Source organism: Ziziphus jujuba, chromosome 9 (genome assembly GCF_031755915.1).
Source record: "Ziziphus jujuba cultivar Dongzao chromosome 9, ASM3175591v1".
In the NCBI taxonomy this organism is placed as follows: domain Eukaryota; kingdom Viridiplantae; phylum Streptophyta; class Magnoliopsida; order Rosales; family Rhamnaceae; genus Ziziphus; species Ziziphus jujuba.
Genome location: NC_083387.1, coordinates 30152812 through 30277375, shown reverse-complemented (window position 1 = coordinate 30277375; position 124564 = coordinate 30152812). Strand labels below are relative to the sequence as shown.

At 33.7% G+C, this 124564-nt stretch overlaps 15 protein-coding genes across 25 annotated transcripts; 3 read left to right on the top strand and 12 right to left on the bottom strand.

Moving 5' to 3' along the window:
• The first annotated feature begins 14936 nt into the window (after nucleotides 1-14936).
• Nucleotides 14937-15676, top strand: LOC107427978 (uncharacterized). Its single transcript, XM_025077550.2, has 2 exons — nucleotides 14937-15389; nucleotides 15443-15676. Exons 1-2 carry the CDS (start codon nucleotides 14937-14939, stop codon nucleotides 15674-15676), a joined length of 687 nt encoding a protein of 228 aa, XP_024933318.2.
• Nucleotides 15677-20680: 5004 nt separating this feature from the next.
• Nucleotides 20681-22031, bottom strand: LOC107427962 (protein SRC2). Its single transcript, XM_016038373.4, has one exon. The coding sequence runs from the start codon at nucleotides 21823-21825 to the stop codon at nucleotides 20902-20904; it is 924 nt and encodes a 307-aa protein (XP_015893859.2). The 5' UTR covers nucleotides 21826-22031; the 3' UTR covers nucleotides 20681-20901.
• A 471-nt stretch (nucleotides 22032-22502) lies between these two features.
• LOC107428006 (probable magnesium transporter NIPA8) lies at nucleotides 22503-28901 on the bottom strand. Of its 7 annotated transcripts, XM_016038443.4 has the most exons (15): nucleotides 28509-28899; nucleotides 27935-27985; nucleotides 27664-27825; nucleotides 26989-27076; nucleotides 26840-26901; nucleotides 26288-26373; nucleotides 26097-26170; nucleotides 25247-25349; nucleotides 25010-25138; nucleotides 24826-24925; nucleotides 24580-24699; nucleotides 23456-23546; nucleotides 23315-23384; nucleotides 23015-23111; nucleotides 22503-22914 (listed from the first exon to the last, which is right to left on the bottom strand). In XM_016038443.4, the coding sequence occupies exons 3-15, from the start codon at nucleotides 27754-27756 to the stop codon at nucleotides 22702-22704; spliced, it is 1326 nt and encodes a 441-aa protein (XP_015893929.1). In that variant the 5' UTR covers nucleotides 27757-27825; nucleotides 27935-27985; nucleotides 28509-28899; the 3' UTR covers nucleotides 22503-22701. The 7 variants fall into 7 exon arrangements, with proteins under 7 accessions (XP_015893929.1, XP_015893930.1, XP_015893927.1 ...); XM_016038444.4 differs by lacking the exon at nucleotides 27935-27985; XM_016038441.3 differs by having other exon boundaries at nucleotides 27664-27985; nucleotides 28509-28898.
• Nucleotides 28902-30032: 1131 nt separating this feature from the next.
• Nucleotides 30033-33549, bottom strand: LOC125424138 (uncharacterized). 2 transcript variants are annotated; one of them, XM_048480652.2, is made up of 2 exons: nucleotides 32400-33546; nucleotides 30033-30333 (listed from the first exon to the last, which is right to left on the bottom strand). In XM_048480652.2, the coding sequence occupies exon 1, from the start codon at nucleotides 33336-33338 to the stop codon at nucleotides 32412-32414; it is 927 nt and encodes a 308-aa protein (XP_048336609.2). In that variant the 5' UTR covers nucleotides 33339-33546; the 3' UTR covers nucleotides 30033-30333; nucleotides 32400-32411. The 2 variants fall into 2 exon arrangements, with proteins under 2 accessions (XP_048336609.2, XP_048336610.2); XM_048480653.2 differs by lacking the exon at nucleotides 30033-30333 and adding an exon at nucleotides 31529-31547 and having other exon boundaries at nucleotides 32400-33549.
• Nucleotides 33550-34140: 591 nt separating this feature from the next.
• LOC107427997 (syntaxin-22) lies at nucleotides 34141-37117 on the bottom strand. The gene is made up of 7 exons (XM_016038425.4): nucleotides 36625-37117; nucleotides 36379-36472; nucleotides 36095-36243; nucleotides 35827-35892; nucleotides 35343-35500; nucleotides 35151-35251; nucleotides 34141-34533 (listed from the first exon to the last, which is right to left on the bottom strand). The coding sequence occupies exons 1-7, from the start codon at nucleotides 36813-36815 to the stop codon at nucleotides 34468-34470; spliced, it is 825 nt and encodes a 274-aa protein (XP_015893911.2). The 5' UTR covers nucleotides 36816-37117; the 3' UTR covers nucleotides 34141-34467.
• Nucleotides 37118-37388: 271 nt separating this feature from the next.
• Nucleotides 37389-45174, bottom strand: LOC107427996 (ATP-dependent DNA helicase At3g02060, chloroplastic). Of its 2 annotated transcripts, XM_016038423.4 has the most exons (13): nucleotides 44429-45173; nucleotides 43669-43894; nucleotides 43099-43344; nucleotides 42188-42322; nucleotides 41977-42101; nucleotides 41337-41476; nucleotides 40898-40968; nucleotides 40590-40751; nucleotides 40186-40272; nucleotides 39853-40026; nucleotides 39529-39573; nucleotides 38597-38953; nucleotides 37389-38168 (listed from the first exon to the last, which is right to left on the bottom strand). In XM_016038423.4, exons 1-13 carry the CDS (start codon nucleotides 45082-45084, stop codon nucleotides 38067-38069), a joined length of 2526 nt encoding a protein of 841 aa, XP_015893909.2. In that variant the 5' UTR covers nucleotides 45085-45173; the 3' UTR covers nucleotides 37389-38066. The 2 variants fall into 2 exon arrangements, with proteins under 2 accessions (XP_015893909.2, XP_060676261.1); XM_060820278.1 differs by lacking the exon at nucleotides 39529-39573 and having other exon boundaries at nucleotides 44429-45174.
• A 710-nt stretch (nucleotides 45175-45884) lies between these two features.
• LOC125424159 (non-specific lipid transfer protein GPI-anchored 30) lies at nucleotides 45885-47498 on the bottom strand. The gene is made up of 2 exons (XM_048480898.2): nucleotides 46389-47498; nucleotides 45885-46288 (listed from the first exon to the last, which is right to left on the bottom strand). The coding sequence occupies exons 1-2, from the start codon at nucleotides 46762-46764 to the stop codon at nucleotides 46110-46112; spliced, it is 555 nt and encodes a 184-aa protein (XP_048336855.2). The 5' UTR covers nucleotides 46765-47498; the 3' UTR covers nucleotides 45885-46109.
• A 137-nt stretch (nucleotides 47499-47635) lies between these two features.
• On the bottom strand, nucleotides 47636-53625 carry LOC107427990 (potassium transporter 4). 2 transcript variants are annotated; one of them, XM_016038413.4, is made up of 9 exons: nucleotides 53275-53625; nucleotides 51834-52074; nucleotides 51486-51731; nucleotides 50830-50880; nucleotides 50443-50703; nucleotides 50201-50253; nucleotides 49754-49868; nucleotides 49402-49656; nucleotides 47636-48940 (listed from the first exon to the last, which is right to left on the bottom strand). In XM_016038413.4, the coding sequence occupies exons 1-9, from the start codon at nucleotides 53317-53319 to the stop codon at nucleotides 47844-47846; spliced, it is 2364 nt and encodes a 787-aa protein (XP_015893899.2). In that variant the 5' UTR covers nucleotides 53320-53625; the 3' UTR covers nucleotides 47636-47843. The 2 variants fall into 2 exon arrangements, with proteins under 2 accessions (XP_015893899.2, XP_048336851.2); XM_048480894.2 differs by lacking the exon at nucleotides 53275-53625 and adding an exon at nucleotides 52813-52880.
• An 8678-nt stretch (nucleotides 53626-62303) lies between these two features.
• On the bottom strand, nucleotides 62304-65529 carry LOC125424158 (uncharacterized). The gene is made up of 2 exons (XM_048480896.2): nucleotides 64464-65529; nucleotides 62304-63388 (listed from the first exon to the last, which is right to left on the bottom strand). The coding sequence occupies exons 1-2, from the start codon at nucleotides 65010-65012 to the stop codon at nucleotides 62681-62683; spliced, it is 1257 nt and encodes a 418-aa protein (XP_048336853.2). The 5' UTR covers nucleotides 65013-65529; the 3' UTR covers nucleotides 62304-62680.
• Nucleotides 65530-66062: 533 nt separating this feature from the next.
• Nucleotides 66063-69847, bottom strand: LOC107428011 (nudix hydrolase 13, mitochondrial). 2 transcript variants are annotated; one of them, XM_025077707.3, is made up of 5 exons: nucleotides 69123-69847; nucleotides 67820-67962; nucleotides 67633-67716; nucleotides 66675-66824; nucleotides 66063-66538 (listed from the first exon to the last, which is right to left on the bottom strand). In XM_025077707.3, exons 1-5 carry the CDS (start codon nucleotides 69148-69150, stop codon nucleotides 66218-66220), a joined length of 726 nt encoding a protein of 241 aa, XP_024933475.3. In that variant the 5' UTR covers nucleotides 69151-69847; the 3' UTR covers nucleotides 66063-66217. The 2 variants fall into 2 exon arrangements, with proteins under 2 accessions (XP_024933475.3, XP_015893936.4); XM_016038450.4 differs by having other exon boundaries at nucleotides 67820-67934; nucleotides 69123-69845.
• Nucleotides 69848-85284: 15437 nt separating this feature from the next.
• Nucleotides 85285-86393, bottom strand: LOC107427988 (small ribosomal subunit protein eS27y). Its single transcript, XM_048480091.2, has 4 exons — nucleotides 86235-86393; nucleotides 85911-86012; nucleotides 85767-85795; nucleotides 85285-85656 (listed from the first exon to the last, which is right to left on the bottom strand). Exons 1-4 carry the CDS (start codon nucleotides 86235-86237, stop codon nucleotides 85530-85532), a joined length of 261 nt encoding a protein of 86 aa, XP_048336048.1. The 5' UTR covers nucleotides 86238-86393; the 3' UTR covers nucleotides 85285-85529.
• A 790-nt stretch (nucleotides 86394-87183) lies between these two features.
• LOC107427987 (calcium-dependent mitochondrial ATP-magnesium/phosphate carrier protein 2) lies at nucleotides 87184-91103 on the bottom strand. The gene is made up of 5 exons (XM_048480719.2): nucleotides 90733-91103; nucleotides 89920-90604; nucleotides 88153-88944; nucleotides 87949-88039; nucleotides 87184-87869 (listed from the first exon to the last, which is right to left on the bottom strand). The coding sequence occupies exons 2-5, from the start codon at nucleotides 90323-90325 to the stop codon at nucleotides 87677-87679; spliced, it is 1482 nt and encodes a 493-aa protein (XP_048336676.1). The 5' UTR covers nucleotides 90326-90604; nucleotides 90733-91103; the 3' UTR covers nucleotides 87184-87676.
• A 588-nt stretch (nucleotides 91104-91691) lies between these two features.
• On the bottom strand, nucleotides 91692-94631 carry LOC107428008 (uncharacterized). The gene is made up of 6 exons (XM_060811298.1): nucleotides 94260-94631; nucleotides 93832-94050; nucleotides 93364-93448; nucleotides 93074-93292; nucleotides 92855-92962; nucleotides 91692-92770 (listed from the first exon to the last, which is right to left on the bottom strand). The coding sequence occupies exons 1-6, from the start codon at nucleotides 94629-94631 to the stop codon at nucleotides 91968-91970; spliced, it is 1806 nt and encodes a 601-aa protein (XP_060667281.1). The 3' UTR covers nucleotides 91692-91967.
• A 10631-nt stretch (nucleotides 94632-105262) lies between these two features.
• Nucleotides 105263-106927, top strand: LOC107428003 (chalcone synthase 2). The gene is made up of 2 exons (XM_048481184.2): nucleotides 105263-105565; nucleotides 105730-106927. Exons 1-2 carry the CDS (start codon nucleotides 105388-105390, stop codon nucleotides 106734-106736), a joined length of 1185 nt encoding a protein of 394 aa, XP_048337141.2. The 5' UTR covers nucleotides 105263-105387; the 3' UTR covers nucleotides 106737-106927.
• Nucleotides 106928-107063: 136 nt separating this feature from the next.
• LOC132799480 (uncharacterized) lies at nucleotides 107064-110216 on the top strand. Its single transcript, XM_060811436.1, has 2 exons — nucleotides 107064-108414; nucleotides 109201-110216. The coding sequence occupies exons 1-2, from the start codon at nucleotides 107793-107795 to the stop codon at nucleotides 109224-109226; spliced, it is 648 nt and encodes a 215-aa protein (XP_060667419.1). The 5' UTR covers nucleotides 107064-107792; the 3' UTR covers nucleotides 109227-110216.
• Nucleotides 110217-124564: the final 14348 nt, after the last annotated feature.

Genomic DNA, 124564 nt, shown 5'->3' with positions numbered 1-124564 from the left:
CTACTTTTAAGTACACATGTTACACCTTAATTGCAGGTTGATTGGAGATTGATTTAGATTTCTTACTCTAATTCTTTTTTCTTTTTTTTTAATTTCTTCTGTGTGTTTTGTAGAAGAATAGCCAGCGAGACATAGCAAGCTAGCTAGAGCATATGAAATTAACCCTTGAGAAATGTGGAAATTTAACTATAGATCGGACCCCGTTAAAAATTAAGAAGAGTAAGAATTAACTTTCATTCATAATTATTAATAGAAAAATGGCTTCTATGAGATGAGGCCTTATTTATATAATAATTATTCAGAGAAAATTAATAGAACAAAAGTAATATATATATATATATGTATAAAATTCGACGATGTTAACTGTTTATATCTATCCGCATTATGTTATGGTGAGAATTTCAACATTGGCGATTATTTTTGAAAAATCATGGGTTATATATATAAAGAGAGAGAGAGAGAGAGAGAGAGAGAGAGAGAGAGAGCATACATATATAAGTACAGTACGATTGGTCTAATTAGGTAGGATAAATATCTGCCTAAAAAACAAAACATTGCATTACATGTATGTATAAGTTGGAGAAAGGGGTCCACAAAATGCACGTTTGGTTGAATATTGAACAGTGCGATTACATGTATTATTCATTTTCATTTGCTTAATGAAATTGCAGTGTTCTTTTGGTGTAGTTAATAAAAATAGAATTTTTATGTATAATAATTTTTTTAAAAAAATTATTAAAAAATTAATAAATATTTATTTATAAATAAAAATTATATTAAATGTTTATTAAAATTTTCATATAAATTAACAAAAAAAAAATTTGAAAAATTTTAAATTTTAAACTTTTTTAAAACTGTTTCAAAAAGTTTTTTTTTAAATAAAAAAATAATTCCTGCTAAACATTTTTATTTTTTGGTAAAAGAACTTTTGAAAAAAAAAAAAAAAAATTGCCAAACGGACTAGTAATCAAATTGAATTCACGAAGGCCGAGGCTAATAATATACAATTCCATCACTTGCGTAGTTCGATATGTAGATGCTTCATTATTATTATTATTATTTCCCCGCTGCCCACTTGATTCATTTGTCTTCTTCACTCAACTGCGTGGTGCGAGCGACGTTCAAATATGCCATATTCTCCTGCTACTTTTGAATTTCATCCTTATGATGCTTGGATATCTTAGCCACTAAGACTTCACTTATAATTATTTCAATAGCTTCCGTATATATATATATATATATATAATATTTATACATTTTTCGATTGGATTAAGTTTATGTATGTTCGATCAGGAACATTTGTATTGCCCCTTCTCTCATGCTTCTATCTATCTTTTTTTTTTCTTTTTTCTTTTTCTGATCATATGCTTCTATCTATCTATTAATTATTGAAATTAAAGATTTTAATTACTAACTTAATTAATAGCTGAAGAAAATTTTACTAGCTGTGCTAATTAAAGCCAGGTTATAATTATGCTTTTCAAGTCTCCTGTTTTTTGCTCAGGAAAAAAAAAACAAAAAAAAAAACTTTTTTTTTAGTAAAATGTATGAAAATTTCATCCAGGAGAAAGACTGGTCCCAACAAGAAGAAAAAAGCTCTTCTGTTTTTACTAATTAAACCAAGAAAAGTAAAAGCAAAGCAGTTCAAAAAATAATAATATTGATGCAAGTTTGGGGTGGGTTTGAATTTTTATTTTTATTATTTAATATTTATTATTATTATTATTTTTCTTTTTTGTGAATTTGGGGTTTGATGGTGTACGGGCTGTAAAGCGCTATAACAAAGCTGATGAATGAGACCAATAATCTCCTCAAACAATTCTTAATTAATTTCTTACTCGTTTCATGTTTTCTAGCTAGCATATCTTCCTCGCCAATTAATTTGACCGTTAGGTCTGCTAACTTTTTCAAGCTTCATCATTCCTTCTTTTGATTTCCTTCTAAATATTTTACTATATTCAAAAGTGCTAGACGAAAACGTGAGTGGTATAAAAAGGGAGGTTGAGAAGACATGACCAAACACCAGGGCGCACAGAAAAACACATGGCCTATTATATGCACAAAGATATACGGATTTATAGTTTCACATATGTAAAGATTAGGATTAATGCATTTTCCTAGCTTTGACTTGTAGAACTTTTATGTGTTTCATGAACCGTTTGAATTTTAATGTATTTTATGCATTTTGGTACCGTATAGGCAATAAGTCCTTTCAATTTTTATGCTTGGTAAACCATAATCTATATAGCCATTGAAGATTTAAAAACAAAAAATACATATCTATTAAAGACAATTCTATTAACATTGCATTTTTAGCTATTCACACCACATTTTTAATGATATTTTTATATTCTAAATTTATCCATTTGAAAGAAGTTAATAATATCTTTAATTAAATAAAAAATTGATCCATAATTTTTTAAATATAGATGTAAATGATATATCAACTAAATCAATATCACTTAACTATAATACATTATAATTTTTTAGATATAGATGTAAATGATACATCAACAAAATTTATCTCACTTAACTATAATATATTACATTGCAAAGCCGTAATTTTGATAAAATCTTCCATGAGGCAAAAAGTGTTACACTAGCGGGGCACTTTTATCTACCAACAATTGATAAAATAAAATAATAACAATAAAAAAGAGGGGGTATAACCCCATCCGTTAAGTCATAAAAAACAAAAGGAATTCCATCTGAAGCATTGCTTTTAGCCACCATATCTGCCAATTTGTTTGTCTCTCTGGCAACCCATTCTGAATCCTAGTTAAACTTTTCAGACCTTTCTCTCAAACTCAAAAGATATTGGCTATGTGCCACCCATCAAGTTCTTTTTAATCTCAATCTTAATTATATTTGCTTTCAGGGTAAAATATAAAAGTATGTTTTATTCGTGAAGGTAGCAAAAGTAAAATCAAATATGAGCTTATATAGAATGTAGTGTAGGTAACAAAAAATGTGGTGTTAAAGAAAATCAGCCATGCATTATTATGTTTTAAGTAAGAATTACATGTGAGCTTTCTTTTCCTTTTCTTTTTTTTTTTAAATAAATATATGTCAATAGTTATTAGTTGTACATACAAATACAAGAGCATTTTCAATGTTTGTCTATTACTAAATTTTTTGTCACATCAAATAAATAGACAGTCTTTAAAAAAAAAATCTTCAATAAATTTATCTAAATATTTTATCAAGCTAATATGGTAAAAAAATAAAAAAATAAAAAAACACTATCTAGATGATTCTCTACTTTTTGAAAGTTTGTCTAACATTATGTAATTTTCTCAAAAAACAAATTTTTTTTAAAAAGTCAATTTTTCTAAAAAGGAAAAAATTTAATAAAATATATATAATTAATAAATTGTATTCTTCATATTACCATTGGAAAATAATTTTAAAATAATCTTAAAATGTATTAGATAATATCAATTTTTATACCACATAGATAACAATTCACATTTATTAGAAAGATGCTTTAAGCTTTACTTAAGAAAGTAAAGGCTAACATGCGTAATCTTCTATATAGGAAAATTTACTATTTAGGTATGTAGTGGATTTCATATATTTGTCATGAAATTACATGTAATCATCACTTCTGATTACATATAATCCCAGAAAATTACATGATGTTCGCATTTTAGCTAAATGCGAATATCTGCATAATAGAAGGATTACATATATGTGATACTTCTACTACATGGATATCCATATCAAGGAGGAAAATGTTGAAGATGTCGCCGAGTTATCATCGAAAATGTCGGGTATCGTCGACTACCAACAACGATAGAGGGGAGAAGAAATTTCCATCAATGATGTCGTCGAAACGTCGCTAGTGCCTTTCAATGTCGTCGTTGGAAGAAGTCGGTCGAAATTTCATGAAATTAGTGGAAAGATAGTGAAATTTTGTGTAATATCGTTGTTCACTCCTCTAGGGATGATCTTAAACAGCTCCGGCCAATTGATTTCAAGTGGGGAACTAAGTAAAAATAAATAAATAAATAACAAACGAGGTTTTCAAGTGGGGTGGAATCGGACCTATAGGAAATTAACAAAAATGAAAATCTAGAAATAGAGGTTTGATGTTCACCTGGCCGACTGGTTACAAGAGGAGATTCACTCATGTGATACTGATGAAGGTTTTCAAGTGGGTTTTCAAGTGAGGCGCAATCAATCCTGTGGGAAATTAACAAAAAAGAAAATCTAGAAACAGAAGGGATTCACTCATGTGATACTGATGAGGTTTTCAAGAGGAGATTCACTCATGTGATACTGAATCAGTCATGAAAAAAATGTGGGGAACTAGGGTTTTCAAGTGGGGTCCAAGGCTATGAGTTTTTCTTAATTTTTTGTAATTAATTTTTTTAACAAAATTCTTTATCATTTAAATTATTTTGTTTTGATTCTTTTGAGAATTAATTTTTAAATAATACTTGCGTTTGGAAAAATAGTAAAATTTAGTTTGATGAAGTAGTGCAGGCTGCAAAGGATAAAATTTATCATTTTTTTATATTGTTTTACTGTATTAATTATCTCATATGTAAAAATCTATATTTTAAATTAAATATTTACAGTTTTCGTAATTTTATCGATATTTCTATCGATATTTTCATAAAATCTTACCTTTGACATTTCCCTCCATACTGATATTTTTATCACTGATCCACATCATGACAAGATGCAAATATTCTATAATTTCACTAAATTATAATCAAAAGTATAGTTAGAAGTGATAATTACATATATTTTGTGTCACAATATTCAGATGGCAAATTTTTTCTATATTTATATATATACAACCAGACTCACATTATATTGATCTGATAATTTTAACATCAGCACTTCCCTTATCAACTATTGAATGGTTTCAAAAGTGAATTCAAAAAAATTTATGGTTCACCAAGTCCCCATACAGTTCACTTTTCTTAAATATGATTTTAATATATCACAAATCTATATTAAACTATTAATTAATTTTTAAATCTCAACCTTTGAAATGATTTAATGGTTAATAAAGGATATGAACTTGACTGACATATCAATCTATGTAAGCCTAACTATATATATGGACTCATTTGGTACACAATATTGTATTGAAATAAATTAAATTAAAATAGATTGGATTGGAATGAACTATATATATTAACATACAATACTTTGGTATAGTAACATATTATATTATATATTTTTATTGAAAAATAAGCATACCCAAATTTTTATATTTTATAATCATTAATTGGAAAATTTTCATCTTTTACCAAACAAAAAAAATAAAAAAAATTACCTTACGGCAGAAAAAAAAAAAAATATATATATATATATATATATTTGGTACAAAAATCCAAAGAGAAGTGCTACTTGCACTGCAGATAAATCTCTATTTCCATAATTTTTAAATTTCAATAATGCTCTTATTGAATGTTTTTCATTTTTTATTTTTTCTTGGATGAATTTTATCAAAATCTATACGTCTACTTCGTCTTCCTCTTCTATGCTTCATTGCCAGAATTTCAACAAATGGCATTGTCGGCGAGCCATGGTGGACCTTCTCCGATGGGGCTTCTCACTCGTGACCCAACCTTAACTCTAAGCAAATGATGATTCTCTTTGCCTTCTCTCCACCTTGGCTCTCTCTCTACCTCTCTCTTCTCACCAATCTCACTCTGTTTTACTGCAATAAGCTCTTTTTATTATTATTATTATTTTTTTAATTGATTTTCTTTGTGAAAATATGTTGCCTTGGGATGAGTTGAGGAAGAAAGCTTTTGACCAGAGAGTAAAATGATGAGACCCAATATTTATAATGGCCATAATAGTCTCCTCTCTGAGTTGTTTAAATTCGGCTAATATAATAGCCAAGCATGGCAACAATAGTTGGTGGTCTGATGACTGCACTCTGCAGGTCGACGGTGTTCTTGCGGCACCAATAACATAGCAACTAGGTTGTAATTATTAGGAAGAAAAAGACCAAGACAAATTTGAATATTATAAACTAAAAAAAGGAAAATACATAATGGATATTTTGAAGTTGTTTTTGCATTGAAAAAGAACTACTCAAATCCAAAACATATCCAAATAAATAAAGAAAAAAAAGTATTTAATATTATTATTTATAATATCCGAAACATATCCAAATAAATAAAGAATAGAAAAAATAAAGAATACCAAAATTTGTAATTGCCATTTAGGTTCTAGGTATTCGACAAAAAATTTTTAGTAAATAGTGTTCCAAGGGATGTAGATACAGGTGGATTGTGGTACTCAACATTGCAGTTTATGAGCCCAATTGGATCTTCGTTATAGCAATAATCGATTGCTATCCAGCCAAAGAAAAAGATGGTAAGGATGACAATGGAGAGGGGATGCCCTGAGAGGCTAATCACGGGAGTATAGAATATGGCAATGGAGTAATTAGTGCGATCGTTGCATGTCAGGACCCGTCCAAGATCCCTCATCGGAAGCCTAGACAAGCTCTGATCCTAGAAAAACCCTAACGGACCTTCCAAAGGAAAATCCGACAAAACCTCCCCTAAGGGTTGGAGTTACCACAAATTTCCTGCATTGAAAACACACTTCTATATACACCACTTTATTCCTCCCACATTACTACAATTTAATTTCATAAATTTGCAGCACTTCAAATGAATAATAGAAAATCAGTGCATAATTAATAAATAAATGTTCCAGACAGTATATACAGCTTCATAGAGTACAATTAAATATGGAAGTTATACAACAAGGATGAAAGAAATATTACAATAGAAATAAACGAAAATAAAGAGAACTCCTCGAAATACGACAGCAACAAATATTAAGCTCGCTCCGGACGAACGTCTACCAATCCTTGTACCTAGAGAAACGGAATTTGAAAATATGATATGCTAATCATCTCAGTCAGTGACCCTATCTACTGTACAATTATAATAGTAACAATAATTATAGTACATTTAATTAATTAAGAATAAATAAGTAAATAAATAATAATTAATTGAAAATAATATTTTCTCTCAAAACCCTCACCATTCACTCCGTTGGAAAGGTTCCCCTTTTAAAACATTTTTGCAAAACCCAATCTTTTATGCCCCAAAAATCAAGGAATAATTAATTTGAAAAAAATTTAAATAATCCAAATACGAATAAAATATAATAAAATAAATTCAGGATACTTGCATTAAAAAAATATAACATAAAAGTGAAATTCAATATATAATTCATAAAATTTGATTTAATAAACTAAAATAAACAGTGTCAAAAATATAACTTAAATAATTACAAACAATCCTGTAAAATAAGTGGTAAAAATATTATAAAAATTCATTTTCAAATATTCAACCAATCTATATAATAAAAATACGGCAAGATGCATTTTAAAAACATTGATTTAAAATAAGTGACATAAAATATGAATAATTATATTTTAGAAAATACTAATTGGAAATAGATGATAAAACAAATTAAATACATTTAATTTAAATACGATTTTAAAACTTTTAGGATTTGAAATTTATATCTGGAAAATAATACTTGATGTACCACACTATATACCAGTGATGCCCTACGATACCCAGCATCCCGAGCATCGTCCGGCGGGAGGTTAAAGAGAGAAACTTGCATACGGTCGCTTTAGTATCCCGACAGCGCCGCTGCTTAAACCGTCAACCCGGCCATGGAGGGGGACGGCTTATGTGCACTATATAAAACTTGTCTGCCCTCGGTCGGATAGCAACTCACGAGAGACATTATAACTTGCGTGCTCATCCACATATACAGTATAGAACACCAGTACTGTATGAGTGCGTCTAAAACAAATAACCAAATTTATTATTAAAATGCGCAATTTTTTCCAAAATTCACCGTGGAAATTACACCATTTTTCAAACTCACATTCCCACATTTTTCTTTAATATCTCCAGCATAAATCCACCAATAATAATATACAAATAAGTTTTCCCCAAATCATAAAATCAATCAAATAATATTTCAAGAGCATAATTATATAATTTGAAACCACCAAACTTAAACTAATATTTTTTTTGAAATTTTTAAAATCAAATCATGCCCAAAAATAATATTAAAATCCAAATACAATTAAATAAATGAAAATACCTTACTCATGCGTAATAAATACAATTAAATCACAATATTAATAATCAAGAATTCCTTAATAAACCAAACTTTCATTTAGCATCAATAAGCATATATATATATATATATATATATATATAATTTTTACCACAATTATAATTAAATTCCACCACATGAGCATATTTCTAAATAGTAAATTAACACAAAATAAATATAATTAATCACCCCAAAATAGTTTTAAAGGTGGGTCACTCACCTCAAGCACACAATCCAACTAAGATCCTCCATAGGATCAATTCTACGGCTTACACGTGCTCCTAAAACAACAATATTACACAGGATCAAATAAATTAATATTTTATTTGGATAAATAATATCCGGTACCCGGGGCTAACACAAACGACAACTAAAGTTTACGAGTAATATACCAAATCGAAGCTTGTGAAATGAGGATTACGAATCTGGTCTTACTTCCCGGATATCGGACCCAAGGTGGCCGGAATCTCGCCGGAAAGCTTTTGAATTTTAGACCCTCAATTCTTACAATCGTTAAAAATTGAGGAAAGTGGACACCGAATTTGGGTTCAGAGGGTCGGAATTAGTGGAAAAGGATGGGCAGTGCAACTGGAAACTCGCCAGAAAGTCGATTTCCCGGCCAGCAGCCGTAGTCACCGGAACCCGTCACCGCTGGCGGCGTGTCCAGTGGCCACTGGTCATGATTTTTGGTGGGAAGGTAGATCGGGGACTGGGTGACTTAATGAGACCGGCAGTGAGGCAAACGGAGACCGGAATAGGGAGAAATCTGGGTTTGAAGAAATCAGCACCATCGTCGAAAAAGTCTCGATCCGAGCGCGTCGGCGGTCGGTTGGCCATGATTTTTGGTTGGCCGGACGGCTTTTAAGTGGACTTCAAGGTAGGGTGGCGTGTGTACGGAAAGGGTGGCCGAAAAATAGCAAATCAGCGGTGGCCAGTTGGATTTCTCTCTCTAGCTCTCTCTCTCTCTCCTCCCCTCTTTCTCTCTCTTCCCCCCTGCTCACGTGTTTTGGCCAAAATAAAAGCCACCCGTGGGTGATACTATTCACACATGGGATTGGCTAAAAATACGACACGTGGCACATACTGTTCACTCAAGTCAAAATATATTAAAATATTACGGTATTCGGAAAACTTTGCATGTTCATAACTTTCAAACCACATGTCCAAATCGGACGTACTACTAGTCTATGAACTCGTATTGATGAGTACTTCACAACCATACATGAGTCAAAGTTCAACTTTCCATGAACAAAAAGTCAACTTGGGCACCTTTTGGACAGTTTGAATCTCAATTTGTTTTGCTCATAACTTTCAATCTATAGTTCTGTTTTCAATGTGCTACTAGTCTATGGACTAGTGACAACGTGTACTTTTTAACGGTATCTCGGTCAATGACGATCAAACCTGGTAAACCTTAGTCAAATTTGAGAAATTTCCTGTGTACTTCAGGACGGGATGTTACATTGCAGTAGCAGGGACAAGGTCGATTAACCATGAAGCTGACTCGAACTTTGTTTAAAAACCAAACAAATTAGAAATTTCCTCACGACCACCAAAAACCTCCTCTTTGATTTCAGCTTGAAGTTTTTTAGGATCCAAAATAATCTAAGCTTTTGGATTGAAATTCAAGTCTCTCTCACCCTTCTTCACAGCCTATATATAGGAGAAGATTACTGGAAAAAATTGCCGAAAAATATCACTAGAGAAGATGGTTAGTTTAGAGTCAAGATCAACAAAGATGAAATGTGTGGAACTCACCTCCCCTGGAGTAAATTGCATAAATCAGGTTGGTTGGTCTAAGATAATACAACCATTTCGATTGTATAACTAATACACCATGAGTTGTATAAAATAAATAAATAAAGGGTATTAACTTATCCGGTGCATTTTTGTATCGCCAAATGCTTGTACTGGATTAAGTAATACAATACTTCCTATATGGCTAATGAAATGCAGCCCCATTATCTGTGATTTTTAATTAATTACTTTGAATTAAATTAAGAAAAGCTCTCCCATTGTAGAAATACGATGATTTATTTTTGGTAAATAAATACGATGATTTGTCTATTTGGTAAATGGGTTTGTAAATGTATGATAATTGTCCTAATATTTGATGTTATTATTAGCATATATTCTTGGTGAAATGATCGGGTACATATATACGTACACGCATGTAGTAAGGTTTTGATTTGCTTTAAAATTATTTTGAACAAATTAAATAATTAATTTAAAAAGATATATGGTTCGGATGCTGACTATTAAACGCTTTGATTGGCCCAAAATGTGGAAAGGAATAAAGGGGTATGTGGATTCCTTTGAAGTGAAGAAATGAAGAGGAGGCCGAAGAAGTGGAGGCCAAAGAAGTGGAGGAGCTTTCTTTTTAGGCCAGCATTTGTTTTGGGGTTGTGGCTGTGGTGGTGCGAGACAAACATAGAAATTTATTAAACAACAGAAAACAATTTAATTTCCCACGTCTCTTCCTTTATTCATGAAAATATGATAAATAAATTAAATGGGTTATATATTGAGTTTGTCCCTCAATTGCTTCATGGTCCTGCTTTACATCGTGCTTCCGAGATGTTTCATTGAAGCTTTTAGTCTATTAAACATGATTTTTTTTCTCAATATATATATATATTCACACAAAATGACATTATTAATTAAAGTGGGGTGGACCCAATTTTAATTTAAAATTATTTTCTGATATTATCATGTAGGTCAACATTTGACATTTCTATCCCAACCAGAGGCCACAACCCGGCCCTGTTTTGTTTTGTACCTGCCTCATTGTCTCTCAACAGTATTAATAATATACCTTTGCCTTTATTGTAGCAAGCGAAGTGTAAGACCCAAGGGGATAAGGTATTGGCGTGTGGGTGCAACCACACGCTTTTGATTGGCTGTCTCATTAATTATTCTCCCTTCTTAAAAATTAATAAAAACATTTCAAATGATTTGATAGAGAACCAATCTATCATTTCTTAACTCCTGAATATATATATATATATATATATTTTTTTTTGTCTATTATTAACTCTTGAATAATATATGTAATTATGACTATTAATCGGGAAAATGAGTTTGAACTCTGAAACCGTAGTCTCTTGTATATTAATAGTTTGAAGATTTTTGTGAACATCAAAGCCCTTTGTTTTCCAGCTTTCAAGTTAAAGACAGATCGTAAACCTCATTTATGTTATATAAACTAAGAAAGCTGCAGTGTGGCCAAGACTTATTAAATTCTTGCAGCCCGGCCGAACTGGCAAATGCCATACTTTTTTATTTTTTTATTTTTTCCTACCCAGATTCAAGTATGTAGCAAAATAGCAATCTTGATAATTATTAAGAAAAATAATTTATTGAATTCTCGTATGATGGAAATATTAATCCTTTTTAGTTAAGTAGGTTGAGAGGTTCTCCAAATTAACCACATTCTAAATCCGACGAAGCATCAAAAGAATACTTAAGCCCAATACATAGAATAATACATATGTCTTCAGTCAAAAATTAACGTGATACGCCAGTGTTTTAATTGTTCATTGATTAAAATATGTATCATTGAAATTAATACATCCATCAAATACAGAATTAATGCCTTCAGTGATCATGCTGATCATCCTGGCTAATAAATGAGATTAAACACAGAATATATCAACGATATTACATATATATAGCCCCGTCGATTTGTTGGCATATGTTATGATGAATGTCACCTAATTATATATGATAATAAGTTAAATTTAAATCCAGATGTAAATGGACAAAGCCCACCAGGCCACCATAGCATGTATGTGCAAGTCTATACATGGGAAATGTTTTTTGTATAAAAGAATTTGAGAAATATTTTTGGTTATATATATATATATATATAGTCAAACACGTATTGGAATAATTGGATAATTTTAATATCAACTTTTATTTTATTAGCCTTTAAATTATATGAAGAATTAAAATTTAAAATTTAAAAAATAATTAAATATTGATTTAGTGATTCAATAACGTACTAAAATTTTAGTTTAAAAAAATCAACAATATTAGAATTTGATGATTAATAATGTAATTTTAAATTTTAATTTTTAATACGATATAAAAGTGTAAAAGATACATCTTAATGTTAATCTTGATATTAAAGAATTTAATTTGAACATGACTGTACATGTATAACTAAGTTCAAATTGATTTACTTTTGTTTAAAATACTGAGATTTAATTTGTATCAATGATTTTTTGGACCCATATATATTATATAGAGTTTAGTTTACCCAAATATTTTACTAAATTTATATAAGAGCCTAATGCATTTTAAATTTTTGCTCTTAATAAAGTGATTTGATGATTAATTAAATGAGATTTTAATGTTAAAATTATCAGACTGATCTAATGTAAATCTACTTATGTACATATATATAACTAGTCTCATATCAAGACGTCTTAATGGGTTGGTTTATATGAATTCTGATCATATTTGTTTTATCCTTATAGAGTTCTACTATTTTAATAAACTAATATAACATCTAAATATATTTTTTAATTTCAATCTTGAAGTGGTCTAAAGGCTAATAATAAAGATTTTGATAGAAAATTCATCATAACATTTTAATAGAAAACTAATTATATATATATATAGATATATATAAAGTCTATATCGCTTATTTAGTTAAGGTAACAATACTTATATGGAAAAAACTTAACCATAGATAAAATCATAATTGTTGTTTGAATTCAAATAACTTTATGGGATGTAGTAATCTGCCAGGGAATTCATGATTACCAAATTATAGCATCCAAGGACTTTATGGTAAAGGCTTCCTATGTGGTAAGTCATATCAATCATGTTTGTTGCCGAATAGAAAAAATAAGTTATCAATCAAATTTTAAAAAATCAAATTAACCTTATATAACAATTTCCAGTGGGTCTAATACAAATCTGATCGGGTTGTTGATTCCCCTTTTAGGAAAAAAAGGCAAAATATATTTAAATCACGTCACATTGTTTAGACAATGTAACTTGGCACATAGGTTATCTTTACCATAAGGTTTTTACTGCATTCTTATTATAGTAGAACCATACATGTATATATATATATATATATATATATATATGTGTGTGTGTAGACACACATTAAATCGACTGGATGGCTTTAACTTTAGATTTTCTTTTATAAGCCTTTTGGATTATTTTAAAATTTGAGATTTAAAATCAATAAATGATTTAATATAGATTTAGTATCATATTAAAATATTATTTAAAAAAATGGACATTGTAGGAACCTAAAGAACCATAAACATATTTTTAAATTTCAGTTTTTGAAGTAATTTAAGAGCTAATAAAGAATTTTCAAATGGTAAAACCGTTAGAGCATATCCAATAATTAATATGAATTGATACTTATGTAGCATAAAAATTGATATAGTATAAATACATAGTATATTTTAAAATTGTTTTATAATAGTAATATGTAGAAGACTATTTATTATTATTAATTAATGACATATATTTCACTAAGTGTTTTTCTTTTTTAAAAAAATTGACTTTTTGAGAAAAATTTTACTTTTAATAAAATTTCACAATACTTAACAAAGCCTCTAGAAGTATAGGATCACCTCAATAATATCTTTTTTTTTTAGTTATATCAATTTGATAAGATATTTAAACAGACCTATTAAAGATTTTTTTTTCTTTTATAATTATTTATTTTTTTGATATGATAAAAAAAATACAGTAATAGACTAAGTAATTCAATATACTTTTAGATCAGTATGATAAAGGCTAATTATAAAATACAATATATGTATGTATATATATATATATATATATATCAGTTTTACTATAGCAGGCTTATATGCTCAGCTTATGATGTGCAACTTATGCCCCTCCATATGTTTGTAATTTTTCTTTTCTATGCATTCGTATATGTGGGGAGACTTGACATGCTTATCACAAAGTGAGCATATTATAGCAAAATTATATAATATTTATTCTTATTTGACAACCCTTTAACATGTTTTTCATGAGTAATAATAATTATTTCCCACTTAATTTAATTTCATTTAACCTATTTGATCCAATACTACCAATTTTAAATGAAAAAGGAGTATATAGCAGCATGGAGTGAAAAGCATTGTAAAAAGTAGCATCTTTAATTTTTAGGTGTGCATATGTTTGGACAGGAAAAGAAAGACGCTCCCAATTATATAAATGTTTGCTTTGGATGGCTCTCATGTCAAACATGAGCCTTAATTTGAAAAAGCCAGATAAGTCCTACTTCTCCTTTAATTCAAAATGTATATATGAATTGAAAGACGTTGGCTTAATTAACCCAAGCTAGCTGTATTGAACTGAACAACTCACCTAATGTATTTTTAACGTTACTAAGCAATCATAAATAATAATTATTATATAATAAATCATTTTAAGTTAATATTAATTATATAATAATCGTGTCAATTAATTAATAGTGGAATAAACAAAAAAGGGCAACACTGCGGAGCGGTTGTTGGGTCCAAATACTTGAATATTATATAATTTATGATAATATGGCATAGAGTAGCCATTAACGTACTCCTTTTTGAGCTTTCATCTATCGACATCTTCCTATCCCCCCCTATAAAACCCTGCCCATTCCGCCTTTCAATCTTTCTCATCATATACATATAGGGTTTTCTTTTCTTTTTTTTCCTTTTTTGTTTTTCTGCGAGGTCTGGCAAACCTCACAGAAACAAAAGAAAACCCACCACACCCACTAATTCATTCCTCTCCCTCGTATATATAATATATCTGAGATCAGCAATATTAATTTATCGATAATGGAGATACGACGCTCACAAGTAGTAGCCAAGAGGCTATGGAATGTGCTGAGGATCGCATTCTTCATGATAAGGAAGGGAGTTGTATCGAAGAGGAAGTTGATGATGGACATGAATTTGATGATGAACAGAGGGAGGCTCCTGAGGAAGTCTCTCAGCAATCTCATCCCCCACCATCACCACCACTCTCGATCATCATCTGCTTCAAAATCCAAGATGGCTCGTGGAGGCTTCGGCGGCGTACAGGAATATTATGAGTTCTCCTGCAGCAACAGCACAAATCCTGTTTTTTCCCACTTGCCAACAAAGCGCAAGTGCAACCACCAATATTCCTACTACTTCCCCTGCATCAACTCTCCTCAGGTCATGGCGGATCAAATGGAAAACTATTATTTGGAAGATCAACATGTCGATCATGTTGATGATGAGCCTCCTACTACTAATAATAAGGCTGTGCTGTTGTTTTGGTGCCCAAAACCCCCGACTACTATGCATTCAACTTTCAGTTTGATGGGGGAGACCAGAAGATGATGAGAAGCCCACACAATCTCATGTCCCCATTTTCTGTAAGAGTATCCAACTATTCTTCTTCAGAAGATCATGATCATGTTCATATTGCGGAAGATGATGATGAAAACGAAAATGGCCGTGGAGGTGGAGTGGATGACCAGGCTGAGGAGTTCATCACAAGGTTCTATGAGCAGCTGAGGGCGCAGAGTCGGATGCAACTTTTACAGTAGCATGAAATTAAAGACGTATATCCACCTCATCCATGCACGTTCCTCAATGATCATCATCGATCCTATTATAATAAAGGAAGCTCCCGTCCATGGATCTTCTAGCTTGTACAGAGCCAGGCTATCCCAGTATTATGCTTTACTTTTGAAATCTTCAACATATATAATTCCCTGCTGCTTGGTTAATTACATTGCATTTACTTGCATATATAATGAAACTTTTTTGTTAATTTGCCCTTCGTATTAATTAGTTTTTCTTTGAAACTGTGTTTTGTTTTGTTGGGTGTTTGATGATTCGATTAGCTTGGGAAGATATTAATTAAATTAATAAATTCCTAGCAGCATAAGTAATAATGTATGTCTGTGGGGGTTAGGAACGTTGGCTTGTCCTTTCCCCTTTTATATACTTCTGGTGGTCAGCCATCGCTACATGTGTTTGGTCAATGCCTTGTTGGTGCTACTGTACGTACCCTTCTCTGTTTAAGATATTAACATTATTATATATAATATGTATGTTTCTGCTTTTGCCTTTCCAGTTTTATGTCTACTTGACATCATGAATATTTCTATGATCTGCTTTTTTAAATCTATGAGAAGATTACCATCTACTCGTCCTTCAATATTTTAGGAAGGATAAAGATAGGCTTTTTCAGAAAAAGAAAAAAATAAATGAACCGTACTGCGTTGCCTTTAACTTGCAGTCAGCTTAACTAATTAATTAGGTGTTCAACCAACAACATATTTATGTCAAGTTTGTGTCTTTATCAATATTAAACACTCTTTTTATATTAGAAGAAAAAATTCAAATTCAAATTATTGTTCCAAAAAAAAAAAAATAGCAATTTTTATCATGAGGGCTCAATTATATTCAAAATAAGATTTTGATCCTGGTTCAAAAGGAATGTAGCCACACAATATTGTGGAAATACTGCATGAACCCATATATATAGGAAGGAAAACAGAATCACTTTGATACTACACCGAATTGAGCCCATAATCTTCTTGAAAATGGAATTCAAAAAATAAATATAAAATATTTGATAAGATTCGATTCATTTTAGTGATGAACAAAAACAAATAAGATTGATTATGTATTAGAATTTCATCACTACATCAAAGGCTTTTAAAATATTGATTATGTATTAGAATTTCATCACTACATCAAAGGCTTTTAAAATATATTGATAACAAAGCTTAGTACCCAAGCAAACAGTATCAATGATTGTGATCCATATTGTGTACATAATTTGCGTTAGGATCTACCAAAGAAATTTTTTGGGTATAAGACAGAAATCTCTACCTTCCCCTACTTCCTCCATCAAAGAGATACCCATATTGCAATGCATATAGTAGAAACTGTGCTTATAGCAAATGCATCTAAATATTTATAGAAGACGTGACATGGGCCTCCACTTTCCATCCTCAACGAGTTCATCTACAATAGGGTGAACCATTCTAAACTATAATTAGAAAATAAAGTATATGATGTCCCATTAGCTAGCTAAGGATTTTTTTTTTTTTTTGTTTTTTTTTAGGTACCAAAAACAGGACTTTCTATCCTCTCTCTCTCTCTCTCTCTCTCTCTCTAGGAATACCTAGCTAGGGACTTAATAGAGAAGACTTTGGGCAAAACAACCATGTTGACCGAAAAGTAAACCTAGTTTGAATTGGCAAAAGGACCAAAACTCCAACGTCCTAATTCACATATATATATATATATATATATTGCCAAATTACCAAAAAAATAAACAGAGACACCCTGTGGAGTTGGATCGATGGAAAAGGAAACGTGTTGGGCAGTATATGGTGAATGCTAATCAATAATTCTTATATAAATTATCATATTATCGGTAATTATAGCAACTGATAACAAATTGTATGGAACTATTAAGAGGAAAAGAAAAATAAACATATAAATGTACCACCTGGTCCAAGTTCCAACATATCCAAAGTAGGGTACGGATTCTACAGCGCATTGAGATGTAGTCAAACTAATTTTTTATTCTATCAAATCTTTAATTGTGTGGGGCTGGCACTTGGCAGTGGCATCAAACGTCCAACATTTCTGTCTTCCCAATTTCATACGGGTTAGCAAGGAATGAAATACAATTTAATTTATATATATTGGTTTTTTTAATTTACAGTCAAAATTAAATTATTAAAATATTAAATTCAAACCAAATTAAATTATTTATGATCAGTTTGGTTTGGATTGGTTGATCGGTTTGAAACTTACTAATTTATAAATATATAATATAAATAAAAAAAATTTTCAAATATAAAATATAAATAATAGATTATAATTATCCAAATATAAAATACAATTAGAATAATACAAACATAGTCTACAATGGATAATAAAGAAGAAAATATAGTAAATAATACACATCATGCACTTATTAAATAGCAAACATTAATGTTATCATCTCACTCCTATAAAATCAAATTAAAATTGTTAGAACAAATAATGTAAAATAATACATTCGTCAAAATTCAGTCACTCAAGAATTAATGCATAATTTTTTTTTTTTAATCTTAAAACTTTGGTAAATCATAAGTCAATCAACATTGATAGGTTCACTAATTTTAGTTGATTCTGTAAGCTCTACAAAGATTAAAACAATAAAATTAGCAATAAATTATATTTAAACAAGTAACAATTGGATACAATATATGTATATATATATATATATGATGGGGATGTAAAAAAAATATATATATATTATGGTGATGGTGATGGACTAATGGTGGGCGGCAACAAAGGTAAATGTTTATTTTAGGGTTACAACTTACAATTTGATTTGAGATTTGGGATATAGGAATGTAAAAAGAAAATATATATGTATATATATATGTATATATATTAAAAATCAATATATAAAAATGGGAAAAAAATTTAAAAATTAATATATAAAAATAAAAAAAATATACTATAATTAATATATAAAAATAAAAAATATATAATTTTTTAGTTATATAATATATTATTTGGATTGGATTGGATTTATATTTCCAATCCATAACCAATCCAATTCATAAAATTTATAATATTTTGAACCCAATCCGATCCAATTGATGAAAAAATTCAATCAAAACCGTTAAAAATAGATTGAATTGGACGAATTGAACAGGTTGGATTGGATTTTGCCCACCCTTACCTATTAGTGGTGTGACACTTTCCCAGCGGCCCCATCCAAAAACCTGACCAATTAACAATTGAAACTGCGGTGTATATTTATATATACATTTACTTTTTTTATTTTTATTCTAAAGAGTATCAAATTCGATTCTAAAATTTTAATAATAAATATCATTTTAAAAATTGATACTTTATTATGTAATGTATTTACAGAATAAAAATATTTATTTTGAAATAAAACATATGTCAACATTAGTTTCTAATTTTACAGGAAAAATCTGATTGTTTCTGTAATAAAACTATATGTATGTATATATATATATATATATATATATATATATATATATATATAATATTATATCTCGTATCACCGTATATCAAAATAATAATATTTTATGTCATATTTTACATTTGTTTGTTTTTTCAATTTTTTTGGATGTCCTCGGAGGGGCATTTTGGTTTAATTTTTCAACTTTCAGGCAAATGGGCAAATGGGCTTGTCGTATATGATGCGATATAATGCTTTCCTAAACTGACTATGAATTCCCTAGATTTTATTTTATTTTTTTGCAAAACCTGATAGTCACTGTCCACTAATTACAATTCTATATAATTCTGTTTTGTAGGCTAACGTTAATGTATGATGACAAACTATAATTAGTATCTTAATTAGATCTCCAATTTGTAGTCACCTCCTTTTAATTTGCTAGTCATATTGTCCTTTTTCTCCTTTTTTTTTGTTTTTTTTGGGTAGTTTTTTTCTAGTTTTTTTTTTCCAAATGAGAATTGACACGACGTATAAATTATAATATTCTAAACAGGTTACCTATAAGACTAAAATTATAGTACGACACCGTATGAGGCACGGGAAAAAGCAGAGCCTACGCAGCTACGATTGATCATTTCAAAGTTAGAATTTGAATATATGTATATATATGCATCACAAAAAGCTAATGGGAAAGGAAGACAAAAGCAGCGGCTTGGGAAATCTCTGAATTCGCACAGTATTTATTCAACCTAGAATCAAGATGATAACTTGGAGTCTCCACGTAGTCGTAGACATTTATTTATTATTACATCCTAGTCCTAAAGTCCGAGAACTAGAAGACTAACATGTAGCGTAAACCACGCAAGTTGGACAATTTAGCCTAACACGCAATGAGGGTCCCGGCCAGAGAGAAGCTGTTTGTATTTCTATTTCGATTGAGTTTTGTGAGAAGGTTCGAAAATCAAGGCCAATGAGATGGAGTCAGCAGATCTATAAGACTAGACAAATGAAATGGTTAAGTCAAGTCCAATAACATTAAACTTGTCACCCACCTTCTACTTGCAGAGAAAGGATACCACCAACGACCTGCGATTGAAATGATCTCCTCTGAAAATTTAGCATACACAAACCCAACTATATCTCTTGTTGACGTTGGGAATACAATTGAGATTAACTGCAAATTTATTCATAATTTCAAACATACTGTCAGAACTGTCCGCATAGGAAAAAACCAATATTTTTAGAAAAAAATCTTAAAAAGCATCGATATTTCTCTCTGCTATGCTTTTTATGATTTTTTTTTTTGATCCGATGATCTTGATTATAGAATCACCCTATATATATATATATATATATATATATATATATAAACCCACACTTATATATACCCACACTTATACTTACTAGAAAGACAATAGGCAGTGCATGCATAGCATTAGAATGCAAGAGTGAAATCTTCAGGTGGCTTATGGATTACAAAATTTATATAATGTGAAAACCCAAGGCACCAGAAAAGATTTCCTCGTCATGAATAATTTCACATTAAATCAATCAAATTAAGTCACTGCATTTGGGATGGTGTTAGAAACAGTCACAGAGAAAGCACAAATTAATTTTATACGGAGAAACAAGAAAAACCATCTTTCACTTCTTGCTGCAAGATAGGCACAAATGCTACTGTAATTGATTGATACAAGTTGTAGCCATGGAGAAAAGCATATTCAAAGCAAGCTCAGTCCTCCAAGGAATGATTGGTTATATATATATATATATATATATATATCTGATTCTGACCTGCCATGCTAATATGCTATGCCCCCATTAATTCCACAAATATGCATTGCCTTGAATCCCATCACCATCCTTCAATCCAGCAGTTCCAATTCCTTCCCTTTCACCGTATACAAAACTCTCGGGGGTCGCCGTCATGTAGTGATGATGATGATGATGATGTGGCGGCGGCAGAGGCGGAGGAGGAGGAGAGTGGTAATAGGTCTCATCATCATCATGAGGATCATGACCATGAAACAGGGGATACGACGAATGAGACCAAAAATGAATTGGCTGTGGTTGTGGTTGAATGGGCCAGTAGCATTCCTGGGGCTGGGGCTGGGGTTTCTGATCCATCGTCATCAGGGGGAGTGGGATGGATACAGGTTCTACTTCAACTGTTGGATATTGAATCCTATTTGAATTTGATGATGGAAACCCAGAAATGGTGCTTCCTGCTGCATAGTTTGGGTTTGGGTTTGGGTTTTGGTTCCCAATCCCAAATCCACATCCAATCAACTTGTAGGACAAGTTCAACACCCCGTTTGGCTTGCCGTCGCTAGTCCGGACCTGATAGCTGACGAACCTAACCACACCGTTGGAAGAAGCATCTTCCAGGAGATCCTTCAAGGGTATTCGGACCTCTCCGATGGTTCGGTCTCCCCCCAATCCGAATACGATCCCCGCGTGGCGCAGATTGAAGTGGAGAAACAGATGGTCCTCATCGCTGTTCAATTTCAAATCGAAGCGCAGTTGGTGGTTCCATTCGGGATTTCCATCTCCTTGGGTGTCCGTTGGAGTCCTCTGCACCTGGTCTTCCTTTTTTTGCTGGACCATCTTCTTGCTCGGATCGTCGCTTGCGATACAAACCACCGCGTACACTGACAGTTTCTGGAAGAAGTTGAAGGCTTTCAGATCCTTGCACGATATCACCTTCATTTCTATGCAGCAGCAGCTCGAGCTCGATGATTCCATGCCCACCTTTTTCACCAATAATTTATATTTTACCTGTCATAGACAGAGAGAGAGAAAGAGAAAGACTCTGATTGATGGATGGAATGGAGGTTACAAAACCCCCCCTCTCCCCTCTCGTCTGAGTTCTTCTCTGCCCACTCTGCAACTTCTCTTTCTCTCTCTTTTTTTTTTTTTTTTCAGTTTTTTTTTTTATTATTTTATTATTTTGGCTGCGCAGACGCAAAGCTTGATATTAATATAATACACATGTGTCATGATGTGTTATTGTTTGGTGAAAGTAAAGCCCAAAGAACTATACAACAATTTCTCCTTTTCACATACACACTTCATCAATTCCTGCCACGTGGAAATACTAGAATTTTACATCTTTTCTTTCCTAGGAACTGATATTTAAGTTTACAGGGAAAAAAAAAAATGCCATTAAAAATAATAAAAAATTACAGAAATTACTAAAATCTGTGGCGCCCACTTGCAATATTAGCTCAATACCAACTAAAAAAAATAAAAAACAAAAAAACAAAAAACCTTAAAATTTTAAAATGAAAGTATCCAGTAATCTCCAATAATGTAAAAGATTGTAGAAGTTAGTGACTGATTTGCTAAAATCATAATGTCCTATAATCTCCAATAGAAAATCATGAGATTTGTCACAAACTTCTTCCATTTTCGATTCCAAGTTCATCAAGAAGTAATCTCATTTTTCTTTTTTATAATTATGTGAGCAGAATATACAATATTTATAGCGTATGAGACTTTTTTCCAAATACAAGATTGCTTCATAATTAGGATAACATTGAAACCTATTCAGTCGTATAACTAATAACACAATCAGTATGAAACTATCTCCTTCCTAACAAACATCTTTTCTTCCCATTATCAAGGGCTCTGAGGGCTTGGGTTAAGCAATTTTTCACCGTCTTCGTCCATAGGAATCTTACTCCAACCAGAATTTCTCATGGAGAATATCTTGGCCCGCTCAAGACCACCTCCTCGAAAGCCGGTTATCTTGGATGACACCATGGGCATCACAAGAACAGCTGATGCGCTTATTGAATCCTCTCCAACACCAAGTGATAATGCACAAGCCGTCTGCAAATGAGATCAGAAAATTTCACATGTTTAATAATTATTTAACCTCTTTATATTAGCCAGCTACCACATAAAGTTCTTGAACCCAAATTTACACCACCTTTGCCTTGACAATAATATCCGAAATCTTCATCAGCATTGCTTGCATAAGTGATCCTTTGTCTTTATTTTGCCCATCTTCAGATGGCACAACCAACCTAAAAAAAATACACATGTGGACAAAATTGGTGAAGACATATCTAAATTGGTCCAAAACAAAAAATAAAAAAAAACATTTCCGACTTTCTTGGAAGCTTCTAGGGGATTTGAAGCTCCACAATTCATGGATTCTCCATTCGCATTTGTGTGTGTGTGTGTGTGAGAGAGAGAGAGAGAGAGAGAGAGAGTAATTGTATGTTACCTGTCCACTTCTTTTGAAATGTTTGAAGACATCACAGAAACTAAAGATGAATTATCCTTGCCTTCAGTACCTGAAAATTTTCAAAGTTCCCATCTTTATCTTCTCTGTACTTTGAATTAGTAAAAACCTCAATCAAAATACCTTTTGATTCATCAGGTGCCAGCAACGTGATGCCTATGAACACTGACATCATTCCTAGTACGAACATTGTAGTCCTTAGTGTATCAAACACCTGTTTTGATAAAAATAATTTTAGTGATTCAGAGCATCTTGAATACATTTTGTATATTGATTTAATCTATATTTTGGGAGTCAATTGTTCAAAACAAACACACAAAATTCTTGAAAAAAATCAAAATAGTCTTTTTGTTCTATATATGTGAAGGGACAAAGATACTCTTTTTTTAATACATATAAATCATTAAAATCTGAAACTCTGAAACACCATCAGCAATAGTAAACTTTACACAATAAGAACAATTATACTAAAAAAGTTGAAAGTGCTATTGGAAATTATCTTACAAGTCTAAGAAGTTTGGATATCTAAAATAGAGAAAACCATTGGAGATTCTTTTACATGTGTATTTCAAAGTGGCCACCCCACTGAATGGTGCTGCAAGGCTAGAAGCATAAAGAATGCAATAATCCAAAAGACAATGGGCATGCAGTTTTTGGTTTCAGTAAGAAAGAATTATCTAAACTGAATGACGCAATTCAATTGGCAATGAGGAAACACAACATCCATGACATTGTCACACCCCAAAAACCATATTTTTTGTTCAACGCATCTACTTCATATCTTTCATACAAATTATACAGATAGTGACATCCCTAACTAAAACAGTTTCGAAACAAAAGGAAACATGTGCGATGCTGTTGCTAACATTCTTTTCAAGGCAGTGGCTCCTTTTTTGGCTTGCTCATATTTCTCAATTTTATTTTATTTTTTTTCCACTCAGTTTTTCTTAAATTTCTCTAGAAATATATATGCAAAGATATGATCATTAGTTTGCAACAAGAACATAGAAAGACCGAGAAAAGGGGATAAAGATAAACAAAAGAAGAAAAAATGCAGGGGCATGGATGTGAAAAGGAGTAGAAGATGCCTAGAAAACAATGCTTAAATAGAGGAAAGATAAATTTATGATTTGAGTGTGCTTATTGTGGTCCAAGCAGCCCTTAATTTTAGCTTTGTGGTTTTCACAAAAGGTAGTCACCTTTTTTAAATCTAATTATAGAGAGCAAGAGAGACAGAGAGAGAGGACCTGGTATTCTTGAAAATATACAAATCCTGTACAAATGGAGAAGAATGTCCACGCAATTTGAAACATAGGAACAATAAGAATTGCGTCAAAAAGTGACAATCCTTCATTTAACCTAGTCATCTGCAAACAGGTGATGAAAGTGTGAATGTTCAAAGTTAAATACAACAACCATCACCATTAATTTGTGTCCCAGCAACATTTGCTAAACGATGCAAAACAAAATGATAGTTGTGTTATAAACATTACCCAGAACCCAGCTGTACTAAGAAATAAAAGGAGCATGGAATATGTGAACCAACTATGCAACTGATAGTCACTGGACATGGCCAACCTCAACAGGTTAGAGCTGGAAAACAATACAGTGGAGTCAGAAAGAAGAAAGTAAAAGTCTACCAGCTTGCATCTTACAAGGGAAAAAGTCCTAACTTACAGAGATTTTGCGAACAACACCGAGCATGATCCTACAGCACCTGAAACTACAGCATAGGAAAAAGGAAGCAGCATATGCCAATAGGGTCTAAGGTCCTGTCCAGGAACAGCAATTACAAGTTCCCCTTTCCTGCAGATTCAACAAACATGGTTGTAACTTCTGAAGTGGAGACTTCAAGTTCTATCATTCAGAAAAAGTAGAAAGATAACTCAAAACCAGCTAGATTTTAGATCTCACCTGTAAATGGAGTGGTGTAAGGCAACAACTAAGATCAAAATCAGACAGTAAAAAATGAATGTAATATTGCTGTATTTCTCTGCCAATTGTTCTGGTGTGAACACTGAAATTGAAAGAATGAGATATGTGAACTTTAGTAGGAAAATCAGTAAAAAGAAGGTGTGCATATAATGTTTTTCTCTGTCTTGCTTCCTCACATGGGGCATTTTTTATTTTTCTGGAGATAAGGGTTTAGTGGCTGGTAAAAGTTTATTGATGCAAGCCCACTTATAAGATTAGACCTTTCTAGCTGTTGCTTCTCATATCTTGCATATAGAGCTAATAGCACACATCATTTATGGACATGAATTTCCAAACAAGGTTAAAACACAAACGGGCATAGGGAGAGATGTATTCAATGCCTTCAATAGACACAAATTGGAAAATTCTCTATTGGTCCATGCATCATGGTACAACCATTATTTACATTAAATATAAAATATATAAAAAATAACAAAATAATAAGAAACTATCTACTAATATAACAATATCCTTAGTCCTAGCTGAAAACATGGTGCAAACAATGTATTTGAAGATTTACTGCCGAAAAAGAAAAAGAGGCTGATAATATATGCATTTTTATGATAACATCTTATTTTCAAAACTAAGTTTTCCCTCGAGCTTTATATATTTACAATCCTTTCAGAATAAAAATGAATCATGCATCATGTAACATGGTTCTTTTATAATAAGACATCTTGAAACATAAAGACCCTCAGACCAATTAGTTAGCAAATATGCCTCAAAGTCTCAGCATAAAAAAGTATGAAAGTAATTACAAGATACAATGACTGAGAAGCAATTCATGTACCAGGTGATTGGTGGTTGCCAAAAGCGACAAGAAAAACATTTCCAAGAACAATAAAGGCTGTTGCAACCATAACCCTGAAAAGGAAGCTAATAAGTTTCTTGGGATTCATTTAGCAATAATTATGCAAAAAATGTATATATGGACTGTATTAGAATTACAGAATTATATTCTCAGTTCAGATTTTAGCATACTTAATAGTCACCATTTTGTTCAACACGAAGTAAGCAAATGCAATGTTGGATACAAACTGAATAGATCCCAAGGCCGCAAGAAGTGACTGCAAATAAAGAATTACAAGCAAGAAACGATAAAAGAATAAAAGTTAGATTGAACAGATATAAGGAGGCTGTGCAGACAGTAATACTGTTCATCTTAACATAACGTAAAGGGGTCACAACAAAGTGAAGAGCCCATCTTGGTTTTTGTCTTTCTTCATATAAGTAATATTACAAGCACCAAATTAAGTTACAAAATTTGAGATACCAAATGATGTGACAACATACTAGTTGTTAAAAAAAAAAAAAAAAAAAAAAATTAACGAGAGCCTCATGTAACATTAAATAGGACCTCACACAAGTCTATAAAATAATGCACATATATCAGTTGGTGTGTACAAATTGGTGAATTTATTGGCTGCCAATACAATTTATTTATTATTATTAAATTTTGGTTGAATGCTGCTTCTAAATTACTATTCTTCATATAATCGTATTATAAACCCCGAAGAATTAATTCATACTGACCTGAGCAGCATAACCAAAAGAAATGAAATTTAGGCAATTTCCAAGAATGAAAAATATGATACCTGCATATCAAGAATTAATACTACATATAAGACCAATAACCAGGATTCTGTGACATAAATTATGATATGTAGAACTTCAGGAATTACCAACTCTCCAAGTCTGAAAATATATAATAGGCTTTGGTGGTAGCTTTCCGTTTGTTCCATCACTTTCTAGCATTGAATGCCTCTCTCTCTGCAAAAGTTTGAGATCACAATCCAGGGAAAAACTTGAGAATGATGATACAGTATAACGCTGTTGGAACAAATATTGGTTTCTCTCAATGCTCTCTATGAGATTAAATGGATTAAGCAGTAAACTCGTTCAGAATGAACGTTGGATCCAAAATTATCCATCTCCATGAAAGTTTATGAAGTGATTGACGACAAAGTCTTGACTATTATCTAAACACGTCATATATTGTGAATCCAAGGTAAACCAGCCGTATTTATTAAACTGAAACCAATGAGAATTTGAGACTAACTAAATTTAGAGTTTAAACAAGAAGAATGATTCATCCAGCCACCGAGGACGGTGTAATGTGCCTTGTTGTGTTGTTTCATGTTGTATGCTTAAGCAACTTGGATGGTGTATGGAAATTATAAAGTTGCCACAAGAAATATCAACTTACTAAATATGTAAGAGAACTTCCGATACAGCTGAAATGATTGAAAAGGCATGGATAGATAAAAAGATGCAATGAACAATAAGGTGGAAGGAAAAGAATCCCTTATGGAGCTAAAAACAGGAGAGTTTGACACATAAAAAGAAGAGAGAAATACCTCATTGTGACCTAATTTGAGGAGGTTGGTTCCGAAGTTGATGGCAATGCTGCCGAATAGATTAATAAAAGCCCCAATGACCCACTCTCCCATGGATTAGAGATGTGAAGGTGAGAAGGAGACTCCACATGCAGTTGGAACACGGAAGTTGGCCTTCACTAGCTGTGGGTTCTCATACAAAAGCATATATGCATTGGAGATGAGAAGTGGTAAAAAAAAAGCTAAAGAATTATCGTGTAGACAGGTGAAATGAAGCTGCAAATCCTCCTACTTGAAGCAAAGAAGCGCACAAGGAACGGAACAGAGAGGCGCAGAGTTGTACCTGAGAGCGTACATGACCATGACCACCCATGAAAATAGAAATCAAAATCGATACTTGAAAGCGCACAGAAAATAAACATAGCAAAACAGTGCAACATAAAATATAGTCAAATAAGATATGAAAAGGCAGAGATGTAAACAAAAAACCGTAGATGATGAAATAAATCCTAAAGAAAAACAAGCAAAAAGGATGAAGGAATGGTAAATTGGTAATGACGAAAACAAATACAGAAAGCAATGAAGAATTAAATTGACAATTATATATATATATATATATATATATATTAAAGAAGCAATGGTTTGGTAATCTGACAAACAATTACGATGAGATCCCATCATCCATTGTGAAGTGCAGCCGAGTTATAGATCCATGAAATCCATGAAAAGTGAAAGCAAACAGAAAAATGAAAAACCAAGGGGGGGGGGGGGGGGGGGGGGTTGGTGTTGGTTTGAGATTTGAGATTTGAGAATGCTGAAGGTGAGGAGGAGGAAGAGGGAGGAGGGACTTTGTTTGTGTTACCTACCTTTTATCCGGCAAAACGCTGTTTATTGTGTCTCCCTGTTTCTCCTCTCAGTAATTGTAAAAGGAGGATGAAATGGAACCAGAAATGATTGAACGATGCAGCAGCGGATCCAAAGAAACTCCCCCTCCTCAACCCCACCGCTCCCAACTTTCTTGTAAAATTTTAATTTGGTTGTTTTCTTTCCCTTTTTTTTGTTATTTTTTTATTTTTTTATTCATAAAATAATAATAAAAAGAATTAGAATTGTCAGAATAATCATGCTAATAATATTCTCAAGTTGAATTAGATGTATAATATTTTGTTGGTCCAAAATCTAAATCTGAGAATGGATGTGAAACAATGGCCAAACATCTGAGACTTTGAGACGAGGAGGACAAAAGAGAAAAATGAAAAAGACAAAAAAAAAAAGGGCCAAAAAAGAAAAGTAAAAATATATGGCAAGTCAATGGTCAATAAGCAATAGCCAATGGCCAATAGGAAGAGAGCGTGGAAAAAGGGTCAAGGAGGCTGGAGGGTAACACTGATACTTCACCTCCACCCCATTGCCTGTTGGCGGTTACCTATTAGCTATTGGCTTCTTTTTTTTGTTTTTTTTTTTTTGCAAAAGGGCTCCGTACTGCTCAAAACTGTCGGCCGCGGGAATCAGGTAGTAACGGGAGTATGGTAAGCTTTGTCTGTCTTTGTTTTTGGGTGTTGCAGGGTTCTTTTCTCGGGGGATGATGGTGGGGGTGGGCTCCACTCCCCCCTCGCTGGCACTGTCACTGACGGGTAAAACTCTCTCAGCTCTCCGCCCTCAACCCCGAGTGAATGTGATTTCCATTGCTTTTCTCAAATAAATAAATAAATATATATATATATGATATTTACAAAAAAAAAAAAAAGGATTTTTATATTAGCAAAATCAATCAATTTCTATGTACAAGAACGCTCCCAGAAATTGCGAAAGGCTCCCCCCCCTCCCTACCCTTGGGAGACCATGACGACACTGGTTGTAGTGTCGTGGGAGTCATCATCATTTCTTTTTGGGTTTGGATAAAGAAAATGTTACTTTTTAGCCAATAAAATGATGCTTTCCTCTCTCTCTTTCTCTCTCTCCCCCATCTAGACATTACACATTACTCGCATAGATATTAAAATCTATAAAAAATACTGAACGAATAATTCACATACTCTATTACATTTATCGGTTAACTAAAGAAATATTTTCTTTTATTTATTTATATATATATATATATATTTTTATGAAATCTGATCAGCTTGTTATTTCAATAACCATTTTTTAAGTTATTTCCTTTTAAGATAAAATACCTTCGGCATCATTCTAGCCCACAAAATGTTAAAGCGATGTATAGAACTAAAGATTAAAAGGCAAATCGATCCTCTCCATTTCAATTGAATAGTGAGGATCCAAATCCGCTTCAAATAAGAAGCTAATATCACAAGTCAGAGCAACCCAAGTTTGAGTAAGGATTTTAAAGGCTTTTGATTAGCTTGGATTTTGCAGTCCAATCAAAACACAGTAAGTGCAATTTGTAAGAAACAATAACCAGATCATTCACTGCCCAATATGTTATATAACTGTAAATCATTCAGTATAGCAACCAAGGTCCTACGAATCCTGGTTCGATACATCTAAGCCAATTAATTCACAACTTTAATACAAAAAACAACAAGGATGAGATACAATTGCACTTTAGACAGTACAAAACAACCTTCTCTTCTCTTCTACCATCCATCTGTTTCACTCCATTCCATGTGCATATGCTACACAAAAATTTCACATGGAGAGTATAACAAGCCATCTTAACCAGTAATCCCATGTCACCTGCATAAATATCAAAGAAAACAAATAAAAAAATGCCATGTCATGTGTATACAACGTCAAATTACTCGGAAGAAATCTCCCAAAAAATGCTATATACTTGGGACACATTTTCTTTTGTATCTGCAAGAGCATTTTAAAGGTCACAACTATGTAATAGTTGCTTAAGATAGATATCCAATTCTTAATTTTGTTATAAAGGCTATAAAATGATCACAACAGTAATGCTTGAGTCTCATAAATGGTTAATGTCCTTCCACACAACAAAAAGCACAGCTAGGTATTGTCGTCGAACAATTCCATGCCAACGGTAAATAATGCAAATTAACAGCAGTAATGCTTGAGGCTCATAAATGGTTAATGTCCTTCCACACAACAAAAAGCATAGCCAGGTATTGTCGTCGAACAATTCCATGCCAACGGTAAACAATGCAAATTAAGTAACATGAAATTTACACAATCCAGCTATTTTATTCATGTCAAGGAAATGTATAACATTTTGTTACTTCACAGGCCCCACAAGGTCGGCATGCTGCCTCAGCATTATGGTGTCTATATGGCAACTTTCACTTGTAAATCTCTCCATCTATTCTGCAAGATAATATAATCTGCTAAATCTAACACAGTTGCCATGCAGCCACTGCAGCTATTGCATTTGACCACAGGTTCCAGTGATGGAAATCTTATATTTTCAAGAGACTGTTATTATGGCACAGTAAAACCAGCAATCTATCAAGAAAAAGTTGGATAGCCAAGACTCAGGAAATTATACATCAGATTTGTTATGAGGGAATACAGTAATGACATTCACATTCATAACAAGGACAAATGACGTAGTATTGCCTAGCAAAAACCAAGAAAGGCAAAGAAATGAAAAGCAAAGACTAATCAAGGCAGCAACTTTACCTAGATAGGGAGATGATGAAACAGGAATATAAATTCCCCCATCTCGCTCTCTAGCATTAGTTTCCATATTTTGAATCATAGAAAGCAACTAGGCATATCATGCTATGGTAAAATAACAAGGGAAATTCACAATCAATACTGTTTAAAAGATCAAATAACCAAAAAAATGCATTTTGTATGCACGATAAATCTGTATCATCACTAACCTCCATAAAACAGATCCTTAGCTACTTAACCAGTAGGCATTAGTCAAACCCATCTTCCATTTATCCTTGATAAAAAAGCTCCTCCATTATTAATTACCAAGTACTCTGCTATCATAATGACTAATTTGTCAGAGCAAATTCCTAACCATAAGCTCTCAGCACTCTTCCTAAAAATTCAAGTTCTGAAATAATAATGTCATGCCGAGTAGAAACTCCTAGATGTGATATCCAGTCCATTCTCAAAACCATATCATGTGCATGCTCCAACGCATTCTAAGCCTAATAAAATTGTCAACTCGCAGTGATACTTTTGATATCAATGTTACAAATAAAAAGTGGTGAGGCTTATAATTAAATCTTAGACAATAAATATCATAAAAATTATCCTTCTGATCCCAATGAGAAAGGAGTTTGTCCGACAGAATGTCTAAACCATAAACCATAGAGTCAAGTGAAATGCAACTTCAGGGCAATTCAATCCAGCCTTAAAGTTGGAATGCAAAAGCTAACACAAGTGCAACTGACACAGAATAAAACCCACAAATCATAGCCAATGAAACATCTAAACACAACCAGAGAGAAGCATAACAACCAACATTGTCTCCAATTGTAAATTCAACAGTATTAACCTATTGATCGGTAGATTGCATCATCAAATACGCTAATATGATATCTCTAATCCAGAGCATGAAAAAATAAAATAGAAATAGAAAATGAACTACAAGAAAGGATAGAAACAGAGAGAGCAAGGGCAGGAATAGGTTAGAAAAGTTGGTGTCCAAAAAATCTTCAGAGTATGATGAGGTTACACTGTTCATCAATACAAGGATAAAAAAAAAAAAAAAAAAAGGGGAAAAAGAGAGTGTGATTCAAATTTACCAAGTGACGGGAAAAATAAACACCCATTCCAATCGAACTGACAAAAAAAGAAAGGTACGTAGAAGAAGGGAAGCTTACATTAGTTTTGTTCTAAGCCTGGGTTCCAGTAAGCGACTTCATCTGAATATGGTTATGATCAAGAGAAGAATTAGGCAAGGCCTCGTATGAACCCAATCTGCGAACCCCCACACCAACAGTCTTGGCAACAACAGCATAAACAACCATGACAAGGAGCATAACGAACATGACGTGGAGCAAGAAAAGCAGATCCAAAATGGCGACGGCTCGCAAGCTGGAGTCCTCCAAATCGCATTTAGTAGAGCCCTCGACGCCATTGACGACATCGAGCAGCCTATGGCATCCCTCAGGTATAAAGGCATCGACGTAGAGGGAAAGGCCCGTTTGCAAGACCCACAGACCCTGGAGGCAGAGAGCGGCAGCGAGAGCAGAATCGGCGACGAAGAGTCTGGGCTGGCAGGCAAGAAGGAGAGAGAGGAGGGAGCAGAAGAGGGAGATCCGGGCGGAGATGGAGTCGCATTTGGCCTGGAGTTGGGAGGTCTGGACGGAGGCCGCGGAGGAGGAGACGGAGGAGTGGAGGTAGAAGAGAGCGGCGCCAAGGGCGAAGAAAAGGTCGTTGGGGAGAGGAAGGAGGGAAGGGAGGCACTCGGAGAGGAGGAGGGCAAGCGAAAGGACAAGGAAGAGGAACAGAACGGCGGCGTTTTGGAGGGAAGTGAAGCGGTGGACTGGGGTTCGGCCTTTGAGGAGAGGGTCGGAGTCGTAGGAGATGAGGGTCTGGTGGGCCAAGGCCACGACCAGGAAGGCGATGAGGAGGTAGAGCTGCAGGTGTTTGAGGCGGTGAGACGACGACGACGATGAAAAAGGTATTGTGTGGAATGGCTTTGCGGAGTAAGACTGTGGGGATTTTAGGTGGTGCCAAGTGGTGGCGACGAGGTGGAAGAGTCCCAGAGATACCAGCCCTGTGGATGCGAATATTTGGTACACCATCGCCGCCGCCATTTTTTGGGGATTGGTTGTTGGGGGGGGGGGGGGGGGGGGGGGGGGGGGGGGGGGGTGGTGATTTCTTTGTAATCAATCAAACTAACAAACCAATCAGGGACTAGTACTACAATTACTACTGCTATTACTATTACTATTGCTATTGCCCCTCTGCTGCTGCTGCCGCTTCCAATTCCATTGCCATCACCATGTCATTGAGGATCTAACTTCTAATGATTTCCAAACTAGGAAGGAAGAAAGAAATGAACTGTGAAACAGAAACAGAGGGAGAGCCGGTGACCAACTCTATTTTGGACACATTTTCAAAATCAAGCCCAATTCTGCGTCTTAGTCTTTGACTTCAACCCTGGCCCATTACTCTTTTTCTTCATCAATTGCCTCCAAAACCCAAAATTAAAATAAAACAAAATACAATAAAAATGTTTAAGTTTCTGTTCTTTGTTTTTTTTTTTTTTTTCCTTTATTTTATCCTTTAATACTACTCCATTTTTTGAGTTTTTTTTTTTTTTTTTTTTTTGAAAAACCCATTTTTTGAGTTGAACGTTAAGGATTTTGGTATTTATAGAAGAATTTCAATTAGTCGAATTAATATTCAATCCGATTTCGAGGCACAAAGAAACACACAAGTGATCAACCACATTTAATTTCATAACTAATTTTATTCAAATGTGTAACCAAAATTATGCTTCTTTAAGTCTGTTAATTTTATCTAGCCAAAGGTTAAATTTAGTTAGATTAAATTCAAGCTAATCATAGATAAGATACCCATAAATACATGGAAACTACAAAAGGCACAGCCCCAGAAAGAATTACAAACCATTAAAATTACATTAACACAAGTATACATACAGCCAATCATAGCCTTTTTTAGTAATGTCTTGCCCCAAATTGAAGCAACTATTAATACAAAGCAAAACCACAAGGAAGCTACATCTTCCAATGCAAAAACAAGACATTTGGAAAGCTGCTAAGAACAATATCCTATACTAAATCCAATATCCAATGAACATAAAGCCTGACACATACACAAAAAAACCAATCCCCAAAACACTACATATACGTCCGAGGAAGTGACATCAACAACACATCTGCACATGCACACCAAGACTTACGGCATTGTAGCTGCACATTATAGGATAAGTACAATTAGAAAAATAATCAGCACCACTGCAACGATTGCCACCACCCACCAACACTGCAACACATAAAACATAACAAGATTGTCAACATAAGATTTTAAATTAAAAATAAAACATAAAAAATAAGAGGGGGGGGGGGGAGGAAAAGGGGCTTCTCATAAAGAAGAAGATAACAATTCAAACCACTTGAAATGAACTATTATAATAGCTTGGACTAAAGAGATCGTTCATTAACGTGAAATTAAGTGTGCAATTATCTAATGTAAATCCCATATACTTCCTCCTAACAGGCGGCCTTCCTTTTACAACATAAATTGTATTTTCATATTTTAACTTATATGCACATGCAGTAAGGCTAGCATAGGCAAGGGTTTGGATTATTCTCGTGCCTTTGACCGAATGACTCTGAATGCAGTAGAAGATTGATAATTGATTACCCAGCTTCCAAAAATAATATATATATATATATATATATATATATAGTTATTAAAAAATAAATAAATAAATAAAAAATAAAAAAGAAAAGAGTCCCTAGCTGAGAAAGCAAAAGGCACTAAACAACTTGTATTCAGAAAGCCAGCTCTGCCTAAGGTGTTCCACTCAGAACCCAACTCGGGGTTGGTTATTTGATGCCTGAGCTCAGTAGCAGGTGAAACGTGTTAAGAGTACTAACCCATGAGCATTTGGATTTCACACTTTTGGAAGCTTTAGCTAGCTGAACTCTAGCTTCAGTAGTTGCAGCAGAGGAGGAGTCTATGTTTGACTGAATGTCATCTGTTGTAATAAAACAAAATAACCAGATTGATCAATGAAAGTTGGCAGATGGCAAGAAAAATGATCCGGAAAAAGGGAAAATAGTAAATACCAATAACAACCCCCTGCTCATGAATGAGAACAGCAAGGTCCTTGAAAATGTCATTTGCTTGTCCAATTTGCTCTTGTATCTCTTTAATACCCTGTTCCCTTTCCTCAATTATGGTTTCATTGAAGGCAATTTCATTATCAAGCAGAACTACTCCCTGCCTGCATTTGTTATTTAACAAAGTAGATTGTGAACAAAGGCATTTTTCAAGCTTTCTACATGTAAAATGGCATATTTTTAGATAGGCACGAAACTAGCATAGATAGAAGTAAGGAACTCCCAGGTGGCCATAGATTTTATAAATTTACACTTTGATTCTCAAACCCCGAATGTAGTAAGAAAAAGTAGCATACTAGGTTTTGAAAAAAAAAATAATAAATGAAAAATGCAACCTTTGAGAATTGATATAGGAATCCATTCCATGCACATACTAAAAATTGGAAAGTGAAGAAGAAAAATGAGAAGTCGAGGGTGAATTTAGACAAACCTCTTTTGCTGCATAAGAAAAGGCTGGCGTTCCTGATCCTGATCCACAGCTGATTCCAGATGTTGCCTATGAGAAAAAATAAATAAATAAATAAATAAATATATTGAAATGATAAGAAGAAAAAGAAGAAGAAGAAGAAGAAGGTAGTGGATGATTTGAATTACAAAATACCAATAAAAGCCTGCTACTTATATTTATAGTAAAAAGAGGAGTGAGTGTTCAGTAATTGAATTAAATGAAATTAATAATGAAACTGAAAAGGGGTTACGCTGTAGATGTAGCAGCAGCAGAGGAGGAGGATGAGGATGGAATATAAGAAGACTCGCGTTGGGAGGCAAGCTGTTGGAGTTTCTGGAATTCATGCAAGGTTGTTTGGAAATCTTTGGCAAGCTTCGCATCTTCTATCTTCTTATTTTGCTGGACAATGGAATTGCAGATCATGAACAACAAAATTATTTTATTTTATTTTATTTACCATGTTATAAGTGTTATCATTATTCTTTCAAAATCACTAATTTAAACAATACAACCAAATCAAACATTACTCAATACATTGACGTGGGAATCGCGATCCAATTGGCTCAAAGATTTGAGGTTGGCAGAAGTTTCTTTCACTAATTCAAGGATGCGTTGCCTGGCGTTGTGTCTGCATATCAAAATTCAAATATCAAGTACAAGAAATCGCACTTTTACCACTATTTTACCACTAATACACGCACTAATTAGACAATAAAAAAAAACCACAAATAAATAATCAAATATAATTAATATTAATACGGTTAAAGGAAGGGAACGGACAGCTTCTGGCGGTGGTCGGGAGTGTCTTTGACAGTTCCGATGGCATCCACGAGGCGACGGAAACTGACAACGGCCGTGTTGATCTGGAATATGCCAGCAGCCACCGCCTGCGCCGGCGAGCTGGAGGAGGAAGAAGACGACGACGACGGCTTTCTCTGCCCAGCATTTCGCTCAAGATCTTGAAAGCTCATAACCCTTTTTTTCTTTTTTTCTTGGAAACTTGTAATAGATAGGCTCACCAAAATTTTATTTCTTCAATAATATATATATATATATATATATAGATATATTAATCCTCCAGCACCTGCTCATGCACCTGCAACTCATGTGAGTGTGAGTGAGGATGTCACTCTTTTTAATAGTGAAGCAAACCCAGCCACATGGAGTTACGAATGAACGAGCAATGGGAATGGAAATGTTCTACGGATGTTGATGGGATTGTTACTGTTAATCCAATGGCCCTTTGAAAAGTTGAAAGATATATATATATATATATATATTTTTTAATATTAGATATTCTTCCACATTAAGAAAAAGAGAGAGAGAGAGAGAGAGAGAGAGAGAGATTTCTTCTTCTCTTCTTGCGCCCTTTGTAAATACAATAAAATGAGCACAAAGTTTATAATTCCCAAGTCAAAACTTAACACCACTCCAATCTCCACAACCAAACCACCAACCAGTCGATAACATCTTCCACCAATTAAACAACGACACATACTGGTTTCTAAACTAATAATTTATATATATATTACATGTACATCCGCTTTATAATCAATCTCTCAATGGATGCTTCCTTCAGCTTCAATTGTCTGTACATAAATTGGGATAACAATTATCAAACAATACAATTTGCCAACATTTCCCAAAAAACACATACACGTTCATTTCTTTAAGCACCACCACATGTCACAATTTGGGGACCCTCTTTGAGACAGGACGCTCCTTCCTTCCTTGCTAGTTCCTCTTGTCTTTCCACTCTCAAAAGACTACTTGTTCAAATGTCTCTGTCTTTGATTCTCCCATTTCCCCCCGGCAAACAAGGAAAGCAACCTTGTTACAGTTCACTACTATCATTCTATGTCACAGTTTGAACTGCAACAGAGTCGCTCACCTCCTCCAAGATATTTGCTCTCATGTTTTTCTTTCTCAGATCCGCCATACCAAAAGGTAATCGATTTCTAACCCCATTTTGTTATTGTCTCCAATCATTTACATGTCATTCATGTAAAGAAATCGTTTGTTTCTTGGTATCGCCAATCAAAGCCTCGAACCATAATAAAACCCGGTAGAGAGATTCTCCACATTCATTTTACTGCCCAGACCATGCATGCAATCTTCATCTATATAGGTAGGTATATTGGGAGAGACAAAAAAAAAAAAAAAAAAAGGCTCATGTATGTAGTATGTGGAAAAATGGACTTTCATTTTGTCTCTTGCAGGAACTAGTATTTTATAAGGGCTGGTAGAGATGCATAAAGCTCAGCCAAGCATTGGAAGATCCAATTTAGGAGTTGTTCTCTAGGAAGCTCTAAAAGAAGCTTTGCCTGCAAAGAGGAACAGAAATCAAACAAGGTGAAACATATTGCTGTACAGATCTATAATAATGCCAAGACAAAACGAAATTTGGCTTAGTCAACTTTAGCCACATACAACATCTCGATCATGCAAACAAAAAACACAGCTACACAATCTAGTTGCCCGCCTGCGTCGAATTAGTGGCTCCATTTGTGTTTCTGTGTTCTTTTAAGAAACTAAAATGTCCATCCATTATTTAGAGCATGAAAAAGATGCGATCAGGGTGCCACCAATTACACAAGGACTACTAGGAAACTCCACATTGCAAAAACCTTTTCTTTTCTCAAAAATTCTTTTAAGACCGGATGAAACTAATTAACTACTTTTTGTCTTGGGGACTAAGCAAGAGTAAGAGGCCGAACAAAACAAACAAATATATATATATATATGTAATTACCTTAATTTGATTTCCATCAAAGACCAAAGAATTTCTGTGAACATCAGAAGCCATTGAATCAGTAATTAGCTTGAAAACCTTTGTGCTCATATTTGTTTCCATGACAACCACCTTTCCTGAAGCATATATTCGGGTTATTCCTAGGTCTGCTGCCATTCTCCTCACATAAAGCTTCTTCAACAAAATCTCCATGGAGTATGGTTCTTTTCCATATTGACAACGCAGACTTTCAGTAAATTGCATCAAACTCCAGATGTCTTTCTCTGCAGCTTTCTCTGCTTCATTAATTAATTCCATGGGGTTGTCCAGGTAATTTATGTACTCAGAAGGCAGATGAGGATTTATATTTGTCTCAACCTGACCAGTATATATAACACACGCATAAATCAGATGACAACAGTCGTATTCACATATATATATATATATATAGGCATCACTCTGGAGTCTGGACCAGTAGTGATGTTTCTATCAGATAAGACTTACCAAAAGATATATATATATATACCATATATTTTGTTCAGTTTAAAGAACAACAAATAACCACAATAAATTGCTAGTTTACAGAAGGATATTTTTAAACCTAGGATGGCATCATACTTTTTATATTTAGCATCTAGGGCAAAATTGACAGAAACAAATCCAGTTGATTTTCTAGGAAAATTTTATTCACAGAATAGGAAAGTGCAGATTAATTTGGAAAATATTGACCATTAACTTGTTTCCAACCTGTGAGCAAGAACCTTATGGTATGGACATATTTCCATTTAAAAGAAGCCCAGACGAGGTTTTTTGATGAAATTTTAAATATGAGTTGAAATGTAGCCAAAATTTGACTTATGGTTGTGAATACAGGCATTCGGCAGCAGAAAAGCTATGAAATAGGCATTAAGACTGCCTTTCTAATGGTCAATTTACTCTGAGGAGAAAACTACCTGTACTGAAAAATAAGGAACAGAAACTACACGGTGTTCATCAACCTGGTGACCAGAAATGAGGCCAGAAAGTCCAGAATCAGTATCACAAAAAATATAACCTCTCAAATCAGTCCAATAAAATAAATAAAATAAAAAGGAAAGATATATAGGGGTGTGTGTATGACACATATAAATGCGAAATAGATTACTTATGCTTTTTATCATTACAAAGATGGTTAAAATTGCAATTACAGACATCTAGATGATTTATGGACTAGAAACCCTGACGCTTCTCTCACAAAAATCAAAGACAAAAGGAATGGATCAAGAACCAGAACATACCTTGGACAGGCTTTCAAAAAGCATTTCGAAAAACAGATCAATTCCAATATTTCCAACATCCCCCGTCTGTTGCTCACCAAAAATGGTACCAAAGCCTCTTATGCCCATATCTCTCTCTGCAAGTTGAAAGCCTTGTCCAAGTTCACGGCATTCCTCAAGAGCCGCTAGTCTCTCCTAAAGCATGACCATGAAAGTGAATATTAGTATTTCACTTTGCACTCTTCAAAGTTACTGATTTGCATCTAGAAAGGCAACAAGAGGGAAGCAGGAAGGGAAGGAAAGAAAACTAGCATTTGAAACAGACATGACAAAATAGAGTACATCTGACCATACCAGCGCTTGATCAGATAGCAGTGTCTTATCCGGATAAAATAAGTATGCATGAGCTTCCTTATCTGCCCGTCCCACTCGTCCACGCAACTATTACCATTTGAAACGAAATTTAAACAGTATTAGTAGTTATCAAAAGGTGTTGAGAAAAGTTGTTCCACTCTTTTGTTACATAAGTGAAAGCAATCTAGTTAAACCAATTCATTTATTAGGAAATACAGCTGGTATCTTCTTTCTATACACACATTATAAATTAAATGGAAGAATAGAAGTAGCAAAAAAGCCCCAATTATATGCATGAGGCAATTAGTACAAACATCCACCCCAGGTATCTGCTTTAGATATTGTCATCATATGTTGCATATGATTAATAACCTGTAAGACAAGGAAATCACAAAAATAATCACCTGATACAATTGTGCTAGGCCAAACTGTTGGACATCCTGAATTATTATGGTGTTTGCATTTTGAATGTCAAGCCCACTTTCTACTATATTAGTGCAAATAAGGATTTTGATTTCTCCTTGTGCAAATTGCTCCATGGTTTCTTCAAGCTGCTTTGAATATTGCTGTGAAAATAAAATATAAATTATCGTACATAATTTGCACATTATGTCAAAGACAATAACATCAAAGCTTCAATCATTGGGCCTAATTTTAATTTCACAGCAGCTCACTAGAGAGAAATCAATTGGTAAGCTAAGGAAGAAAGTACCTTTCCATGTGCAATAGCTATTTCAACATTAGGAAATGCCTGTTCAAGAAATTCCATCACTTCTTCAAGTCCTGAAACATATGACTGGAAGTCAGAGGCAAATCAAGAAAGTAAAACATAGGAGACCATGAAGCATGCTATGGGGCTAAACCACCCGTGACCTCCCTTTCCTTGGCTGTTATCGTAAGGGCATTGCTTTTTTTTCTTTAGAATTTAAGATATCTAAATCAAAACATATCACAATAGACATTCCCAAGGAATCAAAAAAAAAAAAAAAAAAAAAAAAAAAACACATAACTCTAATCATTCATAATAATTCAACAAGAATCTAACAGCTTATAAAACAACAATCAAGGGAATGACATGTATATAGGAGGGCTGGGTTTGACTTTTCTTGAGTAATAAAAACATGTATAAAAATCATTAAATGAGGGGTTACCTTTAATACGGGGCAAAACGTAAAACACTTGGCCACCCCGGTCCAGCTCATTTTTAATTGCCGATATTACCTTTTCTTTACTGTAAGCTGCAAGATGGGTCTTTATGGGGACTCTTTCTGGAGGTGGAGTTGAAATCAAACTGAAAAGAGAGGGAGGACACAAAACTACAACAAAATCAAATTATGGGACCAGCAAGTGGTTAATCTAAACCAGAGTTGTAAGACAGCTTAAGTGCATACAAAGATAAATACGTGGCGCACCCATCTCACATTTATATTGGACACATAAAATGTCTATTATGCCTCAAAAGCATTTTTTTACCTCTCTTTTCACATCATTATTTAAAACTTAACATGGATTATTATACTTGTTTTCAAATGAATGCAGCAAAATATTGCTCTGCATGTGTGTGTGTGTGTGTGTGAAAAAAGAAGTTAAGTGAAAAAAGAACCTTCATCTGTATAGAGTTAAGTGAAAAGAGAAGCTTCTCTTTCCAACCACTCCCATTTCTGTGGATTTTAATTGATTGATAATGCATTGACTATCATTGTCCTCAAACCATATATGAACAGAATGAAATGGGCATCTGAATCCAGAAATAGTATTTTAATTCATGTCATTCTATGTAAAGTTAATTACCTAGCATCACGAAATCCAGTCAAAGCTAAATAAAGGGTCCTTGGTATAGGAGTTGCAGAGAGAGTAAGAACATCAACTGAAGTTTTGAACGAAGCAATTTTCTCCTTCTGTTTGACACCAAATCTCTGCATGGTAGAAAGAAAAGCTGAAGAAGAAATACTAGATTCTGTAGGTCAAGTAGGAGATGATTAATTGCACATTCAACACAAACCTGTTCTTCATCAACCACAAGAAGGCCTAAGTTATTATATACAACTCGATTTCCAAGAAGCGAGTGAGTCCCAACAATAATGTCCAGATGACCCTTTTTAATCATCTCCAGATGCTCCTCTTTCTCACTTTTGGTCTGCACATTGTAACATTCTGATCAGTAACAAATTAGGAAGTCAATTTTCCAGCATTTCTTCTCAAAATAAAACAGTAGGATGGCAATTAATTGCAACCTGCAGCCTGGAATGAAAGTTTTGGCCTTCAAATAAACTAATCATTACAATTTCAAAGTTAAACCTACTTGATTTGTCTTAATTACTAATCAAGGTGCAAATTGCAGATGATAAGATGTCTACTGCAAATTTTTGCTATCAAAAACTTTAACTAGAACAAAGGCTTGCATACATTTCACTACCAAATAATTAGGGGTGAGTTTCAGTAAAATACATATGCTTTTAGTTTAAACAATCAAACTCCTTAATGTTTCTGACTGTGCTGCAAACCCTGACTGTTGTAAGTAATAAAAAAACCAAAGTTTGCGTGAGTAAGCTATATTGTTGAAGCTTTAGTGAATTTAGGTAATTTTAAGGCTTTGATCATTATCAATCCATGTTATATTAACATATTGCAGAGAATTTCTTATTGAGATACTACCAGAGAGACATTTTATTCACAGTGAAGTTGAAATGGACACCGTATACCGAAGTTAAAAAGCAACCATTGGCCAGCCCACATCTGTCTTGCAAAGAAATTGAACTTGAATCATTTTTCCCAAAAATAAATTAAACTTGGATTGTTTTTCACAACTTTTTTCTTGTTTTCTCTGTGTTATGTAGTAGTGATCAACCAACTCCTAAACTAATTAGCAGAGAACTGAGAGAAGACTGGAGAAGTTTTTAAGCGTTCTCATACCTGAAACCGGCTGAGAAGTCCAACTCTGATATTTGCATACATAGAAAATCTCTCTGAAATAACATCAAAATGTTGCTTTGCCAAAACAATTGTTGGTGCTAAAACCATAGCTTGCTTCCCCGCTGAGACTACACAAAAGATGGCACGGAGAGCAACTTCAGTTTTTCCAAAACCCACATCTCCACAAATTAAACGGTCCATTGGGGTTTCTCTCTCCGTCAAATCCTTTTCAACATCAAGGAAAGCCTGAAGTAGGATGCAACATGTAAGAGAAAGTATCCATCCATTCAAAAATGTTAAAAAAGTTTGCTTACCATTTTAGAACAATAAACTCACCATAAATCTTTAGTAAACAGCAAAGACTTGTGAAAAAGAGACGTTGTATTTCAGTAAACATAGATAATGGAATATAAATCTAATGAAGGCACACTAGAAAAAAAATAAATAAATAAGAGAAACATTGATTCCACGTCACCTCCAAATACTGATAACAAGAAAACATGTCAAATAGAAGCCTACCAGGATGAATAATAAATGCTTAATAGAAACTTGAAAAGGAATGTGATGTACCTGTTTCTGATCTGGTGTGGGCTCATAAGGAAACTGAGCAGCAAACTCAGCCATGGAGGGAGTTTTTGGGTAAGGAAGGCGTCTTTGTTTTAGCCTATGCAAGTAAAGCTCCATCAAATCAACAACCATTTTCTGAATTGCAAGCTTTCCTTTTGTCTTCCTTCTCTCCCACACAGTAGTGTCATTCAATTTGCTCAACGTCCGAGGCCTTTTTGTTTCATTTGGGCTGAAAAGCTAACAGAACATTACAGAAGAGTTGACCCACAGGTGCAGAGGAATACAAGCAGAACCTTGGGAGAAAAAGAAGTAATAATTTATGTATTTAGAATTATGAAAGCGATATTTACAACATGTTCAATTTTTTTTTAAAAAAAAAAAAAACCAGTAATAGAATATTTTACTTATACCCATGTGTTATCCCCAACCATCTTTTAATTTAACGAAGTTTTTAATGTTTCAGACTATTTCTGAATCTCCCTGCCAATGAAATGAAAGACTAAGTAAACTCTAAACTAATTAGCATGCTCAAAAATTCTATAGAGCGAAATTTAACCAAAAATGAAAAGTTGGTATATTGTGGTGGAAATAACAAGATGAACCCCTTGTGAAGGAGACATTCAAAATACATAATAAAAAAATAAAAATAAAAATAGAAGAAAAGAGAAGATATGAGCAACGGACTAAATTTAAATGGAATAGAATAGAAATGGAACGAAATGAAATGAAAAAGAGAAAGCGAAGGAAAAAGAAAAGAACGTACAGATTATAACGATAGAGCAAACGAGAGGCCTGTTTGAGAGGAAGCTTTGCCATCCCATCCGCATACTCAATGAAGACGTACTCTGTAGGCAGGGAAGAACCCTTAGGAACATCGAATTTAATGCCCACAAATCGGCCAATCCCAACCTTCTTATGCACCACATAATCCCCGGAACGAAGACTGTAGGGATCCACCTTGTAACTGAATCTCTCACCGCTAGCCTTTTCTTTTCCGCCTTTGAGCTTCTGGAGGCCCCTCTGCTGCTGCTCCTTCACCAGCTGAATATACTTGTCCGCCTCTTCCGAGTCCATCACGCTTCTTGAAGCATCCCGCTTGCCGTGGTCGCGCCGAATTCTCTCGTTCAGAGCTGAAATTGGATCCGGGTCCGGATCCAAGGCGGGCCTTCCGGGGGACAATTTGGTGGGTCTGGAGAAGGGGAGCTTTTGAGTGTGGACGGCATTGCTGAGAGAGGCAAAGCTTCTGAATTTACAGCGCCGGCGACAACGGCCGAGGGAGAAGAGGCTCCAGAGGGTGGGAGTGGGAGTGGGAGTGGGACGAGAGGTGGTGAATAATGTGGAGAACACATGAGGAGGTGTAGGAGGAGGAGGTTTGAAAATGTCAGCTGTTATTGGGAGGAGGAGGGAAGCCATTGCCATTTAAGAAGAACATTCAGAAGAATGGTTTTAGAGGATAACGAAAATGGAGGGTTTTAGAGGGGTTTTGTTTTTGTCCTCAAAAATAACAAGACGAAGATATTTATAATTATATTATATTTATACCATGTGGAAGACACAGCGCCACTTCTTGGCTTTTTCAGATATTTCACGGTTTGCACACGTTGTTTTGGTCTTATTTTTACAGTAATAAGCGTCTCCACTTTCATTATTTTCCATCCTAATATTACAATTTACAATCACTAATTAATTGAGTTTGCTGAATTTTTAAGTTTTAACCAATTTCACATTATTTTAATTGCTTTTGATCTTGTTTTAATATTATAGGTGTTTTTTCAAACAATAGTTCTCAATTTGAATTCTCCATAATGATATCAAAGGGAAAAAAAAAAAAAAAAAAAAACCACACACACACACACATGCTTAAATGAATTTTATTGACTTGTAAAAATTGATTGTGAATTTCCCCTAGCGATAAATAACATTACTAGTAATATGTTTTTTTTTTTCTCTTTTTATGAAAAAAAGTTTCAATTACCTATACTTTTTTACAGCATCAACTATATCTACATTCCCTCTTAATTTTTAATTTTCAATTTTTTAAATTAGTACGTCTATATTATTTGTAAAATTAAATACTTTGTCCCATGAGTAATAAAATATTAGTGACCGTTCACCAATCTCCTTTTTATTAATTTATTTGCAACATACCTATAGAGGCAACCACACAGAAAAAATAAATAAATAAAAATTGAAGAAATTTCTAAATATATCTTTAATTAATGTGTATGGGGGAAGTTACACATGACACTTACACATTTGGTGTTTGACGAAAGAAAAATGAGAAAGTGAATCTGTGAATCTGAATATAAATATAAATATATATATATATATATGTATGTATATAAAATATGAATTGAATCTCCTCCACCAGAACTAGGATAGAATCAAACGGATAGAGTTACATATATTAATAGAATTAGTGTAGTAAAATGAAGGATGTAAATCTAGAAATAATATCTGAAAACACAAAGTGATACAACAGCGGCTGCTATATTCATCCAACAACCCAACACATGGTGAGAGACGGTGCTGCTGCTTCCACTATTTTCATTATTATTATTTGGACGACTATTGGTATTGGAGTTCTTATTATTAGAACCACTGCTTGGAGAAGGAGAAGCAGCTGAAACACAACAACAAATTAAGACTTATTGTCTTATTCTATCTATATATTAATGCACATAAACAAATGGAAACTACAGAGAAAGAGATTACATACGTACCTTTGAGACAGGAGAGGGGGTTGACATGTTGGCCACATCTCCCAGGTAACGTCTGAGCCTCAGTGATGTTGATGCCCGCCTGCTCGGCCTGTCTGCTTCCCTGGTTGGTTATCATACTGCACAAACATTTTGGGTTATTTTTTATTATGGATTTCAGAGGATCACAGCAACTCTCTGGAGGCTCTCTGTTTCCATTCAGATAGTTCAAACAAGGGGCAAGCTCGTTCATGCACGAATTGTTGTTGTTATTGTTGTTGTTGTTGTTGTTGTTGTCAGCCCCCACAATGGTGCTCAACATGCCCAACGCTAGAACTATAATTCCAGCCCCATATATCAACATTGCCATACTCTGCTTCATCTTCAATATATTCTCCATCTTCACCAAATTAAAACTCCAAAGCCCAAAATTATGTAGGAGTTCAGCTGGGAAAGAAGTTTATATATGATGAGTAGGATGGAGTTAGAAATAAAGTTGTTGAGCCAACTCACAGCTGACCGGTTGACTCTTTCATATTAAGGCCTAACCATAGGGAAGGGACTTCGGCTTACAACATGGTCTATAAAAAAGAGGCCGCCACTTTACATAAGCCGGTAACATTAGGTGCAGCTGCTCAACGAATACCCATACCAAAATATAAAACAAAATACATGTTTGTCAGCTGTCCCAACTTTGCATGCTTTACAATGGCCCTGATTGGCGCATTCATTTTCTTACATGAGGTCGCACTTATTTGTTTCCTAAGAAATAAACACCCACTATTAGACTTTGGGCTTGATCTACAGAACTTAGCATCCATCGCTTTATGAATAATGGATAATTCAATTTCACATGGACATTAAGACGAATGTCCTTTTTCATGTGCCCATTGTTTTTTAGAAAATAAAATTAAAAGAAGATTTCTTGATTTGACAAATCAACATCATCTCTATCGGTTAAAAAAGTTTTTATTGACAGTTTAAAAACAACTTATGACATCCTATGTTAGCCGTAACAAGCATGGACTAATCGAGGTGCATGGCTCAGTAATTCAAAGGCATTAACCAGTGTTTAATGAGTTTTAGACTCCGCCAGGACCTATTTTGATGTCCACTATTATATGAATCTTTGATTTGCTCACAATCCCAAATCCACCTAGCATCACGTCAGTGCCTTCTCAAATTTACATTCAAATACCATGAACGCTTAGAGGCTCAAGTATAACCAACTTGAGAAATGAAATTAATTACCCAAAAAAAAAAAAAAACACTTTAAGAGAAATGAAATTCATGATATCTTCTATACACATTGAAGGAAGAGTATGTGAAGCAAATTGCAGCTTTTTAATGAAGCATATGCAACTTAATATCATCTTCCTGTCGAATTAACATAAACTTCTCCCTTGAGTTCCCACTGCCAACTCTCCCTTCTTACCCATAACCCTGCCATCTACAAGATACAAAATTCCTTCAAAATGACTAGACGTAGTATATCATCCCAACTTCAATGAGACTGATATGAGGAATGTTAAGTGCCACAGAAGGGCCCCTGCAGTTCTTCCGCAGAAAAGAATACCCGATATCAATAACAAGCTTTTTCAGAAACGATGCTGATCTCCTTGCCTTCACATATGAGTGCCCCATTATATATGCAATCCCTGCTTCCTTGGCCTGGATCAAATCCATCAGTTCCTCCCTAACAGCAGGATCCATAGCAGGGTTTGAAGGCAACTGAAACCTTACTTGACGCCTCCTGATTTGCGGGTTCTCCTCATCGAAGACAGATCTTAAACTCTGGAGTGTTAGCGACTTGCTGCTTTGGATGCTTTGGATGGAATTGCTCAAACCAAAATCTTCTAACTCAGAGACTACTAAGCTCAAGTTTGATTGTACAGTTCTGCTGCTTATAACGGCCATCCTCCCATCTAACGACGAACTTTCAGAGCTTGAGAATTGTGGTTCTACCGCTTCCATCTGTATGAACTCCGCTATGCTTTGAATGAGTTGGTTCTCAAAGTCTCCATCATCTCGTTGAATGTCCTTGTATCCATACCTCACGATGCACCTATACATACGATATGGTCTTGGACAAATCCGGCCAATGAGGAATCTTTCTTCAGGTGAAACATATGGAACTGGAACTGATTTCACACACACAAAAACTAACACCTTGTGGAACGCAGGGAGATTCGTCACAAAGTGAGAGAATATTGGAGGAACTCCCGTTGCCAATTCAGAGTATATGAGACCTATTCCTGGCACACGGACAATACCAAGGCTGGGGCCCAGGCCAAGTAACCACTTCAATGAAACTTTATTGTGAAGATCAAAGTTATACTTCTTTCGTGTTCCATAATGCCAGACAAACATTACAAACACAAAAATGAGTGAAAGCACAAGAGGGACCCATCCTCCCTGAGGCACTTTTATGAGTGCTGCTGATAGGTAAACTCCCTCAATAAACCAGAAGAAGAGAAGGAACACTGCAGCAAGTACCATACTTTTCTGCCAAACGAAGACTATGACAAGAGCCATAAGGAATGTCGTAATGAACATCACAGTCATGCAAGCAAGTCCTGGGAACCAAAAAAGTGAAAATTGACAATCAGATTGGGGTACTTAAATAACTATTACACCATCAACTAAAACCCTTTTCAACTTTATGTTTCTTGCTGCGTCTGCCCAAAAAAATGGCACTGGTAACAAGGACAACTATAAATTTTACTCTAATTTAATTTTTATACCAACAATTTACAGGACAGGACATAATCATCCCTGGTCCTTGAGTAAAGAATACTTTTCCCCTGTCAAATTCTTAGCTGGTTGGACATAAAAATGGTATAACTACTGATTCAAAACATTTGAAAGTGAGGACAACTCATTTTGTCTTGCCAATGTTCCATGAACACAGGCATGTAGAATGGATATTGATGTTGTTTTTTTTTTTTTTTTTGGGAGGGGAGGGTGTGTGTGTGTGTTAGGGAGAGAGAGAGAGAGAGAGAGAGAGAGAGAGAGCCTTATTGACATAAAAACTTACCATATGCATTTCCAATTAAAGTAGTGTCTCGAAATCCAACGGTTATGGCAAGAGTAAGAATCATAAGTATCCAATTTATTTCTGGGATGTAGATCTGGCCATATATATGTTTTGAGGTGTGGACAACTTTGACACGAGGAAAGCAACCAAGTGCATGGCATTGCTTGATGATGGAGAAAGTAGCAGTGATAACAGCCTGACTGCCAACAATGGTTGCAAAAGTGGCAACAACAAAGACAGGCCAAAATACAGGTCCTACAGGATAAACAAGAATAGGAAGAAAGATGAGGCCAACTAAATTAGAAATCAAATTTCTGGAAGCAAATATTAAATAATGTCAGAATGAACTAACCAGGTATTGAGTCATAAAAACTCTGAGCAACAGTGCCGGTGTTTTTGGACAAGAAAGCAGCCTGCCCCATGTATTGTACTACTAGACAGGGGTAAACGACAAATGCAAATGCAAGCTGTACGGGCAAGAAAAGCATTCGCACTATCACTTATACAAAGCTCTGACCAATTAATCATGATTAGGACCTAAATTGCAATGTTTTAGGGTAGATAAGCTACAGATATCTAGTATCAATCATAAAGTCATTTTCTAAATTATGTGAAGTTTTCTCCAAAACAAATAACTGTTTTTCTAATTTAGATTTCAATAAGGGATCATATATCAGCAATCCTCATCCATGGATGCAGGAAACAGTAAGTTATATGACCTTCCATCTACACTTATATACATATGTTTCTCAACTCTCAACTGGGTTTAGAAAACAACTCTTCTGGATTATAAGCTTACCCTTATTGATAAGGCAGTGAAGTGACCAAGGTCTGCAAACATAGCTTCAGTACCTGGAAAGACACAGATACGCCTATTAATTTATTAAATTAGCAACATACTAGCTAGGGTCCAAAATCTTAAGGAAGTTCAAATCCTAATGATACAAAAATATTCAATATAACCAGATTCATAAAGAAAGTTCTAGCAATTGAATACTACGCTTGAGTAATTAAATTCCATTTAAGCCAGATTCCACATACCAGTTATAGAAAGAAGAATTCCACCAAGAGAAATCCAACCATCTTTACCAGTCTGCCTAAAGAACTTGATAATATAATGGGGTGAAAATGCGTAAACAATTTTTGGGTTCCAGTGTATTGTGTTGTACAGCCCAATGGAAAAAATTGATATCAACCAGATTAATACAATAGGTGCAAACAAAAATGCTACCCTGTGAGTGCCACAATGCTGCAGGGCAAACAGACCCACCAATATGACACAAGCAAGCAAGAGCAGCTCACCTATAGGCAACAAGTAGCATAAGTAGAATATAATGGGTTAGAGACATGATGCCCCAATAAGTAATTGAATAACTTTAAATAATCATTATTAAAAGAAATATAAAAATAGAAACAAAGAGATCTTACCATCCGTCAATTTTTTTTCAGTAACTTGTAGGCCTGATACTGATGAGAGAACTGCAAGTAGAAAAGAAAAATTAGAAAGAGAACGGTGAAAATACTTAATTCTTTAACCCATGAAAATTTGTGGTTCAGAGCAAATATTGAAAGCGGTATTTCCTAGCAAATGCTTTCCAGAAGGTAGAGCAACAAATAAGTAATGCAACATAGGAATGATCAACAACTTAAAGAAAAAAAAAATATGGTAATGAAAGTCCATGCAGCATTGAAAATAAATCATAAGTATTAACTTGATCACTGGTTCCCATAACAAAAATAAATAAAAGAGCTATTTAGAAATAGAAAAGTAAAGAGTGCTCGGAGCAAAGCATGTTGGAAGTCATATATGACATCTTGCAGAAGTGATCCATTGTAATACATACAATTCAAGACTCAAGTGATTGGCATGTGGCAAATTATATGTCAGAAGGCTCAGAACATCTTCTTCATATCTATATGGGCTACATGACCAAAAAGAAAATGGAGTGACAGAATTTAATAAAACTTTACTTCCCTTCCAAGTATAAAGAGAAAAGGGCACGAAAACAATTGCAGAGCATGACAATGAACCATCCAGAAACTTTGATTATATCACCTTTGATAAAACCTATTAAGTACCTTACCTGAGATTGCTGGAGTAAGCACACCATCTCCTATGACCATGCAAGCACCAAATAATACAACAAGAAGCAGGGCAGTCCTTAGCTTTTTATGCTTCTCCAAGAATCTCTTTAAGGGGGAAGAGGATACAACCTGTGAAGAAGGGCCATATTTGTAAGCTGAAAGCTCCTCATCAGCAGCTTGCTGATTGGGAAGCAAACTAAACTTTCCATGCCGGCAAAGCAGAGAGTAGAGAGCAAACGTTCCGCCTGAGAACAATTTAAATATAGTCAGAACCAACTGACTAAACCAAAAGAACACAACAAGTTTTCACATAATCATTTATATCAGAATTTCATGTCTCACCACACCTTCACCATTGTCATCTGCACTCAATAGGATAAAGACATACTTGAGCAAGGGTATCAGAGTAAGGGTCCAGAATATCAAGGAGAATGCACCAAATATAGCTTCCTCATTCTGATGATTCCGTAATTTCCCTGTAAACGTGCTGGAATAAACATAGAGAGGTGAAGTACTCAAGTCTCCATATACTACACCAAAGCTCTGGTATGCTAATATTAGATTCCTGGAAAGAGTCACCCACGAAAGCTGCAAAGCCACAAAAAACAGAATGCTAAAGCTTAGCAATCAGGTGTTAAATGAATAAGATTTTTCAGGGGGAAAAAAATATCATCATACAATTTAAGATTATTTTAAGACAAATTTAATGCTAAAAGTACATAAGATATATGAGTTGACTGGAACACAGGACTACCCCAGCTCTATGCAATTCATCTGTTTCCATAGAGAATTTAGCATGGTGTTACAGTGAACAAGATGTGGTCGTAACTACAGACCCAGAACAAATCGTTTTACTTGAGCTAAGAAACCAAGGTCTAAAATTAAAGCGTTCAAACAAAATTAAAAATAAAATAAAGCACCGAAAGTGATTGGTGATATCAACCAGCAAGCCTGGCCAAATAAATATGTGAGCTGAGGTCAAGAGGAATGCACGCTGAAAGTTAAATAAGTTTAAAGGGTGTTGTATAATATTAATATTGCAAACGTACTACAGCAACAAACGGTTAAGAGCATTAATTATTAAAAAAAAAAAAAAAAGGGAGCTGACCAACAAAAAATAAATATATAAAAATACATATACATGTTTACCATGTAGACTGAAAACCCAAACCAAAGAGTCGAAACTAATAAAAGTGAGGCGGACTAATTTAAGACCAAGCATGGAACAGCGAGATTCTCACGAACTTGTTGAAATAAAATTATGAAATCGAAGAATAAAAAACTAAATGGGTAATGATTTTGCTTATGAGACCGACTACGACCAACCACATCAATCAGTCCGATTAAACTTTGCGGAGAGGGAAGCTTTGCGTTCTTATTCATCTCATTTGTTTCTGAGAATAACCACAGAATTAAAAATAATAATTAAAAAAAAGAAAGAAAAGAAATAATCGATCTTTTATTTTTCCTTAAAAGTTGAATTTCTTCCCGAATTGAATTGAACTGAAGAAGAAAAACAGATTATTAATTTAGGAGCAAGAGTGAAGAATGGAATTGGAAGGTCAGAGTAGTTGGATTTCGAAAATTAGTAAGCAGTGAAGAGGAGGATTAAATCGAGATTAGAAGCGGATATTCAATGAGATCACACACTGAGTAAGCAACAAGGAATTCCCAGATTCACAAACTCCCAAAAAAAAAAAAAAAAAAAACAAAACAAGAAGAAAATTAAATTTAGAAACGATCAGAAAGTGAAAGTAATTAAAATTGAGGGAGGTGAGCAGCCCTAACCTGGGAGGTTCTGGGAGGAGTGGAGAATCCAGACTCGGTGTCCATAGCCAACTAGCTGGTTTTAACTCTCACTCTGTATGCCAGTGCGGGCGTTGAAGAGAGAGAGTCCAAAATCTAAGAGAGGCTTTGCAAGTGGCTTAGCGTTTTAAGGGGTAAATTATTCCAAAAATTGTGAATTTATGAGCGAGCGAGCGAGAGAGAAAGAGAAATCAGTATTTTTATTTTGTGTGTAAATTTCCAACCTTCCTTTCCACACCTCTCTCAATCTCATCACCTCCGCTCCACCTCTTCTCCTTGCTTACCATTTGCACTCCTTCCACACGCGCCTTCTCTACCAACCTCGAGTGGATTTACATTTCCTTATCATTATCACATAAATGAAAAATAATAAATTACACTTTTATACACGCATTGAATATTAATTTGTAAATAATATTTTATAATTCAATAATTAGCATTTTTTTGATAAATAATTCAATAATTAGCATAATAAACAAACTATTTAGTCCATACAGTGTCCATTACATAAAATGTATTTATTTTTAATTTTTTTTTATGTAAAACAGCCAAGCCAAATATGATATTGATATGTCATAATCCATGTGACGCGGCTTGGTAGCACGTGTGGTACTACTCTTGCGGTCTCCAAGACTGGATTTGAATTGGTGATTGGATTTTTGGTGGTGCAAATGCAGTAATTTCTTTTGTTTTCTTTGTTTTCGTTTTTTTTTTTTTTTTAAATATATAATAAATTTCGACTCGACCACCAATAAAAGAAAAAGAAATCCAAGACCGGGATGGTAAAAAATAAAATAAACAAATAAATAATCACTTTAGCCCAATAAGACATAAATCTTCTTCTTCTTCTTCTTCTTTTTTATTGAATAATAAGACTTGTAAATCGTTACGTTTAATGAACAATAAACACCTTATGAAAACCATTTTTTAAAAAAGAGTAATTATTTTGTGCAAGTATTTATAATAAAAACAAAGGCAAAGGTTGTAGAATTTGCCTGCAAAACGAAATTATCCAAACACTTGGCACTTGCTTTTCCATAAGGGACAAAGTTTGACTATTCTGTCTCGAAGTAACATACCAACCAATACCAATCCCAATCCCATTGCCATGCTCACATTAATTCAAAATATGACATTTCCGGTTCACCAATGACATGCATGAAAATCATATGAGCTAATATGGTCTTTTGGAAAAAGTTAATTTTTGGAAAATTTTTGAAATTCTATAAAAGATATTAATTTGAAAACTACTACCCAATTCACAACAACAAATTAAAAGGGACATAAAAAATAAAAATAAAAATAGATAATCATATATTCGGAATCAAATCATGCTATTTGATCCCACTGTACGTAATGTATATATATATATATATATATATTCGGAAGCGAAGCAAATTCATTTTGGGGGAGATGTTAAAAGTTGTGATTGGCTTGCACGTCATTAGACAAACGGAATTGGATTAGAAAGCACCCTTGTCTAATATTATTATTATTATTATTATTGAGTTGAAGTTTTAGGCACACGCTGTGGACGCGGGGAGCTAGTGCGTAGGCTCCACAGGCACTCAAAGAGCTTAAAGAGGGGATGGAGTCCGCATGCATCCACAGTCCCACACCATGATTTTAACACCGATACCAAAAGTTTATAATTGAAAATTCGACAGTCAAATTCGAATGAAATGTGGCCAGTTATTGCGCGAGTAGGAGAAGAAGGGCAGCTAAAGGATATATATACACTGTATATATAAATGGTGACGTGTTGGAGTAGGGTTCCACCGGGGCCACTCTCATCAGACAAAATGATTTATGAGTTTTACCCCCCAAAAACAAAATAATAATAATAAAAAATGATTACTGAGTGTCCGAAAATAAAAACGTGAATAAATTCCAAGCATGGAAAACAAACTCAACCCAAGCATATATTACTCGACACTCAAATTATACACCTCCTCCTCAGTATTTATTACTTATGAAATCCTATATGCCATAGGCTTGGCTGTTCCTTCTTCGAAATTTCCACCACCGGCACCACTCCACCTGTACCCCTCTTTTGATGTTGATGTTATCCACACCACATTTTCCATCTCATCCAAAAAAAAAATTTTATTATTTTTTTTTATTTTGAAAAAAACCATCTAATAATATTGTAAATATCATATCAGAAATTTTCATGGTATAGGATAATCCAAAATAATAATAAAATTTATCAAAATTTAATCTATAATTTTCAAATCTACAAATATAATAGTTAAAAGGCTTTCTTTCATTAACTTATTGCTTTTAATACTATCTCATCCATCTAATTTTCTTAGCAAATTAAAAATATATTTGTCTACCTTTTAATTAAGTAGAAAATTTTAATCTAAATGATTGAAAATAGTTTTTAAACACTATGCCGGCATATTTGACGGAATTATTATAAAAATAATTATATGTTTTATATCATGCATCAATTTGACTTTTAAATTTATATTAAATAAGTCCTTAACCTCTAGATACTCTATACACATCATCTTCATTTCACTTAAGTGCTAATTCTTTTATATATATATATATATATATATATAATCGACAAAAATAAATAATGATAAATTATTATTTTTTTATAAAGTTCATTTCAAAATATTTTTAGTTCAAACATGTACTCTATATATTCTAATGTGAATGTTGAACTCTATATATTCTAATATGAATGTTGAACTAAGTATTGGTATATTGTATTACACGACAAGTAAGATGAAGCTAGCTACTTAACAAATTTTATAAGAAGGATAATATATATAGTTTAGAAATTAACAAAAAAGAAATCGAGAAAGGGATATGATAACCGTGTGTATTGCAATTTTGTTACAGACCGCACATTTGATTTTCAGAGTCCAAATAATACAAATCATTTTGATGGTGATGGCATATTCTACAATTATATAGCAGTTTATTAATTATTACAATAAGCATCTAACAAGATAAATAGTTGAGGATCTCTCCATTCTCATTGGCTGGTAGGATGCCATAAAATTAATAGTTTGTTTTCCAGGATTTCAATATATATATATATATATATAATTTTATTTATATTTGGTTGAAATAGTTTCAAACTAAAAAATAGAAAATAACTGAGAGATCCACCATGTTTTTAAAATCCCATCTTAGTTTTCACTCACCTTTTATAATATTTTTTATCAAATTTATTTAAATATATTAATTTTGAATTTGTTTAAAAAAAAAAAACAAATTTAAATTACATAGCAAACAAAATAACAAACTTCTTTTTATATATATGAATGCATTCCATAAGTAGCAAAATTGTTAGTTTTACACATAACTGGAATACAGTATATTTTGTGAGATTCATCATTTAGGGGAAACGGTGTGGAAGGTGATGTAGTAATTTATTATTATTAAGGAAAAAGGAATGTAGTAATTAATAAAAGATAATTTTGGCAGCCCAGGCCAGAGTAGAAAATTTTCAATTATTAAACAAAAATCTTAGGAAGTAAAGAAGAAATTTTGTTAGTGAAAGGGAGATAAAAAATTACTTGTTATTTTCATACAACTATGGAACCAAAACAGCTGTCATTTGTCAGGGAGATTAGTCCTTATCCTGCTTTTTATAATTTATCTTTCTTCATCAAGTCTGCTACATAACGGGCGTAGTTTTTTTTTTTTTTTTTAATTTATTTTTTTTCAAAAAAGAGAGGCTAATTTACACAAGCTTGGATGCAATTTGCATCTTTCTCATTTTTTTTTTAACTTTTTAATTGAATCATCATATAATTGGTACATATGTAAATAAATAAATAAATAAATAAAAGAGTAATGTATAATTTAGAACATAAAATATAAAAAAAATTTATAAAAAGTTTAATAAAAAATTAATTTTTTTATTAAAGAAAATTATTATTCTTTTAATAAATTAGTAAAGCTTTCAATGAATGCAAACGTAGTTTTTCAAGAAAAAAATAATAGTATGCACATAATATAGAGATTAAAAGAAAAAAAGTAATCAATTATTTATAAAATCTAAAAGAAAGAATTCAAAGATTATTTTTATAAAATATGTTTTTTTATTTATTACATGTATGTTTTATATTTATTATTTAGCCAAAAAAAAAATTAAGATTTTTTAACATTTATTTTTTTTATTAAATTTTACTTTTTCAAAAAAATGATATTTTATTACTTGTTCAAATTTTTTATTAGTCTTTATTTTCTTTTTTTCTTTTTTTTGTTTTGGTTATCTATTCTATTTTTATAAAATCTAGGTAATAATTTTTACATATTATAAAGATTTTAAATATTAAAAAATAAAAATTCATAAAAAAAGGTGATAAGGTATTTATACAATCTTTAAAAAAAGAAAAAGAAAATCAATATGTATAATATATGTTATTTTATTTATCACATATATTTTTTATATTTATATTTATTATTTTGAAAAAAAAGATACTTATAATTTTATTTTTTTAATAGAATTCTTACTTTTTTAAAAATATTTTTTTGATGCATGTTCAATTTTATTTTTGATCTTTATTTATTTATTTTTAACATATCTATTATATGTAAATATTCTTTTTTTTTTTTGAAAAATTAAAATTTATAATTTTTTTAGGTTTTATTTTACTAACTTATTTAATAAATAACAATATTATTTAATAAAAATTTTTTATTTTTAAATTTTTACTTTTTACATCTTATGAAATTGCATTTTGCATATTTATTATTGGTCCCCAAATTAAGTTTAAAGTGCAAAATGTTAGAAAAAAATATAAAATACAAAGTACAAAACAGTGTATAAGACATATTGGTACCAACATCCCTATACATATATAATTATGTGCAATCCAAAAAATAAATAAATAAAAGAGTTTTGTTGATTGTCTGTAGACTATTTAATTTGTCCCTACTTAAATAACATATCTTATGGTTGGCCACATATTGGGAGAACCTCCATTTAGAATAATAGCTAATGAAATATCGATCATTTTTTTCGAAAATAATATCGACCAGTTACTTAGTGTGTGTATATATCTATATATATATATATATATATCATATTTCATCTATATCAGTTACTAGTAATAGTAAATAATTGTTTTTGTTAATTTTTTCATCGTTTTATTAATTCTGTGATTGGATGAGTTATACTTCATTAGTTCTCTGTGTGGTAATTTATGTTAAATTCTGGAACACAAAAGAATCTTTTTTATTACTTTAAAAAAACTCGATATCATTTCAAAGATCGGCACACTTATTGTTAATTGGTTAATTGGTATATCACATATGCAATATATATTTATATTGAAAGCGTAGATTTTGATCTCATAAAGAAAAATAAAAATGACTGTGTTAACAAATTATCGGATTTTTTTTTTTTTTTTATGAATAAAAGTAGACAAATTGTTGGAGTTAATATATATATTTTTGCAAGAGTTATCCGGGGATATGATATTTAAACGTTGCAAGTAGTATATTCAAATTAGATTGTTTTTTTTTTTTTTTTTTTTTTTTGGGGGTGAAGTATTCAAATTAGATTGATGTTAGCTTCACATTACTTTATACATCGGAGAAACAAGAAATCTCCAAATAAAAGAGCAAAAGTCTAGCATACTTTTTTTTTTTTTTTTGGGGGAAATAAGTCTACATCAATCTCAAAATTAAAGAATAATATATGTTTTGCTACATCATTTATAATATAAAAAATGGTGTGGTAAACAAATTCGACACCATTGTTTGTGTGTTATGCGTTCTTTAAAAAAAAAAAAAAAAAAAAAAAAAAAAACTCTAGTGTGTGTTAAACTAAGTTTTTCTTTCACCGACTTGCTGTTTAAAAATATTCACACAATATTTCTTATACATTTTACCAAAAAACAATTATTTTTCATACAACAAAGGGATGGTCCTATTGGGCGAAAATCACACTCATGGACAAATGTTGGAGAACTTTTAGCCTATATGCACTCGGCATGCCGTGCTTTGGTATAGTTTGCTTCCGTTTCTACCTTTTTCCTATAAGTGTATTTTGAGAAAACTATTTTTATTAGTTTTAATTGGAAGAATTTTTGGAAATCAAAAATATTTTTTGAAAATTATTCAAACACTTCACGAAGAAATTTTTAGAAAAGTAATTTTTAAGTTTCAAAAATTACTTTTGATTTTCTAGAAATTATACCAAATAGGAGTTAAATCATTTAGAAGTTTCAAGATCATACATAACTTTAATAATAAAAAATCCATTAAAAAATTCAGAATTATTTTTAAAATTTTATTACTTATCATTAACAATGATAATTATTATTAAAATATTTGCAACGTATCAATTATTAATATTTAATTATATATTAATTTTTTATATTAAAATTACATGAAATTTTTAGAAGATAAAATAATTTTTAGAGGATAAAATAATTTATAGATTCTATTAACACGGTAAACAAAATATGTAAATCCCATACGCAACTTGTTCCGGATGGTACAGTCAACAGCCTCTCTTGACAAATAAAGGAATGGTACGGTGAAGCACACAAATTAGACATTCTAAGTTGACTTTCATAATTACCCAAAAAAATAATAATAATAATAATTAACAAATTAATAGATAGTTAGCTCATAGGCGTTTAATACTCCTAAGTGTCCCTTCAGATTTAACAAACTTGGGTAGCCAATCCATGGTGATTTGAAAGCAGACCTTACCCGCTTCAGATGGACAAAGTCCAAGATCAGCTATCATCTTTGAGATGCACAACCAGCTAGGTTGATCAAGGTCTTGTACTTGGCACTTTTGGAGCATATTCTACTTGAAAATTTCAAAGAATCCAAAACTTGCAACCACTCTGACCTACCAAAGTAAGCTAGGCTAAGCAAAATTTCATGTCCTCTAACATCTTGCTCCTTTGAGGAAAACTCCAAAACCAGATGACATGCTTTTCTACCTTTCTGAATTAGTCTTTGACAAAAACACACCTTGCAATTAGAATGTGAGCTTATGAACTGCAAATATATCAATTGAATACATCATATCACATAACATTCATTAATTTGACATATAAGAGAAAATGTACGAGGTTTGAGAAACTATAAGTAATTGCAAAACAGCACAAAAAAACCGCACCACCTCTGTGTCTGTGGTATTCGAATTTCTTCATTTTATATTGACAGTCCAACAGAAATGAAGTACACTGAGACATTTAAACATCAAATTCAAGTCAGAAAAAAATGACAAGAAGCAACGGATCTGAGACAAACGAACGTGCATATTGAATTTGGCAAGGTCAAGAGGATTGGCAGCCATGTGATATAATCAGGTCCGCAGCTGAAAATCCTGCCGGAAGTACAGGCAGGGTGCGAGGCTGGGGAATTTCTTTTCTGTAGAAATTTAGGTTCCAAACATAGAACAAGATTAGGAAACAATGATTGTCTGTTAATGATATTCTCCAAGAAAACTCGTTACTTATGTTTGTGACCATGTTTAACCCGCATTCCGAATGTGGAGCCAAGGCGGATTTTCCACAAGTGAAAGAACTTGGCAAAATATGTTCGGCGGGAATAAACTCTGGTGCTTAATTAGCGCATAAATATCACCAGTAATCTTTGCAAGAACACATCCCATCCTTAAAATGATGAAATCTCTTACCACAATTTCCCTATTTAAAACCTCGGAGATCAACTTAATAACAGTATGACAGTCACCACAGACTCGAATTCTTAATGATCTGGATTGTAGAAGGGACCAGCTAGCTTCTCACTATGAATTCCAAGTGTCATTTCCTATTCTTCCTCATCGACATCAAGTACAGCTGATGTCAAATTCGGTATGTAGGCAACTTCTTGGAGCTTTGCAGTTAGCCTTTCTAAATATCGATAAGTACCAAAAAATATATGGACTCTACCTTTCAGTTCAAGCCTGGTGGTCTAACTGGTCCATGATTCTTCATATGCACTCTCATCCTTTTGACGTCTTTCCACCTGCTTGGCATCAGCATATATGTGTGAAAGCAAGACACATAGTAACCACAAAATCTCCCCAAGCTCCACGTTCTTATGAATCCTACAAGCCACAAGAAGGGAACCCCAGCCACAAGAAGGGAACCCCAGCCTACAAACTACAAAATCGGGACTCACCTTCGTTTCATTGATCAAATTATAAGCCTTGTTGAGATAACCTGCACGCCCAAGAGGATCAACCATGCAACCACACTGGTTCTTGTACACCAAATTCATGCTTCATGGCTTTGAACCAATGGCCGCACGCAGCTAGAACTGATACAAAGGTCATGTAATTTGGTTTCGCCCCAGACTCATTCATCATGTAGTCGTAGAAGACCTCCAAAGCTTCTCTGGCACGGCCATGCATTCAATAACCAGCAACCTTGGCCATCCATGATTTAACATTCTTCTCCTTCATGCAATCAAACGCCTTTCTTGCCATGTGCACCCTCCCACATTTGCAGTACATGTCAATAATAGAGGTAGTTATTCTCTTCCAAACCCATTTTTAGCACTTATGGTAGGAAATACAGAAAATCAAAGGGTAATGATAAAAGATGGCTAGCTACTCAGATAAAATGAAAAGGGAAAAAGAAAGGAAGAATATATTGCAGACTGAACATCCTAAAATCACCATTCACCTAGGCTGCTTATTTGGTTTTTGGCAGATAATATAACTGTTTAGTGAGCATATATATATATATATATATATATCAAAAATAAAATGTCTAATTACAATTTTCAATATAAATTTTTGACATTTTAGTTAAAGTTGAAAAATGTTTTAATAGACTTTACAATGCTTTTTCAAAACATGGAAAACAGAAATATTGACAAAAGTTTGCCATGAACATGAAGAATTTTTCAAAGACGAAATGGCAGCAGCTGGGATCTGCTAGAAGGAAATGATCACACAAAAGTTGCAAACTCCTAATCATTAGAAAGCTTCGGAAGCATGAATTATTCTCTTTAGTGTCTTCTATGAACATGCAATCAGCAATGTAACAAACAGTAACACCCTCGAGAATGAGAAAGGGGATAACTTTACATTTTCAATTTACAATATCGTTTCAGCTCAAAGTGCTATCTAGCTTGCAGCCTTGCACACCATGCAACCAGGCTAGCGAAATGCTCAAAATTTCAAACTTATTTTTCATTCCATAACTGTTATACATATGCTTTTTCACTATAATAATAACTCATGTATAATTCTACAAATCAAAAGAATCAACCCATACAAAGATAAATCTGGAAAATGAATATAACAAAAAGTTACAACAAGCTGCAGAGGCTACTGCTGCTTCATGCAAAATTGTAAGCTGCTAAACAAAAGGTCAATTCCATAAATCAGGACAATGAGAGGCTGCTCGCGTTGTCCAATAATTAAATCCTAACTTCCCAATTAGAAAAGCCGGAGGTGTGTGGTGTCATTCAGCCTTTTTATCTGCCATCCTGTTTTCCAAGAATGCTGCAACACTGTCACTGAAGAGTCTTCTATGCAGATCTTTTGGGACATTACTGGGCTGCACCCAAGAAGGCCCGTAAGCAGACACTTGATTGGTACTGCATGACTGAAAATGCCAACGCAAGTTGAGACATAAGAGGAGTTCCTGCCACTTAAATCATGTAAAGAGCTTTGGTGATTCATTTCCCTAGGGGAAATTTCATCATCTGCCTCATGATCTCCGGTGGTAGTCACAAATCGTAGCCTACTCTTGCCCGATTTTTTCCTCAGAAGACCCTGGTGCTGCTTCTGAGGCAGATCCCAATGTGATGGGAGAGAGCCATCTCGGTCATGAACTGAGTTGGTTAGCATATGGGGATTATGGTGTGAATATCCTTGAATCTCATTCTGAGGATGCAAGGAGAAATCTGATCTCAACTTCTCAGCCAGTCCCAGGACAGTACGATTTAGAAAATCAACCATTCGGAATTCAACTTGCCTAAGTGACTCTCCTGATGGTGCTGAAAAATCAGGCTGAACGCTATCAATGAAGCTCAAAATTTCAGCACTGTACATTTCTGATTGGAGGCAGCCTTCCCAGTGTCCCTGGCTCATCTCCATGAGTGCATCTGATGTTTGAATATGTTCCTTTTCAAAGTTCATCTCCTGCACATTTTACAGATGGAAAAATTGTTGAATTTAAGCGAAAAATACAGGAAGAAGATTTTAAATACCACTGCCTCAAATAACAGATAGCTTGAAAACTTGCTGTTTGTCCATCTCACTGTTATAATTATGTGAAGCGCATGTTACAACTAAAAGCAAAAGGCAAATCCTACAATGATTTAATGCACTAAAAAACATAGACATGTTGGAGGTGCACAAGTAGATATATAAGCTGTGTGATGTTATAATATAAGGATGTTTGACAAAACATCAGAATTTAGAGTAGTAGACAACAAGATAACCTAGTTAAACTCGCAAATCCTAAAGACATGACTAAAATGTCCAAGAACTGCAACTTTGGTTTCCAAATAAAGACCCCATTAAATGATAAGCCCAAAGCAACATTTCAAGCTGATCTTAGATGCAAAAATCAACGAAATAAAAATCTAATTGACAAGGAAGATAAAAAAGGAGAAGCAAAACAAACAACAGTAATCCATAATGAGATTTTGATCTAGTAAATTCTTTTTACGGTTAAAACATTCGGAGAAAACGTTAACTCAGCAAAATGCTGCTATCTGGCTCCAACTATTTATTCGACCATTGATTTACCTGAGAATTTATTATGCACACAGCGGTTTCAGGAGGCAGATGTAAGAAGTTAGGTGCTGTAACTCAAAATAACCATGGGAAAGTTGCCTAATTCTGTAACCTAGAGACTATATGCAAGTATAATTTCATCCCACAAACAAATAACCAAAATTTTGAATTCTAACCATTGCAATGAGTAAACAAATCATCTTTTTTTTTTCTTATTCTGCCATTAAGCACAGTTGAAGCATAAAACAAGGTATTCTGCAATGCATAATCAATGGTTAAGTGTTAGGACGCCGTTATAATATATATACATATACATATACAAACAGCCTTGTTTTCTCAAGGCTCAAGGCTCAAGCAAAGCGATGTAACAGGTGATTGATTCAGTGATAAGAAGAAAAGGTCTAACCATTAACCAAGTTCCTTCCACTCCACTTGCAAAAGCAGGAGAAAAATAAAAAATAAAAAAATTACCTACCTGACAGACTAAAAGCGCCATGGACAGGGCTCGATCCAAGGGAGAGGAGTAAACAAGATTGAAACGGACGCCCTGAGAATTCAAGAAGACGGCGAGGGCCCTGGCTTGGCGCTTCCCGTTGGGGGTCAATGTGGCCTCTGGGCACCTTCCACCAACCAAATCGGGCCTCAGATTCAACTGACACTCCCCATGGCTGATCAGATACACCTCCCATTCAACCGCATTAGTAGCATTGAACATCATCTGGGGAGGAGGAGGTGGTGGAGGTGGGCCCAGAACGTTGTAAGGGTCCCACACCTTGATGGACTGGCCCAGACGCGGCGTCCCCAGTGAGGAGAGCTGAGGAGACAGCGGCGATGTGGAAGCGTAGCACGGTAGCATCTCCGGCTCCTGCTCTAGCACCTTCTTCACCAAATGCTTTCCGGCTTCCCTCCTCCTTTCGCCGCCTTCTTCGCCATTTTCGTCTTCATCTTCCTCCTCCTCTTTGTCTTCTTCTTCTTCTTCTTCTTCGCTGTCTTGGGCCACTTGCACCGATTGGGTCGAACCCATTGGAATAATGGAATTGGAACTAGCTAGCTCTTAATTGAATTTGAATTGATGATGAATCCAAAATTGAATGCAGCAATCATGGAATTACAAGATCTCGTCCTTCAAACTCATATACATACTCTACATCTCAATTCAATTCCAGTCCTCATATGAAAATGTAAACCAACCAACAAAACACAACAACAACAACAAAAATGGAAAATGGAAGTGGGTTTGCTTTTGGGTGACTTCCAGAGCAGAGGTTGCCTACTGAGACCGACAGACAAGAGGTTTTGATAAAGATTAGTAAGTACATAGATACAGAGCTAACAACTAATGCTGTGTTGTCTTCGTGTTAGGGCGTATTTCTGAGCTTTGTATGTCCCAGATGAGATCAGATCTACGGCATCATCAAAACTAATCAATACATCTTCTTCGTCTTCTCTCTCTCTCTCTCTCTCTCTCTCCCCCCTACCATTTACACGTATTTCGTTTTCTGAAGTTTTGTTTGGACCTGAAACTGAAACGCGTTTTTTTTTTTTTTTTTTTGCCCTCTCACCGAAAAGAAACTGTGTGTAAATAAAGTACGCTATGCATGACATCATAATATCCATATCATATGCGATACAACATTAAATAAAAATTGAAAATTACACCATCACCCCATACATGCTATGTGCTTTCTGGGTTGTGAAAATTCATAGTACGAGCTTGATTAATTCATATATCACATGCCGCATAGGATCTTATTAATTACATTTGATTGCTTCACCACCGCAAGTTACAGTCCAACATCAAACTCAACTTTGTTACAAGTTATATTTTTCTTTTCTTTTTTTCAAAAAAAAAAAAGAATCTTTGTCATGAGTTATGGAAATTACCAGATTGGCACCTTCATTAATGTACTTCCTCAAATTGCCTTGTTATGGAGGAATAAAAATAAGAATGAATTTATTACCGCACTAGGATCATTTTAATTTGGTGGAAGAACAAGCAAAAAGAGCATCCCATGAAAACATACTATATCTAGACACACACACACACACACACACACACATTGAACAGAGATAATGAGATAATGAAATGGAAATGGAAACGGCTTCACTAACACATGTAACATTACAAGAGCTAAACTTGTAGCAGAGAGTCTATGATTCAGATGACTATGCTTTTCATTTCCCAATCTACAACACCAACAAAGTCTAAATTAAGTCCCAAGTCATTGCTTAATAACTCATGTCAGTGGCAACCTCTTGAGGGGCGCAATGCCACGGGAATGAAGCAATAACATGGTGGTGACTACTAGAAGTCTTTACATAGCAGTTTGAGGCTATCATTTGACAATCACCCACTACAACATCTGAAACTGGCAACTGCAACGGCAATGGCAACGTCAACGGCAATGCCAAATGGCCCAAATTCTCCACTATCTGTGTCTCTTCTCTCGTCTCAACCTCTTTATCCTCTGCAATCACTCTCACAAACTTCTCCAGTGCCTCGCGCATCCATTCATACCGGCACAGTTTAAATGCCTCTTTCGTGTTTACCTGTACAAGTCAAACATATATATATATATATATGTGTATATGCTATATCTCAACCATATCTTCTACATGCCAGCAATTCTGAAACTTCTATATTTGTTTACACAATTTCCTTATGAATCTAATTGTGCATACTGACCCATTTTCTGTCACGGTTTCCTTGCTCTGGCCATGTGTCAAGCTCTTCAGTCACCTCCAATGCAAACATATAGCCTTTGCAGCCACCCTCCTGGCTGCAAATGTTTTGTCTGCTTTTGCTTCTGAACTCCCAAATTCCTAGAGGAGTTTTCTGCAGGGCATAGAATGTGTTAGATGATTACAATAGTAGTAGGAAATATTAACAAGTGCCCTCTTCACTATTTTATAAAATAGCATGTTATCAATAAATTAAGCAAAAACAGGTACAACTATGTGAAAGAACAATCTAACTTCCAGCTACCAGACTGATCAATTGGCATTTGTGGTGTCGAGTATCTTCTCTCTCTCTCTTTCTCTCTAATCATCAGTATCAACAACACATTGAACTCAATTATTCTTACATCTCACTCGAGGATGACCAAACTAAAAAGCATAATAGAGAGCAAGAACACTCACATTTTGAAACTTTCCAATATCATAAAAATGAACTAATACAGGACAAATGCACTAGCAATAAGCAGCCAATTGTAATTTGATACCATAAATGTGGTACTATTAAGTATTAACCACTCTCCAAGTCTCGGTTGGTTGCTTCAAGGACAACAGTCATAAGAGTAGCAAAAAATAGCTCATCATGCTGAAAGTAAGTTGTCAAATCTGGAACCTAAAAGGTATTCAAGTTTTGTTGTCCCATATGTTTTCGGACTTGAGATGTGGGATAGCATGTGTAAAATTCAAATTAGGTATACATACATTTTACTTATAGATTAGTATCACTGTGGACATTATGTTCGATTGCAGTTAGTGTGGGGTTTAAAGTTGTCATCGCTATTGTGGGAAGCACCATAAAAGGTGGGTTGCATACATGATGAGGGATTGAACAAATATGTAAAATCAACGAATATATACGCATCATCAAGAGCATTTACTCAGATTTACCAAGTAGGAAAGGAACCTACTCTGAGAATTCCTTTCACCCCTGCTTCCTCTAGAGCTTCACGGCAAGCAGCTTCTAAAACATTCTCATCATCTTCCCAACCGCCCTGTCAAGAAAACAAATGTAAAGTTAGAGACCTGACCGTTTCTTGTTAAATGTTATGACACCAGGAATTTTTTTTTTTTTTTTTTTTAAAGAAACATATGTACTTTTGGGAACACTAGATCGTTGCGATTTGGTGAAGAAACCATAAGAACTTGTATTCTGTTTTCTATATTGCCGCTGCAATCTTCTTTGTCTTCTCTCAGCCGGTAAGGAATACAGCTGTTGTAAGCACAATCTGAGTTAGCAACTGGCAAAAAGCATTCAATTTCAGGGCATTGAAATCAACTTGCAACTAGCCTATGCATAAACTAAACGCATGTAAACATGCAGAAACTTGATTATGGTATTTTCTCGAGGAGACGAGGACTATGCATCCAAGTCTGAAAATTTTGTTATCATTCTATGTCTTATCAAGAAAGGAAGCACCATTTTCTCTCATCCTTTTTGCCCATATTCAATCTAAATGCACAGTAAAGGCTGGTTGGGTTGGTTTTATCAGGTACTTGTAGAGAATTCCTTCTTATGTCAAAGGCTGAACCTAACATCGCTTCCCATAAACACAAGTAGGAAATCATCAATTAATTTTATTTGCTATCATCACTATAAACAGTTTAACTTGTCTTGTTTCTTTCTAATAGAATTTGGAGTTATCTATCCCACCTTCATCATGCTTTTTAACTTGGATTAGTCCACCTGTTCGATTAGTCTTTGTAAATATACGAGCACAATATTTATCAATTTGGAATTCTTCAGGTGGGTGGTCTTAAAACACAGATTTTTGGGATACCCATAAGAGATAGAGAGGGATTTAGAAATTAAGGTCGAGCAACAAGATCGGTCATTTGAGTCATTGGAGCTGAGAGTATCATGTGAAAATGTCGGAAAGAGTAGAAAATTAGAGCACTTGGCAGAAAAAGGTGAAAGCAGGCCATTATCCAACGCCAGCAATAGACATAAATAATGACAAATTAAGAAGAAACCGTTTAAAATATGAAAATAAAATAAAATAAAAATGAGAAAAAACAACCCGCAACAATCTTGTCGTTTCCAATGGAAGAAAGGTCGTGGTGGTGGTGACATAAACGAGGATTAACATAATAAAATACTAATTGCCATAAACAAATTAATTATTTGTCAGAAACGAGACAAAATAGATCACGGGAGAGAGAGAGAGAGAGAGAGAGATACCAAACAAAAGCATGAGAGTTAAGAGGGGAGCTTCATTCAAGTCAATGATGATAAGGCCCACCCTCTTTTAAGTAAGGCAATTGGAAATTAATATATATATATATATATATATTAATAAAAAATAAAAAGAAAGGAAATAATCAATAATGTTAGCACTTAGCAGTAGCAGCAGAGAAGCACAACGTAGGAGAAGATAGGTTTTATTTAATTTAGGCTTACCCAGAAACAAGCCGAAGATTGTTCTCATAGCGTTGACGATGGCGACCTGTACGTGCTATGACTAAGGACGAAGACGACATGATGATTATATACGTATATAAATTTGAAACGCAATAAAAAAAAAATAAAAATAAAAAAAAACAAAGATTTAATGAGAGAAAATGGAGGAGGAGCAGGAGATGAGAATGAGAAGGAGAGGGCAATGGGAAAGTAATTGCTTTAGCCTGAGCTTGCTTAATTTATTGATCATATGGAGGAAACAGAAACCAGCAATTTTCTTCATAACCAAAAATAAAAACCGAAAATAAAAAAGGTTTTTGTTCTTCGCAGACCCAAAAAGATTAACAAGGGAAGCTTTGAAATTGTTAATGTCATGAGCTGTCTTTCAGATTTTTCCTCTAATTAACCCACAGGGCCCCAACCCAACCCAAAATAAAACAAAATAACAATAACAATAAAATGTTTCCGAATTAACAAAACAAACAAGTAATTAAGAAGAAAGAAGAAAGAAGAAAGAAACAATTTTGGCTGTAGCTGTGGTTGTGGAGGAGCAAGCAAGTAGCAACTGACCCACAGACAGATAATCGTGTTTGGAAGCAACACACTCAGACTCACAAACTTAGAAATTTCCGCGGGACCAAAACTAACTTCATCCATCCATCCATTTATAGTGATAACCACTTCTACTTTCTTCTTTCTTTCTTTTTTTTTTTTTTTTTTTTCCTTTTTTTGAAATTATAAATTTTCTTAAATTCTATTATCATCACGGTGAACTAAATTGATACTCTTACAGCATAGATAGAAATACTGAGCTATCGAAGCTTAACCACATCTACTTGATAACCTCTCTTTTGTCCCCACCATATTTTCTTTTTTATTATTTTTCTTCAATTAAAATTACTATTATATCTTTTAAGCAATAATAAATTTCCTTTTTATCCATTATATATATATAGTAATATTTTGTATATATAATAATAATCATACATATATTTATTTTGGTTTAAATAGATTTTTAGCAAACATTAAATTTCAAATTTTGTAAATTTTTAACAATTTTAAAATAATAATTTACCAAGCACTAATCAAATTATTAGAAAAATTAAATACTACTTTAGTAGAGCTTTTTTTTAATTCTTTCGTAATCTATCTACAGCAATTTTAAATTAAATGTCAGTTATTTCTCAGTATTTATTTTTTACTTGTACACACACACACACACACATATATATATATATATATATATATATATATATATTCATACTTTCAGGTAAACGATCTCAATTTCACCTATTATAATTTTTTTTCTTGGAGTTCTGAATATTACAATAATTTCTAATTTAAAAAGGACTTATCTTAGACCCACAACATAGGTATAAATACAAGGAGCATACCACTAATCCAATCTTCTATTTCAATACTTCATAAATCATACACTAAAAAGAAAAAAAAGAAAAAGAAAAGACAAATAAGGAGGTGTTTTTATTATTTATTTATTTATTAAATAAAAGAGATACTTGTATGAATTAATTAAATTGACAAACTAGTAGGATCATCATTTGATGTAAATTTTCCCAAAATTTATTTTGGAGGCCAAGGGTAAGAGGACTTTGATTCGTCGTTGCTTTGTGACAGCAAATGCAAAGTCAACGCATAATGCATGGGGTGTAATCTTAGTGGTTGGATATTCATGATTTTGTGCTTGTTTTTTAATAATAGTACCGTGTTTGGATGCCTTCCTAGAAGGTCCCCACTCCCGCTTCTCATCATGACCACCCACCATAAATTCTACTTGATCAAACGCGCACCAACCATTTCTTTTTATTTTTGTCTGCGGAATTTCAGACTCATCTAATCATCTTCATGATTTACTCTTTTTCCATACTGCAGCTAGCAGTTAATATTTGTAAAGACAAATTTGACAATTTTTAATTTAATTTTAATTTTACTGATAAGGATGAATATTGTTGATTAATTTATTGATAAAGAAACTAATTTTTATCAAATTAAGGAATTACATATTAATCTCTAAGATCGAATTTTATCTTTACCTGATTTATGAATAAAGTTAGAATAAAGTTATGTATAAAAATAACTTCAATACAAAGAAAATACAGATATATATTAGCTAACTCCCCGTCCAAAAATAAATATAGTCTCTAAATAGATATACAAAATATTGTGACATACAAAAAAACACAAACAAAACAAAACAAAAAGTGAGACCAAATACAGATATATATGTATATATATATATATATATATATATATCACATATATAATTTGTTATCACAATTTTGATAATAAAATTAAATGACTCAAGTATTATTATAACAAGAAAAAGGATAAACAAAATATAATACATTTAATATATGAGAATATTATCACCCATCATAATAAGGTTAGATGCATAAAACTTAGACTAAATTTAATTTCATCTCAATCCGTATGCCATCAAGCAAAGAAAATAATTCGATAATTATATCAATGACAATTTTAAGGATAGTTTTCATGGACTCCACAATTTGAGAACAAAAACAATCTAATTTTGTCATTTTAAAAATGCATGACAAAGAGGAGAAAAAGGAAAAAAAAAAAAGAAAAAGAAAAAGAAAAAAGAAGAAGAAGATGAATATATATAAATATAAATATGAATGTTGAAATTACGATGGTAATCGGTGTATAACTGAACTTTTCATCAGTTATACTATATATCCGTCTATAACTGCCCGACATCCCTTATATAAATTCGGAATTTAGGCTGATTAGCGTGCCTGTACATATACTATACATATGTATATATATATATATATATACATATATATATATATATGAAAGAATTGCAGAATATCTACAATCTAATTAATTAATATGAGTTGTTTGGATTCCAGAACTGGATGTGCAAGAAAGTGTCTTTTTTCCCCTTTTCCCTGCTTTGAAAAGTACACTTTAAGAAGCAAAATGATCCATAAGCATCTTGATAACTTTTTTTTCTTTTTATTATTAGAATGAAAAAAAAAAAAAAAAAAAAAAACTGAAGAAAAGTAAAGACAACCTTATTGCTATAAGTATGGTGTTGGTTAATTGGAAAACTTGAGGCCCGAGCAACCCAACCACTCAAGCATATGGACATAAAAATTAATAATGATTCATGACTTAGAATTCCGCCCCCCCCCCCCCCCCCCCCCCCCCCCCCCCATTTGTAATTATTACTGATAAAATACTCAACCATTCAATAGTCATTTTTTAAAGAAAAAAAAATTTGATATTAAAAATAAAGATATTCTAATTCAGATTATCGCCTAAAAAATAATGACTTTTACACTGAATTATTTTTATAGGAACAACCACTATTATCCCTTCTTAACATATTATATTCATCATTTATATTATATTTTTAATAATAAATTTTCAGGCCAAGCTCCACTCTTAGTTTTAAATCATGCCCTAACTTTTTATATATTGCTTTAAGAAAAATTCATTTTCTTCACATGTGGTGCTGTTCACTAGACTATATAAGCCATTAATATATTTTCATATTTGAACCTTTAGAGCAATTCTTTGATGAAAGAGGTCTTAATTTAGAACTAATAAATTCAACCCAATGGAAGCCTTACTAGTGATGTTTAAAATTAATTAATTAAGTCTGTGTGTTTAATTTGTTTCTCCGCTCACTCTTTAAAGCAAATCTCCTTATATAAATTTACATATATACATGCTAACTCCAGCCAAAACTTCCAGCCGGTCCTATCAATAATAATAATCATCAATATTAATTAATAATGACCACATGAAGAAGCAACTTTTCTTTAATAAGATAGAATGTGTTAAAACTTAAAACATCATATCATATATCATGTATTAACTCTTGTTTAAAGACATCCCCACATTATTAAGTAATGAAAAAAAATTGTTTATATAGAGAGAGTTGTTATATTTCCTATATAAAGTAGACACTTTATTATGTGTTAATTGTTGAAAATATTATCTTAATTAATAAATTAATATGAAAATTTTAATTGGATAAATAACAAATTATTAGCATTTATCATATCATTAAGTGTCCAACATAAGATGGGAGTTAATTTTTTCACTCTCTATACATAATTTTACCATGATGGACGCGCATGCTAATCCTATGGTGCATTATGTCTATGCATATATGGATACGCATAGAGAAAAAATATATATATCACACATGAAGCGGTTTGATACACAATTATATCATCATAAGGTGAGCATACTCACCCACTATACAAAAATTGTATCCCATCCTCCATCATCCATATAGCAAAATTATTTTCAAAAATATATAGCATAGGGTTTGTGCTATATATTTTTTGAATTATATACATGAATGTAGGCGTCATTTGGTAAATTGTGATTTTTTAGGTTTTGATTTTTCTACCTTATTAGGTACAATTTGTTAACTTTAAATATTTTGTTAATATTAATAATAATGATTAAAGTTTGTTATGCATCTCAAATAACTATAAACTTATAAGAAAATGATATCAATCTGTTTTTAGTACGGTGTTTATGTTTCTTTTTTTCTCTCTTAAATTTACAATTAATTGAGACATCTAACAAATTATAATTAATATTTAAAGTAAATAAATTATACATAATTTAAAACAAAAACCAATGCACTGCCAAAAAAGATGGTATCATCAGTTCACACGTTAATTTTTACTCACTCTATGGATGATCTCCTAAAGTAGAAACATTTAACCTAATGTTGGACAACAATTTTTGATATCATATTTATGACTTACTCTTTTTTTTTTTTTTTCCCCACATTCTTTGCTATATAAATAGGCTATAAATACATGTTTTGAGTACAGAATAAGTGAAATAATAATAATAATAATAATAATAAAGTGTCAGAAAAAAATTAAAAAAATAAAGTGTTACATAATAACAATAATAATAATAAAAATAATAAAGTGTCAGAAAAAAATTAAAAAAATAAAGTGTTACATTATATTATTGCTAAGTTAGTGTATAAATTATTCTAGTTACATCAAAATATTTCCACTTTAATAAAGTGTGTAGATGCGGATAATAAACCAACCTCTTTTTCCAAAAGGCTTGCCACCCAATTTCTTTTAGCTATGCTAACTTTATTAATAATCCATTAATATAATATATATATATATATATATGTATATATATATCCACGTCCTTTCTCACAGACAAACCCTTTGACTGACGCTGGGATTAAGTATAATCAAGCCAACATAACACATCTTTGGTTAATTTCCTGACAACTTTTATAGTTGAGGACTTTAGCACATATTCGTTATGCTTTCTCCGTGGAAGAATTTATGATTAGGGAACCTCTCAAACATTCCAAGCACGTAACTATATGTGTCACTTTAACAAATAAACAAGCAACCTCATAAATTAAGCGCATGAGCAATATTATATTTATATATGTATAACATATTAGTTATATAATTGTAAAAAGATTATTGCATGCATAAAAAAATCAATAATAGTGTAGGATTGCTATTGACACTATGAGCGAAAGCTTTATATAAGATACGTGGATAGAAAGTGATGGAGGAAGCTTCTCTTTAATGGACCTGAAAGTTCCTGACTACCAATTTTTCCACGTCTTGTAAATAAACTAAGCTAACATTTTATCAGATAGGAACGAAGGAAAAGTACGCAAGATATTGATGGGAAAAAAGTTTTTATAAATAGTATTGAAGGATGTAATATTAGATAATGAAGTGCATTTTTACCTTAATTTATGTTTGTCAAACTCATTAGAAATGTCATTTAACTTTGAAACATTGCCACTTTAAATATGAAATTGTACTATATGGTTTAATTGAGATCGCTTTTTAATTATATTTTAGATTTTTTTATCATTTCTAATAATTTTTTTTTTCATTCTAATATTGCAAATCGATAACCTCACAAACATAAATAGCTTTTTAATATGTTTTATGTATTGAGAAACATAAATAGCTTTTTAATATGTTTTATGCACTGAGATGGCTAAAAGAAGTTATTGTCTATATATATATATATATAGCCTTCCAATTTCCAACCCAACTGATGAAAATAAAACTAATTTAATTTTGGCATATATTCGTTTTAAGTTTGAAATATTTACTAAAAGCGAAAAGAAAGGAAAGCTAATTAAAAGAATCTCAATATGCGGAGGTAGTCAATTAAAAAAAAAAAAAAAAAAAAAAAAAAAAGGGGGCCGGATTCATTCTTGTGGGGACACTCGTTTATGAAAGTGACAAACAAAACCAAAAGTCTAGATTAGTATGCCATGAGTCATATTATAATGAAGATATATTTGTATATATGTGATAATATTTCATTTTTGTTTGGCATACATACATATATATATATATATTTCAATTTTATTAATAATAAAATCAATGATTTAAATTACGATCAGAATAATATTATTTAGTTCATATAATCATGTCAAATGAAATGAGCATGCATACAATAGATATAATGAGCATTGCATCATTTTGTTTTTTTGTTTTGGGGTGAAATTGCATCGTTTGTTTTGACATTAACATTAAGAAATCCGTTAATCCAGTCTCCTCACCAAATCAATGAATGGGCATATATATATATATATATAAAATTATTAGTCATATACATAATATGTAATGAACATATATATATATATATATATATGAAGGGTGAGAAATTAAATGAGAATGGAAGAAGATGTGAGGGGGGTGAGAAATGGATGGGAGGTAGGGACAAGTATCGAAGTAAAGGAAATTAAAGAAGATGCAAAGGCATATGGGTAATGGTACAAATCGTTAGCTCAATAAATGTGAAAATGACAGAAATGGAATCCTCCACATGCATATATATAAATATAAATGCCGACATATATGCGTGTTGAATGCTTCATCACATGCACACACCTCAGTTTCAGTATACAGTTTGATTTAATGCCATTTAAATTCATTCCCCATTTTTAATTTTAAAAAAATTAAGCTATACATTTATGTCCATATATTAGTATATAGATTAGCATGGAATTAAAATACATGAATGGTTCAGTATAAATTTTCGTAAGACATTATTTAGTAAGTGGTAGCTAGCTGCTTCTTGTTATTATATATATTTATACATGAAACAAATATAAGCTCCAAGGACAAAGGGTGCAATAAATCATTATATCGAAGCAAATTCAGAAACAGTGGAGTACTACCTAATTAAATTGAAAATGTAATCTTTAATTAATATATAAGTTAATTATCATAATAATAATATGGATAATTGAACATTAGTATTCTCCAAAATCATTAAATTTTATTTTTGGATTTTAAAAATTAATTTTATCACATTGACACCTTCTGTTTTTAAAATCTTTACAAATTAATCCAATTAAGCTAAAATTAACGAAAACCATCAAACTGGAATAATCTACGGCGCACGTAACCCCTAAATTTTATTTTTTTAATGGTTTTTTCATATTATTACATTTAAAAAACTCAAAAAATTTCAAAAGCCCAAAAAAAATCAAATTTAAAAAAAAAAAAAAATCCAAGCACCCAAAAAACCAAATGGTAAAAAAACTTTTTAAGGGCACAATGAAAAATACCAGGTGTTAAAAAAAAATCTCAAAGTCGGAAAAGAAAATACCAAATGGTAAAAAAACCTTTTCTTATTCCTTAATCAGGTACTGCATGTTTAAACAATTTCGAAAGCCTAAAACACAAACCAGATATTAAAAAAAAATATATATTCTGAGGGCTAAAAAAGATCAAATATTCAAACAAAATCTTAAAGTCCAAAAAAATACTAGATGGTAAGAAAAATTCCAACAGCACAATGAAAATACCATATGATAAAAAAAAAAATTCTAAGGGCCTGAAAAAATATACTTAGATCATTAAAAAATTTCTAGTGTCCAAAAAAATAACAGATAGTATAAAAAGATTCTAACAGCTCAATAAAAATGTCAGATTTTTTAGGCTCTGGGAATTTTTTAAAATTATTTTTACCATATGATTTTTTTTTTTTGCACTTAATATTTTTTAACTATCTGGTATTTTTTTAAACTCTCAAAATTTTTGAACATCTGCTATTTTTTTTCAAACTCTTAGAATTATTTTTTATTATAGGATTTTTTTTAGGAAATTGAAATTTTTTAATAATCTGGCATTTTTTTAGGCTCTTGAAAATTTTTTGAACATCTTGTTTTATTTTTTTTCTTAGCTTTCAGATTGTATTTTACAAACTATTATTTTTTTCAAACACTTGAAACATTTTTAACCACCTAGATTTTTATTTTTTTTTTCTTTAGCTCTCAATTTTTTTTTTAATATTTGGTATTTTTTTAGCACTCTAATTTTTTTTTTTAACATCTAGTATTATTTTAGGCTTTAGAATTTTTTTTGAACATTTAGTATTTATTTCAAGCTCTTGGAATGTTCTTCAACCATATTGTATTTTTTTAATCTGGTATTTTTTATTATGCTCTTGAATTTTTATTTATTTATTTATTTATTTTTACCATCTAATACTTTTTTGAACTATTGAATTGTCTTGAATATCTATTATTTTTGGGCTTTCAAGATTTTTTAAAATTTTTTAAATGGAAAAATAAAAAAATAAAAAAATAAAAAAATAAATCATATTTAAGAGTCATACACACGTATTTGATCCTTATTTGACAGTTTAAGTCAATTTTAACCGGATTGAACCAATTTGTAAAGATTTTAAAAGCAGAAGATATCAATATAACAAACTTAATTTTAGATATCCAAAATAAAATTCAATGATTTTGGATAATACTAAAATGTACATGAACTGAATTGATGGTCCGTAATCAGCATCTGCCTAAGACCAAAGAGGCAGAGACTAAGGGGCAGAGACAACGTCTAAAGTTCCTCACTACCTTTTGAATTCGGCAACTTGGCTTTATCCACAAAAATTAATTAAAGTTTAGGTCCACAAACCACACTAGAAGGTCCTACTGTGTTTTAATAATTATTTTATATAATTTTTTATATGTACATAATATAGAAAAATATTATTTGTTATCATTGATAAATGATCATAATAGAATCTAATACTAAATGTTAATTTGAATAATTACTATTAAAAAATTTATTTTTAAAATTTTAAAATAAAAAATTATAGAATTAAATATTCTAATTAAAATTTATTATATAAAATGGTAATTCATTTCAATAATGATAAATAGCAAGAGTCTATAATATATATTATCTATAGATGTAAGAGAATCAATTAGTCTCCTATTGGATCAACATAACTTGATATATAATAAATTCACATTTTAATAAATTATATTTTAAAAATAAATAATAATTTAATATGATATCAGAATTTAAAATCCTAAATATTAAATTCAAATCACACTACCTATATTTTTAGATAAAAAATAATAATAATAATAAAATAGCATCTGTATATAATCAGTCTTCAATCTAATTTCGAAATTGATTTCAATAGTGTACTCATTAGATAGTTTAAATCTCAATTCCTATTGTCATATTTTAGTTTAATTAATTTGGGATAGATTATAAACTAAAGTAAATAAGCATTTTCATGTAGATGATTATAACAAATTAAGATGAACTTTTTTTTAAAAAATAAAAATTAAGAGACTTAACTCATTTATATATATATATATATATATATAAGACTATAGTACATACTGTCAGCATGCGGTTCACACCAAAGCTGACGTTTTTTAAAGAAAAAATATCGATTTTACTTTTACGTACAAAAAATAAAATCGACGTTTTTTTTTTAAAATATTGGTTTTGATCCGCATGCAGGCGGACCGCACTATAAAGCTACCGTGTGTGTATATATATATATATATATATTTGAAACAAGATTTATTGGAACCTTATAGAATTGCCGGACAATGTATCGTGTATCAGACGATGGGCTTGGTGTCTATGAGGATATTTTCCTATATACAGTATATAATATATGTTAGAAAAATTATATAAAAATATAACCACATAACATATATAACAAGGATTGGAGCATAAAAAAAAAAAATTACCAATATTAAACTTAATTACAATTAGCCTAATTTAAATATAATACAAAATATATAAAACAAATTATAAAGAAAAGCGGGTTATATTTATAATAGCTCGTATTGCCTGGATAAACAAAATAATAATAAAAAAATAATATACAAAATATATTAATAAAAATATAAATATAAAAGCTTGTAGGATTGAAAATTGAATGTAGGATTAAACTTTGAGTCGAAATTTGTGTTTTACATGGTATTTTGAAGACAAATTTGTTTTTTTATAAGTATTAATAAATCTAGATGCATTTATCTTCTATGATACAATAGACTATAAAAGCTTTAAATATTACATCTTTAAGTTTTTCTAGACGAACTTGAAATTATCATTCATCTACCATACTAAAGAACTCTAAATTAATCTAAAAATATTTCAAAAAGATATAAAAAGAAAGCTAAAAAGCTTGTTTTCCTGTTCTCCTGTTCTCCTTCTACTCTGCCTCAAACTCACGTTAAAACTGAAAAGAAGTTAGGCTATTTATAAACCTTAACCAAATAAAAAATTAAATACAGTATTTAGAATGGAATTAAACCGTTTAATAACATTCACGATTAAATTTAAAAAATAAAAATAAAAAATGACCACCTAGAAAAAAATCTATTACTCAAATTAGTTGACCAATCAGCAACTATGTTGCATTGACCATTCACATGAACAGCTACAACCTCCCAATCCCTTCTCATGAGCTCTTTGCAACTTTCAATGACACCAATAAGAGGATGCATAATATCTAAATCATATTATTAATCAAATCAATCACAATGGTAGAATTCATATTCACAGTAGTTTTCTTGAATCCCATTCTCTAAGCCATCAGTCCATGAGATAGACCCCAAACTCTTGACCAAGATATAGCTAGCATTCGCCTAATTAGCAACAAAACCAGCGAGCCATTTCCTGTTGGGGTCCTCCGATTACAAAAAATACAGAAAAGTAAAGAAAGACAAAAGACCAAATATTGAAAAGAAAAAGATGTATTATTCTCTCTTAAAATTAATACATAAAAAACTTTTCTAAAATTCTTTGGAGTCTTTAAAAAAAAAAAATTGTATTGTCTCTGATATATATAATGAGATGTAAGACTGAGATTGCTTTTTTACAAAATAAATTGCCTACAAAGTAAACTTAGAGAACAAGTAAAAAAACCCTAATAGGCTGAGTTGGACCTCACAATTCTCCATTTCCAACTGCATTTCAAAAAACCTGATGGTCACCTACCATCTATACTAGCTACGTCTCTACATAGCTTCAACTTCTCTGGTCTGACAACTTTTTCAGCAAGCAGAATATATTGAGATTTTAGATATTTCTTTGATAGAATACGACATCGTTCAGCTCTTCAAAGAGGTGTACTATTATTTGACCGCTGTGATGGTCTTGCAGCTTCTGGTGTTTGAGTTTCTTCTTACTCAACATCCTATTCTCTCTTTTATAGTTTGATTTTCATGGACTACTACATTCCTACTTCTAATAACCTTTTTTACCTTTAGATCCTATAATCTGTATCTGAATTCTGCATCTCCATATCTACTAAAAATGCATGGCGTAGTTCTTACATCAAGCTTTTGTCTAAGCTTCTTGGATACATGTGCAAAGGCTAAACATCCAAATACTCTTAATGAGAGTAGGAATGATTTTTACCAGACCATACTTTCTTTGGAATTTCAAAATTTAATGGTATTGATGGTGATCCGTTAATCAAATAGCAAGTGGCATGAGTAGCTTCTCCCAAGAATGGCTTTGGCAATTTAGCCATATTGATCATACTTCTAATTTCTCCATAATCATTAGATTTATTCTCTTGGCTACACCATTACGCTGTGGGGTACGAGAAATCGTCTTCTCATGCCAAATACCCTCTCCCCTACTGTAGGTATCGAACTCTCGGGAAGTATACTCACTTTCATTGTTTAAACGAAGACACTTTAGTTTCGTTTTTGTCTCACGCTCTACCATAGCATGAAACTCTTTGAAGTGATTTAAAATCTTGGTCCTTTGTCTTTAAGAAATAAAGCCACACCTTCCGAGAAGCATTATCAATAAAGGTCAGAAAATATTTGTTGCCACTTAGATATTTTACCGCCAAAGGACCACAAACATCAGAGTGCACCACACTAAACAACTTTAATATTCTTGCTGAAGAGGACTCAAATGAGATTTTGTGTTACTTACCATGTAAACAATGATTACAAGAATTTATCACAATATTTTTAGAAATAGTGATAAGCTTCTTTTTCATCAAGGTAGACAATCTTTTTTCACTCATGTGACCGAGTTTTTAGTACCACAAATTTTGAGATACCTCTTATTCTGTAATGTTGAGGCTCTCTGCACAAATTTTCATATGAATCTTGTAAAATATTCCACAAATATGTCCTCAAGTAACAACTATACCACCTTTTGCCACTTAGATATTCTACCTCCAAAGGACCATAAACATCAGAGTGCACGACACTAAGCAACTTTAATCTTCTTGCAGAAGAGGACTCAAATGAGATTTTGTGTTGCTCATCATGTAAACAATAATTACAAGACTTGTAATCTAGCACAACATTCTTGGAAATAGTGATAAGCTTCTTTTTTTATTAAGGTAGACAATCTTTTTTCACTCATGTGACCGAGTTTTTAGTACCACAGATTTTGAGATAACTCTTATTCTGTAATGTTGAGGCTCTCTGCACAAATCTTTATATGAATCTTGTAAAATATTACACAAATATGTCATCGAGTGACAACCATAGCACCTTTTATCATTTTGCATGTGCTATTATAAAAGTGGTTGTCAAAGCTTTCCATGTTAAAGGGTATTCCTAATACTAGATTGAGTTGAAGGTCTAGAGCATGTCGGACATCCTTCAAAGTAATTATATGTCCAATATCGATCTTTATCTGAACATCACAAATTCCAACAATCTTGGCGAAATTGTTATTTTCCATCTGCACTGTGCCAAAGTCTCCATGACAAAATTGCAAATATTGTAAAAAAATAAAATAAAATAATCATAATAAAAAATTCTGTATCATACCTTTATGCCTTTTAGACATATTGGCAAGCAGCCTTTTTATTAGTATATAAGAATCCAACAGAAAAGCTGAATCCTGGCAATAACCTTTAGATGCCATATAAAGCTTCATTCCCAAGTCTTTTGACTTATAATTCAACCATTCAGCAAATTTAACAGTAAAATCACTTTTGGGATTATGCTTTCATATAATTTATCCTCCACGCTAGTAAAAATTGAAAAGTAATGTTGTAGATACTAATTAGTCTGCCAAGTTATTTATCATGTATGCATGTATCATTATTTAATTGGTTAACATATAATCTAAATGTGGATAAGTAAATCCATAAAAAAGATAATTATAATTAAATATAAATCAATCACATAATAATATGTATACACTAGATAAATAACTTGGTAGACTAGTTGGTGTCTCTAATATTATTTGAACTTGAAATAGAAATATTGAAAATTTCACATTTAAAATTCTCAAACAGTAAACAAGACGATCTATGAAGATCCCATTCTCCTTAAACACTTTAGCCACTTGCATATTTTAATTTATATTAAGATTAATGTCAATAATCCCATCCTGCAAAGAAGATTTACAATTACAATTATCTTCCCAATGTCTTGACTGTTAATTTCTTGAATCTTTGTCTCAAGTGTTACGTTAAACAGGCAGAGGACTATCTTGCTCAATAGTATCTCCAAATGAACGTTAAATACTTAAATTAATTAATAAGTGAATTAAAAAAAAAAAAGTCAGTTGAACATTGACTTATCGCTCGTTTGGTAAACTAATATACTGAACAATTTGGTAACTGTGACGATCAATGTGAGTGGATGCGGGACATCAGCAGACTACCTAGTGTTCAATCCCATATCATCCAAGTGTAGATCAGGGAATGATTCAAATATAATAATAATCTCCCTCATAATGCTGAGGCATTTTCAAAATGGTTGGTTTCAATGTTTAAAAGAACCTCAAAGTTAAGCGCTCTCATATGAGAGCAATTCAAAAATGGGTGACCTCCTAAAAAACTTTAAATAAAAAATTTCATACTGAGTTCGGTGGTTAAATTATGAAATTATGGGCAATATCAGCAGAGAATAACATATCTTGGAAAGCTCTAAATAAAAAATCTCATATCAAGTTCGATGGTTAAATTATGAAATTATAAACAACATCGGTAGAGAATGACAGATTCACTAGTAGAGATAGGGAATGATAGGTTTGCCAGTGAAGACAGGGTGTTACAAATGGTATCATAATCTATATCCAGCTGGAAGTGTGCCGGCGACAATATTGGGTCCAAGGAGGTGTATTATGATGACTAGTGTGGGTGCATGCGGGACATTGGCAGACTACCTGGTATCCAATCCCACATTGTCCAGGTATAAATCAGGAGATGATTTAAATATAATAATAATCACTCTCATAATGCTAAGGCCTTTTCAGAATGATTGGCTTTAGTGTTCAAAAGAGCTCCGAATTTAAGTTCTCTCTTAATTAAGAGTATTTCTAATATGGGTGACCTTCTAATAAACTCTAAAAGTGAAGTGTTACAGTAATACTAACTGTGTTACAGTAATACTAATCCTAATATTATTATATGGCAAAACCTACTAGGAAGGATCATTAAACATTTGTTTTAAGTCTTGATCTTGGCTTTCATTTTAATTAACAACATACTCAATCAAAACCACATACTAATTGCAACGGCTAATTTGTAGTATAGACAGGGTGTTACAGTAACACTAACCCTAATATTGCTGTATAGCAAAACCTAATAGGAAGGATCATCAAACATATGTTTTAGGTCTTGGTCTTGGCTTTCATTTTGATTAAACAACTTACTCAATTTGATGACTCATTTCAAGCATGATAAAATATCCTTTTATTTGGTAGAAAAAGATTCAAGAGTATTCATTAATTTATGGAGTTCGCCATGTAAATAAACACAATTAAATGGAAACGCAGATAATTAAAATATAAAAATGATTTGTATTATCATATAAAATACCAATTTAATTATTGCGAAAGAAGAAAAAAGTACCTACTAATTTATCAATATTCTTTTTTCTACTAAATAATGTGACAGCATCTTAATAATTTAAAGATAAGGTAAGATCAGTTAATATAGTAAGTAAAATTAAAATATCAATCACATCCTTTATTAAGCTCATCTTTACCAATCTTAAACCTCGGTTCATTATATTTCAGCAAAACTTTTGGCAAAAGGGTTACCTAAAATCCTTTCCAGCAACACACACACACAAAAGAAAGAAAAAAAAGAAAAAAAGAAAAAAAAAAAAAAAAAAAGAAAAAAGAAAGCACCCTAAAATCTCAAACAAAAAGCAAATCATTTGACAGGTGAAATGAGAGAAACATCAGTAGATATTTAAAAATTGATGACTTAAAACATTATTAAAGATACAAATTTGGTAAAATATTAAATCGCTAATTGCATTTTAGTATTCCAAAGTTTCAAAATGTTGCATTCAGCCAAAAAGGAAAAAAAAAAAAAAGAAGAAAAAAATTAAAATGTTGCAATTTAGTTCTCCTGTTTTAAAATCCAGAGCTCTCAACGTTGAGATCTAATTCAATCTATGAAGATATTTTCTTCCGAAGGGTTTGTTAACAGGAATAATATTTCATTATTTTCTTCAATTGCATTCCAATTTGATCTCTCCTATCTATAAGCATATAAAAACACAATATATAATCGTATACTATGTCATCCACTTCGTTTATCAGGTTCAACTTTACCATTTTTCCAAATTCATTTTCAAAAACTTTTGAGAGATTGGGTTCTCCAAAACTCTAATGAAATTAAGACATTGAAAAATATCCAGAAACTAACATAGAGTATAAATAATAATAACTATAAAACTTGGTAAAATATGTTTCTATAATAAAAATTGTCAAACAATTTCATATATCCTGAGATAATTCAGGTCGTTTTCTACAATGGCGTTCTGAGTTTGATGATCTATATATAGATATAAATTGTATAGTATACAGTCCCCCGACCATTACTCTAGGGATCGTGATAGATTAGGTCGAGCAGCTCATCAATCTATAAACCAAAACACAAAATCTTTAAACTCAAAACCGAATTCACAACTAGTCCATGATGCAAAACCAAAACATCATAAGGTAGCAAGCAGTTAAACTTGGAAGAAAAGGAAGAAACCAAAAGAACACAATATCACATTCGAAAACCAAGAAGAAAAAAAAAAAAGAAAAGAAAAAAGATTCTACATTTTTTGCTTAATTAGTTTAGTTGAATGGGGCACCGGAGGATAAAAGAAACAAACATTCCTTAGTCACCCTTTCTCCTGAAAGAGCATCCTTCAGTGAGTCTAGCACGCCCACCGGTTGGCTGGCACAACACCGTTTGGCAATTTCCACACACCACCACTGTCTGCGAATGGCTAAACACGGTTGTTCTGCATTTCATACATGCACCCATATTATCATTATGCATATTCAGCCACCATCAAACTCAATCATTCAACAAAACCCCAGAAAATATTAAAAACGAAAACTTTAAACTTACATGTTAAAGCAGCCCTGGCATTTAACATCCTTTTCCACACACACAAAAAAAGAAACAACAAAATCAAATCAGTTGCAAATTACAACAATGACCCAACCCAGAAAAAAGACCATTTTCAATAGGATAAACAGTAGAGTAGCATACCATGAAGAATGAGTTGGGGGACTGAACTAGGCGCTTCAGCTTATGCTTTCTCTTCTCAATCTCCGCCGGAGGGTTCAGCAGATCAATATCGTTTTGAAGAACCTAACATGTAACGATTTCATACCATCAGAATTAAAAAAAAAAATAAAAAAAAAAAAAACAAAATTACCAATTAAATAAATACACTTCCAATAATCATCTATATGCTAAAATTATACCCTTATTTTGAAGATGTAATTAGCAATCAATCGCATACGACTAGGCGGGGGAAAATACAGAGTGAAACAAGCAACTTCATATACAAATACAAGATTTCCAACTCACCATGTTTGCAGGTTTTTCTCTGACCGAGTTTTCTTTTGGAATCCAAAAACCCTAAAGCCTCAGAGTCTGTTGAGAGTGGAGGCTGCTCGAGCCACACAGAGTGATACATATATATATATATATATATATAGATCAATACAAAATAAGCTAATCTACGCCGTCCGATGCAGGGTTTTAGATCTTTACCCTTCTTCCTGTTCCAGGTAATTCCACGGACGCCACGTCAGCCCCCTTTGCTCTGAGCTTCGGATTTTCTTTTAATATAAAATGAAATCGAAAAAACTAAAGTTATTAATCATTTTACACCAATTTTCATTTTTATAGATTTTTATTATTATTATTATTTTTTCTTTTAGCCTATATAGTTAAGGAAGGCAGAATTAAAACTAGCATTACTGCTTACGGAAACAAAGCAAATAAGCTGTAAATAACTTAAAAAAAAAAATTTGATTAATCGAATAAAATAAACTTCTTTATCCCACAAATCTAGCCTTCACTAATTAAAAAACTTAATTACTTAAAAACGTAAAAGAATATGTTTTGAAAATTAAAAATCAAATCATTAATTTCCATAAAAATATTAAATTAACTTTATTATCAATATTTTGTAAATTATTAAAAAAAGAAAGAAAGAAAGAAGGAAATAAGAATCACCAAGTAATAATATTATAAGGATTTGTACTTCGGTACTTTTGTTTTAAAAAAATTATTCACTTTTATCATTAAATTGACTCATTTATATATTGTTTTTTTATGTACACTTAGACCTTTATTTTGCTTCCAACTTCAAATTTTACCATACATTTTCAATTTTTTTCAGTTGACGTTCTACAAAACAAACAAATAACTATAGACAGCACATGAGCGAGGCAACTAGAATCCCTAAAGACCGAATCCAATAATATTTTATTATATGATGTTGTAAGATGTAATTCACAAGCCCCTGAACAAGACAAAGAAAACGCCTAGAAAGGAATTTATGGTGAATAGAAACAGCATACAAGCAACATTTGAGATGCTTACAACATGGAAATATTTGGCCACATATACAGAACAATTCTTTTAACAGATAGTGAAGGCTGACCAATTCAGCCACTACAAAAAGAATCATAAAGTGGGACTCTGTGAAGTCTGTATCTGTATCAATACATGATACAACAATATATGTAATTGTGCATACAAAAAGCTTAATAAATTTTTTGAGAGACCCCCACTTGTGGACAGGGCAATTTTTGTCCCTATAAAAATAGTATAATGCGAGAAGCATTACTTGTATTATGGTGAAAACAATTTTGATCTATTCAACTAAACTATGGACCTTATTCTCGTAATTGAAAAACTTCATCCACAATATACCTTTCCTCAAACTCGTCAACTCTACAGGCAGGCCATGTCAATCACATTCACAGTCAATGAATGAAGCTGAATTACTTGGTTTCTTATTATTCCAGATCAAGACTCTTTTTCATGGACTCGTAAACCAGATAAGTGATGCTCGCAGACGGAACAACTTTGAGCAGATTAGGAAATATGCCTTTGTAAAATCCTCTCAACCCTTCATGCTTAAAGGTTCTCCTGAATACATCACCCATTCCTTTATAAGCAGCATCTGCGCTAGAGCGCTGAGCTTGCATTCTGAAAGAAAAAGTTGCAGATTCAGCCTATCACGAGCAGACCAGATTAAAAATACAACTTAGAACAGGCAATAATTTACCTTGTCCTGACAACCTGCAAGGGGTAAACACATGTTGCTCCAAGAGCTCCAGATACTGTCCCACATCCCAGTTGCACTAGAGGACCAGGATCTGCAAAAAATCTTAACATTACAACAGAAACAACAGTAATAAACACAAAACAAAATATGGTGAAAAGGGGAAAAGAATGAAAAAAAAAAAGCTTATCCCAAATGAAAATTTACCACCATCATGCAGATATTTCTTGGACATATCTTTCAAGGTTTCATATGCAGCAAGGTCTATTCCAGCATAAGGGATAATCCCAACAAGTGATGGAAAAAGTCCTCTATAGAATACCCGGGGTCCCTCCTGAACCCATATATCTCTTGATAGGGTGGCAATACCAGGAATTCTTCCACCTTCAACAGCATGGGTTTGTATTCGTGTCTTTAAAAGATCCATTGGATAAATAGCTGTCTGTGCCACAGCACCTGCTAAACCACCAGCGAAAAGGCGCCCTGAAGTGCCAATATCATTATCAGCTTTATCTTCTCCCCCTTTGGCATTCACAATAAAGCTTTTCAACATTTCATAACTGTAAAATTTGATTGCACTCTCTGGGGCCACCTTCACGACATTTAGACCATTGCCACGGAAAAAGCTCAATAAGCCACCTTCTCTCCATATAGCTCTTACTGCTGGCATTATTCGAGCTTGTGCTGTTTGAACTTGCAAAATAACCTTCAACCGATCAAGAGGAGCGGTAGCTGTGCGTGATGTAGCTCCTGCTACTCCCCCGGCAATGAGATATCTACTTGCATGGACATGCTTACTGATGCCCTCAGGGATAACAGTCTGTTCCCCAATGTCAACAAGACATACCCTCTCCAAATAATGATAGATATTCTCAATAGTTGCCTCATGAGGGCAGAGCAGAAGAAAATCTCTCCACTCCTCAAAAGTTATTACCCCGTTATTATCCTTATCAACACGCTCAACAAAACGGGCAAGTTCTTCATTATCAATTTCAATCCCTGCAAAAGACAGACTGGTGTGGCTTATAGAATGAAAAAAAACCCACCAAAAGGACATCCATTTATTGAAAAAATTCCCACTTCAATAATGAAATTTTACATGCCAACATATATATATATATATATATATAATATAGGATGAAGAAATGGAGCAAAACAAGTCTATAAACAAACTATAATACCAATCAATTGCAAACATGCCATATTATCCAATGTGACCATCGACCATTTATTAAATTAAAACTTAGAAGGGAAATCACCTTTTTGTTGCCAATGAATTACTGAAGAAAGAAATAATTAGAGATAAAGACATAGTCATGATGCAACTATACATCAGTAGTACATTATTTTTAAGGGGTGAAGCAGCTTTGATAGTTAAGGAACCTAATTTAAAAGTAAGCAGAACCACAGTTCTTGAGCTTTCACCAGTCAGCGCAATGTAATATCATCACTAAAATGAAATCATTAAACTTAATTACCCGTCAACAATTCAATATGAGGAAATGACTGCAAGCAGATTTCTTAGAATTTCAGATTCATTTATCTAAAGTTCACAATAATTTTGTGGTGATCCAATCCTAAATCTATGTTCATTCTCTATCAAAACCTTTTGTGAATGTGGAAGAGCTTTTTCCTCCTCTTTGGGACAAGAATAATAGAGCACCGGTGCCAGTGGAAACTTAAGTTCGCTTATGTAAAGGGCAAACAGAGTAAAAATACCTTCCAGCACTTCAAAAGAGCTTCTTAATCAAGTTATCAGAGATTTTCTGCTCCGGAAAGGAAAACGCTTCAAGTGTTATGCAAATTTGCGACTAAGAATTGGCTATAGCAACATTAATTAATAGCCTTAAATCTAAACATAACTATGAAAAATAAAAAAGAGAAATGGTGAAACAATTAAAATTGACCCCCCGCAAAACAGTAATGAAAGCAAAAAGAACAAGTTAAAGGTAGAAAATGTGAGTATGGATATACCTGCCCTAACAAGAGCATCGCAGAGCTCTTCAGGCAAAATGCAACCATTATGCTCAACATCAATAGCTTGAAAAATGCGGTAGAGCTCAAGCTCCTTATCATCCATATAGCGCTTAAACTCAAGGTAATCCACGCGGCCATCGTGATTAGCATCGCAGACATTCAACAAATCCTTAGCGTACTTATACTCGGAGGGTATTTGGAGGGCAGAGAGACCAGCCTGAATCTGAGCATAATCTAAATACCCAGAATTGGCCTTGTCAAAAAAATTGAAGAGGCTACGAATTCTGAGCTCCCTATCTTCCTTGGTTTCCCTGAGAGCCAAGAGCACATGATCCATGGAAACAGGCCCTGGTTTCTTGATGGGATTGCAGCCATTGGATCCGCCTTGGTTTTCTAAGCCCATTTTCTAAAATTAAAAAAAGAAAAAAAAAATTCAAAAGGCAAAGCATAACAGTTTCAGTTCCAGTTTCAGAGGTAGCGTCTTTTAGCCTCTCCGTCTGTCTTTCTTTCTTTTCTGCTGATTGAGACTTTGGTTTATGGAACTTTGAAGGTCAAATATCAAAGAAAGCGCGGAGGTATGTGGAAACTCAACGCCGCCCCGAGAAAACTACTCACTCAATAAAGGAATAATCCCATTTCCTTGGATTGCAAATTGAAGAAACAAGGAAAACACTTGACGATTCTGTGGAGTGGAACAAGGGTCATCTCATGGAGGAAGATTGAATGACTGAAATTGGGTCAGCCGAAAACAAAAAAAAATATATATATATATATATATATTATATGAGTCACAGCGGAGGAGAAGACTACCGGGAAAAAAGCAATTCTTCATGAAATGAATAAATGCAGAAATAGAGAGATTGAGAGACACATAATTCAGAGAAATGGCGGGCAATGGAGGAGGAGCTGAATGAGCGTGAGCGTCTTCATCTCCATCTCCATCAGATTCTCTTCTCCGAGTCCGAGAGAGAACGAAAATAAAAAAATAAAAAATAAAAAATTATTTTGGTTTCATTTTTTTCTTTTTTTTTTTTTTAATTATATGCAGGGAAATAAAAATGTGATGGTAATGACTTAGACATTGGACAACGAACAGTAAATGAGAGAAAGGAAGGCTTTGGTTTTTATTTTTTTTCAAAACCATTTATTGTGATTTTTGAGAAGCATATTCTCTGGTAACGGTAGCGTGTAATTAGTGCGCGCTCTTCTAATAATAATAATGATATTCTTCGAGCAAAAAATAGAAATAACAATAATAATAATAATAATACTCTTTCTTTTGCATTGCCTCCTTCCAGATCCAATTCCACCACCAACTTTAACTTGGATTCTCCTTTCTCCACACCCACACAACCACCCACCATACAGCAGCCCAACCCATCTCTCCACTGTGCTTTGGGCCCCACTCCTAATCCAGTTGGACTTCCATAACTCTTTCTATATGCACTTTCAAACAAACTCTATAGCCTACGATATTTTCGTTTATTTATTAATAAAATATGTTATAATGTTGTAGAAAGTGGTACCGACGATTCTGTCTCACCGAGATAAGCCTGAGAGTTAATGTCCATTTTTTTTTTTTTTTTTTTTTAATCCTGGGTGAATATGTTGAGTGCTTAAGGCCTATAAGAAGCATACACATATCAGTATACGCTATAAAGAATGACAACACCAAGTCCACGTCGAGAAGACCGGAAAGGATCAAGTAAAGTCATTGATAGTACGAACAGTTGAATATAACCTGCTTTCTAATAATTTTATCATAATAATAATCATAAATATAGAAATTTCAATATTGCATTCAAGCTACTTGTCTGCATTCTACGGTCTGTTATTCACCAATTCATAACATACACACGCTTGAACTTCTGTAAGGAGAAGGAACGACGAAAGCGCAAAATGAAGGTAACAGTTTTGAATCGTTCCTCACAAGCAGAGCATGATTTACGTTACAAGACAACCATAATCAGCATCAGCATCGGCTTTATATTTACAGCCATTATATCTTATATGTTATATTCATATATTCCTACTTTTCATCGCTTTCACTGTCGAAGCTGACTCCTTGCCTCTTCCAATGCTACCTTTGCTGCACTTCGAGCGACTTCCCTCTCCTTTGCAACTTCTACTTCTTCATGGGCACCCTTCATTTTCTTCTCACACTTCGACATGTCCTTAGAAATTTCACTTTTTCGCCTCTTTAGGTTCCTATTCTCTGCCTCAGCATCATTCACCTGATTCTCGATTCTAGTTAACATTTCCTTCAAGCGCAAAGCCTCTCCGCGAAGCTGCTCAAGCTGTTGATCAGAGTTTGCTATAGCATCTACCGTCTGAGCATGGCTGAGGCGTAGACTCTCATATCTAATTTTCTCACTCTGATACCTTTCCATAAGCTTTTGCACGGAGGCATCCATTTTGATGGACTTCTCGATTTCAGCGAGCAGCGAAGCACAAGCAATGAACTTTCTCACTCGCTCAGAAAAAGATGCGTAGCCCGCCAAGAGATTGCTCACAACATCAAGATGACGTTCAGATGCTGCTGTCACGGTCTCAATATCAACCAGACTCATAGATTCAAGACGAGTGAGCAGATGATTTTGACAACGTAATACTAGTTGCCCAAGTGCCTCTAAATTTTGTCCATCTCCATTGGTTCCTCGTTGTATATTGCCAGTGCCTAGATTATTTAGGCTTGTGTTCTCCAAAAGAACGCCACTCGAACACTGAGTACCTGGACTTAAGTCAGATTCAGTGATGGAAGGACTATTAGGCTGGTCACTTAAGTACTCTGAACGAGTGACGGCCACATCCTTAGGGACATAGATAGGCTTAAAGGATGGGAAAACACCTATTGAAAACATAAAACAAGTGAAAACCAAGATCCAGGTAGAAAAGGACCTAGAAAATGGCATGTCAGCTATATGATACTCACAACAAAGGAAAGGCCTCGATGGAGGATCACTTAGGCATCCAGATGGGGTAAATGCAAGCCGGCCCAACCAACCCAATTCATGACGACCTAAAAATTGACTGATAGGATCTTTCACCCGTAAGAATTTAAAAAAAAAAAAAAAAATGAAAACGTAATTAGTAAGGTCGAAGGGGAAAGCTAACCGTTGGAAACAACAAGAACAAAGATATAAGAAAGCACCAGCAATAGATATATCTCCTGCAGCAGATATCTGTCTCCAAAACTCTGCCTGTCGATGATGAATTGCCTGAGATGACAGACTAGATACTTGGAGTGTTTTCTCCGTTATGAGGTCCAAAATCTCTCCCTCCAGAGGAACCGTATCCTGAAGAGTTGACAAGCTTGGAGTCAACTCATTCTCTTCTCTCTCGATGAAGGTTTCTCCTACATCTTCTCGGTCTCAGAAGGAGCAAAATGTTGCACCAATGGCTCCAATTTCCTCTTCTTTGAATTCCTAATACCAAGCTCACCTCCCTCGTGAAAGTCACCATTCACTGTGTCAATTGTCGCCGAAATATCATCCATGTATTGGCGGAAATTACAAGCTCCGTGTCCCTAATTATTAGATTCAACGGGAGAAATCGATTATCAGAACCAAAACAATACTGCAAACCCAAAACTCAGAAATGCCAGTACAAAAGTATGCATTTAGACAAAGGATGAATTCCAGAATCCACAACTTAGCTGACGCTATTTTTCAACTGGTTCCCAAATTTTGTCACCTACCTATTTCGAACTTAAAAGGAAGGAAGATGTGGCCAGGGAGACATTAGAAAATGTAACAAAATGCTACTCATAATATGTTCAATTAGCGGCAGAGTTAAATTCAACATAGGGCACAACAAGCAGAAAGAAATTCGTGAATTCATATTTCATAGAAGGTGGCAGTTACGAAGTCTGAACACAGCAAATAAGAGTTTGGTATAATCAAAGCATACTGTACTGAATTCAGAGTTGAACATAAAGTATAATTTGACCTTTTCAATAGGGCAAACGAAGTAGTATCTTGAACTGACATTAGGCTCCTCTCGAACCTCCAGCATAAGCTTACAGATTCCAGCAAGGCATTTGCAGCGTGGGCGATCCTTAGGAGGAGGGAGTCTATCCCAGTCGTCTATCACATCGTCGCACCATCTAAAGAATTCGGATTTACCATTCTAACACATAAAAAAAAAAAAAAAAAAAAATTAATAATGATTTAAGTTGAAAAATAAAACGTTAAAAAAGAAAAGAAAAAAAATTCAAAACCAAAATCACAGCCATTTACAGAGTAGTGAAATAATGATAAGTAGAAGACGGAGAAAAACCAAGCAAAACCCAAAAGAGAAAGCAGAGAGCTAGAAGAAGAAAACAAGAGAAAACAGACTTTCTGACGAAGGCAATTGTAGTATTTCCTGTGACGGTTTCTTTCTGTCTGAGAGACCTTAACAGTGCAGGTGGCCTGGCAGAGAGGGCATGAAATGGCGGGATAATCGGAGAGGGGAATTGGGGATGAAGAAGAAGGGGAAGGAGTGGATTTGCTGGTATTGGGATTGGGAGAGGAAGAGGGAGAGGGTGTTTTCAAGGGGCATTGGTAAGCCCAGTGTCCTCGCTGCCCGCAGTTAAAGCAAGTGTCGTTTTGCACTCGATGATGATCGTAACAATAAGGGTGCTGAGAAGGCTGCGGTGGAGTTGCCGCTGTTGGTGATGCAGATTCCAACCAATTTGTTTTGCTGTTCATCATCTTCGCCATTACCATCGTCTTCGCCTAAACCAAAACAACACAACACTTTCTTTCTTTATTTTGGGAATCTTCTACGGAAAGAGCTTTCAGATCCACACTCCCTCTCACTGTCGGAGGAGACTGACTTTCTTGACTGATAGAGAGAGAGAGAGAGAGAGAGAGAGAGTTTCTCGAGTGCGCGGGGGAATCCACTTTATCGAGTGAGTGGCGGAATCCACTTGGCTGTGTGGTCTTGTCTAATGCTTCACTCTCAAATCACGGCGAATTTCTATGTGGCCTGCCCATGCTCCTAAGTTTACGCAACGTTGCGTTTTAACCCTCTTCCTTTTTTGTTTTCTTGCCGCAAGTTTTGTACATAAATAAATAAATAAATTATATATAATAAAGTGGTTTACGCTGTGGCTTTTTGGGAGCGAGTGAGCCAGCGCGTTCTTTTATTGATTCCAAGTGAAACAGCAGCTGTTCCCTTTTTTATCTCTGAATTTCTTTGAAACCGGTAATTGCCTCTTTTTTGTCTCCATTAATTTTTTTCGATTCAATCTTCTTTTACCTTTTACGAATGAATGGTGAATGGTTATTATTTTTCTTTTTCTTTTTTTTTGTTTTTCATCAGGATTACCATTTTAGTGGGTGATAGAATGTGAAAAAAATGTTAAACACCCTGCTGTATGAGTGAGTGAGTGGGAATCTATTATTATTTATTTTTCTTTAGTTAAGTTACTCAATGTTTTCCATCATTGCATTTCTCTAATTAGTTTTGGTAATGCCATGGTGTATGTATGTTTTGTATGATATTTTGATCCATGATCAGTAACAGAGATTAATTTTTCAAATTCAACTACCTACCAAACATAAGACAGATGAACAAGAGAGAGAAAATATTTTTCCCCTGTTTAATTTTGTTGTTATTTTTGCTGTCATATTGGTGCTTGGAAAGAAATTTGTAGCATAACAAATTGGTACAGGTAGTCATAACATATCTATGTATTGCTTTCAGCCTTGCTTTTGCCTTTTGGGAGCAAAAAACTTGCCAAAACATGAAATTTCTTTAGTCCTTCAAGTGTCAATGTTATTGCATATAATATTGTATCTGCTGCATTACTTATATGTTTCTCTGCATTCTCCTACATTTTATAATATTATTTTTATTTTTATTTTTTGGTGAATTCTCCTACATTTTATAATATCTATCATACATTTCATCCCAATTTCATTTTATATTCCCTTGATTATTATTCTTCTTTTTTGTATGTTCTCTCTCCCTCTCTCTCTCTCTCTCTCTCTCTCTCTCTCTCTCTCTCTCTCTCTCTCTCTCTCATTTGTCAACCTTTACAGCTTAAGAACTTGTACTACTGGTTCTGTGAATTGATTTTGCTTGCACGTTTTTTGAAGTGAGCTTTAGGCTTTTGATAGATTGGAATCATTATTGATATAGATTTTGTTTAGCAGGGTTATGGAACTCTAGAAACTATCCTGCAGACGCCAGTAATTATTTTACCCTACAATTTTTTTTATTTTTTATTTTTTTTAATGAAGCAAGCACTCTTGTATTCACTACTTTTATAAATATCTTATTACCAATTATGTTCAAAATATCTTATTACCAATTATGTTCATCCCTAGGTTGGTTCCTGGTTTCTGTACTCTGCAATTTGGGTTAATGTTTCTTGAAGAATTTTGATTTGATTGAATCCTTGTAGCATTTTAATTATACCTACTTTGGTCTCTGGTATGCAATATTGGCCTTAAGTTATCTTAATTATATATATATATATATATATATAAAATGATTGAGATCGAGTATCCTGAGGTATGGCTGCAACCTCTAGAGCAGAAACATATAATCGACAGAACAAAACGAGAAACACTACTTGTTACCTAACGAATTTTTATATGACATCCTAACTCCAAATGAATGCGGGATCAATTTCAATGACCCCATTTATATAACTTCTGTCTGGAAACAGACGAAATATGTAAATGGCTGTCAAAGTCGCTAGTTTAATATTATAATTATAGATGTTAGTAATTAATTAATGCTGTTTGCTTGTTCAAATATTTTTAGGCAAACCAGAAACTTGTAAGAGAAAGAGTTGAGAGTGGCAATACCATATTATTATTATTATATATATATATATATATATATAATATGTAGTCGTCCAAAGTAATGATATGTATATATATATATATATATATTTATATATAGTTGAGTACTGGAGTTGATCATGTAATATTGTTTACAGAGCGAGCAGAAATTGAATCATTGGTGGATATATATGGAGTAGGTGTGCTTTCATTTATCCAAGCTGGTGTTAAGAGGAAGAGGAGGAGTCTTTGAAGGAGGCGGAGCAGAAATATGAGGGGCGCAAGTGCTCAAGCAGCTGATGCATGAGGCAAGCTCCTGCTGTCCTACAGATGCACATCCCGTTATGCAAGTGAAGACGTCTTGGCCGCATTTGCCAAGGCACTGACCCAACGTCTGCTGGCCGTTCACCGACGCAGTCTCCAAGCACGATAGCAACATAACCACCACTGCAACAACATGCAGCAGCATTAATATTGGCTTCACTGCACCCTCACCACTCGCCATGCTCGTGCGCTTTGTTAACTGTTTATTTGGTAGCTACGTGCTCATACAAAGAGGAATCTGGTGTTGTGTGCATATCAATACTTAAAATAAAGGTGGTAATTTATATAGAAAACCCAAAAAAAATTAAAAAAAAAAAAAAAGGTTGCTGTTTGTGATCACTGATTAGAAAGGAGTAGTTCTCATGCAGGAGGAATGACTCTTGGGTGTTTCAAACACGTCACCGCCGCATAAAACATGCATGTTTGCAGAGACTGCATTATTATAGGTTCCTTCAACAACTCATCTGATAGACTACAGAGAGACGTCACTGTTTGTAACCACATATTTTGTGGATTGTTTCGTTCCTGAAACTAGCCAGACGTGTTATATTTTTTTTGTACTCCATCGATCTCCAAAATTCAATTCCAAGGGACACACCATACACATATATAATTTCTCCTCTCATCAAGAAAGCAAAGAGCATTTTGCAGTTGATGTGTTTTATGGTAATAAACCAAAATAAAAATGGTGACCAAACAACAGAGCTAGCTTAAGAGTTAGGCAAGTGAGGCCATTGCCCATGGCTCCACAATGAAAGAAAGGCCTCTCAAAAAATTATCCATTTTATGTATTTTTTTATTTTATGAAATATAATAATTTTGTTTTTTTGGAAACATAGAAACCTTTTTTAGATTTATTAATTTTCTGAATTTGTATATTGGAATCAATCAAACATTTTATTAGGCGCTCCTATATAAGATATATATATATATATATATATATCTTTCTTTCAACCAAAAAATAAACAGTGTTATAAAGTTTTAAAACTAGTAATTTTTAATGTCAAAAGTTTTTTCGCTCTTATTTTAATGTTAGAAGTTAATATATATATATATATATTAAATATTTAATTTTTTTTTGGGAAAATATATTTATGATCTTCTCAGTTCTTGCCTTGGTTCCCCAAACGGGTTAAGTCGGCCTTGTCTAGCAATATAATAATGTGTGTATTGGAGTGAGATATATCTTGTGTGATAATAATTTGTTAGAGTTAGTGACCCGAATTCTTGTTGACCCGATCCGAAAAGCTCGCGGTGCGACCCATTTGGTGAAACTAATTTTGGAGAAAAATTTGGGACTATGTGGTGGAAGCGGAGGTCTTGAGCCCGACGGGGGTGCGGGGGCAGTGCCCCCACGGTATGGACCTGTTCAATTTTAGGGTTTCTTCCGTACTATATATATATATATTTTTGTTCGGCTGTAATTGGGGTTTTTAGGGTATCTCGATTTTGGCTCACCTTTGTACCAATCTTTCGATATTGGATTTGCTTCTCCCTACCCGTGGTTTTTCCCGTCAAGGGTTTCCACGTAAATTGTGTGTTTGTTCTTCGTTTTCTTTGTTTCTGTTGCTATTTGTTTTTCTCCCAATTCCGTAACAAATGGTATCAGAGCCGCGTCGATCTATTTGGGAATTTTTTTTCTTTCGATCATGGCAACAAAGTTCGACATTGAGAAATTTGAGCGCAACATGAGTTTCTCCATGTGGCAAGTCAAGATGAAGGCGATTTTGACACAGAACGGTTTACACAAGGCGTTGGTTGGCAAGGAGCAGATGCCGTCTTCGTGGGATGCCGAAAAGAAAGCCGAGGTTGATGAGCGTGCCCTATCCACCATTCAGCTATGCTTGTCCAATGAAGTTTTGAGGGAGGTCCTTGATCAGAAGACAACAAAGGACTTATGGGACAAGTTGGAATCTTTGTACATCACAAAGAATCTCACAACGAAACTGATTGCGAAGCACCGTCTATACACCCTTTCTATGGTTGAAGGTACATCTATTAAAACACACATAGATGACTTTTCTACTATTTTGTTGGATCTGGCGAACATGGACATTAAATATGATGATGAAGACCAGGCCCTAATGCTACTGCGTTCCTTACCTCCATCGTATAAAAATTTTAGGGAGACTTTGATTTACAGTAATAAAATCCTAAAATTGGAGGACGTGAAAGCTTCTTTATATTCTAAGGAGTTGTTTGATAAGGAGTTGACCAGTAGTTCAGATAACAATAATTTTGGGAGTTCCGGAGGAGAGGGTTTGATTGTTAGAGGTAGAACATCATCTAGAGATCAAAATAACAATGGTGGTAGTCGGCCAAGATCGAAGTCAAGGTTCAGAAACCTTATTTGTCACTACTGTAAGAAAAAAGGGCACATCAAAACTGAATGTCGTAAGCTTCAGAATAAAAATAATGAAAAGAGTAAGGAACATGCCGAAGCCAGTGTCGCACATGAGGAAATTGAAGATGGAGATGTTTATTCAGTGACTGAGGATAGTTCGGGCAAGCAGGGATGGATTTTGGATTCAGCCTGTTCGTTTCACATCTGTCTCCATAGGGATTGGTTCTCTTCTTATGTTCCGGTGGATAAAGGTGTTGTGCTGATGGGAGATGATCATCCTTGCTGTGTCATCGGCATTGGAACTGTAAGGGTGAAGATGCATGATGGAATTATCAAAACACTATCTGAGGTACGTCACGTTCCAGATATGTCTAAAAATTTAATTTCTTTATCTGTTTTGGACAAGTCTAGTTGTTCTTTTTCTGGTGGAGGTGGAGTTTTGAGGGTTCTGAAGGGTGCTTTGGTGGTGATGAAAGCTAGCCTGGTTGGTACATTATATAGGCTACAGGGTTCTGTGGTAATGGGGTCGGCTGCTGTTTCAGTGTCCATGTCAGATTCGGATGTTACTCGTTTGTGGCATATGAGATTGGGCCATATGAGTGAGAAAGGTTTGGCGATGTTGAGCAAACGGAGTTTGCTTGGTGATCGGAGTATCTCGAAGTTGGAGTTTTGTGAACATTGTGTGTTTGGGAAGCAGAAGAGAGTTAGCTTCAGTACTGGAATTCACAAAACCAAAGGTACTTTAGACTACATTCATTCAGATCTTTGGAGACCCGCACGTACTGCTTCTAAGGGTGGTGGCAGATATATGTTGACCTTCATTGATGATTTCTCCAGAAAGGTCTGGGTATATTTTTTGAAGCACAAGAATGACGTATTTGCTATCTTCAAGCAATGGAAAGCTTTGGTAGAGAAGCAGACGGAAAGAAGGGTGAAGTGCCTTCGTACAGATAATGGATTGGAGTTCTGTGATGGTGTTTTCAATGAGTTTTGTAGAAACGAAAGGATTGTTAGACATCTCACAGTTAGAGGAACTCCGCAGCAAAATGGTGTGGCTGAGCGGATGAACAGAACTCTTATGGAGAAAGTCCGATGCATGCTGTCGAATTTTGGGTTAGCACAGGAATTTTGGGCAGAAGCAGCTGCTACAGCTTGCTACTTGGTGAATCGTTCTCCATCGGCAGCAATCGATTGCAAGACTCCTGAAGAGGTATGGTCTGGAAAACCTGCTAATTATTTAGATTTGAAGGTGTTTGGATGCCCTGCCTATGTTCATGTTAATGATGGTAAGCTTGAGCCTAGATCGAAGATGGGCATATTTCTTGGTTACCCGCAGGGTGTAAAAGGATACAGAGTTTGGCTTCCTGATCCAAAGTCATCTAAGGTTGTGATTAGCAGGGATGTTGTGTTTGATGAGATGGAAATGCTGCATCCGAAAAAGGAGCTCGTTGTTTCAGACAGTATGCCAAAGCAGGTGGAGTTTAGGGTGGAGGAAGTAAGTACTTCACAGAATGGTTCAGTTTCAGGCCCATTTGAGACACCCACTCATGTGGAAGAAGAGAGAATTGAGGAGGTGCAGGAGCATTCGATTGCCAAGGATAGACCTCGCAGGGAGATCAAGAAGCCCTCTAGTTTAGCTGACTATGTCACTTTTGCTTGTGTTGCAGCACAGGAGATCGAGAGTCCCAGTGATCCTTGCAACTATTATGAAGCCATTTCATGTGAGGATTCTGTAAAGTGGTTAATTGCTATGCAGGAAGAGGTGGAGTCGCTTCATAAGAACCACACCTGGGAGTTGGCATTACCTCCAGAGTGTAAGAAGATTGTGGGATGCAAGTGGGTCTATAAAAAGAAAGAAGGCATTCCTGGTGTTGAAGATGCGAGGTACAAAGCACGTCTAGTAGCGAAGGGGTATTCACAGGTACAGGGAGTTGATTTTAATGATATATTTTCCCCTGTCATTAAACATACTTCTATTCGTGCTCTGTTAGCGCTAGTTGCTATGCATGATTTAGAGTTGGAGCAACTAGATGTGAAGACCGCTTTCTTGCATGGTGAGCTTGAGGAGACAATTTATATGCAGCAACCCGAAGGTTTCGAGGTTGAAGGAAAAGAGGATCATGTGTGTTTGTTGAAAAGGTCCTTGTATGGTTTGAAGCAATCCCCTCGTCAGTGGTACAAGCGGTTTGATGGGTTTATGATTAGCCATGGCTATTCTAGAAGCCAATATGATAGCTGTGTGTATTTTAGGAAGTTGGAAGATGGCTCATTTATCTATTTGTTGCTTTATGTTGATGATATGCTGATAGTGGCCAAGAAGAAATCCGATATCAACAGATTGAAAGCAGAATTGAGTGGTGAATTTGAGATGAAAGATTTGGGAGCGGCAAAGAAGATTCTTGGTATGGAGATTGAGAGAGATAGATCTGCAGGTAAACTTTTCTTGACTCAAAGATCTTTTGTTTAGAAAGTTCTGGAGCGTTTTGGAATGAAGAACGCTAAACCTGTAAGTACTCCATTAGCTACTCATTTTAGATTGTCTGCTGATATGTCACCACAGTCGGATAGAGATATTGAGTATATGTCACATGTTCCTTATTCTAGTGCTGTTGGTAGTTTGATGTATGCTATGGTGTGTACCCGTTCTGACATTGCACATGCTGTTAGTGTTGTGAGCCGGTATATGGCTAATCCTGGCAAACAACACTGGCAAGTTGTCAAGTGGATTCTAAGGTACTTGAGAGGCACTACTAACACTTGTTTAAAGTTTGGTGGAAGTAAGGAGGGTGTAAATGGATATGTTGATGCAGATTTTGCTGGGGACCTTGATAGAAGGAGGTCCACTACTGGTTATGTATTTACTCTTGGAGATACTTCTATCAGTTGGAAGTCTGTTTTGCAAGCAACAGTTGCACTATCAACTACAGAAGCTGAATATATGGCTATAGCTGAAGCGGTGAAAGAAGCTATTTGGTTAAGGGCGTTGATAGGTGAGTTGAGCTCTGAGCAGGAGAGTACGGTCATCAATTGTGATAGTCAGAGTGCTATCTATCTCACTAAGGATCAGATGTTTCACGAGAGGACAAAACATATAGATGTTCGGTATCATTTTGTACGTGATGTTATTGCTCGTGGAGATATTGTTGTCAGCAAGGTGAGTACTCATGATAATCCTGCTGACATGATGACCAAGGCACTTCCAGTAGCCAAGTTTGAGCATTGCTTGGACTTGGTTGGTGTTTGTTGTTAAGTTTTGCCTTTAAGGGCTTTTGTGGAAGAGGATGGCAACTTTTATCAAAGATTGGAGTTTTGTATGTTTTTTCATTCCTTATATGGAATTCGTGTCAAGGTGGAGATTGTTAGAGTTAGTGACCCGAATTCTTGTTGACCTGATCCGAAAAGCTCGCGGTGCGACCCATTCGATGAAACTAATTTTGGAGAAAAATTTGGGGCTCTGTGGTGGAAGCGGAGGTCTCGGGCCGATAGGCCCGAAACCGTAGCTTACCACTGAGCCCGACGGGGGTGCGGGGGCAGCGCCCCCACGGTATGGACCTGTTCAATTTTAGGGTTTCTTCCGTACTATATATATATATATATATTTTTGTTCGGCTGTAATTGGGGTTTTTAGGGTATCTCGATTTTGGCTCACCTTTGTACCAATCTTTCGATATTGGATTTGCTTCTCCCTGCTCGTGGTTTTTCCCGTCAAGGGTTTTCACGTAAATTGTGTGTTTGTTCTTCGTTTTCTCTCCCAAAAACAAATAGCAACATAATTGACTAAAGAAATGTAGGTATATAGCGACGTAAGCATTACGCACGCTCACATGCATCATTTGTACGTATGAAGCAACAATTTTTTTATTTTTTATTTTGATGTGGGGGATTTTGAGGGTTTGCCATTCTTACTAAATTTGCCAAAAAGGATACTATATTGGAAAATTAATTGCATTTGATCCTGCGTCAATGAAAAGCCATGCATCATCATCCATGGCTTTGGGCAAAGACATATAAGAAAAATGTAGACATTGTGAGTGACTCCTTGGATTGTCGTTGCAAAGACTCCAAGAAAGAAAGCTTGATGGCCAAAATCAAAGCAAGGAACTCCATGTACACGTGGGAGCCTCAGAGACTCCACAAATCAATTAAAAGTTTGATCACTATTCCATCCATTTATTTTCATTAAATGATATTTATCAATCTCATAAAAACCCTCCAAAGATTTCAAAAAGAAATAAATAGGTAATTAAGATCCTCACTGTTTATATGTATTTGTATATATCAAAAGTGGTATGGTAAATTAGAAGAAGATGATTAACGTATAGATGCATAACTAAGCAAAGGGCGTGCGTGAAAAGTAGGAGGCTAAAAATGTTGACTATTATTTTTATTTTTATTTTTAATTTTTTGTTTGTTTTCTGGAAAAGTTGTCAATTATCAGCGTGGGCCAAAAATGGAATGGCAGGTAGGTAGGTAGGATGGGAAATGGGAAGATCAGTCAAAGCAGGACGAGGGGACTTAGAGGCAGAGGTCATGTGGATGATCAAATGACCATTAAAACCAACCTAACACTAAAATATAAAATCATATATATTTATTTGTAAAATGCATTTTTTAACGTTTCATAGGACGACCGCCTGAGACTACTTGTACACTTATACTGCTCTTTCCTTTTTTGATAAATTGATTCTCTTCCTACATATTTTTCCCACCACACATTCTCACATACACAGTAACACACTTTTTTTTTTTTTTTTTTTTGGGGTGAATTAGTTAGACACCCTCCCGTTTCTTTAATATTATATATTTAAATAGTATAATAATAATTCAGGTATGGTGCTCTCGATTTTCTTTTTACAAAACATTAATATCTTCACCACCCCACAAATATCAACCCTATGCATCCTAATTCTTTTATTAATTTTCTTAATAGCACAAATTTATTAAATAGCCGTTTTGAAAGTGCTTTAGTAAAAATTAAAAAAATTTGAATTAACAAAACAAGTGTTTAGGTTAAATTCTACCCCAAAAAAAAAAAAAAAAAGAAAAGGAAAAACCATTATTTTTATTTGATCAATATTTTGGGGAAGCATCTACAATTCGAGAGACTTGTGAATAATTGTGAAATTCACTCGGAGGACCAAATTTAAGAATAAACAGTTATATATGCAAGTTAAAAATACAAACCTCTTTTTGATTTTATGAATTTTTTTTTACATAATTAAAAAAATAAAAGGGAAAAATACATTGAAAATTCTTAAGTTTAATGAGTACTTACACGAGATGAGTAGGTATACGTACACCCAAAGTAAGTTGTTAAGTTGGTAGAGATAATAGGAGTTTAAATCGTAAACGCAAGAATATTTTGCGTATTTAATATTCACGTTAAATATGTAGAAGTATATTTTTGTTGATGCATGACAAAAGACGGTTCAAGCAAATAAAAGACAAAAGACAGTGGTTGTTAGCAGTTACATTCTCATTTAAAAATAAAAATAAAAAAAAAAAAAGAGAGAAAAAAAATTTGAAAGAAATGAATATATTAATAAAAGGATCAATTAATACGTATACTGCGTATTAGGAAAAGGGTATGGAGAAAATGAATAGAAAGAAAGAAGAGGCATAAATTAAATGAAAATTGATTGCAAAAAGCAGTTTTTTTATTTTTTATTTTTGGGTAATTGCAAAAACAGGGGGTCGAATTAAAAGAAATTAGTATGCATGTCCGACGAATATCTACCACTGATTGCCCCAGCCTAACCCCCAACCCACGTGGCCAGCAGCTGCCCGTCCATCCAACCTACCCATGAGTACTCTTCCTTCATCGTCATTTCTTTCTTTTTCTTCCTTCCTTACATGTGTGCGTGTATATATATATATATACACACACATACACCCGTATCCCATCCTTCAGATCCACCATCAGTCATCATCATCAATACCTCTGAAAAACTTTCACATCTTACAAAAAGCAGATCAAATAATATCTATCATCTGGAAATTTGACTTCCATCAACTACCATGGCTTCCATAGAGGAGATCCGAAAGGCCCAGAGAGCCGAGGGTCCAGCCACCGTGCTTGCCATTGGCACCGCCACCCCTCCCAACTGTGTTTCCCAGGCGGATTATCCCGACTACTACTTCCGCATCACCAACAGCGAACACATGACCGATCTCAAGGAGAAGTTCAAGCGCATGTGTACGTCCTCCACTGCCAATTCTACTATTACATATACATATAATAAATTCTCATGCACATATATACATACGCATATATATATATATATATGCATATGAAAATGTATTTTTTTTTTTAAATATATATATATATATATTTTAAATATATGTTGTATACTTGTACAGGTGACAAATCCAACATAAAGAAGCGTTACATGTACTTAACAGAAGAGATTCTGAAGGAAAACCCAAACATGTGCGCTTACATGGCACCATCTCTGGATGCTCGTCAGGACATGGTGGTGGTGGAGGTTCCCAAGCTTGGCAAAGAAGCTGCCACCAGAGCCATCAAAGAGTGGGGCCAGCCCAAGTCCAAGATCACCCATCTCGTCTTCTGCACCACCTCCGGCGTCGACATGCCGGGTGCCGACTACCAGCTCACCAAGCTCCTCGGCCTCCGCCCTTCCGTCAAGCGCCTGATGATGTACCAGCAGGGTTGCTTCGCCGGCGGCACCGTCCTCCGCCTCGCCAAGGACCTTGCCGAGAACAACAAGGGCGCCAGGGTTCTCGTCGTCTGCTCCGAGATCACCGCCGTCACTTTCCGGGGTCCTTCCGACACGCATTTGGATTCCTTGGTGGGGCAGGCCCTTTTTGGAGACGGGGCGGCCGCCGTGATCATCGGAGCCGATCCCGACACCTCCTTTGAGCGTCCGCTGTTCCAGCTAGTGTCGGCGGCACAGACGATCCTCCCCGACTCGGATGGAGCCATAGACGGGCACCTTCGAGAAGTGGGGCTGACATTCCACTTGCTCAAGGACGTGCCCGGGTTGATCTCCAAGAACATCGAGAAGAGCCTGAACGAGGCCTTCGCCCCACTGGGCATCTCCGACTGGAACTCCCTCTTCTGGATCGCTCACCCCGGCGGCCCCGCCATTCTGGACCAGGTGGAGTTGAAGCTTGGCCTCAAGCCCGATAAGCTGAGGGCCACGCGCCACATTCTCAGCGAGTACGGCAACATGTCCAGCGCTTGCGTTCTCTTCATTTTGGACGAGATGAGGAAGAACTCCGTGGAGGCAGGCAAGCCCACCACCGGCGAAGGTTTGGATTGGGGTGTTCTCTTCGGCTTCGGGCCCGGTTTGACTGTTGAGACCGTCGTTTTGCATAGCGTTTCAGCTGCTCACAAGCGGTCCTAGTACTTGTGAGTTCCTTCGGTGTGACCAGTCAGTTTGAAAAATGAAGTGATTCGACGTCGTTTTGTTTTTTCTTTTGTTTTTTTGTTTTTTTATTACAATAAGTGGGTGATGAAATGAAATCAAATATATGATTGAATGAATTTATGTCCGATTCAAAGTAATTAAATACTATTTATTTTCTTCTTTTCCAATGTTTTTTTTTTAAATAAAAACTAATTAATATGTAGTCTTTTTAAGTAATATAGTTAATATGTATTGATGTTGATGCTTCCATGTATTTACCGTTTGAATTATACACGTTTCGATGCTGCTGCTTCTTTAATTTGTTGGTTTCCCGGTGTCTTGCTCTCCATATTTATTAGTTCTCATGTTTATTCTTTTTTGAAAAGCAATATATAAATTCGATATTTGTCACCATTCGAAATGAGAAAGTTAAGCTTTTTAGACGGCTAATTAAATGCATTAGCATATAACATGTGAGTCTCGTTGGTAAACGGTGACAACAAATGAAGACAAATAAACACTGTGAGACACGCAAGCCTTATTTTTTATTTTTTATTTTTTGCGTGAAACCGGAAACATCATGTTTTCCCCTGTTTTTCTTCTAAAGTTTCCACGCTCAGAAGAATGGACGACCAATAGAGAAATCTGTACGCCTTGCAAAGCTCCCTGAATTCTCTTACTCTCAAACCCATTGTGAGTGACGAAGAAAACAAAACAGAGAGAATCCTAGTAGGAAGGCTATTAACCGCAAGAAGACTTAGAAGATTCAAGCTTGCGGAAATAATCCCCAAGGTTTGGCGAGCGAAGACTAAAGTTAGAGTGGAGAAGGTGGAAGAAAACACGTTCACTTTCCTGTTCGGATCTAGAGAAGACAAGGAAAGTACCTTCAAAAATAGACCTTGGTTTATAGACGGAGCTCATCTAATATTGAAAGAATGGCCATCAAACAAGTCTCTGAAAGAAATCTCTTTTGATACCACAACATTCACAATACAGGTCCACGAACTACCACCTCTATTCCTACATGTTGATACAGCTAATCAGATTGGGAATATGTTGGGTTCTGTTCACTCAAATTCCATATCCAAAGGCTGTGTAGTTGGCCAACATTTTTTGAGATTCAAAATCGATCTTTCTACCCTAAACCCTTTGCCCCCAGGTTTCTTCCAAGACAGGGATGATGGGACTCAAAAATGGATCCAATTCAAATATGAAAAACTATCTGACTACTGTTACAAATGTGGGAGACTAGATCACGTTACAAGAGCATGTCGTTTTGAAAATCCAGCAACCATCACTACAAAAGATGGCAACACAGTCAAAGTTTATGGCCCCTGGTTTAGGGCGGAGCACGGCGGTAGCATTCCGTTCAAGCACATGCTGGAAGATATTATTGCACAGACTCAATCTAGGGAAAAGGAAAAGGAGAAGGAAAGAGTGTCAGACCTACAACCAACCACAGATCAGAGAGATACCAGACAGAAACAATTTTTGGTGCTCGAGGATGGAAGCAAGGATAAACCTTTGGATGAGATGCACTCAGCCTTGGAACTATGCCCCGACTTTAATGCTCTCAAACAGACAACGATATCTACCGGAGAAGGGAAGCTGAATGACCTTTATGCCGACATACTCCACCAAGCCAGAATATCTAATTTTGATACTCAAACCCTAGGTATGTGGGCCTCAGAACTGATTAATAATATATCTCTTTTCAACATTCAGAATAAGATAATGGATTTTTTCGAAAGCGGTAATATAATTTTTGGAGAGTAGGAAATTTTTTTTTTAAAAAAAAATAACTAGTTATTTTGAAATAAAAATATTTTTGATAAAATTAAAAATTACGTAATAGATTTTTTTTATCTTTTTTTTTTCTTCTACACAGCTGTTCATGTAAGGATTTTTTTAACAGGTCATTTTTTACATTTCATCTCCTTTTATTTTTATTTTTTTGTATTTTTTCATATCTGAAACTAAAAATTCAGGTAAATTTTTTTATTTTTTTTCTTATTAAATGAAACTAAAGAAATATGTATTTTTTTTTTCTTTTTTTCTTGTATTTTTTGTTAGTTTTGGAATTTTTAAGCTTTTTATTTAATATGGGTATGTAAGAAATTAATTTATGAGCTGTTATATGTGAGTTTAAAGATACTTATATGGCATATGGTTTGAAGATGGGAAATAATTTGTGTAAAACTGAAAAATTGCGAAGAACAGTAAAAACGGAGAAAATTTGACGAAAAAGATAAACTTCCGCCATTTTCCTCCAATTTATCAGTTTTCGCAAATTTTCCGCTAATTTTTCGCCAGTTTTTCGCCAGTAGGAAAAATTTATATTTGGCCTAAAAAAAAAAAAACAGAATCTACTTTTTTAATATAGTTAATATGTTTGTTTAGTATTATTCAAATTTTTATATATTTATTAATTTAGTTTAACGTTATTCATTTAATTTTGTAGTAAAATGGAAGATAATGATATTGTAATTGCGGTTTTATACAATGGAACATTGGTACAAAATGATGGTGGTAATTGGGAATATTGAAATGGTAAAAATATAATGGTTTCCGTCGGTAAGAGATGCACAAAATCAGAATTACAGCATGAGATTTTCAATTCTATTGAGATAGATCGAAATGAATATTTGCTAAAGATAAAATGAATATATGGACGATGTGCAGAAAAGTTGGATCCTATAGAAATACACTTTGATAGGGATGTGAAATGCTTTCTTCAAAAAGTGAGAAATGGATGGATGACAATGATGCTGCCTCCAATGTATGTTGTGGTGATTTCGAAAGTTGAACATGTATATAGAAATGTTCAGCAAACAGCATTTGCTTCGGATAGTGGGAGTAATCTTCATTCTTTTTCTTGTCCTCCAATTGGCGTTCGTCTACCACAAGTTTTCGATACTGAACCTATTCAGGCTACATCTAAGGAAATTATGATTTAAGAAACTCAGTTTAGAGATCAAGTTGATGTTCATGGGGCTTGGACATCATTTAACATCCACGAAGGAGTTGATGTTGGAGGTGACTATGCTAAACGGTTTCCTAACGATGAGGAGTATGAGCAGTTGCATAATATTGATCATACTGAGAATTACAATGCAGCAGGGGATGGTTTTGATCATAATGATGTAGATTTTGATCATGAGTTACCGGACAATGATAATGATATGCATCCTGAAATGAACAATGAAGGAGTTGATGATGTTAGGTCGAGGATGCAATGCATACCATCCGAAGGTGAAGATGTTATTGGACGTAGATATAGCCGATGTGTTAGTGTTAGACATTATAGGCAGAAATGTATGAATCCATTGTCTTATGCTTCGAATTAGGAAGTTTTAATTCAGTATTATAGTTTAATATCTTTTGATAATTATTTAATATCTTGGATATTATATTTTCTACTCGACGGTGGAAGATTTATTAGCAATTTTTTTTTTTTAAGAATTTAATCCCAAATGAAAAGAGGCTTTCTGGAGTTGATTTTAAATCTTTAGTTTACATCTCATTTTATGAAATGTTCAAATGATTTTGAAAAAAATATATATATATATATATCATTTTTTCTTTTCTTTTGAATGGTTATTGATTTTAAAAGTTAATACATTTTTTATTAAATCCATTTTCATCTTATATAATATTTGTCTCCACTCTCAATTTTTTTACCCCACTATTAATTTAAATAATCTATTAGAAATTGATTTTCCAAGTGGAGGAAATTAGTTTCCGACAGGAGTAAATTTTATTCAACAATTTCCGCTTGGAGGTAATTTTTTCTAACAGGAGGAAAATGATTTCCGCTTGGAGGAAAATTTTGGAGAAAAATTTTTCCAACAGGAGGAAAACGATTTCTGCTTGGAGGAAAAATTTTCCACCTGGCGAAAAATTATCCAGAAGCTTCAATTGACCTCCGTATGGGATTTCCGACTGGAGGAAAATGTATCCAGAAGCTTCAATTTACCGATTTCTGTATGATTTTATTGCATAATTGCTTTAAAAAATTCATTAAAAAATGTGTAGTATAATGGACAATGGTGGCAACAGCCGAATCAAATCATTTCCTCTTCCTACTTAATTCTACACTCCAACCTCTTGCTCTTCCACCTCTCTCTGCACGAAGCTTCATCATTTCCTTTTCATCATAACCTTGCATATCAGGCCCCCTTCCAGCCATGGACATTAAGGCCATAACGACAAATTGGTCTGTATTAGGTTCAACGGGAATGCAACATGCCACCAACTTAGACACCAAAAACTGCATCAAATAATAATCAAAATAAAGTAAAGAAAACTAGAGAGAGGGGAACAATCGACAAAAAAATTATAAAATCATCACGAATTAAAAGGAAGATATACCTGAAGCTGCTCACCAAACACAGAACCTAATATACTACAAGATATTGTACAAGTTTTTCTATTCAAATAACAAGATAATTAACATAAACTTTAGGAAGATGTCGCACCATGAAAATTAATTACATAAGAAAAAAGTCCTCATTACACACCAAAGAAAGAAAGGAATTTTACTCTTTCTTCAAGAGGATATCCACATTCAACCATAGGAAATTTCTTTTGTCAGTTTGAAATAAGTTTCTAAAGTAGGAACCAATTTTATCAATAACATGATTATGAATCAACTTTCTAGTTTACAGAACTCACTTTCCAGATCACTCATGGAAGAAGAAAAAGAAGTACATACGAAAAAACCTAAAGGGAAAAAGGAAATAAATTGGACCAATGAAAAAGAAGAATCTAAATGTATACCTTTAAATATCTTTTTCCCTTTTAACAATGTAATGAAAGTTTTTTGCATAATATATTTATTCCACTTCGCTTTATTATTTAGCCACACGAAGCCTCCATTGAAGTAAAACACCATGAGGATTTTTAAATTTGCAAAGAGTACCTGGGAGCAAATAAGCATTGACAATAATTGCTTCCAAAACATTACCCAAAGACAAGAAATTTTTTTTTATAAATGGAGTCAATCATGACAGTGTTTGGAAGCTTTGCTCTTCTATGTTTCTTCCTCAACTTGTTGATACATTCAGGTCTCTTCTTAGTAGTCCCATCTTTATGTTGCTTGCTCCACGCCTACAACATTCTACACATCCCCAATTCCCCGTTAGTAGAAATAAAACTTGACCAATCTAAAATCTTTACCTTTACCCATTTTCCATAACCAAAAACCCAAAACAAAGGTTCAAACTTTGGATTTTTTTTTTTCTTTTCCCTCAATTTTCTCATCAACCAAACATTAGAGAATACATTGAAAAAATATGAAATTAAGTGTAAAAAAAGAAAAAAAAAAAAAGAAAGCTCTGTACCTGAATGATATCAGAGAGAAGAATTGCTGGGGTAACACCATTGGAATAAGCAATCCAAGTCTTGAGGATCCGAGAAGCAATCCAATTTCAACTGGGTCATTTGGTCTCTTTTCCATTTCCAATTTTGGGATCCATATCTTGGTCTTCTTCTTCTTTTTCTTCAGGGGATATTACAGATCTAGCATATTCGATGAATCTAAGAAATGGGTCCTCCTCTTCTACTTCCAAATCTTCAAAGTCCATGTCTAAATCCTTTAATTTTTTTTTTCACCGAGTTTCAGATATAAATTTTCTTGGATTAATTACCCTGCTGAAGCAAAATTCCAATATTACAATAGTTCATAAATAATCAACCACTAGCCAAAAATAATAAAACAAAAAGTAGAGAAAGAAGGAATAGGTGGTTGCAGCGGCACCAGCACAGACGCAAGCTGCGGCTGTGGCGACAACTAGCTTTTGGTGATGACGACAATGGTGTTGGTGCAGCGACGACTGGCTCTAGGTGGCGATGATAATGGTGCAGCTGCAGTGATGAATAGCTCTTGGTGGCTATGGCAATGATGCAGCTGCAACGATGACTGGCTTTTGGTGGTGACTACGATGGTGTTTTTGGAAAGGAAAAGCCCCAGCCTAAGTTTTGAAAGGGAAAAGGAAAGCAAGAAAAAAAAAAATATATATATATATATATAGTAAAGGGTATTTTGGTCCAAATGTGTTAAAAGTTGGTTATTTTTTAAAAAAAATAAAAATTTTGCTATTTTTCAAGAATGAATTTACGGGGTGGTTAGTTTTCAAAAAAACCCATAAGACAATACCTAGTGAATCGAGAGCTGACCAGGCCCAGTTCAACGGACCCAATGGATAGTAAGTCCTAGATCTCTTAAAGGGGTAGCCTAAGCTTTTTTGGACTACCAACTTAAAAAAAGCCCAAGAATCATTGAAGAGCCTGATTCAAATTACTCAGATTTAGAGGAAGCACCAAACACCAGAGGGACAACCGAATTCTTCTCACAAGATTCGAGAGGGGACTCACCTGAATCCCTAAATCTTCAACAGTTCTCAGAGCCTTGCTCATAAGTCTCTTTTAACCAAGGAACCGATGACAAAAGTCCAGGAAAATCTAGAAATTGGAAGAAAGAAGCCATAAGGAAATCATATCATGCAGAGAGATCGGCAAGGACTAGACAAAGAGGCCAATCATCATCTTCACATCGGGATTTTCTCTTGGCCGAGGAGGCGGGCCGTTTCATGCTCCTCCCTTGCCACTGAAATTAATTTCATGGAATTGTAGGGGAATTGGAGGCAGAAACACTGTTAGAGTCCTCTATAGTTTAATTAAGAAACATAATCCCAATTGCCTATTCCTCATGGAAACCAAAACAAATAGTTCCAGAATGACTAAGCTGTGTAAACAACTTGAGTTTTCCAATTTTGTTATTGTTGAAGCTACTGGTCTGGCAGGAGGTCTGACCTTCATGTGGAAAAAAGAAATCAACTTTGAGCTAAAATGGAGCTCAGAGCGAATTATAAATGGAATAATCAAAGAGGAGGATGGAAAAGAAAGTTGGTGGTTGATTGCTTGTCACGGCACCCAATATCATACAGAGAAAGAAGCTTTTTGGAACCATTTGGAAAAAACTATCCTTAAATGTGAAATGCCTTGGGTTGTCATTGGAGATTTAAATGACATTTTTGAAGAATCAAAAAAATTCGGAGGTAGAATTTGGCAAAGATCCCACTCTTTCCTTAAAAGTTTTGTAGAGAAGGTAGGAGCCATTGATCTTGGCTTCTCAGGGAAGAGATTGACATGGGAAAACAAGCAGGATGGTAGAGCCTATGTCAAGGAGCGTTTAGACAGAGGTCTGGCCAGTCATGATTGGATTTCTTTATTCAGTGATGCCAAAATTCATCATTTGCCTATGGAACAATTAGACCATTCCCCTATTCTTTTGTAACACCCCATCCCCAATTATGCCGAAAATTACTCAAGTTGACTGGGGTTGACCGTCGTTGACCAAGAAGGATCAAATTTTGACTTTTTGACTCGGCAAGAATTCCAGGTTGACCAAGGCACCATTGCGAAGTAGGCATTGACACGAGTTCGTAGACTAGTAACACGTTGAAAATGGAGTTACGGTTTGAAAGTTATGAGCAAAACAAGTTGAGGTTCGAACTGTTCGAGGGTGCTAGAGTTGTAAAGTTGAGCTTTGACTCATGCATGGTTGTGAAGTACTCATCGATACAAGTTCATAGACTAGCGGCATGTCTAATTTAGATATTTCGTTGAAAAATTATGGATCTACAAAGTTTTCCGAATACCATAATATTTTAATATTATTTTTGAATATGTGACTAGTGTGTGCCATGTGTCAAAATATGGCCAACCCGTGAGTGGACAGTAACACCCACGGGAGGTATTTTGATTGGGCAAATGGTTGTGTGGGGCATGTGAGGAGTGAGGTGGAGGAGAGAGAGAGGAAGGAGAAAAAGATGAGAGAGAGTCACCACCGGCCACCACAGATCCATCCTTTTCTGACCACCCCTGATCTACATGCACCAGACCATCGTGAAGCCAACCTAAAAATCGGTCGGCCAGCAAAAAATCAGGGCCAATCGACGGCCGATGCGCACGGATCGAGGTGATTTCCATTGGCGGCGTCAATTCGTTCTTCGATCGATTTCTCTCAAACCAGACCTCTATTTGCCTCACCGCCGATCTCATTGAGTCACATGTCCCCTGATCTACCTTCCCACCAAAAATCGTGGCCAGTGGCCACCGGATGTGCCACCGGCAATGACAATTTCCGATGACCACTGAGGCTTGTTGGAAAACTTGATTTCGGCGAGTTCCTGATCACATCGCCCACCTTTTCCCACTAATCCAAACCCCCTTAAACCAAATCCGAGGTCAGTTTCCTCCAATTCACGGTGGTTTGTGAGATCCGAGAACCTAAAGACCGAAACCTTCCCCGCGAGGTTCCGGCCACCTTGGGTCTGATCTCAGAAAGGTAATGGTCAATCCTTAATCCTCATGTTGTAAGCTTCGTTTTGGTTAACGTTTATGTTAAATCCTCCGAATAACCGTATATAATTTATTCAATTAAAATATTAATTTAATCAATTTGTGTATTGTCAATGTTCTAAGAACACATGTGAATTGTAGAATTGATCCTATGGAGGATCATGGTTGAATTGCATGCTCGAAGTGAGTGACCCACCTTCAAAATTATTTTGGGTTGATAAATTGTATATATTTTTGTGTTGATTATATATTTGGAAATTATATTTCATGTGTTAAATACTTACTAAATTTATATTTAGAATTTTGATGCCAAAATTGAATGGAATTAAATATTTGTGCATTATAAAATATTTTGGTTTTAAGGATTTTATGAATTTGGGATTTTGTTAATTATTATTAAATTTCATTGTTGGAATATTTCATAATTAAATATTTGAGAAATATGTTTTATGTATTTGATATTAAGAGAATTTCTATCTAGTATTATATTGCAAATTTATGATAATTTTTAATATGTGTTTTGGTGCAAAAACATACTTGGGAATTTAAAAAAATTATGGGTTTAAATTCTTTTAATCATTGTTGTTTAATTGAATTTATTATGCATAATCAATGTGTTTTATTAAATTAATTGCACTTGAATTTTATATGAATTTTAACATTATTTTGACATAGTGGTTTTAAAGATTTCAAGAAAAGTATTGGTTTAAGTCATGGTGCTTTCAAATATATACATTTATGCACTTGAAATATTATCTGATTGATTTTATGGTATTGAAAAAATTGTATAATTATATCGATGGATTTATGATGAGGATTTAAGAGAATGTGGGTTTGAGAAATGGTATAATTCATACGGTGAATTTTGGAAAAACTCGATATTTTAATAATAAATTTAGTTATTTATTTTACATGCACTCATACAGTACTGGTGTTCTATACTGTACATGTGGATGAGCGCATAGGTTATAATGTCTCCCCTGAGTTGCCATTGGACTGAGGGCAGACAAGTTTGATATTAACGATAGCCATCCCCTTCCATGGCCGGGATGACGGTTTAAGCAGCGGCGCTGTTGGGATGCCGAAGCGACCGTATGCAAGTTTTTCTCTTTAACCTCCCTCCAGATGATGCTTGGGACGCTAGGTATCATAGGATATCACTAGTATATAGTGTGGTGCGTCAAGTTATTTTCTCGATACAAATTTCAAACCAAAATGCTTTAAAATTGTATTTAAAATTAAACATATTTAATTTTGCTTTATTGTTTATTTCAAACTAATATTTTCTAAAATGTATTTATTCATGTTTTTATCAATTATTTTAAATTGGTGTTTTAGAGTTTTATTTTACCATGTTGGTATTATTTTTTAAATTTTGAGATTTTAGCATGAATTTTTATTGTATTCTTTTATCTATTTTAAATTGAGGTTTAAAAACTATTAAAATGTTTCTTTGATTATTTCATTGATTCAATTCTTGTTTAGTTAATTTGATTTGTGTTAAATTCTTCTACTATGAGTTCTATTATTTATTTATTGATTTATTTTTTATTTAGTTTATTCTATTTATGACATCATGTTACAATTTTAATAATTGCTATTAAAATTATCTTTTATTATTTCCATTATAAATTTTAGATCTATAATTTAATGTATTTTATTTATAATTTATTTAATTAGTTATTCCTTGATTTTTGAGGTACAATTATTGGGTTTTGTGAAAATGTTTTATAAAGGAAACTTTTTTAACTAAGTGAACTGTGAAGGTTTTGTGAGAAAATAATATTTCAACTACTTATTATTTATTTGATTATTTATTATTAATTAATAAAGTTCATCTTATTGTTATATTATTATTATTATGATTGTGTCGTAGTTAGGATCACTCACGGAGATGATTAGCATCTCATGTTTTTAAATTTCATTCCCCTAGACCCAGGTTAGTAGACGTTGATCGTCCGGAGGGGAGTTCGATGTCTGTTCGTTGCTGAAAGTTCAAGGAGCCTTACTTACTTTTCTTTGCTATCTTGTATTGTTTCTTTTATCCTTTGTTGTATTAAACTTCATACTTACTTATATCATTATAAAGCTTTATATACTATTCGGATATTTATTTATTAATTATGCACTGATTTTTGTTATCCTTTTGAAGTGCTGCAAATTTGTGGAATTAAATATAGTAAGGTGGGAGAAATAAGGTGGTATATATAGAAATGTGTTTTTAGCGTAGGAAATTTATGGTAAGTCCAACCCTTAGGGGAGGTTCTGCCGAATTTTCCATTAGAGGGTCCGGTAGGGTTTCCTTGGGATCAGGGCTTGTCTAGGGTTCCGGTGAGGGATCTTGGATAGGTCCTGACACTTCTCTGCACTCATGAGGAAGAACCGAGTTATGGACGCCTTTTCAGGTTCCTTAAAGCCTGGATGAATGATAATTCTTACTTTGAGACAGTAACGGCTGCTTGGGATGAGGAACCAAGACATGGAATGGAAGCCTATAAGCTGATGAGAAGATTGAATAATACAGCCTTGGCTCTTAAAAAATGGAACAAATTTCATTTAGGTTACGTGCAGGAAAAGATAAAGGCATTTGAAAAAGAGTTGGAAGAAAGTCAATTTGGGAATCTAGAAGACAGTATGAAGCACGCTATAATTGAAAAGGAGTTAGGGGAACAGCGGGCTCGGCTTGAATGTATTTAGCGACAGAAGTCGAGAGAAACTTTGTTACTCGAAGGTGATCGCAATACAAAATTTTTCCACACCATTACTCTTATCAGAAAGAGAATAAATAGAATTACTGCAGTGAAAAAAGGCGACATATGGCTCCAGGATAGAAAACAAATTGGGCAATATTTCGAGGAAGAGTTCTCAGAACTTTTCACAACGTCAAATTCGATCTTCACTAGAGAGCTAGAGGAGCTGGGAGAAAAGTACATCACAGATGAAGAGAATATCAGACTCATGGCAATACCTTCAGAGGAAGAGATTAGGAATACTGTTTGGGAGCTTCACCCCTTAAAGGCCCCTGGACCAGATGGATTTCTAGGTGTGTTCTACAAGAATTATTGGGATACAGTAAAGTCCCAGTTAATCAAAATGATCCAGGAAAGTTTCAGAACTAAGACCATCACCAAAGGCGTTAACAAAACATTGCTGGTTCTCATTCCAAAGTCCAAAAATGCAGCCAGTTTCAATCAGTTTTGGCCCATCAGCTTGTGCAATTTCAAGTATAAAGTTGTAGCTAAAATTATTGTTTCTAGATTAAGGCCCCTCCTATCTAGAATTATTTCACCTAATCAAGAGACCTTTATCGAAGGCAGATGGATTGCGGAAAACACGGTGGTTGCTTAGGAAATTCTCCATAAAATCCGGAACCACAAAGGAAAAAATGGCTTGATGCTTATTAAGATCAGTATGAAGAAAGCCTAAGATAGGCTGGAATGGACGTTTATCACAAAAGTGCTGAAGCTTTAGAGTTTTTCGAAGGATTTTCGAAGAATGATTTTCAGTTGCATAAGTTTGATTGAATTCAATTTACTCATCAATGGTGGTAGAATGAATTCTATTATTCCTAATAGAGGGATTCGGGAAGGTGACCCACTGTCACCTTTCATATTCATCCTATGTTCGGAAATTTTTTCGAGACTCATGAAAAGAAATAATGATATTCAAGGAATCAAGATTTATAGAAGAGCTCTAGCTATCTCTCATCTTCTTTATGTTGATGATATTTTGGTTGCCTGTCGTGCCAACTCGCAAAATGCCAAGGCAATTCAAGAAATGCTGAATGTATACAGCCAGTGGTCTGGTCAGCTCCCTAGTTTTGACAAATCCAAGATTCTATTCTCTAAGAATACCCCCGGCAGGTCCAAGATGTCGATAAAGGAGTTGCTTGAATTCAAAGAGCTCAAATCGGGTTCTATTTACCTAGGTAACTCTCTTGTTTTTGGAAAAAAATAGACGCAAGGAATTCAATTTTTTAAAGGACAGATTGCAAAACATCTTGGAGGGTTGGCAAAGCAAGCTTCTTTCAAAAGCAGGAAAAGCAACCCTTATAAATTCTATTGCCTTGGCTACTCCAATTTATTCAATGTCGACTTTCAAAGTCCCTATTTCCATTTGTAATGATATGGATGCTATGATTAGAAAATTCTAGTGGGGGGTAAAGAATGAAACCAATCATTATCTAGCGTTCAAGGATTGGGGAAGCTTACGTAAACCCAAAGATTCGGGTGGTCTTGATTTCAGAAAATTCAAAGATATCAACTCAGCTCTTCTTGCTAAACTCGGATGGAAACTTGCTAAAGGAGAGGATTGTTTATGGACCCGAATTTTGAGTGCCAAATATCTACACAACAAGTCCTTCTTTGGTAGTAGGTTTAAAGCAGGAGATTCTTATGTTTGGATAAGTATCTTAAGTTCTAAAGAGGTGGTAAAAAAAGGATCTTGTTTTAAAATTGGCAACGAGTGGTTAGTTAATCCCTGGACTGATCCTTGGGTCCCTGACAATGCTGAGAAAATCTCAAAAATTAAGGATGGAGCTGAGGAAGCCTTGGCTTGGAGAGTTGTTGACCTCCTGAACCCTCTGTATCTAAGCTGGAATGAGTCAAAATTACACCAGACTTTTGATCAAGATTCTATAGAAGCCATCAAAAGAGTGAAGATTCATGGAGCTGATAGAATCTGGAAGGATATATGGACCACCAAGATACATGAAAGACTGAAAATGTTTTTATGGAAGGTATCTGCAGATGTTCTTCCTTTGAAGAATACCCTATTCGAAAGACAGGAAAAGGAGATCCTTGTTGTGCTATGTGTGGGTTCTCTAAGGAAACTTCATCCCACCTTTTCATTTAATGCCCTGCTGCTAGAGCCATTGCCTTTTGTAGCAAATGAGGGCTAAAGTTAGATGCAGTCGTCACTAGTACTTCACAGGATCTTGTCAGATGGTGTGTGAACCCCTCGAGGTAAAGAGTTCACAACTTTACTTCTTGCCACTTTTCTCTATGTGGTTTGGGAGCTTCGAAACGACAGGGTCTTCGAAAGCAAGAGCTTTATCTCCCATGCCGTGATAAGATGGAGTTCTCTTGTTGAAGAATTTAAATCAGTTGCTTTAGATAAGAGCCTTGAACAAATTGAAGTTAAAGAGAAAAATTGGACACCTCCTCAAAGTGGCACGATCTACATTAATACTGATGCCGGTTGTAATCCAGATAAATCAGCCATTTCTCTGATTGCTAGAGATGACAAAGGGAAGGTTATCTTATTGCAGCTAAATCAGTCCCTCCTTTGAGAGTTGAAATGGCTGAGCTTAAGGCTATTGAGTGGGCCTTAACTATAGCAGAGGAATTTGATTGGCCTTATGTGGATTGGTTGTGTGACTCCCTTTCGGTTGTCAATTAGATTAATGACTCTTCTGAGCCAAGTGAATGGGAAACAAAAGAAATTATCTCAACTATTAGATGTAAAATGAAAGAGTAGAAGTGGTCAGTTTCGTGGACCCCAAGACAAGCCAATAAATGTGCAGATTTTGCAGCTAAGTATGCCTTGAAGAATAACATTTTATTTTGCTCTTATGATTTTCTTTGTTATCGTCCTGCTGCTCTAGTTTCTCAAATCCTCTCTGAGGAAGTTTTTTGCATTGAAGGGTAATCAGTGTTTTGTCTGGTTCCTTTCCCTCCTTTTGTGCTTAATGCAGTTTCGTTCACCAAAAAAAAAAAAAAAAAAAAAAAAAAAAAAAGACAAATGAAGACAAATAGCAATATAAGAAAATAAAAAATAAACAAAAATGGAAGGTTTCCTATCAAATTAAAGGATATATCGACCAATGGTTTTTTTCTAATGTTTAACTGGGATCCGAATCTTCTAATTTTTTTCTCATTACTATATATCATTGTTAGATCATTTAAAAACAATTAGTAACTCAATAAAACAAGTAAAAATACAATAATAGCATATCCATTGCTATCAACATTTTAAATTTGTAATTGATTGATATTAAAAATATATATGACATTTGATATATGACACCAGGATACAATATCTGTCAAATATCATAATTAAAATGTTATAAAATATATATATATATATATATTTATAAAACCTTTTAAATATATATATACATATATATTTGATAAAGAAGTTAAGAATTGTCATTTAGAAAAAAAAAAAAGAAAAAAAAAGGTTAAGAATTGTATCTAGTTCTTTGTAGAAAAATAAAAAATTTAAGTTAATACTTAAAATAACCTCGTACAGATTATTATGTCTCAAACATATACATTGTTATTGATTGATAAATAAAGTAGTTTTCCATAAAAATTGATAATAATAAATTAATGACATGAAATATTATCGATTAATATATATGTTAAATTTTTGCAAGTAGCAATTACAAAGCTGGAAAGGGACTAGAGGTACGGATGGTAATTAAGAAAGTGGAACATAATGACATGCAACCACCTCCTCCGAATTCCGACATGGAAAGTAGAAAATTTATTTCGGAGCTTTTAAAGCTGGACAGCCTGCAATATTTTTTTGTCTCCCTTCTTCATGGAAACTTATTGCCTAAGCGTCTTGTCGTTTACCGCATAATCTTCACTCTTCACTCTCTGACTTCAACAAATTATTTATTATAATCATATTTCTTCACCTGCTTATTAGCATTTTATTTTCTTTTTCTTTTTCTTTATTATTATAATTATAATTATTATTAATCTTTGAAATGGTAGATTTGAACTCAACACTCTTTCATAGCCAACTTACATAACTTTGGTTGAGGAGGTGAAGCTACAAGTTTCTTTCCGAGGCCAAATTTGAAATTTTGGCTCTCTGACCTATTGGAACCTGGACATGTTAACTTGGGAATTGAATGAATGTTATATGTACATACAATATAAAATGTATGATAAATATTTTTATTTTATTTTTTACAAACTAAAATATACAATATAAAATGTACTTCTATTTTTCCTTTCACTAGACATTTTATTAAATTTGTTGTAGAATTAGCCGCAAACTGACCACTTAGCGTTGAGATCGATATATAGGCAGGACATATATTGAATTATTCTGAAATTGACCACTTAGACTTATTCTAAAACAAAATTTCAAGATTACAAAAAGAAACAAAGATAATTAATATATTGAATTATACCATCTTAATTAATTAAAAATTGGATTTTCTATGATCAGTTGTATATTCTCAAAGCTAACTTTCTGCCTCATTTTTCTTGTTTTTGCTCCCCAATCAATCGTGAGGGTTCCGAGCATGATAATGCAAGTGCCGAACTAAACCACTGAGGACGAAAGAGGAAATGCTCGGTCATTGTAGCCCAGAGATGGCTTTTAAAAGAGAGATTTTCTTGTTGCAATATATAAATAACTTTAAACAGTCTCATAAAAATTAATTTTATTAAATTATCTTTAATTTGAAGATCAAATGTCTCTTTCATTTTCTTGAACTGCAAAAAATGGAAGTCAAGGTGTTAAAAGATTAGGATTTCTTTTTTTCTTTTTTTTTTATATGACTCTGTCATCATTAATAAAAATAATAAAAGGCAATGTCATTGGAATTTCAAATTCTACACAATAACAAGAAAGCCATGAAAAAAGAAGCCACCAAATAAGAAAAATAGCGCCACCAGCAAAAAGCTCGCTTAGCAATGGGTGAGGATCTGCTCTCTGGCAACTATGTTGATACGTCACTCTTGGAGCTTGAATCGAATCGATGAGAGGATGAAGTTAGGAATGAACATGGATAGCTCACAACAGTGTTGAGCATCAAATCTATACCGACAACTAGATTAGTTCATAAAATTGGAAATACATGGCCTTGTGGTTATCCAAGAGAAAGGTTTCACCATGCAGTGTTGGCCGAGAAATCAAATAGACATATTTTTAAATAATTTAAAATTATATGATAAAAAAAGAAGAAGATAATTTTGGAAATTTAAATAAGAGATCATATTAAGTCGTTTTGGTATTGCAATTGAAATTTTCCTTTTAAAAATCACAGTAAACTACAAGAAGTTCCAAATCAATTGAAAATGGGCTTTAGTAAATCAATAGCTGCCCGGTACTTGTTTGGACGGCCTAGGAATACTTGGATCCATAAATAGGCATCAGGTTATAAGTTGGATCCATAATTGTTAATAAGAAAAGAAAATATATATATATATATATATGTCTCTTTTAAAAAAAATAAAATAACAAATAACCAAATCCTGCACTACAATATAGATGCCTTATATTTACAAGACCTTGATCCACAATGCCACTGCATTCTTTAAAACCCATAACCAACTTAACCAAAACAAGGATGGAAAGCTGTTTTTTTATTTTTGGAAATTGATCGATGTGATTATTTCATTTAATCCAATCTTCAACCATATATGTATATATGTGTGTGTGTGTGTGTGTGTGTGTATCAATTCCATGATTGTGATTCTGTAATTAAAATCTCATGCGCAGTCATTTTATAATCTCAGTCTGGTATGAAGAAATTGAAGGAAAATCCATGTTAGCTTAGCTAAGCTTAGGGAGGGTGGAGATTGAGACAGCACAAAGCTGTAGTTTGAGTGATAGAAGCCTGCAATTATGATATTTGTGGGAATACATGTACAAGGATTTGGGCTATATTATATAGTCTGTTTTTTCTTGTGCATAAACTATATAGTGCAGGTATTGCCCAAAAAAATAAATAAATAAAATTTAGATAGAGCAAATGTAAGTAGTTTTATCAATTGAATCAACTATAGTTAATAACTTAATTTAGATATGAATAACATATCAAATTGGGTCAATTTCACTTATAAAAACAATGACAATAATAATAGAAGTATATAATTTCTTCATTATGCAATTTAATGTTGCTTCTTTTAAACCAGAATTTAAATGGTTCTAATTTATCCCATAATTAATGAGTTTTGTTAATAATAATGAGTTGTATTTAATACTTTTTTTAAAAAGATTTAAAACTAAAAAATTAATTTGATAAAGTAACTGTTAATGACAGTCTATTAAATTGCTTTATCAGTATGTATACATGCTTTGATGATAGATTATTTATAGTGACAAATAAGATTTTTAATTTTTAATTAATATTTTACCAATCCCACTTCATTTGGAAGTGACACTGACACCTCATATATATAGCTTTGACAATTTAATCTCTCAAGTGTAGTTAAAGCTTCATCAAGCATCTCGTACTTTGAAGAAAGGAGGGCAACAATATATTCAAAGATTGTATAATACATCACAAATTTTTTTGCCTTTGGTTTTGTGTGTGTATGTGTGCGCGCGTGCATGGCAAAAGTCCAAAATTGGAATCTCTTACCTAGTATTCAAAGGAAAAGAAAAAATTAAAAATCTGCATAAGATTATGAATTATCATAATTACAAAACTCGTTGCATCTCAGTTCAATTCTTCAGTTTTATTTTAAACAAATATCACCACCTAAATAATG

Bases quoted from the DNA above. Each gene is read 5' to 3' on its own strand.
- LOC132799480 (XM_060811436.1), top strand. From the start codon at position 107,793: ATGTTGGGTTCTGTTCACTCAAATTCCATATCCAAAGGCTGTGTAGTT. The intron at 108,415-109,200 runs GTATGTGGGCCT...TTAATTTTGTAG, and splicing joins TTTTGATACTCAAACCCTAG to TAAAATGGAAGATAATGATA.
- LOC125424159 (XM_048480898.2), bottom strand. From the start codon at position 46,764: ATGGAGAATATATTGAAGATGAAGCAGAGTATGGCAATGTTGATATAT. The intron at 46,289-46,388 runs GTACGTATGTAA...GTTGTGTTTCAG, and splicing joins CCCCCTCTCCTGTCTCAAAG to CTGCTTCTCCTTCTCCAAGC.
- LOC125424138 (XM_048480653.2), bottom strand. From the start codon at position 33,338: ATGGCGGCGGCGATGGTGTACCAAATATTCGCATCCACAGGGCTGGTA.
- LOC107428011 (XM_016038450.4), bottom strand. From the start codon at position 69,202: ATGTCGTCTTCGTCCTTAGTCATAGCACGTACAGGTCGCCATCGTCAA. The intron at 67,717-67,819 runs GTACATATGTTT...TTTTCTTGACAG, and splicing joins ACGATCTAGTGTTCCCAAAA to GGCGGTTGGGAAGATGATGA. The intron at 66,825-67,632 runs GTAGGTTCCTTT...TATGCCCTGCAG, and splicing joins GGGTGAAAGGAATTCTCAGA to AAAACTCCTCTAGGAATTTG.
- LOC107427978 (XM_025077550.2), top strand. From the start codon at position 14,937: ATGGAGATACGACGCTCACAAGTAGTAGCCAAGAGGCTATGGAATGTG. The intron at 15,390-15,442 runs GTGCTGTTGTTT...TTCAACTTTCAG, and splicing joins CTACTACTAATAATAAGGCT to TTTGATGGGGGAGACCAGAA.
- LOC107427996 (XM_016038423.4), bottom strand. From the start codon at position 45,084: ATGGCAATGGCTTCCCTCCTCCTCCCAATAACAGCTGACATTTTCAAA. The intron at 40,027-40,185 runs GTATGGTCAGAT...GTCATGCTTTAG, and splicing joins TGCTATCTGATCAAGCGCTG to GAGAGACTAGCGGCTCTTGA. The intron at 39,574-39,852 runs GTATGTTCTGGT...TCTGGTCACCAG, and splicing joins TTTTTGAAAGCCTGTCCAAG to GTTGATGAACACCGTGTAGT.
- LOC107427997 (XM_016038425.4), bottom strand. From the start codon at position 36,815: ATGAGCTTTCAAGATCTTGAGCGAAATGCTGGGCAGAGAAAGCCGTCG. The intron at 36,244-36,378 runs GTATTGAGTAAT...TCCATTGTCCAG, and splicing joins ATCGCGATTCCCACGTCAAT to CAAAATAAGAAGATAGAAGA. The intron at 34,534-35,150 runs GTTAGTACTCTT...TATGTGTTGCAG, and splicing joins TGAAATCCAAATGCTCATGG to TGTTGGTGGGTGGTGGCAAT.
- LOC107428006 (XM_016038443.4), bottom strand. From the start codon at position 27,756: ATGGGAGAGTGGGTCATTGGGGCTTTTATTAATCTATTCGGCAGCATT. The intron at 25,139-25,246 runs GTGAGATCTAAA...TTGAATCTGCAG, and splicing joins TTACACCACTCCATTTACAG to GAAAGGGGAACTTGTAATTG. The intron at 24,926-25,009 runs GTAAGTTAGGAC...ATTGTTTTCCAG, and splicing joins GTGTTGTTCGCAAAATCTCT to CTCTAACCTGTTGAGGTTGG.
- LOC107427988 (XM_048480091.2), bottom strand. The intron at 85,796-85,910 runs GTATGCTACTCT...TGTGTGGAAAAG, and splicing joins CCCCCAACTCATTCTTCATG to GATGTTAAATGCCAGGGCTG. The intron at 85,657-85,766 runs GTAAGTTTAAAG...TATGAAATGCAG, and splicing joins TGCCAGGGCTGCTTTAACAT to AACAACCGTGTTTAGCCATT.
- LOC125424158 (XM_048480896.2), bottom strand. From the start codon at position 65,012: ATGGGTTCGACCCAATCGGTGCAAGTGGCCCAAGACAGCGAAGAAGAA. The intron at 63,389-64,463 runs GTAGGTAATTTT...TAAAATGTGCAG, and splicing joins TGGCGCTTTTAGTCTGTCAG to GAGATGAACTTTGAAAAGGA.
- LOC107428003 (XM_048481184.2), top strand. From the start codon at position 105,388: ATGGCTTCCATAGAGGAGATCCGAAAGGCCCAGAGAGCCGAGGGTCCA. The intron at 105,566-105,729 runs GTACGTCCTCCA...ATACTTGTACAG, and splicing joins GGAGAAGTTCAAGCGCATGT to GTGACAAATCCAACATAAAG.
- LOC107428008 (XM_060811298.1), bottom strand. From the start codon at position 94,631: ATGGTAATGGCGAAGATGATGAACAGCAAAACAAATTGGTTGGAATCT. The intron at 93,449-93,831 runs GTATGCTTTGAT...TCTAATAATTAG, and splicing joins TCAACTCTGAATTCAGTACA to GGACACGGAGCTTGTAATTT. The intron at 92,963-93,073 runs GTGCTTTCTTAT...TACGGGTGAAAG, and splicing joins AGGAGATATATCTATTGCTG to ATCCTATCAGTCAATTTTTA.
- LOC107427987 (XM_048480719.2), bottom strand. From the start codon at position 90,325: ATGGGCTTAGAAAACCAAGGCGGATCCAATGGCTGCAATCCCATCAAG. The intron at 88,040-88,152 runs GTAAATTTTCAT...GATTTTTTGCAG, and splicing joins GAAATATCTGCATGATGGTG to ATCCTGGTCCTCTAGTGCAA. The intron at 87,870-87,948 runs GTAAATTATTGC...TTTTTCTTTCAG, and splicing joins TTGCAGGTTGTCAGGACAAG to AATGCAAGCTCAGCGCTCTA.
- LOC107427990 (XM_048480894.2), bottom strand. From the start codon at position 52,869: ATGAATAAGAACGCAAAGCTTCCCTCTCCGCAAAGTTTAATCGGACTG. The intron at 50,881-51,485 runs GTAAGGTACTTA...TTCTACTTGCAG, and splicing joins GCTTACTCCAGCAATCTCAG to TTCTCTCATCAGTATCAGGC. The intron at 50,254-50,442 runs GTATGTGGAATC...GTGTCTTTCCAG, and splicing joins AATTCTTCTTTCTATAACTG to GTACTGAAGCTATGTTTGCA.
- LOC107427962 (XM_016038373.4), bottom strand. From the start codon at position 21,825: ATGGAATCATCGAGCTCGAGCTGCTGCTGCATAGAAATGAAGGTGATA.